The following is a 121,896-nucleotide window of genomic DNA, read 5'->3' as shown; positions in this document are numbered from 1 at the left end:
GTTTTCCATGTTTTTATGTCTTCATTGTGAGGAGACTAGAGGCAGAAGATCCATCACCTTTCCTGTCCCTCCTTCCTCATGTTACAACTTCTCCCCTGATAGAGAACTTAAGAGTGCATAAGGCTAGTATTCCAGCACAGGACCGCATCATTCCTGTTAGCCCATCCCATGTTGTGAGGTCAGAGACAGTTTCCCCAAACAGGAAAGAGAATCAAACTGAAAACACACACAGGCTTGGTTCATTGATTTCTTTTAATGTATTTCTAGAAGTCACAAAGCTGTGGCACAGACAAATACAGGCAACACAGGACACGGAGTTCACAGAAGTGTATTGGGAAGAGTACGCAAAACGGGTGCCACCATCGCAGCTCTAGCCAGGAAGATGGCTCAGTCAAACCAGTCAGACAGCGTGGAGAAGAGGGTTTTCCCATGCAAATCCACGACACACTGGGCAACCCCAGCCCAGCATTCAGACATGCTGCCATGTCCTGGTTGGCATGCATCACCCCAGTGAGGGAAGGTGGGGCAGGGGAAGAGAGGAGCTGTTCCACTGTTTACTGCTACTTTGCAGTATGCCGCCAACATACTTCTGCTAGACAAGATCTTTGTGCTGGATGTTAACATGATAGGGGCAGAAGTTCTTGGTCCCAAATTAGACCCATCATTTGTCTTACAGCACTCCCCAAGTTGGGGAGGCACTTGGGGACCTCACATTCTCTGTGACTCCCATCTAAGGGACACCCCCTTCTGGACTCCTGCAATCTCCATGGCACCAGGCCCAGAAAGAATCTAAAACCAATCCCCATTGTCCATCTGATTATTGAGTACATGATTATTTAAATAGTGTCTGAATAAAAGAGCAGCCTGGGAAACAGGGATGGACCCTTTCTGGAGTGACTCTGCTGCCTGGAGTGAATAGGCTCCAAAGAGGGAGCCATGGACAGAAGAACATTCACCCTCTTAGGAAGTGAGGAGTATACAGCAGTGATTCCGCAATGTCAGCCAGGCTGGCCTCAGTCACACTCCTACAGGCTCACAGTGGCACCAGCACTGCACTCAAAAGGCATGAGAAGGCCAGAGGAAGGGGGGGAGTTGTGGGTGTGTGCAGGGAAAAACAATGGAGAACTAGTCTGGGGGTGAGCAGAAGAGAAGTTTGCAGCTAGAACCCCTTTTCGATGCTGAGCGTGCGACGGGTGACATGCTCAATCTTCCCAGACACATATTCAGTCAGGCTGATCTGGTAGTGGGCCAACATCTTCAGCATAAGGCGCAGGTTCAGCCACCATTGCTCCTTGGGGAGCCTGTGCCTGCAAGAACAGAGGGGGAAAGCGAACTCAGCACCAGGGTTCAATCTGAGCTGGGGCTCAGCTCTGGAATGCGTGATGTCGTTAGCAATAAACAGAGCAGCTCTGATATGCACCTGTGAAGTCAATTCCCCTCTCCTAGTTGGGGGAATTCAAATCTTTGCAAATTGCAATGGGAATTGACCCCAATCTTTACCTCCCAGATGGATGTACAGATCAGCTTCTGTGCTGAACTTAACAACGCAGAAGGCTCAAAAAGTGTAGCAAAATGCGTATTTTACAATAAGGTATAATTACAAGTGTGTACTTTGACGGGAAAAGCTTTCACCAACGTTGTGGGAAAAAGACATCCAAATATACAAATTTAAACACTAAACATTTTCTCCTGGAGTTTTTTAAAACTCAAAGAGATTAATGCAGAAATGGGAGGGGATATGGCTGAACACATGTGAAACTGGCACAAATCGGAAACAGACCGGCCCGCCCATATCCCTGTTTACAGGCAGCCTCCACCCATCTGTGGCTGTGGAGCATATCTTAAGTAAGAATTCATCAAGGGAGAGGCAGGCAAGGAACTCACCCAGCTCACTTTGATGCTCAGTATGCTAAATTCTGAACATTTGACTCCCAGGAGGGATGAAAATGTCCCCACTGGCAAGCAAGTCACAAGGCTGGCCAGCAAACAGAGAGTACCTCACCATTTCCCAAAATATCTGGGCACTTCCCACTTCCCTTAGAAAGGAAGGACAAAACAGAGCTAAGAGGACTGTAGTTAACGCCTCACAGCCGCTCTGCCCACCAGTCCCTTCCATGAAAAGCACTGGCAGGAAGTGTCCTCCCTGCTCCCAGAACCTCACATTCCGTGACTCAGATGGCAAAAGAGGTGCCTACTTACTCAAAATCTGTGACTTTCTTGAGCTCAGTCACAGGGCTAAATGACACAGCCTTCCTCTTCAGGCCTATCACACAGGCAGAATCAGCAGAATTGGCAAATACCCGGCCTGTGGAAACAGAGAGGACTTTTAGGTGTGGTGCCGAGAAATTCTGATGTCAACCAAACGGCTTGCCATTATTTGAGAAGGCCTGGATGTGGCTACCCTGGTTGTCTCCGGCAGAGAGCCAGTAGCTATAGGGGCTCCTGGAACCCCAGCAAGTCAACAGGACTCAAGAAAATTAGTTGCATACTGTTTTCAATGACTATGGGCACACACTGAAATGCTGGCCTCGTGAGCAGTCCCCACAGAGCACTCAGTGGCTTCAAAGCACAAGCACAGCAAACCAAGGAGGCCTCACTTTAGGATAGCATCCTCCTCCTAGGTACAGACAAGATGCTTCAAATTACAATGGTTCCCTGGGGTGCCACCCGGCACAGTCCTGGCTAGGCCTGGCAGGGAATGGACCATCTCTCATGGTAAGGGGAAAGGCACATGTGCACAGCAGCCTCCTGGCATTTGTCTCTTACTGAAGGAGCAGTGGTGCTTCACCTGACTCCCTTAATTCCTCTCCTTGGTTGATTAGCAACCGTAAAAGTGGTTGACAGGTAGATGGAGGCATGGTGCATAAGAAGTTCACCTCATTCTGCCAAGGTTTTCCTGAGGATCTTCCCTATTACAAAACACCAGGGTGAAAATTTTCCGTTCCCAAGGTGATCCTCTGAACATACCCTTGCGGTAAACTTCCTTCAACTTCTCTGACATCCACAGTACAGCTTTCACACCCAGCTTGGTGCCGTAGTTGCGGTCAAAGGGGGTTGGGGCACCTCCCTAGAGACAGAGAAAAGGAAATGAAGGCAGAGCCCAAAGGGTGGTCATGCCACTCCTGCTGCAAGGGAGGCCCAGCTGTTCTTCTGCTGGGGCCATCCCACTGAGCAGCCATTTTGCAAGCCTCTTCTGCAAAATGAAGACAGTTCGATGAAAACTAAACAAAAAACCCCGGTCAGCTGAAAGCTGGAAAACAGGACCTTGGCACGTACCCCACTGCCCTGAATGGAAGAAGTAGCTGATGAGTGTTTTCATGCAAGACAAAAAGTATTCCGGTTACAAACTCTCAAACAAAAGCTCTGCTGTTTTTCCCAGTTAATATCTGCCTGCCTGCCTTTTCTCCACCAGTAATCTTCTAATCCATTAGAAGTGACTTAGCCTGACACTGCCTTGTGGCTACCCAATATGTAGCAATACTTGCCTGCTGGAGGTGGCCTAGGACGTTGATCCTGCAGTCAAATATTCCTTTCCCTTCGGAGGAGTATAAGTTGTAGAGGAACTCAGTGGTATAGTGCTCGTGGCACTTCTCATTGCTAAGACAGCAAAAGGGAGAAGGCACTTTAAAACACAGGCAGCTGCCTAATAATACCAAGTCAAAACTCATTTAGCTCAGTGCTGTTGACACTTGACAAGCAGTGGAGCTTCAGAGTTTCAGGAAGGAGCATTTTCCCAGGCCTGGTGGGAATCGAACCCAGGGACTTTTACATGAAATGTATGTGCTTTACCTGCTGAGCTACAGCCCCTCCTCCCCTTTGATGCACTAAGTGAGTATGACTGTATCTCTCACAGAAAGCATCATGGGCCCAACTGATTTAAAATGCTGAAGCCCTCGGTGGCGGAGTCTCGTATTTTTTATACACTGGCTTTTTCCATACAAGACCTTCTGCCCTCTGATTTCATAAGGAGGGCCCTGCTTCAGGTTTCATCTCCTAATCCACAACAAGAATAAAGGGTGGGGCTTTCTTGGTAGAAATCCAATGAAACACACCAGGGTCACTCATTCTTAACTCATTCTTGATCTTGTTTCAGTGACTGGTTCCTGATTGTATGCTGCATTTTTATTGGGTTTTTCAGGATATATGTTTTAGCTTTTAAAAATATTTTCTGAGGTTCTGAATTCTGCACACAGACTTTATCTTAATTCCAAAACAAGGGAAAGACAGTTTTTGGAAAGAAAAATCAAAATGAAGTGAGTTTGTTTCCACAAGTTAACAACACCAGGGATAAGAGCTTTGGAGAAGAATCCTTTATGATCCAAGAAGTGTGTGGGATTGAATATTCTTAAAGTTTTGCTCTGCCAGGACTACACAGAGAACTGGGTTTCAGGCAAATGCTGACAAAATTTAGACAAAGGAAGCAGAACTAAACCAGTGACAGTGTAGCCAGCTACTGAGCACTGGCAAAACCATTCTCTCCCCTGTACTAGCCTTGCACTTGAGGAATCTCCTCTGCCCTTTTTCCGCAGGACTGCGGTAGAATTCATCAGATCTCCATCCCGGCAGAGAGCCAAGCCCAATCTCATCACATTTCTAAAACCACCCATCTCTTTCCAGTGTTTCAGAGGTTTCTAGGCTGCAATTCCTTCATTTGTGCTGAGTCACTATTCACGCATGCTACAGAGATGCAAGTCTTGGCAATACTCCAGGGATTGGGTCAGCAGAGTCACAGAGAACAGTGCCAACCCTGTGATCCAGGAGCAGGTGATGGCATCCTGCACTATTAGCTGATGCTTCCCATAGTTCAGAGGCAGTGAACCAAGCTCCCATCATCCCTGAGCATTGACCATGTTGGCTGGGACTGCTGGGAGATGGGAGTCCAGAATCATTTGGAGCGCCACAGATGCTCCTATCACAGATATTGTACAGCATAGTACACTCCCTCTGCTGAACACATCACTTGCTCCCTCCTTTCTTGAGGGAGACAATCTGAAAAAGACAGTCTGATGAACCCATTTTGAGCCCCAAATCTCTTTATGCCTTTTTCAGCTACCGTCTCAGCCTTTTAAAAGAGCTGCTGCCATAGCATTGGCACACTCAATATAAAATTGTGTATTCAAAAAGCTACAGAGATAAAAGTTATTTCAATGCCAGATGACACTGAAGATTTCCATCTTCTTCAAGAACTGAAGCACGGCCGTTTCAGAGCCTTTTCCGCAACTCACCGCAGTACGAGGCCTCTCTGAATGTCTGTTTTCATTTTGTCAGTTAAATGTTCAACATTTGCCTGGAAAGACACAAAGACCAATCGTTTTCATTGGAACAATTTTTGCTGATTTAAGAGAAAACAGCTCTTCAGAAAAAGGAAGAAGGAAATGTCACTTCTGAGCTACAGAGAGAATGAGATTAGATAAGACAAGACTATAAATGCTTTGCTCAAGCCTGACTGTGTTAGAATCAACTGTCATTAAGTGCAACAAACAAGTGAAAGGAAAAGGTTAACCAGGATGTCTTAGCAGCTTAAATAATCTTGGTCACTGTTGTTCTTGATAGCAACACATTTGTATGAACAACAGTTGCTGCATTGGTTCCATTGAGATCAATGTAAGTCAGCCGTCCCCAATCTGGTGCCCTGCAGTTGTTGGTGGACACCAACTCCCATCAGCCCTAGCCAGCCTGGCCAATGACCAGGGATGATGGGAGTTGTAGTCAGAAATATCTGGAAGACACTATGTTGCAGAAGGCTGTCTTCAAGTAAACCATTTTATAGCTTGGGTGTATTCATTGCCAGCAAAGATGACAAAGGCAAAAGGCTCCGCCAGATCAAGAATGGAAAAAATCAGAAATGGAGAAGTGGTCACCATCAGATGATATATTGCTTTTGTTCTATGAACAGGAGTTTGCTAGCATAAATGCTTGTATAAGGCATGTCTAAGGAGAGGAGAGATTGTTGCCTCAAAGAAGCAAAATGCTTGTCTGATGTAACAGAGCTACTTTGAATTCCATCCTAACTGCTGTAGCGGAAAAGGGTGGCAGAGGGGTAATTCATTCTGCCTCATTTTTAATTTATCCTGTAAAAGGAGACAGACAAGTTGTCACCAAGAGCATTGCCACCACACGTGGTCCTAATACCTCCTCTTTCTTTCAGCCAGTTCATCTCACCTGCACTTCCAATATCCAGATAAGTTACAGGATTCATTGGGAACACTTCAGTCTTCTCACAGATGGAACATGACTTATGTAAGAGAGGATGTCTGCATTTTATAGAACTACATATGTAATTTAGGTCTTGCTTTTTCAAATATTGTTTAATAATAATAATAATAATTTTTATTTATACACCACCCTCCCTGGCCAAAACCGGGCTCAGAGCGGCTAGCATCAAATGTATAACACATTAACGTAAAATCAGCCAATCAATTAAAATACATCCGGAAATCAGATCAGGATCAGAATAAAATCTAATCAGATGGCAACCAGCAGATTAGGGTTGGGGACCTTAAATGCTCACCAGGCCCAACTGTTTGTGCTGAACTTATACGAGCCTGTGAGAAAAATTGGGAGGCCACTTTCATGCAAGTTCTTATGAAAGGGGAGGGCTGCAAAATGAAGTACACAAATCAATAACAATTTATAGGTTCTTGATCAGCCTTGATTTGAAGTTTGGAATTTCCCCCCCAACCAGGATTCATCTTCTTTTCTATATTCCCTCCTCATCCACCCCCAATTATCACCCAGTCCTCTGCCCTTTGCACATTTGACAAATGCAATTCTGCCACCAACACACCTTTAAGTCATGAATGGTGAAAGGATCTTCGTAGACGTAGGCAGCATCAGCTCCTGTTGCAATGCCAGTCACTGTAGACAAGTAGCCACAGTAACCGCCCATCGTCTCCACAATGAACACCCGTCTTTTTGTGCCCGAGGCGGACTGCTTGATACGGTCACAGCTCTACAGATCGGGGAGGAAGGAAAAGGATGCTTAGTTGCCCAGGTGTTAAGCTGAGTTTCTGTCTACCATTCTGGGGCAGGTGTAGTTTTACGTGCTCTGTATTACTCCCCTACTCCACCTCCTGCCTCCTCTATCTTTCTTGCCAACATTTCTGATATACGCAATAGAAATACATTGATGAAAGAAAGGTTACATAATTCATCTCCCCGCATGCCTAGTTCCTGGCATTCTGTGGCTGCTGGATAGACCCATCTTACCTCCATGGCAGCATTGACAGCTGTATCAGAACCCAGGCTGAAGTCAGTGCCCGGGACGTTGTTGCTGATGGTGGCTGGAATCACACACATAATGATGCAAAGCTCATCATACTGCCCACGAGCTTCCACCAATTGTAGTACTCCCTCATACGCCTGCAAAAGACAAGAGTGGCAGAAATGTAAGCCACATACCCAAGCCTAAGCACAGTGCTGCAAGAAGTAAAATATAAAAAGAAATTTTACACCTCTGAGCATCTTAAATCAAAATTTTGATCAACTCTCTTGAGCTGGGTAGGAGTCATGACCTTGAAATGAACCCTTGGAAACTGGGTATCTATCAGTCCAGAGGTATTTTTGATACATAGTCATTTAAAGCGTATGTTTACTAAAGAGGATTGCAATTGTTGAAAATTTTTTTGCAATCCTATGAAAAGAGACCAAAAAGAGACTAACTCTATAGATCTCACTATATACTATATTTAACCTAGTCCGCCATCACATGGTTTTTATTGGCTGCTTCCCAAGGGTCGAAAGGCAGGAGTAGAGGAAAGACGATGGGCAGGGGGGCGGGGAGAAAAGGGAAAACTCATTGTAGTACATGATGGGGGGGGGGGGTTACAGGAAGGCCTTGGTGTGGGGAAGAAGAGTTTCTGTATATGACAGTTTTAGTTCTTTGGTGGCTGCCGGGAAGAGAAAGGAGGAATTGGGGAAGCAGCAAGTGGAACTGGCAGGGGAGTGGTTAAGGTGGCATTTGGAGATATGAGGGGGAATATGGGGGGAATATGATGAGTGGAAGAAAGCTGGAAAGGAGGAGGAATTGGGATGGGGAAGGTGGAAGTGGAAGGGGTTAAAGGGGCATGTGTTCTATGACTGAGCTGGAGCTCAAATGTGGGTAATTCCAGCCTTGCAGTCTGTCTACACACTGAAGTACCAACATCAGTGCAATCATGCCTGGCCCAGCTTTTTAGGAAAAGGAGAGAGGCATTTCTCATTCAAATCTGAAAGTGTCCAATGAACTTCTCCACACCTCAAATCCTCCAACAACCAGCAGTGCATGGATGTTAAATTTTCGGACATTTTCAACAATCTTTTCCATGCATGTCTTGGGAAGCGTTCTGGCAAAACAAGAACAAAACAAGCTGTTAGAAAAGCTGCATCACGATGCCTGCCTCTTCCTGCTTTACCGAACCTGCTTAAGAATAGGATTGTCATAGCATAGTGAAGGAAAAGAGAGGAGACGCCAACTCCATGAAGCAGGCAAAGAGATCTTTTGAAATCTTCCACGTTTAATTTGCTGCCTTACTTCCCAAATAACAGCATAAAGGCGAACTAGAGCATGCACCAACAGCCAGCCTTTGATAGGATATGTTATTTGCCAAGGGAGCAGAGACAGACAGGCTCACTCCCACAGACTGGCAAGTGCAAGTCATTTAGGAACAATGCACCTTTTGTATTGCTTCCTGCAGAATGAATGGCCTACTGACCAGCAAGAGGAAACATGCTTATTAAACCAACTTCCTCCCACTTTGGCCATGCTAACAATTGAAGAGTACAGTCCAGATACTCTGGAAAAGACTCTTATGTTCAGATAAGCCCAGTAGAATAGCTACTTAGCCAGATAGCTCATAAAGGTCTCTGGTCACTCTTCACCTGCAGAACTAAGCAGAAACGAGGCTGTCTATGTGAACATAATCTTGGCAGTTCACATAGCAGGTGGTTACTTCAGTTGCTACTCGTCCCACTACCTTAAAAAATACTGTACTACACAAGTGAAGCAGGGTCAGTATAGGAAAGGGTAAAGATGTAACATGCAAAACTGTTACATTTGCAATGGCCTTGTAAATGATTTGGAAATGAGTTCATGCTTGCAACCTGTGACTGTTCCAGCTATATAGTCTCTGCAATGGGATACAGCAGGGGTCAGCAAACTTTTTTTAGAGGGGGCAGGTTCACCATCCCCCAGACCTTATGGCAGGCCAGACCGCGCACACACCCAGCAGAGGGGGCTTCTCTCTCTCCCCCAGCCCCTCCCCTCCCGACCTATGGTGCTGCCGGCGCAAAGGCTGGCTGGCTCTGGAGAAGTGCTGTGCTCTCCCAACTGCGGCTCCTGTGCCTGCCCTTGTGAACGGCAGAGGCTGTTGGCGGAGGGACAAGCGGCCCGAAAGGGCCGCTTCAGGCCGCTCATCCCTCCGCCGCTGCCAGCCTCTGCCACTTGCAAGGGCAGGCACAGGAGCTGCAGTTGGTAGAGGCGCTGCACTCTGCCAACCAGAACTCCTGTGCCTGCCCTTGCAAGTGGCAGAGGCTGGCGGCGGCGGCAAGAGCAGCCCAAAAAGTGCTGGCTGGCTCCGGAGAGTCACTGCCCAAAATGGCACTCAGCCAGCTCAGTCCAGCCCCCTTCCTCCTCTATGCAGGGCGGGCAGAAGGATGAGGAAAAACCAGGAGGGAGGGAGGAGATGTCGCTGTGTGTGTGCGCGCGCATGGAAATGGTGCCCCCCCAAAAAAATGGTGGCGCAGAAAAAAAAATAACGAAAATTTTTTAAAGAAGCAATCCACACGATTCACAGACTGTCCGTGGACTGGATGTTGAGGGCAATTGGGCCGGATCTGGTCCGTGGGCTGTAGTTTGCCGACCTCTGGGTACAGCAACAGGATATACAGTGAAATTATCTGTTAAGCCGACATAGCACAGCTGAGACCGAGGACTGTAAGGAGACAAATCTCTGTAGGACTGAATTCCACAGGTATTCTTGACTGCTGAAACAGTCCAACGAAACTTGTGTCTGTAGCAGATCTGGTTTTGCATTCATTACCAGTTTAAATAAACCAGTTATTGTACAAGCCGCATGCACTTTATGTGTGTGCAACTGGTGAACATTATCCAAATTCATACTTGCAGTACACATTTTAAGATCCTCTGCCCCATATGTAATTTATAGATGAGTATTTGCATGCACGCAGACCCCATCAGGTTTCAGACACAATCATCACCATTGCCATCACATTTCAAACCCTCACAAAATGTCAGAGCTCACAGGAATAAATGGCAAGCTCAGTAGGTCCCCCTGCCCTGTTTACCAGAAAGGAGAGCAATTTGGATGAGATAATGCTTCCTGCCTGATGGGACTCAAGTATCATGACATTATTATGCAAACCCAAGAGTTTGCAACACTTAAGACTCACCCTTTCTAACATTCCACAACTTGATTATCAACCTAAAGCAGGGGTGGGAATCTTTGTTGGCTTCACCAATGAGATCCTTATTAGGATCTGCCTTGTGGGTCAAATTTGACAGGTGGCATCATTGTGACATCACATGACTGACAGGTGGGCAGGACTGCCCTATTGTCAAAAATCCCTTTCACCCCAATATTAAAGGCGGGGAGCAGGAAGAGGGTTCCAAAAGCCTTTGCAGGCCTCCCTAACCTTTACAGTTAGAGTGAGACTGGGGGATTAAAAGGGAAGCGGGGGAGGAACCTTGCAAAAGCCATTGCGAGCCTCCCACTTTAAGACTTGCAGCATGTGGGTGGACTATAAAGAAATGAGAGAATGAAGCATGGCAATTCCACATTGAATAACTATTTTGGAAGCCCTCCAAATGAGACAATGAAGAATTGGCAAGGAAGTAGGAGACAGAAAATATTATGTTTGCTTATCATAGAGCACCAAAACATTCAGGAGAAGCAGATAAAGCATTCTATGAAAGAGAAATAAAATAAACAAAGGGCCATGAACTAACAATAATGAAGGATCCTGTAGAGATAATACAGGAGCATGATGACTGTCCAAGAAGTTCAGGCATGCACTTTCCATTTCCGACAGCTGAAAAAATAAGATAGAAGCTTGGCAATTTTAGGTTTGCGTCTAAGAAATGAAGAAGACAAATGACACTGGAATGTTAAAGGGGGAAAATGTCTATGGAGAAAGCTGGTTATGAGGTGACTATGGTAAGAAAAGAATATAGAATAGCAAAGGATGAGTACATAGAAAAACTGACTGTCATAAGCTTGGTATGTTATCAAGAGACCTTTCAGAGAAATATGTTGATATGTTGACAGTGGCCAGCAATTTTTAAGAATAAATCATACAGGAAAAACCACCACACAAACAATTAATTTCCACAACTGGAAGGCAGAGGTAAGATAAGCTGCAGGGGGAGAATTCTTAAATTACAATAGTTCTGTAATAAATTAAGCAGTGATACATCCCTGATCACCTTCATGAAAGGTTGAGAAAGGTTTGCTCTGTTTTAGGTGAAGAACAATTGTGTAAAACTGCTATGCTATGCTATGCACCCCCTGAGATAATAAACTAATTCCATTTTAGAACAAAAGATCCCTAAATGAGAGCCAGATTGCATGTGAGAATTGAAGGCTTGCATGCTCACTACACACTTTGTAACAGGTACCAACCTTTTGGAAGGTTTTACCTGTATCGTCCCCTCTTTGAACTCAGTCCTGCAATTTCTCCACATCTGCAGAGAACCACTCTGTGGGCTGTCATGCCAACTTACCTTTTGGTCCCCAGCATGGATCCTCCACGCCCTAGCCAGCCTGCAACATCGTGCCAGCCCACCTCTCGGATCTATGAGAAGAAACATTTCATTAGACCTCTCATGATTCGCCTAGCCATTCCCAACTGCATTGCACCAGGTTGTCTTCCAAATCTTGGATTTGAAAGTGAAAGCAGTGTGGTTTAAAAGAAGAAAGATCAAATTGATATTTTGTTTCCTGTTACAACCAACTCTGCCTCACCCCCCCCCTCCAATCAGAAATTAATAAGTCATGGTGCCAATTTTGCAGCAGAAATGACAGCTGGAGTTCCAAATGAATGTTGCCCTGTAGATGCTCTAGTTTACAAAGTAATGAGAAGGACTAGTAGTCCGACAGGAGGGAGGACCTCCTCCCTTCCAATTAGAGAGACTCACCTGTCCTTTGCTCAAGCCTTCAAAGCCATCATTCACCACATACATTGTGTGGCCTTGGCAGATCCCAACGCGCACAGCTGACCGGACTGCTGCGTTCATGCCGGCTGCAGGGGCTCCCACATTCAGAATGGCAATATTGAAATTGCTCTGCGCGGAACAGAAACGGAAAATAAATAGCTGGAAGAAGTCATTGTCAGCACTCAGAGGGTGCTGGGAGCGCAGAGAGCCTTTAGGAGGTACCTCTGCTACAAAGCAAGCAATGTAAGAGGACATTGTGCAACTTCCTTGTCCTGCAATACTTCAGGTAAGTATTTTGAGGATTTCAGACAAGACACTGAGTAGCCTCAGCTGAGATGTGACTCGCTTCCTTGCATAACCATCTTAAACAAGGTGGTCCAACTTTTCACATCAAGCGGGCCGCAAGAGTACTTCGGCACAGAACCCAAGGGCTGCAAACTGCCTTGTTGTGTGGGGGGAAGGAAGCAAGGCCAAAATTTGACACCCCCTCTCAGTCCTGGCTAAGTGAGGCACCGGTCTTTGGGAAGGAACTGCGAGGCTCTGGCAGGGTCCTAGAGTCCTCCCACCTTCTTCCCAAAGCTGGGAAAGCACTACCTAGGCTTTGGGACTCTAGGACCCTGCCAGAGCATCGCATTTCCTCCCCAAAGTCCAGAGCCTCACTTACCCAACTTTGGGAAGATAGCATATGGGTTGGGGCGGGGGGAGAAAATGTTGCTGAGGGCTGCCGAAAAAGGCCACACGCTGGACTACACTGATCTAAAAGAAATGACAGGAAGACCATATATCAACATAACAATTACAGTTCACAAAGTCTTTGCCTAACTTTTGGCTGTAGAAGAGGGTCAGGTTTTTCCACCCTGTGCAAGGAGTTCAGAGCTCCATACAGCAGCAGCAGCAGCAGCAGCATTGGGTCCTACTTTCACCTGCCCTCTCCATCTCTTTGCACCTCTATTCAGGCGGCTCAGGGAGTCAGGCATGGCACTGCTGCCTATGTCCCTGGGATGAAGCACATATGAGGGCTGCTGGTATTTCCTGCAGAAGCCAGAGGTTGCTTCTGCATTCCTTTGTTTGACCCTTGAGCAAAACAGGCGGAGATCTTTTTCCAGTACAGATGGCAGCTCTTTCCTGGTCTGTAAGGACACATCTGACCTCTACTGAAAAAGGCTGGGCATGTAAGCAACTGCTTTGAGGCTGCAAGCATCTGCAAATGGGAGGGGGAGATGTCCAGGAGACAGCACTTCTTTTGTGACTGTATTGGAAACATTTATTGGATATACAGTGTGGATTCTAGCATACACAGTGATTACATGTCAGGAAGACATTGCTTTTATTGTCTGTGAACATAGAATGCAAGTGCAATTTGTGGACATTTTTTAAACCTTGCATTGTATCCAATGATGTGCCAGCAGGGTTCCACTAGTGCAACAGGGCTTCCGTTCCCTTTCCTACCCTGATGGGTTCCCAAAATCAGCTCTGGAGGGTCCCCCAATATAATTTTGAGTGTGTACAGGGGGCTGGTGGGGACAAGAGAGGAAGTTCCATTGCAGGCAGAAGTCCTTTTTGGAGCTGCAGCATTGTATAGGTCCGTCCATCATTCAGTGTCCAGATACACCCTCTTGAGACCTGCTTCCTGCTGCCTTGGGGCTTTTGATTCGTGCTTGTGCACACAAATTTATTTATTTATTTATTTATTGGTGGCTTTTTCAAACCCTTTCCTTACAAGGAGCTCACAAAAACAAATTAATAACAAAAGCAACATGCTTACAACATGCAACAACAAACAACAGACCATGATAAATATGGAAACATTAAAGCAGTAAAAGAAATAACAGCTGCAAGAAACCTGCAGAACAAAATCTGTTTCTCTTTGCTTCCTCACCTTTTCCATTGCAGGCTTCTGGTGTGCAAGAAGCTTGTAAATGTTCCAGTTGTTTTCAAAACTCCTGGTAAAACAAGCCCACAATTATATTGGTAATCTTTTATCGTAAGAAACCACCAAAGCCAAGTCTAAGAGACAGAGAGAAAGTCTCTTCTCTTTCTTACTTGGACTCTAGAATGCTCCTAAGATGCACAACACCTTCAAACGTGAACCTCTTTTTAATTCCTTCCAGAAAATGTACCATCACTGAAGTGCATTGTGGATGTAACTTCTCAAATTTAATTTAGCTTTTGCCTGAAAGTGCTGACCTATGGAATCTTCCACCTATTTCAATTAAGGTAAGTGAATTTTCTACTCATGCATCTTAAAGCATGCTCAGACCTTTTTACTTATATTTGTTTAAACAAAAAATAAACACAAGAATATTTGCACTACCAAAAACAGTCTTAAATTGCTACTCCTGTGTCTCCTTGCCAGGAAGATCACTTAAAGCAGGCTTCCTAATTCTCAAGGGAATTTATCTATTGCTGGACTCCTTCAGCTATTGTTGTATTCCAAGTACCATTAGCCCCAGCCAGCATGGCCAGTGGTCAGGGATGATCGAAGCAAAAGTCCAGCAACATCTGGAAGGTCACAAGTTCCTTATCCTTGCTCAATCTGGTGTCCTCCAGATGTTTTGGACGGCACTAAGTGGGGAAGGCTGCCTCCCCACTGTGCACAGAATAAATTATTGCCTTGTTTTGCTGCAACTGGTTATCAGTCATTTCCTCAATAAGTTATGCTTCTGTTTTCAAAATAGGCTGATAGTTTATCTAGGCCTTGAGTCTGCTATAGCAGTCACTGTGACACTGTCTTATAGGTGACAGGAAAAAGTGTTAGCCTGCAGTTCCTTCCTTAAGCATTAAGGACTTACTTAAAAGAATGGCATGACCAGAATACTGGTCAAAAAAATTCTCTTATCTTTGATGTCTAGACTTTCAGTGGATTGCTTATGTAGCCAAAATGGGGCCATCGATGCATGAGAGAGGGTCAAACCCAAGGTACGCAGAAGTACAAAAAACCTTGAAATATGGGAACCCTAAGGAAGGACTCCAAAAACAGCCCTATGAGGGCTAAGTGTGCAGTAGGCGTGGAAAGCTAACAGACTCTGAGGAAAAAGAGCAGCAGAAAAGGGAAATGATGGAATGGAGTGGCTAGAACTCTAAACAAAACCAATTCTCACTGCAACGTTTTGCCTAATTCTGCCCCCCCCCCAATTTTAGTTCCTGTAACACTATATAGTTATGGAGAGATCTTGCCATTGAATGAGTGACCAGAACATACATAGTATGTATGTATGTTGTATGTCCACCCAAGTAGTAGTAGAACGGGATTAAAATAGGAAGAAAACCAACTGCTCAGAATCCAAAACATGTGTGAGATTTATTTCATTCTCGTAAACTAATGATCCATGAAGAAACAAGGTTAGTCCATATATAAGACACTTAAGACGCCCATGTTGCTATTAATGTCAAGGAGATGGGCCAAGTGGGTTGCAGTAGAAATGAGAATGAAGGAAAGGTAACCATCAGCTCTGATCATTTGGTGCACAATAAATAGGACTGGCCATTAGAAGTTGAAAAAAAGAACACAGATCCACTAACATCTAGAGACTTCTTTAAACTGAATCATGGCTATGGGGTGGGGAGTCAGGGTTTCTCTATGGGCAGGAAAAAAGAGGTAAAGAACTTCTGTAATGTTAGAGGAGTTTTTAAATGCTTTTTTTGTACCTGACTTCACATTTCCTATGAAAAAACACCTTGGAAATGTTAAGAAAAGAGAACTGAACAAATGAGTAACAAGTTCTTGTCTTTGCTAATAATTCCCAAGGGTCTACAGCAAGACTTGCCTTCGTAACTGTTGTTATTTTAAATGTTAATATAAACAAACAGGAGGAAATTCAATTTCCACCCAGATCCCGGAAACATCTCTCACCTCCCTCTGAGCTGAATTGCTTCATCAAATCTTTTGTCATCCATTGCCTTCTGGACATCTTTGGTCTATAAAGATATTGTGGAGGTGGGGGGTTAGAGAATCATAGTGAGGCTCTAGTAGAAATCTAATAAAACCAAGGGTACAGTGAGATTAATTCATCTTCTGCCAATTCCTTTTAAGGACATTCACGGACACGCTCATCGGAGGGCCATTTCAGGCACAGAGAAAAAAGCAGCATAAAAAAGGGAGGCTGGAAGGACCAAACGATTGCAAAACCCCCTGGGGGAGATGCATTGCCTTTCTACCCTCTTCTTCAGAAAGGCTGGGCCAGGGCAAACCAAGAAAAAGAACTCTCCCAGGGAGAGTTCGCTGGCACAGCCAGTTCCGTCATGTATGCCAGACTCCAAAGGTGTATGGCACTGGAAAGGCATGGTTCAGGGGCTCTGAAGGTTCTGTGCTCAAAAATCCAAAACCATACACCCACAAACTCCATGTTGATGGATTGCAACAACTTATGCATGCATATTGCATACTTGATTTGTTGTTGTTCATCAATTTTATTTTGTCAAAAACCAGAAGAAAATGGTTATTCTGGTTAATTACGTTTTTAAACAGTGCTTCATCCCAAAGGATCCCAAGGTGGTAAACAAATATTCCAATAATATACAACACGTAGTAATATTTAAACTATAAAGCAGTAAGTATTGGGGGTGGCGGGGAGTAATATATACAATTTTGCTGCAGGCAGACCAACCCTTAAGATCACATATCCCTGAAAACCTGGAAAGGAAAAAAAAAATCATTTCCCCAGTGTATTGAAAAGCTGACAATATGAGAACAGCTATATCTCCACTGAGAAGGAATTCCAAAACAAGAGTGTAGTATGACAGAAAAGGCCCAGCATCACCACAGACTAGGCCTCAGCCATCAATGGCCCTTGCAGAGCTTAAGACTCAGGCCTCATGGAAAAATAGGGGGAGAAAAGACAACTGGACAGCTATATATAAGGGTGCAGATGCATGGGGAGAGGCTGGTACCTATGCTAATCAAGGCTGCATTCAGACATGTTGTTTTTTCTGTTAATTTGTTTACAATGCTAGATTTCTTATGTTTCTTTTACGTTTTAGCACATTATGGAACTGTGGCTTTTCAATCAGCATACCACCATGCCATGCTAAATTTTAATGGTGGCACTGAGATGCCAACTTATATTTCGTCATGTGCAGTTACGACACAAAACTCCTGCAATTTTCCATGTGAACAGGGTTGCAAATGGACTCTTTTGGTAGTTAAAATGGTAGTTAAAATGGAAATCAGTGCTAAACTTCCACTAGATTTCCAGAGGTGGTTTTTATGTTGTGCAAAAGTTCACATAAAACAGGGTATCTGAAGAAGTGTGCATGCACACGAAAGCTCATACCAAGAACTAACTTAGTTGGTCTTTAAGGTGCTACTGGAAGGGGGAAAAAAATTGTTTTGACTATGGAAGACCAACACGGCTACCTATCTGTAAATAAAACACGGGAATGAGCAGGTAAGGAAATGTAACAAAAAGAAAAAAAAGAAAAAACAACCCCAACTACAGAATGCAAGCTTAGTCATACCTCCTACCCACTGGAAATCTAGCAAAACCTCATACCTTGTTTTCAGATTTCTTTCTACGTAGGCTATTTTTCTTGTTTGTTTCAATGAAAGCAAATATTTTTGGTATTCCGTCTCAGATGCCATATTCCCTCTACATATGCACAATTCCCGGCCCCCTTCCAAATATCTGCTTGTTTGCTGATTATCATTCATCATGTGTCAACTGTGAAGCTCCCGGTCACCCCACTCACATATATAAAAATGGAGCCCCCCCCCAATGCTGTGCTTGTCCACACTGCATATATTTGGCTTCTATGATCATGTGAAATACTCACCACTTGCACACATTCCATTAGGGGTAGGCGCACTGACTGGTTCCCGGAGAGACTGACCACACAGGCAGGTGTGTCTGGTGTTGCTTCCAGAAGTGCCATCACAGCTTCCATCCCCATTTTGCTGCTCTGGGGGACACACAATGCATTTCCAGAGACAGTCAGCTATGTATACCTTGCATATTTAGGCACATATCATGTCTCTTTGGGATTCTGCAGCACAACATGCTTTGGAAGGTTGGAGCCTTGTCTCACCAAGCACTGGAAATCATACTTCACCCATTCAAAAATGTGTACGTGTTTCAATGTTAAAAACCACTGAGACAGAAAGATGACATAACTGTGACGCTAACAAATGCCCACGGTTTTCACATCAGCAGCAGCACACAACCTGTATAATATGCATCTCCTAAAGTTACAAAGCAGCAAGACTACAAAGAAGTGCTAATGGGAAAAGGCTTGCCTTTAAAGAAACAAAAAAACTCCCAGCAGCAGGAATATGAACTGAGATGATAGGAAGAGCCAGTATTCAAAGTTTCCTCTGACAGAAAAAACTCTTCCCAGGTGTTCACATATTAGGAGCAGCACAGAATGGCTTTGGTCCACAGCCGCTCCCTCTTACCCAACAAAGTTCTGCTGTGCTATCAGACACGTTCTCATAACAGCTGTTTTTCCAAACTACTGTATTTTCTCTCTTCTTAGTGCACGTTGCTAACTATCATGTCGCCCGATCTTGTTTAACAGGCCTAGAGAGCCACCTCTTCAGAGGAAACTGAATACGTGCAACTAATTGGGTTGTTTGCTTTACTGAGAAACGGAAATCTGTCTTTTTCTGTTAGTTCCCATTCTTGGTAGTGGCAGATAGGGGCAACCTTTACTTTGAGGGCAGTGCTTCCTCTGGGTCACAGGGTCAGCTTGCAAAGATGTCAAGGAGGGCACTGCCAGGCTGCACAAGAAGCTGAAAAATAATTCCTCCTATCCTGTAGTACTGGATAAAACAGCAGTTTGCAAAATTCAGCTCTCCAAACACCAGGTTGACCAACTGGACAAATAATTCTGTAAAAACACATCTAATGGACCATTTCCGAAAGAGAAAACATGAAGAAGACAGGACAGAAGGTCATCCCCAGGTCTTAGAACGGTCTAGCCTACAAATGCAGAAAAATATTCACCCACTCCTTTCTTGCGGCACAGGAATTCCTGGTGCGATTTTCCTACCCTGTTTAATAGTGTGTGTGTTTTTGTGGGCTGGGAAAAGACTGCCTCATTTCAATACCACTAAGAGTGCAGGAAATCCTCTGGAGCAGTGGGAAAGGTTAAGACAAAAAGAAAACCATGACCTAATGAAAAGCCTCTCCTTCCAAGTCCAGTCCTAAACAAAGAGGAGGGCAAAAGAGGGAATAGAAAAAAGAAGTATCTAAGTATTCTGAGCTCTGAATGGAGCTCTGCTGAGAATCTTGCTTTTGACCAGCCAAGACCAGCCAGGGAGAGTTCCTAGCCCTTGGATTATTTACAAGTTAACTACTGCAAGATGCAACAAGATGTAACACTATCTTGAAAGTGAAGACTGCCCCTCCCTGCATGAATGAAGAATACTGCATGAAGAATGAAGAATGCTGCATTAATGAAGAATACTGAGATCCTGGAAAATTTCAAGGTTAACAAAGGTTTCTAATAGTATTAAATAGAAATGGATCAGGCATTCTACACAATGGAATGAAGAACACAAGGCTGTCTCTATTATGCACCAGTTACAGATAGGTAGCCGTGTTGGTCTCCAATAGTCAAAACGAAACAAAATTCCTTCCAGTAGCACCTTAAAGACCAACTAAGTTAGTTCTTGGTATGAACTTTCGTGTGCATGCACACTTCTTCAGATACACTGAAACAGAAGTTTCCAGACCCTTCTATATAGTGAGAAGGTGGGGAGGGGTATTACTCAGAAGGGTGGTGGGAATGGGTGATTGGCAGATAGCTGTGATGAGCCTGTTGACGACTCTTAACGACTGCAATAGGCCTTACAGGAAAAAGCAAGGGGTGAGAAGGTGAAAAATGGCTTTGTCATGTATAATGAGATAAGAATCCAATGTCTTTGTTCAGACCAGGTCTCTCCATGGTTTTAAGTTTGGTGATGAGTTGCAATTCAGCAGCTTCTCTTTCCAGTCTATTTCTGAAATTCCTTTGTAGTAAAACAGCTACTTTAAGATCTTGTATAGAATGTCCTGGGAGATTGAAGTGTTCTCCTACTGGTTTCTCTGTCTTGTGATTCCTGATGTCAGATTTATGTCCGTTTATTCTTTGGCGTAAGGTCTGGCCTGTTTGTCCAATATAGAGAGCTGAAGGACACTGTTGTCATTTGATGGCATACACAATGTTAGACGATGAGCAATTAAATAGTCCCGAGATGGTATGTGTGATGTTGTTGGGGCCAGTAATGGTGTTGTCCGGGTGTATGTGGCAGCACTAGCCTATTATGCACAGCAGGGTTTATTGTTCAGACAGGACTAAGTCACACCCACAGATCTAGAAGCACTAGCCTAAGAGAAGGTCCAGGAAGCCTCTGCATTTAACACCAGAGCCTGCAAAACCAGGGCAATTTTTCTGTTTGCTTCCGAGTGGCCAAGCCAAGAATAAACAAAGCAAACACCTTGTAGGGTGCGGAAAATGCCTTCTTGCCATCCAGTCTACTGCATTTGCCTATTGTGAGTTCTGCATGCCAGTTTTGAAAGAGGACTTGCAGTACAACATACCAGCAGTGTTTCCTTTTAGTTATGGCTTACTTATCTCCACCTATATACAGAGTGGCATAGTGCTTGACCAGTGTGGGCAACTGATTTCTAAATGGCAGAAGGGCACATGCACTCAGTCTGTGAAGTTCCTGCTTTTTTCAGGGTCTTCAACTCTGACTCGCCTTTCTGCAGTTAACCCAACAACACTTTACCAAGAGAGTGAGAAGCCATTCCTTAGACATACCCTGAACGTCCCAGACATCTAGCAAAAGAAAAAGAGTAACACTTACCAGGACCCGATCAAATGCTGAGGGGGTCCCGCCACGCTGCACGTGGCCAAGCACAGTCACACGAGTGTCGAATCCCAGGCGCTTGACAACCAGCTGATCAGAAAGTGGGGGGAGGGAGAAAGAAAATCCGGAGTTAAAGTATGCTTACACCCTCCCTGTACCAGATTCCCTGGTAAACTGGGAGAGGGGCTCTAGGTCAGACATTTATTATTACCATCATTATTACTATTATTATCAATTTATTAATCACCTTCTAAACTACTGTCTCAAAGCAATTTACATGATGAAAAACTGCTAAAACGGCAAATATAATAAATACATTTAAAACAAGACTGAAACCCTATCAAGTGAATACTCATAGTAAAGACCCATTTCTCCAGTTGCGAAAGCCTCCTGGAACAAAATGCATTCAGCTGCTTGTGGAAAATGCAGATAGTAGGTGCCTGTCATATATACTGACAGGAATGCTGTCCCACAGAAGAGGGGTGGCCACAGTAAAAGCCCTGCTCCAAGTTACCATAGGCCAGGCTTCTGGTACATGTAGGAGAGACTCTCTTGTGGACAGCAGTGATTTATTGGGTGTGTAAGGGATAAGGCGGTCTCTCAAGTAACTTGCGTCCTAAGCTGTATAGGGACTTGTATGTTAGTACTAACACCTTGAACGTGGCCCAGTAGCCAACTGGCAGCCAGTGCAAATCCTGCAAGCAAATTGTTTGCCCCACAAGCAACCTAGCCGCAGTTTTCTGCATCAGCTACGGCCTCTAGACCCACTCCAACAACACATGTAACAACACATAGAGTGCATTGCAGTAATCCATGAGGTTGCCAATACAATGTTTACATCTGCATTGAAGCTGCAAATGCCCACTTTAAAATTCTCCAGAGTGATTCAAAGCCCGAAGAAAGCTGGGAAGCCCAAGTGAAAAATGGACAGCTGTCAAGTTCACAGGATATTTTTATACTCAAGATAGTTCCAAAATATGGAAAAGCCTGTTTTCTAAGAACCGTGTGCTGAAAAATACTTTCACTGCTATGGCTCTACAACATTAATCAGTTACTTACATCCTTCACGTAGTTAGAAGTGATTGGTTTTCCATTTCTGTCTATGGCACCTTCAGCGATGATGATAATATTCAGCCGGGATCCTCTGCTCCGGGTCTATCAAAATAAAAATATGGAAGCTAATGATTGATCCATCAGGGAAAGGCAAGAGGCTATGTTAACGGAGACTCTCTCATAATCCTAACATTAACACCTTAGGCTTGACAGTCAAGCCTTTCCCCATCAGCAACTTTGCAGTTCAGGGATGGGGAAGTAATGGTCCTCCAGGTGTTGCTGCTCTACAGCTCCCATCACTGTTGACCATGGTGATGCTAGCTGGGGTTAACAGGAGTTGGGGGTGTCCAACAATATCTGGAGGGCCAAATGTTTCCTGCCCCTGTTGCAGTTCCTGCATGCTGAGAAAGGATGACTAAAGGCAGCTAGGTGGTTTGGTATCTAATACTAAGATATTAAGAATGGTCTGCTGGATCAGGTCAGTGGCTCTTCTAGTCTAGCATCCTGCTCCCATAGTGGCTAATCAGATGCCCATGGGAAACCTGGGAGCAGGGCCTGAGCGCAGCAGCGCTCCCCCTCTTGCAGTTTCCAGCAACTGGTATTCAGGAGCATATTGCCCCCAGGAGTGGAGAAAGAATGCAGCCGGGGTGGGTGGCTAGCTTCTGATAGCTTCATCCTCCATGAATCTGTCAAATCCTTTTTTAAAGCATCCAAGTTGGTGGCCATCACTGCCTCTTGCGGGAGTGAATTCCATGTGCTTCACGAAGGAGTATTTTTGTCCCGGATCTTCCAACATTCAGCTTCATTGAATGTCCTCAAATTCTAGTATTAGAGGAAGAAAAGCTTCCCTCAATCCACCTTCTCTAAACTAAAAAGCCACCAATCCTCAACTCTCTCTCTCTTGAGATCCTGCCCTTCCCCCCCCCCCAGCACCATGCCTCTATCAGCCAGCTTTTCCTACCCAGTGTCACCTGCATTTATCTGCAGTACAGCATACACAACAAAGGAAGGTCTTCCACAAAGAGAAACACATCAGCAGCACAGACAGCTCTGGAATGCTGCTGTGAGCTGGTGCACAGTGCATTAAAAGAGCTGATCCTGTAAGCTCTCTGGAAAACTATATATGGCCCCATTAACTTAGATGAAACCACTAAAGAAGAGAATACTGTACAAATGAAATGCTCATCAGATGAAGAGCACTTTGTACTCATCAGAGAAAGAGCACACAATTTCATTTTTGTTGTGCAACAGATGCCACCGACACCCACCTCACCAAGCCTCTCACACATGAAATCCTCCCAGTCATCCTCAGGAGGTGACTCAGGGATGAAAAGCCAGTCTGCACCAGAAGCCAAAGCTGAAACTAATGCAAGGTACCTGCAGAGGAAGAAGAGAGTCAGCTTGTGAATGAAGAACCTGGGGGTATCAATCATGGTGAAAGATTTGGGAGATGGGTGGGTGGGTGGCAGGCATATTTAATCCCCTAATTGGAAACCCAGGTCTCCCTCAATGAAACAAATATCAACAGAACTCTCTCCTTACCCACAGTGCCTGCCCATCACCTCCAGCACAAATGTTCTCTGGTGACTGCAAAGCAAAATAAGAGAGTAAAGACTTGTCCAGATGGTCATTCAGTGCATGCTTCAGTCGCATCTTCTCATTAGTGCAGTATTTACACACACGTTAGCTGGACAGGGGAAGAGACAGCATCAATGCTTATATTTTCCCTCCAGTCACCTAGGCCTTTGAAGGGGACTCTCCCAGGCCTTGGGCTGACTTTGGAAAGAATCAAAAAGTCTCCAGACTTGGGAAAGAACATCTTGCTGCTTACTCAGCAAACCTCAGTGTGACAGGGATGAGCACCTGAAGTCGCTTGCACATCGTAAGTGCTTAGAAGGATGTCACAATTAAGACTCCACATTCTCTCACAGAGGGAGGAGCAACCAAAATCTGTAGAGCCTAGGTTAGAAAATGAGCCACACCAGGGAAGAGTGAGAGGGGAGGTACTGTGGTGTTGCTTCTCCTCCACCTCTCTGAAATAGTGTAGGGTTGTGCATTTTAGCCCAGGAAAGATGCAGTGCACTGCTACTTGTGGAAGGAGCAGAAGGCTGCTGCGGCAGTGGCTGCTTGCCTCTGAAGATCAAGGAAGGCAACCAGGTCTTGCTTCTGAACCATTTGGGCATGCAGATATTGCTTATATGGTGCCTGCAGCACAGGAACTCCAAAGTGAAACAGTGTTCATGTCACAAAGACTGCACATGTCGTTCAGGCAGGTAGGGATTTCACATTTTCTTAGCAACATGTTGCTGAATGAGTGGGGAGAAATATAACATCTCAGCAACACAAGTGTCATCTTTGATGAAGACATCTGTGTACTTGGCTAATGAGTTCTTTTTATAATGCAAGGAAATAAAATGACTCAATAAAAATGACTAAGTTAGGTCCACTGATTTCAATGGCTCTAACTTAATTGTTCTGGGTGGTGCAATTATCTGGGAAGGCTCTGATAGGAGTTAGTCCCAGAGAAGCAGGTTCATCACACCTACACACCCCTTGGAAAAACATTTCCGCAGGGTAGGAACTAACTGCTGGTTACATAGTTCTCAAGCTAGTCCTGGGCATGCTGCAGTCTTTTGTAAAGGTAGATAGGAAGCAAAAGACCTGAGAAATCATTTGCTGACCTTTGGGCAGTAGTGGTGATTGCATCAATCACCTCCATGATACGGTGCAGGGCAGAGTCAGTGCCAATGGTCATATCTGTACCACAGAAATCATTGTCAATAGAGCCTACCAGGCCCACAATGTTTAAATGACAGTATGTCTGAGACACCTCCTCAGTGATCTTCCCTGAGAAAGAAAGAGAGAGAAAAAATATTAACAAATGGATATGAATGAGAGATGGTCTGTCTAGGGAAAGGACTATGGAAATGACAATTACATATGAAGAGAACATATCCTACAGTAGAAAACAGGATGGTGTTAGCCCAACTGGAAATGGTTAATTGTTAATTTGAGTGAAGTTATATTTCTTTCCTATTAACTTGAGACTGTAAATGAGATTATAACCTTAATGTCTTTTCAACTTGATTTGTAACTGCATCTTGATAATCTGAAAACCATAATTTGGCACTGATACTAGCTTGATTGCAGAATCATGTTTTTAACTAGGGGGGGAAAAGAATTTTAAGAAGGAGCAGGGCAGCAAATTAAGCCCTACAAATTAAGTTAGCATTGACTCCACTGAGACGGAAAGCTTTCTAAACACAAGTATAACTAGCCTCATATACTAAATGTGTTACTATTGGGTAATTTTTAGAGAGATGAAAAAGCCAGACTCATTTGTTACTTGTTTCCTTTCAAACATCTTGGCCATGGATACACAATATCATGTAACTGAATCACTGGCAAATTTTGTATTCTAAGCCAGTGTTTCCCAACCTTTTTTGGGCAAAGGCACACTTGTTTCATGAAAAAAATCTCGAGGCACACCACCATGCCAGATGGGGAAAGGTCACTTTTTACTTATGTAAAAAAAAAAATTAAAAAATAGTAACAGCATAGAAGGTAATGGTTATCTCTTTGATGCGGGCGCCACTACTGAGAAGGCCCTCTGCCTGGTTCCCTATAACCTCACTTTTCACAGTGAGGGAATTGCCAGAAGGCCCTTGGCACTGGATCTCAGTGTCTGGGCTGAACGATGGTGGTGGAGACGCTACTTCAGGTATACTGGACCGAAACCGCTTAGGGCTTTAAAGGTCAGCACCAACACTTTGAATTGTGCTCGGAAAGGTACTGGGAGCCAATGTAGGTCTTTCAAGACTGTCGTTACGTGGTCTCGGCGGCAGGTAGCAGCGCTCACAGCTTACGGACTGCACCGTGTAACAGGTGTCTGGCCCAGCAGCCTAAGGCGGACAAGCCACTGAAACAGGCATTCAGAATCCATTCATTTCATAAAACCTGCAGGGCTCTGTGTTTGTGTATGTGTGTGTTTCTGTTTTGCCCAAGGGTCTGGGGGTGGGAGAGGGCTCTTTAGCATGATGCTTTTAAAACAATTAAATTATCAACAAACAAACCTGATGATACGAATAGCAACGTCAGGTGCTACCGGGGGGGGGGGGAGGAAGGGGGCCTACTCGGAAGTAAATACTGCGTCCAGGCGCAATTAGCGCTGATTTAAGGTGCACCAAGACTGCCTAAAAACCTCACCAAAGATATGCAACAAAGCGCTTCGTTGCAGAGGGGAGAGTTTGTGCACCGTGGAGGCTGGAGGGCTTCTATTCTACATGCGGGGGTTGGGGGGGCGAGGAAAATGTGCTCCGTGGGGGGGCGGGGAAGGCAAGAAAAGGAGCTGAGTTCTAACTATAGGCTCCCACGCTTGAGCACGCCCGACTCGGTGGGGCGGACCACCCTCTCTCCTGGAGGAGGAGGAGGAAGAGGAGGAGATTCCCATCCACGGCGTGGCCTCCCGCGCTCCTGAACGGGAAATCTCTGCAGCCCAAGATTCTCCGCGAGGCAGCTCCTCCCTTCCTGCCTTGAGCCGCCGCCAGCCGCGCCCCCCTCCCCAGTTATCTGCTGCCTGCCAAGCCCCGCCCCTCTTCATTGTCCTCCCCTTCTGTTTATTCCCCTTCCTCCATCCCTCGCTTTTTTCCCTCTCTTTCCTTTTTTTAAAAAAATATTTTCTCTTCCCCTTCTTTTTTCCCACCCTTTCTTTTTTCTCTTTCTCCCCCCCCCCTCCCCGCCCTCCTGGGTTAAAGGATTTGAGCAATGGGTCTGGAGGTGGAGCTCGTCAGAGGATTAGCCCGACTCGCCCGCCTCCCTCCCACGGCACACTAGGCAATGTCCGGCGGCACACTAGTGTGCCGCGGAACACCGGTTGGGAAACACTGTTCTAAGCTATAAATATTGCTAAGCAACTTTTTGCAGAATTAAGGAGTGCTTGTCTTTAACTTTGCTCTATTTTGTTCTTTTTTAAAAAATCATGAACGATGTAGTGTTCATAGACACTCTTGTATATTTTAGTTTCTTTTCCTCTCCATTGTATGAAATTGAAGGTCTGCAAACTAGCAAGAACCTTGAACAGTCCTCAGTGGTCAGGCTCCATGTGTGCAGTGGCGTAGCGTGGGGGGTGCAGGGGGGGCCGGCCGCACCGGGCGCAACATCTGGGGGTTAGGGTTAGGTTAGGGTTAGGGGGCGCAAATCCACGGGTTAGGGGGCGCAAATTACTTGCCTTGCCCCGGGTGCTGACAACCCACGCTACGCCACTGCATGTGTGTTTATTTCTGTGCTACTGAAGGTCCCTTCTGCTCACTACATGCATGTATTGAGGAATGAAAAGGTAAGTGGGTGTGTAATTGAATGTAAAACATAGTCACAGTAAGTTTCAAGGCCCTTCATAGTGATAAACTTTCACAGAAGGTTGAAGTTGTAAAGACAATGCTGCCAGGGAGGGAGGTTGGGGAAATTAAATGGGGGGAAAGCATGTACATGAAACTGCTTCAGAATGACTTTTTAATGACCCATTTTCCTTCCTCGTACCGTGTAGTGTTTTTGTACTGGTAACCTGCATCTTACGGCTTTTTTATTTACGTGATCGTAGCTTTGCATGGAAGCTGAAATAAATAAATGGACAGCGGAGGAAATCCACTCTCTAATTATTTATCCCCACCCCTGTGAAAGTTAGGGGACTAAGGTTCACACGTACCTTCTTTGACCAGTTCCTCCAAAAGACCACCCCACTCCGAGCGGAATATATTTGCACCAGTCAGGCTTCCGTCCCCACCAATGACGCACAAGTTGGTGATGCCGTGCTGCACCAGGTTGTAGGCAGCCTGGAGGCGGCCCTCCCGGGTCGTGAAAGCTTTGCAGCGGGCACTGCCAATGATGGTGCCACCCTACAAACGAAGAAACCAGGTGAGAAAGGAAGCTCAGAAGACAAATCAGAAGTCAGCAGACAGATTGACGGATAAGCACACAGGTCATCAACATCTTGAAGGGCTGGGAGTTCCAACAGGAATAAAGCATGGGGACTTTCTACATCTGGGTTGGGGATCCCCTCCAGATGTTGGATTACAAGTCCAACCACTCCCAGCTGGAACGGCCAATAAGAGCTGTGGTCCACCAAACCCCAGAGGGCTACAAGTTTCCCAACCCTGTTCTAAACAGAGATACTGTTAAAAAGATGGTTTCTTTGAAGTTCCAGATTCAAGCAGAACTGGATTGCAATATCCTCTAAATACAGAAGGCATATGCCACATCAGCCCAAGAAGTGCAGGATTATTATTTCTAACCTGCTGTACTAGGGGACTCCAGTACTAGTGGGTATGAAGATAAATGCAACAACCCCAAGGCATGGGATTATATAGAAATGTCTCTTTCTCTATCCAGTCATGCTGCTGCCAGAACTGTGATCTTCAGTGGACGTGGTGTTGCAGTCTTTATAAATCATGTACTGCTGTAGTCCTTATAAATCATTTTATTGATAAACAGCAGCTCTGACTATTGCTAATAATAATAATAATAATAATAATAATAATAATAATAATAATTTATTTATACCCCACCCATCTGGCTGGGTTTCCCCAGTCACTCTGGGCGGCTTCCAACAAAGTATTAAAATACAGTAGTCTGTTAAACATTAAAAACTTCCCTAAAGAGGGCTGCCTTCAGATGTCTTCTAAAAGTCAGGTAGTTGTTCTCTTTGACATCTGGTGGGAGGGCGTTCCACAGCTCGGGTGCCACTACCAAGAAGGCCCTCTGCCTGGTTCCCTGTAACTTGGCTTCTCGCAGTGAGGGAACCACCAGAAGGCCCTCGGCACTAGACCTCAGTGTCCAGGTAGAACGATGGGGGTGGAGACGCATGTAATATGTACCACTGAACAGCTGACTTCACTATCAGGCAACTCTCCTTTTGAAAGGGTCTTGGACAACACAGCTAGAGGAGCACAGGCCTGGCCCAGGCTGTGTCCTGCAACCCAACAAAGTGTGACAAATCTGCTCTGTCCCCCACCATAATACAGGGGCATCTCTCATTTCACTCAAAATCACTCCTGCCTCTTGATCAGTGTTCAAAACCTACATTGTTCTAGGTGCATTTTGCGACAGGGAATTTCATTAGCGTGAGTAGTTTCTGAGCTATGTGCGCAAAAATGCGCCTAAGATTTCAGATTAAAACTGCAGAGTGGAAGAAAAGGAGCACTTTTTTCTGTCTCCCCACTTCCAGCTACTCTCTGAAGACTGGAGAAGAGACCCTCTTAAGAATATTAGGGAGGTGAGCAGGGGAAGGACTAGACCATGTGAAAAAAGAACATAATAGTTTTAGCTGCAGTTCATTCATTTTCAGCTTTGAATTCTTGTTATTAAAAAGTGCACCTAGACATTCTGTTGTTGCATCCGTAACCTAGGTTTAAGGTGCCATTTAGCTCCTGGCTTTCATATCTCAGTTTCTAACACTGCCTTTGATGCTCTTCACACAAAACTGCTGCTCAGTCAGATCTCCTGCTGGGATCCTCACAATGTTGATGAACGCTGCTGTGACAGGGGAAATGATCTTCCTGAACGCCCTCGCCACTCTTGCACAGCACAAGAGCTACAGGAATAGCGCCACAAACCTACATCCATTGAGCTAAAACTCAGACTGTGACCAACAAGCGTCACTTTAGAGCAAGAAAACAAGAGGGGGTAGAGAAACACAACAATGAGGGATGCAAGTGTTACTGGAATAAATACAAAGAGCAATGTGCTGTGAAGGTCTGTAGAGGGAGAACATGCTGTTAGCACAGTTAAGATTCCTGCCCGGAGGCTTGCCGTACCCTGCTAAAGGGGTGCGCCAGCACCACAGGAACTGACACAGCTGCCACCCTTGTCCTCATCTTTCTGAATTTAAGTCTACATGGGCAGGTAAAACAAAGCGCTGCAGACAGCATGCTGGCCTTGCTTAAGCCCATCAGAAACAGCAGGCTGCATTGACAGCATCAGAAAGACATGGAGGGTGAGGGACAAGAAGGGGAAATCCTGCAGAGGCATGCAAGACCAGAATGTTACCTGAGGGAAAGGAGGCACACCAGTCAAATTGGGAAAGGCTCTAAGAAGGGGAAAAACAACAACACAAACACTATTAGGAGGGGGCTGACCAGGTCCCAGTTCAGAGAGCTCCTGACAATCAGGATCACTTAGGAAGCAATTCCAGCTCAGTGGTGCGAGAACTGCAGCACTCCCACCCTACCCACGGGCGGTAGATGTTATACCCAGATGAATGGAGCTGAGTTGGATTAGACCCAGGCTACAGCAGAGTTTCTGAGACATCTGGAATTACCAGGTGATAACTCGGGCTGTTATGATGAACCAGGTGGAAAGAAATAAAAACAGGAGTAGAGTCAAGAGCCAGAAATTGCAAATTACACTTAGTTATATTCTATACACCTGAACAAAGCAAGGTCACTTCAGAGAGAGAGAGAGAGAGAGATTTATTGGGAAAACACAATTCTCACATAGATAGGGCTGCTATACTTCTGGACATATTCTGGATTAGGCCAATGTAAACAGTAGAAATCATTGCAAGTGGAGTTTTTGGAGTATTTCCTTAAAAATAGCTTTTTAAAGTTTTGTGTCCAGATTTTCACTTTTAGAAATATGATAACCCTACACATACATATACAATGCAGGAAGATGTGGCCATTTCAGGGTTCCTTGAAATCTAGACGTGCATCACACATGTATTTTAAATAAAAGCATTGACTGTCATTAGGCATTTTAGGTAAAGAACTTAAAATTGACAAGGCCCTGATGATGATTTCTCTGTCAACACACACTTTTTTGAGCCTGAGGAAGGAAAAAGGAAATTTAGCACCTGCCTAATAATAGTAATAATAGTAATAATAAATCATGTGACACAGATATTTTAAAACTGTGCCACCACAAATTAATTCCTATCACTTGTGACTGTGGTGGGCCAAAGAATGCATATGTCTAATCCACCCACAATAAATGGCTCTTTTTGTAGCACAAACCCAAAGCCACCATTTGACCTTCCCTGAAACCAAGCAGAGTGAAGAAATCACAAAGGTGAAAGGGCAAGTTAAGCATCCCAGACTGACAGATGAAACCAAAGGAGTCTCTCTGGAGGATGGCTATATGAGGTAACAATGACTGACAAGGAAAAGTGATGTAATCTTTGGACTGGGGAATGCATCAGGTATGAAATAATGAGAAATCAATTAATTAGGAGATTTAACTGACTGGATTGCTTTATCCCAAACTCAACCCTTTCTTGTGATTCCTCCAAGAAAACATTTCTTGGTAAACTACTGCAAAGCTTATGCTAAATATCCCAATTCAGGGAGGGACCCTGCCTCATCTCACAACGGGGGCCATATCAGGTGGAGAGGCTACAAGGGACCTCTGCCTGAGACATTGAAGACCTTACATAAGAACACAGGAAGCCGCCTAATACAGAGTCAGACCAAATTGGTCCACCTGGCTCAGTATTCTCCACACTGACTGACAGTGTCTCTCTGTGGTTTCAGGCAGGAGATGCCAGGAATTGGATGTGGGGCCTCCTGAAGCATGTGCTCTGGTCCTTTCCCAATCTTCCTAAAGCTTCTGCTAGCTGGGACAAACAGTACCAGGTTAGAATGAATGGATTCAATTCAGGGCAGCTCCCGCAATCTTATTATTCAGGCTTCCTTTAGAAGTCAGTTTAAGAGTACGATAATGTACCAAAACACTCCTCCTTTCTCCCTGCAGTGGCAGCCAAGTACAACTCCCATCTCTCATGAGGCCACGCTAGGCAGCTACAGAACCTTTCTTAAACAGACCAAGGGATCTCATTTCCAGTGCTAGTCAACATATATTTCTGGTCTGTTACCTAACCAGCTGTGCCACAGCTATACCAACTGCTGTGAATTCACACATTGTAGACTCTTCCTCCAATTGATTCCTGTTTCTTTCCTTCTAACATGGAGCCTTCTAGGAGAAGGAATACCTCACTGCCTATCCAATCAAGATTTTGGGAGCAGAACTGTTATTTATGAAGGGCATAGGAAAGCAGGGGAGGTGAAACAGGTCATAACTGGTGATCTGGGAGACAAAGGCTGAGAAGAACCAAACAGAGCTTTTGTAGAACTATGTAGGCCATGTTGCTACCCCAGCACAGTCCTTCTCCCTTCCTGTGAGGAGAAAATTGCATCTGCATGAATTTTGAGAAAAATGGGACCATGAGAGGAGGTGGTTTGTCTTCACTAGCACCCATAAATTAGCACTTCAACTCAGAAATGTACAACTAAACCACTCAGAGAGCTACTGTAAGTCAGAGCTCTGTACTCCAGAAGGCAATGTGTGGCTATAGACGGACCTGAGATGGGAAATGTCATGAGGCCTATCTGCTCCACAGCAGGGAGTCAGGCAGCATGACCATTTGGGCCTTACCAGTTGAATTATGTTGGATACACTGAGCCAGTTTGCTTGCTTGATATTCTCTCCTCCTTCTACCAGTCCCTCGTAACCCTGCAAAGAGGAAAGAGAGCAGTGTGAATGCGTCATTGCACTAGGGAAAGCTTGCTCCATGACCCTTTAAAATTAATCCAGCATAGGGAGTGTTGCAAGAATCCCTTAAAACAGCTCTAAGCCACCCATATTTTCTCCATACTCCTCAGATCACACAAAGACTGACAATTAAATGTGAAGCCCTTGAATATACAAAAATAAAGTTGCAAAAGCTTCAAGGACACACATTACAAAGACAAATGGCATGTTATCACAACATTTCTACAGGATTTGATCTTGAGGTCTGGCAATTTTACAGTACCACAGCAAGAGTTCTTGTATAACTTGCTGGACTGTGAGAAGCTCATGAGGAAAACTATGGAACTGTCTGCCACAATTTATAGGCAGTACAAAGTGTCTTGTGGATTTACAGTTTGAAAGTTATCACAAGAACAAAGGCGTTTTTGCCTGTTTATCTCACCAGTGCCATTGCTTTAACTTTACAATGAAGAATACAGTGGTACCTTGGGTTAAGTACTTAATTTGTTACAGAGGTCCGTACTTAACCTGAAACTGTTCTTAACCTGAAGCACCACTTGAGCTAATGGGGCTCCTGCTGCTGCCACGCCACCGGAGCACAATTTCTGTTCTCATCCTGAAGCAAAGTTCTTAACCTGAAGCAATATTTCTGGGTTAACGGAGTCTGTAACCTGAAGCATATGTAACCTGAAGTGTATGTAACCCAAGGTACCACTGTATACTAACGTTTTTGAAAGATCCCTCAATGCTACTCAGCTGCAGAAATATAGTGTATTCAGCATTTGTTCTTGTAAAGCACGTTGTTAAATTATTATACTACAATTAATTTTGTATGTCAGAGAATGCACAGATTGTCAATTTTTGTGAAGTGGTATCCTAGGTGACATCTAGTTCTAACTTGATCATCATGCCTCCCCTGAGCCCTGTTTTACAGTTGCCTCATATTCCTGGCCAGGGGCTGCCAAGGTGCCATGCTCTGGGCTCTTTGTGAGAGTCATGTGATCACTAGTCAAACTGTGAAACAACTGCACCCAGGAGCACTAGTTTACTGCATGACTAATCATGCTGTGAATTGTGAAATCTGGCTTCAGATGTGACATCCTGTGCCTGTATGACGTATTAGATTCTTGGTTTCCCTTTTTAAAAACCACACAGGCATGCTATTTAATCTCAATAGGTGATGGGGAGGTATGTTTTTAAAAGGAAGAAGCAATAGACAGGATCCAGGTGGCCATACACACTTGCTTAATTTGCATATCTAATTTTACTTCCTATATATTCATTCTAGAAACTGCACCCTGGATTTCCCTAACTTCAAAGGACTATTTAATGATACTGATTCTGCCCATGGGAAATTTAAAAATTCGCCTTTCCAGGCTGTGGCTTTTTAGAGGGAAAGGAGTGAAACAGTCAGTTATGTTTCTTAACCACACAACCCCTGCTAAGACAACTTCTGAGCACCAACCTTCAGAGAAAGAGACTGGTGCTGTTACCACATCAATTAGACCCAGGCCTACTTTGGAAGATACTCTACCTTCTTCCTTTGACTGTGTAGAGGTGGAGTTCTTACCATCTTATTCTGCCTACCAGGCACACATGACCTGCCTTCGACTCTCTCAATATGCTCACAAAGTTTGAATAGTGTTATAGATCCATAAAATTCAATGCACATTAGCTCAAATCACACAGTCAATTTCCACCCTCACCCCGCCAAATCTGGGAACTGGCCCTTCCCATAGTGGAATTTATGCATGTATGCCCAATGTAAACATTACACTCTAGCATTGCAAGTGGTGTCAAAAGGATAGATAATCACATGGTGGGCAGGGCAGAAAGGTGTGATCTCACTCTCCCAGTGCTAAGAGGAAGAAGGTAGGAAACAATATAGTCCAAACCAGGCTCCGCTGTCATTTACATGATTCCAGAGTCTCCTGGCAACTATCCAGCAATTTTAAAAAGAACAAGGCTATACTAATAACCACCCACATGCAAAGAAAAAAACAACACAGCATTTTGATGGGTAAAAATTTTGAACCTCATAGATCAGGAACACTTTTGCTCCAATATATATCCCCATGCGAGTCACGGCTCGGACAGCAGCATTCATACCTAGAGAGATAGAAGACAAGGTAAATAAATGGTACAAACCTGAGCTAAAGTGACGCAGAATTCTGCACTTTTATTTTGGTAAGAAGCATAGCTAGTTTTGCATAAAGCAACACACTGCAAAAATGTTGAATTCTCACTTATTTTCAAGGAAGGGCACATGAGACTTACAATCCCCATTAGCTCAACAAGACTCAGGAAGTTGTCATAAATACACTTACTAAGGAGCAAGCTCCTTTGAACACAGTGAGATGTCCTTCTGAATGTTTAGGTTTGCTTTGTTACAGTGCTCAGGGTGGCATTAGTGGCATGCAAGTTGCCAGTAACATGTTAAAACTCCTTGCACAGAAAAGCTAATGCACTCAAAAACGAAGGCAGGAAACAAGTATAATTTAATGATAAAAGAAATATGTATGAAATCCCACAAAAATGGCACAACATACCTCGGAAATAAAAAATGCAACTGCAAAATGTTTGTCTTGACGTATTCAGTGTGTACATTTGACTTTATTTCACTTTAGCTGCCAAAAGAAAATGCCAAAGATGATGTTGCCTCCTTCTCACTTTGGGCAGAATTACTGGAGAGGAGGGAAGTACAGTATGTTCTTAAATAAAAATGTATTAACTTTTAATAAATCATTATAAATTAACCAAGAGATCCACCTGACTTTGGCAAAACAGGATAGGACTTTTTTAGCTATTCTAGTTCCAGAGATTTTTTGATTGGAAATAAAGCAACAGTGTCTGCAATCTGTGGCAGAGATGCAATGAGAAATAAGATACCCACTGAAGTCTCAGATTTCATTAACTTTTGGGCTGAACATGAGGCAGTCAAACTAGAGAGGCACGAAATATATTAGAACCAGTGTCATTTGCCAAAATTAATATACTCTCTATTAACTCATCACAGCAACGCTGAATCTTGGTATTTATATAATGCCTTTCCTAACTCAAATCATTTTCACAAACGTTATCTGTGCAACCCTAACAGCCTTGCAATGTAGAATGCTATTTATTATTACCCTCATATTACAAACTCACAATGGTGGGGAGTGGGGGTTATAAGCATAAGAAGTACCCGTAGCTGGGATTTGAACTGTCAATTCCCAGTTTATTGAAACCACATCCTGCACTGTTTCACATGGCACAAGTTCCAAAACTGAGACAATGCAATTTGGCTCCACTTATCATGTTTTCTTCTGTCCAGAGAAATGGGAAGCCTAAAGCACAATTTCCCCCTCTTAAGTACCATTTTCTCTCTTTAATCTGACAAAAGAAGGCTTATTGGAAGCCAGGAAATTTGAATGGGCATTTTCCAAAAAAGGCCTCTTTCTCCTTTAGATAACTAATACGCCAGTTATGCAGGATGTTTCTTTTTTCTTGGTACATTTAGTTGTTGTTTCTTTTCTTGTCCTTGACTGAGTGTCAGCAGCTAGTCTCTCTGTTTCTGTCTCTCTCATGGCTCTCTCCCCACTCACTTGGGTTGGTTTTTTTGTAGCTTACTCTTCAAAATCTGGTTCTTCTCTTCTCTTCTCTTCTCTTTTCTTTTCCTTACTTTCACCTACTTCCCCTTTGTATAGTACAGTATATACCCTTCCATCTTTGAGTCCCTTATTTCCCTAGCATCTCCATCAGATGCTCATGTAAAAAAGTTATCTGTCTGCAACACATATCCAGCGGATTTGTATTTTATGCCAATAGATTTCTTTAACATGGGGTCTGAATTCTAATTTCAGACAGTCCAGTAGATACTGACTCCTCATAGTCACACTGAATCCATGGAGTCCAATTCCCTGCTCTAAAGATGGGACGATCCATCCCACTCTTCCATTGTAACAGGTCACAAGGAAAGGCAAAAAAACTTCTGTCAGCAGGGTGCTGTGTCAGCTACCTGATAAACAAATCACAGTGGGCAGATGTGCTATCAGGGCTTCATCCCTGCAAAATATGCAAGTAGATCAGCTTGCCTGTGAAAACGCTATTTACAGAGACCTACTTCCCCTGGAGGGACGCAGGTGGCGCTGTGGGTTAAACCACAGAGCCTAGGACTTGCCGATCAGAAGGTCAGTGATCAGTTCGAATCCCCGCAATGGGGTGAGATCCCATTGTTTGGTCCCTGCTCTGGTTCGGCAGAAGTGGCATAGTCATGCTGGCCACATGACCCGGAAGCTGTACGCTGTATGCTGGCTCCCTCAGCCAATAAAGTGAGATGAGCGCTGCAACCCCAGAGTCGGTCACGATTGGACCTAATGATCAGGGGTCCCTTTACCTTTACTTCCCCTGGAGAAAAGCAGATAGAATCAAAATACAAACATGCCTAGTGTGTCACAATAGCTCAGACCAGATTTAACTCGCTTCTCATAGGAAGTTGCCTTGTGCCAGGTAAGACTATTTCGCCATCTAGTCCAACTTTCCCCAGCTTGGTGCATTCCAGATGTTTTGGACAATTCCTACTATCCAAGATATTCCCTTCTGTACTCAGATACAAGTTGCTACCTGCCTCTGATCTGTATATGCCTGCTGTACTTTGGTCCTTCGTGTACAACAAGTCACAAGCAGCTCTTCTTGTCATGCGAGTCACCTCTGCATTGGAGTTAATGTGTAAAACAAGTCCCAGTTATTCAACTAATTTGCCATATTGGGGCATGTATTGCATAAAATACTTTTCAATACTATTAAATAATAATAAATTAATAATAAATAATAATAATGAGAGATCAAAAGTTGATTCTGAGTATACTGCCATTTACTCTGCTATCAGAAGATTACCCCATTTGCTCCAGTATACTGTGCTAAAACTTGCAAGGATTAAACAATATATTTATTTTAAAGTTTTCTATTCTGCTTTTCATCTACTAGGAGAAATCAAGGCAGCTACTTAAGAGTTAATTTCCATTTTTTTGTGCAAAAATAAAGTATTAAAACCACTGTAGAGAGAAGCCAGACAATGTGAAGTTCTAAAACAGGGGTGGGGGAAACCTTTTTACTGGAAAGTTGCATTGTCAACCCTCCAGGGGCCCCAGGCCTGTAGAGGGCATGGCCAACTGGATGTAACCAATTTCCAGCACAAGCACCACAAAAATACACAAACATTTGCTGCCCTGAGCTCCTTGGGGAGGAAGGGTGGGACGGAATAACAGTAACAATACATACAGTACCCACATGCACACAAAGCAATTTTATTGAATTCCACGGATATTCTTTTCCCAATGATGCAAGGTGCTGTGGTTTTCCATGCTCAGTGGAGGCCTGCATCAGGCTGCATGCATGGAAGAAAACTCATTGCAACATGATTTTATTTTAAAACTTCATGACTTTTAAATCGGTTTTAAAACATTGGGATTAGGTGTGCCAGAGGACATGAACTGACTTAACTGATTAGAGGCAGCAATCACAACTGGCCATCTGGTGCCATCTGTCTAGTTGTCATCATACTGTGCTTTGTTTACAGGCCCCATCAGCTACACAAGTGTAGCCCCTGCCAATATTCTGCCATGTCTACAGCTTTCTCCCTTGGTGGGCAAAGCATCTAGAAAGAGACACTGGTTTGCTACAAGATACCATGGTGATGTCAGAAACCTTCATTGATGTCAGCCCCAACAAGAGGCAACCCCCCCCCCCAACAACCCTGTTTATGTCATATAAAGCACTAGCCAAGTGATAATGTTACGTATTTTCCTACCTTGGGGCGAGGGGAAATATAGGCACTTCTCTCAGGGAAAGTACAGACCAGCAAGACTTTCCACATCAGAAGGCTTTGAGAAGGGATTTGCTAGGCACTGCCCTCCAAAAATTTGCTCCAAGCACCAAGTGAGCACACAGGTCCACAAGCATGCTTCAGAACCACAACAGAGATGTATTACCTCTTCCATACTAAATGGATTACATCCTTTACTGGCTTACGTTAGGCTGCTTCCACTGAAGATACACTTACATGCTTCCACTTCAGCAATTAGGTAACTTGCCAAGCCCTGGAGCATATCCACAGTAAAGATCAGAAACCAAGACAAGGGAGTAATTAGTGGGACTAAAGGGCAAAGAATATTTGCCAACTGATGGTTGATGCAGGAACTGGATAGTTCCAAGTATGTTATGAATGCAATTTGCCAGTGGAAGAGGGGAATGGTTTCAAGGGCACATAACAAGGAATATTAAATTGATTGTTTTACAGTGCTGTTATAATGCATGGTGCTTTGCAGGCAAGGTATGTGTCATAACATTCTTCAAAACATTTTTCACTCTAAACCGAACAGATTATTTCATTACAAATGACCACAGAAACTACAGAACAAAAAACAAGGGCAAAGAGAAAGCTGTGTAAGGGTAGAAAGCTGTTCCAGAATTTCCCCCTCCACACACAAACATCCAGCAAATTCAGTTTGTCTGAAACATTCTCATTTTATTCCTAGCCTTTATGTAATCCCCCACAAAGTGAAAATTAAATTCAATCAGCCTTCACTGTTGCACATGATAAATTTATTTGGATCTCCTGTATTCCAACAAAGCTCAAAAATTTTACTGCTAAAATGGCAGGGAAGAGGGAGTTGAAATTAAAAAGAGTTGGATGCTAGAATATTGTCTAGCATTAGACAATATTATAACATCCAACAAACAGTCAGTGTTATAACTTAACATCCAGTCTTAGGGCTGTATCCAAGTTCAATTCAGAATAGACCCATTGCAGTTAATAAACATGACTAAGGTTCATTAATCTAAAGGGATCTACAATGAATAAAACTTATATGTATCGAACCCTTAATTTTGATTTTTCTTGGGAGTTTGTCATACCAATAAGTATTCTAAACTAATGTTTTAACATTCAGCAATTACAAACAAAATAGTGATAAACACTTTTCACCCATCTGCTTAACTAGGCTGGAGAAAACCCACTACTGCCCTCAACAATATGTTTATTGTATAGAAGACCATCACGATATATTTATCCCTACTCCATCATAGTATACAGACTCAAAGATGGCTCTGTCCCGTCAAGGGCAAAGCAAATTGATCAGGCAAAAATAGCTGTATGTCTATTTTTAATAGGTTCCTATGATGGTCACAACTGCACCACAACACACAACAGGGGCAAGTTCAATAGAGAAAAAAATCATTAAGGTACCATTAACACAGAGGAATCTGAACTTCTACATATGCAACTGTCAATAGATAAATTAGCCCAGTTATACCAGAAAACTCATTAACTGCAAATAGTTTTCCTTTCCATATGAAGGAAAATATCTTTTGTCAGTGAAGTTATAAATGTAACAGTTGTTCCATTCTAGCTTGCTACAGAGATACAGGCAGGAATCACAGAGTAAAATGGGCAAACCTAATCCAGGCCCCTGGAGCCATGTGTATAGTTTAACTGCAGTGGAAGGGAACTAGAAGAGCCTTGATGTCACACTTAAATCATCTAGGTTATCTCATGGTTACTGCTGTCTCAAAGAGTGTCTAAATATCTGTAATTAGCTTGCAATGTATCTCCTAAATTAGCATGTACAAAATATGAAAATTAGTGTAGCTGATTCCCCCACCCACCCATGAAATGATCAATAAATGTATTTTGGACCAAATGCTTCAGTAGATCAGCACTTGTGATCTCAGGCACTCACTCCCCAGTTACTTGATGCTGACCAGTGACTCTTGCCCTCCTGTGCCTAATCTTGGCATGCACTGCTAGAATGCACATTGCATAAATTTTCATGGCAGTTCTTACAAAAGAAAGGGGGGGGGACACCTGGCCAAGGGCCCAATTAGGCCTGTCCTATTTGGCTGGCAAGGCTGTTTCAGCTAAGACATGCCTACATCTTACATGAAATCAGGCATGGGGGTAGGTAGACATGATTTTGCCCGGAGGTCTCAGGGCGGTTCACAGAATCAGGTCATGGTTGGGTCCCTGAGCTTCACAAACCTGAACCATCAGCTGATCATTGGCACAGTGTACAATGTGCTGATTGTCTACAATGTGTGGGCTGTGTCTTTGCCTGAAAAGTTTGACTTCAAACTGTGCGGACAAAAATAGGCCTCCTGACTTTGTTATGTGAGGTGATTGACCAGTGAGTGGCTGCAACCACTTGTCAAACTTGGCCCATGGGGGCAGGAGGAGATAATGGTTTGGTTGCTGCCTTAAAATAATTATTTATGGTAGGTCAGCATTTATCCCCATATTGCAGACAGAAGCGAGGGATGAGGCAGACAGCGCAGCTTGCCTAAATAAAGCTAAGGAGTTCATGACTGAGATGAATGTGAACCAGGGATGGAGCCTTTCCTGCTTACTGACTCTCATACTTACTCTTCTGCTTTTTCTCCCTCATGTGAAATTCTCAGGTGGTTTCCCACCTAGGCGCCTCCTAGAACTGCTTAGCGTCTCCAAGGTGACTACTTTTAGCCACAAGGTCAGGGACGGGAAACCTGGTTCCTTCCTAAAGTTGCTGGACTCCAACAGCGCCAAACTAGGCAAAGGCCCATCCATGGTGAAGACTGACGGGAGTCCAGTGGCCTCTCAGTGGGAATCTGCTCCTTCTCCCCAACCCCAGATGTACAAGGCCTGCTTCTGCCCACTCATCAGGCGAGAGAACTCTTCACATGCTCCAGGGCGCTCTCGCTGCTGCTTCACACATTCCTTACTCTTACTCTAGCCTTCCCACACGCCTTGCAGCACGAGGATATGACCCTGAGCGTGACCCGAGGGGAGCAGCGGGGACGCGCGCGCGCGCGCCCAGCCCTGTGAGGTAATTGGGGAGTGAGTGGCTGAGAGGAAGCGGTGGGCGGAGCTCGCCTGAGGAGACGCCGGTCGCTTGAGGAATCCTTGAGGAATCCGTTTCTCTGGCTTCGATTGAGCAGGCGACCCTTCCCATCCCCGCTCAGCCCCTCGGGGCGCCGGCCTTCCATTACTCAGGCCTCGAGAGGAAGAGACGTTCCTCCGCCGTGTCCGCCTGCACGTTCCACCTGGCGGCGCGAGACGGGAGTCCACCCCCCCCGCCCCCCTCACGCAATATCCTCCCTCGAGCGCAGGAAGAGCGCGCCCGTCTTCCTCAGCAGGAAGAGGAGGCGGGTGGGATGCTGAGGAGGATCCTTCCTCCTCCTCCGACTGACCTTGTGCGTCGCCGCCGCTGGTGAGCACCGCGAGAGCCAGGCCGGCGCCCGCCATGCGCAGCTTCTCCAGGTCCAGCCCCGCCGAGCCCAGGCCGGATCCCGCCATTGCCCCGGCTGCGTCCAAAGTGCAGAGCCCCGGCGAGAATGACAGCAAGCGGCGGCGGCGGCACCCGGAGCCCGCGAGTCCAGCTCCCTTCAGCCACGCCCCCCGCGACCGCCCTCAGCCTCTGGCTCCGCCCACAAGGGGAGGGGCTACCTGCCTCGGCCGGGCGGCAGACGTCACGGCGCGAAGGCTTCCCCGGGGGTCTGTTTTCTGAGGAGGAAGGGGCTCTCTGCTCTTCCGGCAGACCAGACCACCACCTCCTACCTGAAAGGCCTGCAGGACTTGCTTAGCAAGGGTGATGTGGGGGGTGGGGAATGGCAGGTCGTGTGAGCATGAAAAAGGAGCCCCCAGCTCAGCATCCCGTTTCCCACAGTGGCCGGTCAGAGCAGAGCATGAAAGCCGCAGTGCTTTCCAGCAAATAGTGGTCAATGGCATGTTGCATCTGAGGCTGGAGGTAAATGACCCTGTAAGCATCGCAGATTCATAACCTCTGTGAATCCGAAGAGGATCCCTTCTGAAGGCAACTTTTATGTGGCTACTGTGTTGCTATCAATTTATAACGTTGCCTTTTGCCAGTTTCGTGTCCGTGTTCACGTTTCTTTCTATACCATGCAGCTTCATAAAACTCTTTGATACTATATATAAGGCCAGATTGCAAAAAAGGAACCAGCGTATTTTAAGAGCACTTCCTTTTTTAATCTTTATTTGTCCTGTGGACACAGCCAATTAATTTTATCACCGTAGTAACACCCAGGGGTGGATTTAGGTCTAATGAGGACCTAAGCTACTGAAGGTAATGGGGCCCTTTATATGTCCAGCTGTCCTTTGTCAACAACAAATTGTCGCTGCTTTTTTGTTGAATATATGCTATATGGTAATTTATGGACCTAATTAGTATCTAAAGCCATTTGCACATAACAAAATATGTATTTTAATCAAAGTAATTGTTGGACTGAAATACAATTAAGAAGTAGTATATTAATAGTGAAATACAATTAAGTATATTGGGGGGGGGGAAGAGAGTGAGGCCCTAAGCCATTATGGCTTGTTTAGCTTATGTGTAAATCAGGCACTGGTCACACCAGTGAGCTGGCCAGAAAGATCCATGGTTATTCCTGGGGCATATCTATATATCTGGCCAGCTCGTGATGAATGCTAAAAGCGTTTATTGAATAAATGGAAAATAATTGTGTACAGCTGAAAATGCTGGCAGCATTAAGATAAATTCAACAGTGTAAATAAGTTTTGATCAATGCAATAATAGAAAACCAATTGGTATAGTTTTTGCAAAATATGCAGGGATATAAGATATGCAAAATGAACCATGAAAAGAGAAGAACGGAAGTCATTGATAGTTTAAGTTGTAAAATGTTTATTTGAAATTGTAAAACAGAAAATTTAATATAAATCATATTTTTTTAAAAATGATGAATGCTAAAAGCACAGAGGGAGAGTGAGGCTGATTCTATAGTTATGAGCTATAAAAAAGTAACTGCAACAAGTGTTCTTAAAATATGTTCTTTTGCAATTTGACCTTGAACATGTTGAAGGGTACTAGTTGGGGAAGGGGAAGGATGCACACCTTGCATGCAGAAGGTCCCAGATTCAATCTCTGGCATCTCCACGTAGGATTAGGAAATACTCCTGTTGGAAAGCCTGGGATGCTGCTGCCAGTCAGTGTGCACAACAATAAGCTAGAGAGGCCAATGGCCTCTTTATATGAGGCAGCTTCCTATGATACTAGGGGGTGTTTACTATGTTGATCTTTACATTAAGTACTGAGAGAGCAGAATATTAACCAATGGCTTCCAGGACATGTTCAAGATAAGAACCAGCACCAGGGTCATAACAATTCATAATGGAGATCTCTTTTTATATCAAATTATGCCAGCTTTACTGATCTATAGAAATAAACCATAAGTTCAGATTGACAAACACCATTACAGTGGAGCTTGTTGTTGTTGTTTAGTCGTTTAGTCGTGTCCGACTCTTCATGACCCCATGGACCAGAGCACGCTAGGCACTCCTGTCTTCCACTGCCTCCCGCAGTTTGGTCAAACTCATGCTGGTAGCTTCGAGAACACTGTCCAACCATCTTGTCTTCTGTCGTCCCCTTCTCCTTGTGCCCTCCATCTTTCCCAACATCAGGGTCTTTTCCAGGGAGTCTTCTCTTCTCATGAGGCGGCCAAAGTATTGGAGCCTCAGCTTCACGATCTGTCCTTCCAGTGAGCACTCAAGGCTGATTTCCTTCAGAATGGATAGGTTTGATCTTCTTGCAGTCCATGGGACTCTCAAGAGTCTCCTCCAGCACCATAATTCAAAAGCATCAATTCTTTGGCGATCAGCCTTCTTTATGGTCCAGCTCTCACTTCCATACATCACTTCTGGACAGTGGAGCTAGGATGGCCAAATCCTTTAATGCCATTCCATTTCATTCCATTAACTATAACCCATAAATCAGTCCAACACATGATGGCTTCCCATTTTACATTTCTGTTTCTTTTTATGGGTAATTTTGGTCAATTTTCATACTCAAAATACCAGAATACATAATAACAAAAGAAGGCTTTTCCCAGCACCAAACTGAAATGCTCAGGCTGACCGCACTCTGCATGAATCACCATGTAGAAGACCATACTGATTATTTTGCAAAATGGAAACATGTTTTCACATAAAATTATTGTATACAATAAGATTTCATACAAGGGGGTTGTGGAAAGAATGGAAGAAAGCTGTAGTGTTGTGGAAGATTGTGGAAATTGTAAGTTAAGGCTAAGAATAGTGTGTGACTGCTGGATGCACCCGAAGTGCAAAAGACAATTCTAAAAAAATTAATTGATTTGTTTCTACTATTAGCTGTCCTCATCTGATTCCTGTTGGTCCTTTTGTTTCTCAGCTCTAGCCATGTTAACTGGGCCTTCTAATTATTATTAATATTAATTGACTGACCTCAGATGTTCAGCTTTATTGAGCTCACCTGTATCCAAGTCCAAGCAGCAACCAGAAATGCATTAAAAATCCAAGACTGCTAAACCAGGTTAGATGAAAATAAGATAAACTTTGGTGTTATTCTTTTAAATTAAAAGATGAGAACTGGATATTATCTTCACACATCTGCATCACACAGTCTCATATATTAGATTGAGCAGGAAAAGGAGCATGCATTTTAAACCTTTCAAGAATGCATAGACTTCCTGACAACATTTAAGTTTGTTAACATCTCTGTTGCCCTTTGGGACTCCTTTGTTAGATATATAACTACAGTCAGTTGCTAACCTATACTTGCCCAACAATCTCAGTTACAAGATGCATAACCTTTTGTGTTCATCCAATTCCAATCTTCATGGTAAATACTCTACCAGTTTCTCATAAAACTTAAAATTCAAGGCATGTCTGAGTTTTGTGAAATAAAACATCTGTTTTTCTTCTGGAAAATTGTTCCGACTATAATTGTGCTGTTATGTTTTGGGTCTGGCTGTGCTATATCTCATTCAAAACTCCACCAGTGCACCTCCCACAACAGACTTTCTGAAACCACACTTCATTTTCTCTGCAGAGAAGTGGGGGAGGAAAAGGAAGCATCCTTGCTATGGCAAGGCACAGTAACCGGGAAAACCATTAAAACGAAGAACTCCAGAAACATGCTGTATAAAAGTAGGCCTCTTGATATGGTTTTTTTTACTGAACCCACTCCAGCTGGAACACTTAGCATGTAAGCATTTTGATGTTTTAATAAAACTGACTGAATCCTTACAATAAGGAGGCACAGTGGCATGTGCAGATAATTGGTTAACTGCCTGCTTGGGATGTGGCCATACTCCTCTTAAGGAGCAGATTCATAGTTTGGGGTGTCCTTTGACCCATTTTGTCATGAGTCCCAGTGGAGCAGAATATCACCATCATATTACTCCATTGCTGAAAGAATTGCACGGACTGATGGGGTCTGATAACTGACAGTTGGAGCTCTGTTAGGTGAGAAACGGAGAAGCAGAGAGAACAATATGTTTTAGTGGGTTCCCCTCCTCCTTTTAGTGGTTAGAGTGTTGGACTAAGACTTGATATGCTGGGGTTCCAAGCTCTACACAGCCATGAAGCTCACTGGGTGACCTAAGGTTAGTCGCTGTCTCTCTGCCTAACCTACCTTATAGAGACCCATGTTCACCACCTTGAACTGCTCGGAGGAAAGGGGGGATATGAATATAGTACATACATACCTACTTACATACATACTGTGATCACTGCCAATTTGCTTGCCTCTTTCTTTGGGCCCAATCCATACCAAAACCTAGAGGTAAAAGCTGCTGTCTTGAGCAGCTGAACATGCAGTGAGAGCACAAAACAGCAGGAGGATCTGGGACTCGAGGGTTGGCAGTGGGTTGCCTATAGGGGTGTGGGCTTTGTCAGGCGCCCAGCAAGACAGACTTCTAACACCACCCCTGGAGACAACAAAATGGGGAGATGTAGAAGTATGGATCTGGCTTTATATCCCTTTGCCATACAGTCATATTACATTTTATATAAAAGCTTGTACTCTCATTTTTCTGTTGGCCTGAAATAAAGCCAGAAGCTTCCAGCCTTGCTTGCTAAAAGGCTTACAGCAGGATGTTGGGATTTTCTGTCAAACACACAAAGTCTATTGTTTAATTAAAGTTGGGAGCCCTGCATCACACAGACGAGATTTTGCTATTTGCTGAAATGAGATTTTTCTAGTCGTTCTGGTAATATCCACTATCTTGGAATTACTTAACTTAGTCATTGCTACTGATAGGGTTAATCAAGGCTGCAAGGAAATGGGTTTTTGTTTTAGCTTTGGAACTGTGAGTTAGAAATGGTTTAGTCAACAATGAAGAGAGTAGAGAGCTAGAAAAAAGAAGAATAAAGAGGTCAGGCAGAAAAGAAAGAGCAAAGCAAACAGTCTGAAAAGGAATCTTTCTTCATAGAGGTTTAAAATTTAGCTAGTGAAGGACATTCAACACTCTCAAGTTGATTGGGTTTTTTGTGTATTATTTTCTGCATTGTTTATAGCTGTCGTTTAATTGTTTAATGTTTACTGAGTTAATTCGTGTTTTAAAGGAATGGGGTTTAGGAATTACTCAGCCCAGAGATGGATTAACCAGTCTGCATCCTCATATCTATATTGAAGAGATCATCCTGATATACTTGTTGGTTGACCATTGCTTTATTAGATGAATTGCTAGTTAATAGTCCAGGATGGAGTGGTATGAAATGCTTTTCTGATAGCTGAAAATCTCTCTGTGCTTTTGAATCAGAATTTGAATAAAGTAATAGAATGTGTGTGTATACAAAAGCACATACACACATGCGTGTGTGTTAAAAAGAAATGGGTCATTTAGGGAGAGTGAGAAAGAGAATAGTGAGTTGACTGAAAATTAAGCACGTTGGGATACAGGATCCCTGGTGACCTGCAGTCTAGTGGATACGCTGCCCTGCAGAAGTGCTTCTGTGCCTCCACATATATTAGTAAATGCAGCAAATATCACAGGTAGCATAAATCCCTTGTGCATAGGATATTAGACCAAAAATGCAGCCTCTGGAGTAATCTAATTGCTTAGGGAAGTAGAGACTTTGCAACAATATGTTTACACATTTGAGCCTTAAAACTGTGTATTAACTGCAAAAGTCCATGTGAACCCAAAAAGCTCTGCTAGAGGCAGGAAACATGTTTCCTTTTCCAATGGGTATAAATAGTAATTTCCCCACAATGCTCATGTTTTGATTTCCTAATCACACTTATTTCCTTCCCCCACCCGCTTTTCACACAATAAACTTGGGGAATCCTTTAAATAAAATTTTAAAAATCATTTCCCAGTTATAGTCTGGGAATGTTGCAATAGTAATAGCTCTGGAAGAAAAGAGGGGCGAGGTCTGGCAAGGAAAAGTGTCAGTTCCTCTACTGCAGATGAGGAAATACGAAGATAGATGGAATGACATGCTCCACCCTTCAGTTCCCAAGAAACCCTGGGCTCCCTCCTCTAATCCTGACTGGGCAGGGTAGAGAGCTGGATCCCAGATTTTGTTTGCATTTCCAAAAGACTTCAGCTCATGGTGGCTTGAGATACAGAAAGCTTGGATTTCTTTCCACAGACTTCAGCACTGCACAGCACCTCCAGCACTCCTGGATTTTGCAAACAAGCGATCACCTGGGAATGTTACTCCTGCAAATAATCTTCGCTTGGGCTCTCTGCCACTGGGTGTATGGCGTAGGTAAGTGAAAATGCCTTGCTCTCTAATGGTGCAATTCTACTCAGAAGAAAGAAGCTAGATTATTGATGGAAAACTTCACACAGAATTATAGCATGCAATCTGTTAAGACAGGGAGTGGTGTATGGCATAGTGCAGTTATATTAAACGTAAAATGTTTGTAGAGAACTTTTTGGGGTGGAGACAGAAATGTCTATTACCTAGGGGCTCCCTTCGTGTGTGATCTATATGCATATCTTTACTTCTGTATCAACCCGCCTGTTCAGTAAAATCATCCTCCATGTGTCTCGTCAGAGTTTTGAAGAACATCAACAAAGCAGAGGGGATTACTTGAACACCCTCCTCAAGAAGTTTGCCTGGTGCCACTCACAGCTGCTTAGGCATTAGACAAAAACATTTGTATTTATCCAGACATTTAAATAGTTATCATTTTAGCCTTAAAGCACCCAGACTAAACCTCATTCAACACAGTGGGGCTTCATTCTGCATAAACATGCACAAGTTGGCCCTGTTATTCTTTTGCTTTCATCCTTTTGTTTTTACGGTGTCCGCTGCCTTGAAAAATGTTTTAAATAAGTAAGACTACGATCTGAAATCTGGGTGAGGGGGGTGGAGAATCAGAACAAGAGATAGTTGGGAATCTAGCCAGCGTTTGTAAGTTCGGCTTAGAGCAAAAGATGGAAACGGCTGGCAGGAACACAGAACTGCAAAGTAGAAACTGAGTTCAGCCTCATGTACAGGACCTGGTTATAAGAACAGCTCTTGTTGGTCTCAACAAAACAGACTTGCCTGATCCATTAAAGTACTATATGCAGGCACACACACATACTACTTCAGAGTTGTCATATTGTTCAGTGAGACATTCATTACGTTCTATAGAGCAATGGTGTTTTTAAATAAGAAGCAACCCTTAAAGGCAGGTGAGGGCACTCTGACCCTCCAGAAATTGTTGGGAATATACTATCACAAGCTACATACTATCTGGAGGGCCACAGGTTCCCTTCCCTGATTTAAAGAGTGTCTTGACACAGCTGTGTTCCAGAAGCCCTGTCCTGGCCCCCTAAGCTAAGCACAGATTGCCAAAGTTGAAGTAGCATTTACTCCCAATCTAGTTAGCTTTTGTACTTAGCAGCAGGCAGCAAAACGTTTTTGGTTGACTCTGGCATCTATGCTTACACCATGCACCAGAGTTCAAGCTCTCCTGCTTACCATGGTACCATTACATAGGAAGAAAGTCTAATCTGGGATCTTGACTTTTCTATGTGGCACAAAAAAGTGCTCCACTACAATAGAGACCATTATAGCCCTGGGTAAATATCACCTACTACTGATTCAAAATAACTGTCAGCTCTTGGCCAGAATCTTGTGACTATTTGGCATGGCATTTGACATAATGCTCCATTATTAATTATTATTATATTCTTATCACCATGCATCAAATGGTTTATATTTGTTTTCAGAGAGAGCTCATCATTCAACAGCAGCCTTTGTAGCAGGTATATTATAGCATCCTTTTTCAAGCTCAGTATTTTAAACAAATTCCAAGCAAGCGCTGACTGTAAAAATTCCGAATTTTAGTTTCCCTGTTTGAACTGAGGAAAATTTCCCTTTTCGTTTTAAGCATGAGAGGGACAGAAATGAATCAGGTAGGAAATGTGCCAACATTCCAGATAAACAAAAATATGGAATACATATATAAAACATTCAGAATTATTGTAACTTTTAATTTTAATAAAGCATGCCAATTGGTTTTAAAATTCCCAGAACAGTTCTGTATGACAGACTGTGACCAAGCTCTAACTACATCTCACCACCTTGACTGCACAGGGCTGGCCTTAATGGGTTTTATTCTTTGCAGCTACAGCAAATTCAAATTGATACCTCACTTCCACTCATTGTTCGTTTGACTGCACACAGAGAGGATGGAAGCAGGGAAATAGCACACCCTCTGAAATTTGCTTCCTGAAGTAGCTGTTTTTATCTTGCTTCAGAGAAAGGCCAGCCATATGATAAGGAGCTGGCATTTACCATGGGCACAGCATGCGCCTGCATATAGGAAGCTACCTGCTCCCTCTGTGAGGGAAATTTATTTCCCTCTTAGCTGCTTTCGAGCAAGTCACCACAGGAAAAGGTGGTGCCTTCCAGTCTAGGAAAAACAAGGGGATGGCAGTCAAATTCATGCCACTTTCAGCCCTGCGACTAGAAAAGCATCCCCTTGAAGGATAAGCCAGGAAAGAAAACCCTTCCTTCCTTCCTGTATGAAGTTTCCTGTCTTCACTTTAGTTTAGTTTATTCACTTGTGTTCGCCTCTGAGCAAAAGTGAGCAAGGATAGGCTAGTCTGAAAGAACGTGCTTTTGCTATTTCTCATTTGCAGGTGGCTGAAGGCAATAACTTAGGTTGTTCTGGTTTTCCTCTCAGAATCTCATGCCTTCGTTATGACTCACCTGGCCTACTTCCCAAACAACAGTTCAGTGGAAATGGTAGGTAATGCCACTCTGGATGGAAAACTTACCCACAGCATGGAGTATCAAAATGAGCAAATGAATGCAAGCCAGTTGCTCCAGCTGGAATCTTTAGATCTCTGGGAGCAAAGGAAGAGTGCACTGCAATATTACCTTGGCCTTTTCAAGACACTGGTCAACCTGTTTGCTCGCGAAAGGAAAATACCATGTGAGTATTGTGGTGCGATGGTAATGGGCAGAGTTGTTGCCATAGCAACTGTCACAGCTGCTTAAGATGATGGTATCATTGAGCACCAAACTTTGGGACATGGTGTGATCACGGAGTAAATAGTTTATCTAGAGATTTGCGTATGAGGGAAAGTATGGTGCCATTTACTGTTAAGTAAAATTAAGCCACAGAGGCAGCCAAGAAGCCAGCTCCTATTATTGCAGTCAGCTATGAGACCAATTTGCAGTCTGTGGTAGAAATAAAATTATATATTAATATATGCATTCATTCATATTATATCCCTGAATACTAAGAACTCTTAAGGTGCTTCATTTTGTATTATGCTTTATAACTAACACATTCCAGGCCTTGTTCTAATTTGCTTGCATAAGTTTGTCTCATTAGTTTGTCAAATAAAGACAGGTTTAGTAAACTGACTTGCTAAGGAAAGCAAGAGATGGCAAAGGGGCTGTATAGTGAAGATGCATTGCTTTGATCCAGCAAGTTCAATGCTTGGATATTTTAGTGGGCAGTAAGTGCTAAAACACCTCAATAAAAGGTAAAATTGCCCTGTTCAGATTTTGCACTGAGAGAGTGAGATCTTGAAAAGAAAAATGGTTTGTCTTCTCAAAATATTCCCAGAGTAGGGATGCATTTGGTAAACCTTCCAGCCTCCTATACTCAAGATTATTTCTTCTGCCCCTATTACTTTCTGAGGTCTAGTTATTTTTTTCCTTGTCTATCAAAAAGTATGAAATAGGGACGTGGTCAAACAATTATTTAAAAACATGCACATCTTGCTTATTGTGTTGTATGCATATTTACACTTTCTGGAGAGCTAGCATTAGCTGTAGCCTGTTTGCCACAATTTGCTACTGTATACGTGAAATAGCTCTTTGCGGACATGTCAGGGCTAATTTCCCTGAGAAGTACAGACAGAATGCTTCCTTAGGTAATTCAGCATAATACAAGGGTGCATGTGAGAAAGATAAGAGGCCAGTTACGGGGGAAATATTTCTAACACATTTGCTTTTGTTGCAGACCCCCTACACATGCATTGTACTTTGGGCTGCCAGATCTTTGGGAATGGCACCAACAGAACCTTCTACGAGGCTTTAGTCAATGGGACTGATTTCCTGAGATTCAATGCAGCCAATCAGAGCTGGGTACCTTTACAGGAAACTCCTGTGGCCAGCTATACCAGTATGCAGCTGAACAAATACCCTCAAACCAGTGCGGCCCCAGCTTTCTTCCTGCAGGAAACTTGCATCAAGATTGTAACAGAGCACACTGCAGTGAAAGGAGCCTTTACAGGTATGTGAAACACTGGTTATATGATGTCTGAGAAGCACTCCTACCCTGTGCAGGTTGTCCAAGTGAGGACACAACCAAGTGAGGACTGCCATTTTATGGCAGTCTTCTTACCAAAACACACTAATGGACAGGGATGGGTATATTTTGTGGCGCTGTCACACCACAAGCATAGATGTTGGAATGAGGTACAGAATTCTGAATCACTGCCTTTCTTTAAAAAGAGAAATATAAGCACCTTGTCCTCGACATGCTGAAGATAGTCTTGGAAGTGTTTGATGAAAGCAGGGATGCAAAACACCTGACAATTCCATAAGATGGCATGGGGCGACAGTGGGGTGGAGAGGCAGAAAGAGTGCAGCATATTACAGAGGCTTTCCAGAGATCCAGACTTCAGGACCCTTGCTAGCTTTGCTGCTTCTGACTACCTGCAGAGCTCTGCACACATATAAAATGCTTTATTAGCTGCAGAATCCAGAACTGTCTTGCTGCAGAGAGTATACGAACTGACATTTGCTTTGAGTTTTCTTTTCCTTGCAAGGGACACCCACAATCTCCTGCTGAAGCAGTGGGTTGAAAGTGGACGAGTCCATCAGTTCAGTCATATTTTTCCCCCAAACACCATCCTACCCAACTTTTTTCACGAGCTGACTCAAATGGTTAGAATTTTGAGAGTGAATGCATTAGCTCAGACAGAAGCAACTTAAATCTTGAAAATAAAAGTTCCAATCCTTGAATCCACCCACCTAAACAGCTAAAGCAACATTTACTTATCAAGTCTTAGAATGCAGCTGCAACCCCAGTTGTAGAAAAAAACCTCTCAATTATTTTTTTGCCTTACAGGGAAACATGAAAGACGTTCACACACTCCACTGGTGGTAGGCATCAGCCTTGGTGCCCTTGCTGTAATGGCACTAGCTCTTTGCATCTTCCTATGCACAGGCGGGAAGAGATAGCATCTGAAGTATTATATGGACCAGCAGCTCTGCAGATGGGATAACCAAACACCACAGAAGAACAATGAAGTTGGGATGGGTGAATCTGCCCAATTCCGTTTCTCATCTTTCCAACTTTAAGTCCACTTCTCCACATTTCCACATCAATCAGAATTTTATTTTAAGAGTCCTTATGTAAACTCATTATTTTAATGTGAATTTCTATGTCATTTCACCAATATATGCATTTTTGTACATGTTATGTGGCTGGAGAGCTGCACTGCAAAATTCGGAGAAGGGTGAATTTCAAAGGATGGCTATATTTTGCTTTGTGTATTTTTTTAAAGAAAGTGTGGATTAGGTAGGTTAGCATTTAAATGTAAACTGATTCAAATTCCTCTCATGCCTCTTTTTTTTTTAAAAAAAAATTCTTATGAAGAAACAAGCCAATGTCTATATAAATCTGTATCCCTTGCCTCACATCTACCTGTAAGAATAAGATGGGCTCTAGAACAGCAGCAAGATCACTGCCGGTCTCACAGGAATCTTTCCATCTTCTGTCATTACTACCAGGGCAAACAGCCTCTCCCCATAGAACTTTAGTGTTTCAACCACATCAATGGACAGACACCACAGAAGCACAGCATAAAAACATACCTGAACCTCGTTTTGCTCAGTCACAGCCTCCTTTAAAGCATCCTAAATCTGGGAATTATTACTGCTCCTATTTGACATTATTTCAGTCCAACAGCATAAGATATTGAGATGGGATCAATGTATAGTTTTTAAAATAAAGTCTTCACTGCCACAAAATGTGGTAATGGCCAGACTAATTAATGAAGGATAGGTCTATCCACGGCTTTTAGAAAGACTGGCTGAATGGAGCCTCCATTTTGAGGCATCATGTTGCTGTACTGAGCGTGTGTGTCTGTGTGTGCCTTTATGCCCAGATTGTTGGCTTTCTGGAATCATCTGGCTGACCGCTGTTGAAACAGAATGCTGGACGAGAAGGGATGTTTGAATGATTCTGGATCCAGAACTGGGCATTGCAGCATCTGTCCCTAGTCTTCAGAAGCAGCAGTGAGATCATGCTGTAGTGCAGAGCTTTCCAAACTTTTCATGTTGGTGACACACCTTTTTGACATGCATCACTCTGCGACACATTCAGTTCTCCTAGCAAACCAGCGCTCAAACTAACCCCTTATAAGAGATACAGACACATATCGCGCAAGACACCTAAACGCTGCAGCCGACACACTAACGTGTCGCGACACAGTTTGGAAAGCTCTGCTGTAGTGTTTCGTGTGGCAGGTATATCCAAGGCACTGTGGTATACTTCAGCAGATTTTGGAGAAGAAAGCCATGTGTGACTCTTGTTATATCTTCATACCTCCCTTGGATATATAGCGTGCAATGCAGAATGATAAGTTTCAACAATAACAACCCAACATCTCAGGAATATCTATTGACTGGGTGAGTGAGTGGGGGCGGAGGAGGAATCAAGAGCCACAGAAATGTCTACTTTGATGAAAAGGAAGCCAAGCTAGAAAGAGTGCTTCTCTTACTGAAGCTAGTACTGAGCATACAAGAACACTCCCAGAAGCCAGGACTCCTATTAACTTTCTTTCCACAGACTTTCTTGAGATTACAGCAGCAAGGGACAAATCAGGAGTTACTCCTCAACTCTACACATCAGATCCTTGCAACAGATCTGAGTGGAAAGCCAAAACTCATTAAAAAATTTTCTTAGGAACATTAGACATCTGCTCAATCAAGCCTCACTGGGTTACACCCCAAATAGGTAAAACTCTACTATTTCGGCAAAATAGCAAACTTGTCTCTTTCTGCTTTGAAATGGTAAAGGCTTTACTAAAAGCAACCCTAAAACCCTTCCAGCTCTCTCTTTAAGGCCTCATCTCTTTATACATAAAATACTTTCAACAGTAGGAGGAAGGATAGGAAGGGGCTGTCTGTCTGAATGTAGCAAATGCTGCATATTTTTTTATAAAATCACTCCAACTTATCAACAGTTATGTGGACACTTTCAATGCTAATCTATCTCTAGTTCTCTGTTCACATAGATTATGGTGACAATACATTGTTACTTCAATGGCTGTTATTTCAGATAGTATTAGTGCCAATACAACACTTTCATCTTCAGCAGAGAAAATAAGCACTGATTCACTCTTATCCAGCACAAGGAGCTGATATATAAAGAAAAAAAATCCAGCTAACATTTCACCAAGAGAACATAAGCCATATTGAAACATATACAACTAATTGCAGGGGATATACTTCAGGAGCCTGAAAGATTTTAAGATTGCTGTGCTCATTAGCCAAGGGACAGTTTGGATGATAAAGGAAGAGCTGGATACCATTCTGAGTCTTTCTGTCTTGCATGAATGCATGTGTTATCAACAAGTCTTCAAAACAGTTGGAAACAAGGGCAAATTCTGATACAAAAGTGTGTGTTGCATATATGCCCAGTGTTTGCAGGAGTACAATACCATATGCAGTGTGAAATGGAGGCAATGGTTTGTAAGCATATGGGAAGCTCAAAGTGTCCTCGGTTCCTGAGTGGCTGGGGCTACAACATCGCTTATTGCTGCAAACATACTTGTTCTGTAAAATATGAATTGGCTTTACAGTTCCCACAGAAGGCTACATGAGTATGTTGGCTTACATCAATTGTATAAAATGCAAAGACTGAATTTGTTGAACCACAGGCTAGGGAGGAAGTGTTTTGATGCAGTTTCTAAGAAATAGGGGGAAAGCAGCAACAGCTGCACAAAGGTAGAGGAGCGGGGAGTACATTTCTCTTTTGGAGCTGCATGGAGCAAATTCTCTATCAGCAACTAGAGTCTTATCACTTTCACCCCATATAACCAAGTGTAAACCTTCTCTACTCAAATGGTGCTCCATCTAAGGGACTGCATAGTCTGTGCTTGCTGGATTGTCTGTTTATGAACCACAGATTACAAATCCATACACATTTGCTATAGTCTATAAAAGAAACCCAGTGGTAAGTACTGCTGCCACTCTTAGAAATGCATAGTAAGCTGACAAATTTTTTCATGGACAGTGTCATGTACTGCAGCAATGCTTGTGCAGAACGAAATGCAAAACTGTGTGGTGGCAACAGCTACAGTACACTTCCACAGTACAAACAATAGGAAGTATCTGGACAGTTGTCAAACCCCAGAGGACAATGCAGAAAGCAAATGAAATTTCAACTGCAGAGATAAGGGTTTCTCATGCCTCAATTCCATTAGAGTGAGTGATAAGAGGACTAGGTATGTACAGAAATTGGGAGACTGAAAAGATTTTAAACCCATATTTTCCAAGCTGGGCCCAAGAACCAAAAATGCTAGCAGCAAAGAACCCATTAGTTTAAAAGTCTGAAACAGAGACAATATAAAGTAAAACAGAGCGATAGGGAACGAGTTATGAAAATTCACTCAGAGGGGCAAGAAAAAGTAACATCAAAATATATTTTAAAACCAGAATTTCAAACGTGGTACGTGTGTTAAAACGCCTCACATTTCTCAACTGCTGGAGCCTGATTGCTCCAGATAGAGCACCAGTTGTGTCCCAAATAAGGAAAATTCTTTTACCGTCTTCTGATCTGTCCCCAAATCACCTTCACTATTTGTAAAAATGGAGGGCTCAGCAGTCACTCCAACACCCCTCAGCTTTGTTCTACAACAACCAGAAGACTGCAGTTCATAGCACTGATTTTTCTCACTTGCAACAAAGTTCATTTGTCACCACTTAATATCCCTGCAGTCCATTGTACACCTTCTGCACTGATGCCTGTTTCAGCAGTTGTTTGAGACCTGCAAAAGATTGAAAAAAGTAATAACCATACAATGTTCTGAATATGTCACAAGGAGGAAAGAAAATCAAATGAATTCAGGCTCTTCCAATTTTAAGCCAGCACATTCAGTTTCAATATTTTGAGACTGGCTCACTCAAAGCGGTTTTGAGAAAAACTCCCAGAATGATGTGTACGCAAATACTCCCCATAGAAAAAAGATATGCTACAAAAGCAATGATTTTACCTTGGTTAATAACTAAAGCAGACTAGGAACAAGCAAGATGCCTGGAAAAGATTCCTGACCCGTTTTTAAATTTCACTGTTTGAAAAGTTAGCAATATTTAGAAAACTGTTCAAAGCAGCAATGGCTGCTCTCCTCCCTACCATCCATAGTCTTCCAGAACATACCCCTGAAGAGATCCTGTCACTTTTGTCACAATGTCTGTAGTGGTTGGGACCATGTTATAGCCAGAGCAGCCCTTTCTGACAGGCTGCAGCAAACTGGTTGAATCATTATCTTGCAGCCAACCTATTCTAATAGATGGCATGCCTTTCTGAACACAGAATCTTAAAACTGGAAAAGGACAGAATGATACCCACAAGATGGACACTTAGATGACAAAGTAACTTCCAGATCTCAGCATGAAGAATATATCAGTAAATGGAATTACTGATCAAACCATTTGGGATTTTACCATAGCAACACTATTCTAGGATACATAGATACAAACCTTCTCGTTGTTCACTTGTCAGCTGCTCTTTGGGAAAGTCTACATCAAATGTAATTATTAGAGAGCCTTTAATGTTATTGTTGTCAAAGTTGGGAAGACCTTCTCCTTTTTTCCACAGCTTGGCTCCAGGCTTTGTGGTTTTATCCCGGGCAACATGCACCTAGTAGATGGGAGCATGGTGAAGAGTTTACAAGATTAGCATTTGTGACTAGATACTTTGACATATCAGCACCCCCCTCCCATATTTTAGCGTCAACAGATGCAATTATCATGGAAATAACATAGGAGACTACTCTGAAAATGTATTGTTTCAAATAGAAAAAACTGCCTTACCTTATGCCCATCTAAATGGGCAATATCCATTTCAAAACCCACAAGAGCCTCAACCAGTGAAATAGTCACATTTGTATATAAATCATCTCCTCTTCGCTCAAAAACTGGGTGCCTGTAGGAAAGATGTTAGAAAACGTTAACATATTCTACTTGTTACTTCATCTTTTTTCTGTATACATGTCAAACTCTCTAGCATTTAACTTTTAAAAAATGAATGAAGGTTTGTGAATTATATTGTAAGTCTGTCACTCTTGTTGCCAAAGGCAATATATCCACCTCAGTCTTTGCAGGAGGGGACAATTTTCTATGGGGATCATCAAAACCTTCTGCACCTTAGCGGGTGGAAATATTTATGCAAAGTAAGTTTGTACAGTGACTAGTTAATATATGATTTTTTTTGGGGGGGGGTGTAATTTATGGGTAAACAAGGCAAAAATAACTAAGCGACTTACTTGAGAACTTTTATTCGGAAGCGCAAGTCACCTGGCTCTCCATCAACATGTGGTTCACCTGTGGAAGTTCGAATATGGATTGGGTCTGGTTTCAAAACCATTTCATTTCCCACAAATGAAACCCAAAGCCAATTCTTCCCTTTAAGCTTTCCGATAGTCACATGATCCAAGAAAAAGATGTTTAAATAATTCTATCCTGCTCTTACACCAAAATAGGATTGTATAGTAGCTTACAGATGATACACACACAAAATCCTCACTCAAGTCCCTGCCCACATACTTACCATCTACAAAGTAATGACAAAAGTAAAATGGATTGGATGGCAGAAAATAAGTAAACTCAGGTACAAGTTATTTGAAATCTAATGACTAGTTGGGGTGAAAGTGTTAAAGGAAAAGAGGTGCCAAAAGTTGACGGTTTCTCAGCTGTACTGATGGTGTGGTCTTGTCTTCGTTCTCTTCTCTGCTGCAGCCTGACAGAAAAGCTGCTACCAGGTGTCAGGGGAAGGACCCTGACTTATTAGCTGAGTTAATGGAAACCCCGCATCCCTTCCTTATTATAGCCTAATGCAACTGGTGCCATTGATGGGGGCATGGCTGCTGCCCATGGCCAATTGGAGGCTCTCCACCAGAGCATCCTCTGGAACTGCCATTGCTAAGGTAGCTGTGGGGATAATGTTCTGTGTAGATAGTGCTGAGTTAGAAGAGGTGAATCTTTACTGCTGTTCTAGCCCCAAAACAGGTTCTTTCAAAAAGGAAACCAATTTGAAAAATCAACCAGCTTTTCTGACAAATTCTACCCCCCTCAGACCCAACAAGATTTACTACCTCAGACCCAACAAGATATTAACTCCAGATAGAAAGGGAATATTGTACCTTCTCCAATAAAGGGATATTCCATGCCATCTCTCACACCAGGTTCTATCTCCACTTCTAGGGTTCGTTCTTCATTTACAAGCCTAAGAAACAGGGGGAAAAGGCAGCACTCTTTTTTAAAAAAAATGTTTTCTTTCTTTAATGATTGTACTATAGAAGAGATGTTTGCTTTTCTTTGCTATTCAGACCATACTGTGCAATAGAACTACAGAAGTGTTGGGCTTACTACATTATGGAACCTTGAAGGTACACAGAAACAAGGTGTTTCCAGATGACTCAAGAAGTCATCTATAAGAATGCTGCAGGGAGCATTCACAAGTTCCGTTCCATTCCATTCCATTCCATTCCAACCCAACAACACAAATGAAATGCTCTATTTTACAGGAAAAAAATCTATCAGGGAATCTATATTGGTGGGGCAATTATTCAATTTCTAGTCAGTAACCCTGGTTTTCCAACAATTTTTCCTTCCTTCTTTCATTCCCATAGATGAGCTACACAATACACCACCATGTGGCTCAAAGTGGTAATTCTCTCTCTGTGCTACTTTCAACAGCGATGCATAATTGCAAACTATGCATGCACCAAAGAGCCAGAGGACCTCAGACTCACTTGACATTGGGACATTCATCACAAACTACTTCTTGGGTCATCTGGAAACGCCCTGGGCCTAGCTGAGTTGTCCTCATCTCTTGCCGGCAATTGCATTTCCGCTTCCCTGGTGCTTGCCTTGCTACTGGCTTGTTTCGAATAACCTGCAGAAATATAAAGAACCAGAGTCTCATATTCAGATTATACACATAAAGCACTTTAGTCTTGATGGCTTGAGTAAAGGCACACATTCCACTTACCTCAGCTTGCCACCTTAGGCTTTGCAGCTGGCATGTCACATATATAAGGACAAAACAAAGCAGTCTAGCAGTAGTGAGAGTGCTGCTGCTACCTCTAACAATGCTTATATATTTGGTGGGTGGGACTGGTTGTCTCTGTTGTATTAATGGGCAGTATCCAATGCACTCTGTTTGTGCAATGGATCCCTCCTGCACCCTCACCCAATCTATTTTGGAGGATTGAGGAGACCCAGAGAACAGATCTCGGGGGCACACAGGGGGGAATTCCATTGTGCAGCAGAAATCCTTACACTGATGGAACAAGTCAGTTAGATACCAACATATTCTAATTTAGGTATGTGTCTGAAGAGGTGTTTTTGATAGCTGTTGATTGGTGAAGATTAAATTATGTATTTTAAAATGTGTACAGTGGTACCTCGGGCTACATACGCTTCAGGTTACATACGCTTCAGGTTACAGACTCTGCTAACCCAGAAATAGTGCTTCAGGTTAAGAACTTTGCTTCAGGATAAGAGCAGAAATCGTGCTCTGGCGGTGCGGCGGCAGCGGGAGGCCCCATTAGCTAAAGTGGTGCTTCAGGTTAAGAACAGTTTCAGGTTAAGAATGGACCTCCGGAACAAATTAAGTACTTAACCTGAGGTACCACTGTACCGTATTCCTTATATTGTATGTTGCTAATGTTTTGAATTGTAAAGTTGCCTACACCTTTTCTGCATAGGTGACTCGTAGGTTTAGTAAATATTAATAGCAATCTTGACCTACTTATGAATACCAAAAGCACAACTTATTTCAACGATTTGTGAATACCTGCAGCAGTTAGAGCAGGAACCCACAAATTTGGATAGGGCTTACCAGAAGCCAGCCCTTATTTGTGTCCAGCTCTGGTTGTTCCCCTCTGAATCCAAAGTATGCTCGAGGATTGAGGGAGGGATTTATCTCCCTTTGCAGAAGGTATAAGCTGTGTTAAAGACTGTTTCTGAAAAAGCAACAGTAAATATGACCCAACCGCTACTAGCAGTCTTCTTTTTTTGGCATCACAGTCTTGTTTCACCTCACACAAAACTCTCCAGAGGGCAAGATGCAATTTGAGTTTGTTGCCACTTCCTTCTACACACACTAGAAGCAGAAATAACTTGGCAGCCTGCTCAGTAATGACGAAAGGCAGAAAGATCAATTAGCAAAAGCTTTAGTTAGACCAGTAATATCGCTGCAGCTGTTCCACTGGAACATTAGCACTACCAGCTGTTACACAGGAACATTAGCAATACCCTCAAGACTAGCTCAACAAGCACTCAGGTGACAACAACATTCTTCACTGTATGGTCTGTTCAAGGCACAAGTGCCAGGAAAGGCAGAAACCACAAACTCTCAGTAGCAATACAAAAGTGATAGTGATTTGCTACTTTTCTGTATGCCATTCACGGGAAGAATAAGCCAAATTTCAGTGTAGACTCTCATTTATGTTTTGACAAGAATATTTAACTTCCATATCCCCAGAACCTAACAAAATAATAAGATGAGGAGGCAGATTGGCAAGCTTACTTCCACAAAATTTCCTGAGTACACTTCTTCCAGTGTAACTTCTAGGTCCACAATGATATCACTTCCTCTTGGAATGTTCCTATCTTGCTGACGAGGATTACCTCCAAACATGAAACCAAAGTCTCCAAAGAAACTGTAAAGAAACAAACCATCATTATTTAAGAGAAAAGAGTAATGGGCCTATTGTGGGGCTCCTTCAAATCAACTGGTAGGAACGTATGCATGAAAGGGTTAATTTCATTAACTCAGAATATTGACAGATTTGTATCACCTTCCTGAAAGGAATCTCTTCCCAATTTGAGGGATAACTTCTGTGAAGAAATAACTAATAAAAACAGGAAGAGGAGCTGCTTGCAAAAACAAAAGCAAACTGCACTGAGACAATCAAATTGCAAAAATTGAAACGTGAAAAAAGCTTACAGGGGCAATCAGAAACAGCTCTATTACTCAGTTTTGCATAGACTCTGAGCCCCCTTCTCAGTAAACTTTGCCTGGTCTATACATGGGTGGGTCTGCCTACTCCTCTACTAAATGAACAGTGTCAGAACAGGAAGGAAAGGGATGTATAAAACCTGCTTCACATCCCAGAGTGGGTTTTTAAGTGCTTGTGCCCTCTCAGGGAATGAAAATATTACAGAATATATCTCCTGAAACAAGAGGTCTGCAAATTTGTGCATAGTTACAAAATTGATACACACGTGGACAGGGAGAACTATACAGCTGGCTTACTGATTTTTATTTATTTAACTATTTTAAATATATTTGCCTTGCTTCAGAGCATCTTACATAAAACCACTGATATTCTCAGCTTTAACATTGCTTCTGAGAGCTGCAGAGATTTATTAAGCATATCCACATGCTACCTCCAGAAAATTATTTGGAACTGCTAACATGATAACAAAAGGCTGCTGCGCCTTGGAAATAGGAAGCCATGATACATGTTGGAACTGGAGAGCTACTGTGAATTCTGCCATGGCTTCTGCGTCTAGAGGGTTAACAGCTCCAAGAACTAAATATGTTTCTGCCAAAATGAAGCAAACAAGGTAATCTCTGTTCAAGTGGCCTTGATATTTGGAGGAAAACTTTAACCCTATCAAGATGTGAAATCATTGGGGGGAAATCAGACCCAGGGGCCAGAGAATTGGGAGAGTGTTTTCTGCTTTTGCTTTCACTATCTGGAACTTGGAAAACAACTGTCCTGCCTTGGCATACCCCTTGCATGTGAACTGAGTCAATGTTGGGCCTCTCCTCGTAAGGGGGATGAAAATGTCCACATGGAGGACCCATTCACATCAATCAATAAACTGAAGATTCAGACATTCTAGTTTGACTTTCAGATCCCCTTGGAAGTGTTTGCTCCAGCAGAAATCAAATTTAATTGGTTCTGTCTTCTCAGTCACAAGGGACTTAACTCTTCCCTGCCTCTTCTATAGCTTATTTTTTAAAAAAGAAATATTCACTTGTGTGATATGGATTCAGTGCAGTGTCTACTCACTATGACAGACTTCTATTGCTGTAATATATTCTTGCACATGTCACTCATTATGAAAGAAGCCAGAGAAGAACCTCAAGACAATAAACCACAGCAATAGTGTTGGCTGCAATGAACTACCAATGATATCCCTTCACTGTAAAGCTTGTAATGTTGTGCAAATATGGAGAAATAAAACAGACTTACTGTGAAAAAATATCTCCATGAGAACTCTGGTGACCCTCTTTCAATCCCTCTTCTCCATATGCATCGTACTGCTTTCGCTTTTCCTCATCTGACAATACCTGCAGGAGATAACAGTAAGCATCTATGTATCAGGCAAAACTTTAACATAACTGTTACAAAGCAGTGAAATCTGTTATTAATTGGTTCCACTTCAAGTGGAAACATGTTCCACTGATTTCTGTCAGGGAAATGCCTTCAGCAGTGGCCTTATGGCAGCCTAAAATGTTTGTTTGCTTGATGGCAATTGATGTCTTAAGGCTGATGGAAGATTTTGAATGCAGTTATTCCTGGAACTGCATGGAGACTCAGCATTATAAAACCTATGAACAATGGATTGTGTCCAATATTGTCACTCAGCTGCCAGTAAGGTTTCAGTTAGCAGAATGAGCAAAGAAACATTTTTGGCAATTTCCCACTGGCAACCCCCTCTCCCTCGGGCTCTAGAAGGTTGGAGGATCCTCCAGAGAAGATTTAGGGTGGGTGCAGGGAGAGGGGGAAATCACAAAAAATTGCTCCTCTCCTTGTTTTAACAATGGAAGCTTTATTGTCAGTTGAGTGACACTTTTTGATATAACCAAATATCCAAATATTTAGACAACAACTTGTGACTTTTATTGACACTGTAGATGAGATAAGCAACAGTCACTGGTCTCCATTCTCAACCTGTAATACAGTGAAAGCTGTAGAAAGACTTGCAAAACATTTTTTCATTGTCCATTCTTTATAATCAGAAGATGTATGCCCTATGTGCTTCATTTGGACATCCTATGTTTACACAAAAGCAAGTCATACAAAATTTAGCAACAGGCAAGTTAGGGTTAGGGTGATTAATTGCATATTTAATAACATACTGCAGACTTTAATTTCAGCATAAGAAGCGGTCAACTAGATAAAGCTAGCTTGCAAGCTCCTATTGCAATAGTTCTTATTTCTCAAGAGTTCTCTTCCTGCCAACCCACACTACTGTGCATTCCATGTTGCAGCCTGTTCAAGTATCTTGATTCATTGAATTTACAGAGCAATGGATAAACTGTGCGACTGTCAAAAGGGATTCCTGTTCTTCAATTCAGAAAAGAGAGATCTGGCTATCTAGAAAAAGCTAGCAGAAACATGAGGCATGAGCAATGCATAAAATGTTTAGAATTTCATCTGTTTACCTCCCTCTGCCCATAACATTCCTGAGCTTAAGCTCTGTAACGTGTTATTCAGTGGTTAGGCCAGTGTGCTTTTTTATCCGTATCAGGAAGATGCACCAGAAAGCCAGGCATGGCCTATCTAACACTAAAATCTCCACTTGTACATTAGCTTGGACTAGCATTTGCAAATACAAGAATCACAACTGTGCTCAATTTGGGCTCCCTGGAGATGTCATCTGGACTAAATATAAAATCTTTTGTTGTAAATTCCTTAAGAGGCTTAAAAAAAAGAGCAAGCATTAGATAAATTTTGTTAAATAAATCCTTCACCTATGCTCCCAAAAAGCACAATAACAGGCCAACCAACAAGCTAATGATTTTTTGTTAACCAGCCATTAACTTCAAGAAGTCCTTTCACTATGTCAATTTAAAGACAATCGGTAGAGAATGTTAATTCAACACAGATAAAATACAGATATAATACATTTTGTTGCTAATGTAAAAACAACAGTATAAAAACACCCTGTGTTTTGTCTGTTTACCAAACTTAAAACCATCTACAGACCATTTTCAAATACAGACGTATCTTGGAAGTAAAACGGAATCCGTTCCAGAAGTCCGTTCGACTTCCAAAACATTCAGAAACCAAAGCGTGGCTTCTGATTGGCCAACTGGAAGCTGCAGAAGCGCCGTTGGATGTTTGGGTTCCAAAGAACGTTTGCAAACCGGAAAACTCACTTCCAGGTTTGCAGCGTTCGCGAGCCAAAACATCCGAGTACCAAGGCATTCGGGATCCAAGGTACGACTGTATAGGTGTGTCTATAAATCATCCTAAAGAAATGAATGATAGGAAAGGGGATGGAGATGACATTCCAGGAATGCCTATTAATGACACTCTATCATAACCATGCTGTAGTTGACTTAAGACATTGTCCACTTACTGCTCACTCTGCTAAGGTTTTGCCAAACAGCAAAGATTGAAACAGAGAAAGCAATGGGTGCACTTGTTGGGCACAGACTTTCCCCAAATACACCAACCTCATAGGCAGCCCCAAGATCCTGGAATTTTTCCTGCGCACGTGGATCATCAGGATTCCGGTCTGGGTGAAGCTGCAGGGCAAGTTTTCGGTAGGCCTTCTTAATGTCTTTAACAGATGCACTACGGGGTACCCCCAAGATCTTGTAGAAATCTCTCCTAAAGGAAAAATGAAACCAGTTATTGTTGTGCATCTTCTTCCTTTGATGTGACCACATACTCAGGCTACAAGTTAGAGAACAGCAGGAGGGCTCCATTTCCTTCTTCCCCTCCAATATTGTTGCTTACCACAACAATTATAACTTGTAATAAAGCTCTACAAGCATGGCATCCAGAGAATGACAGAAATGGTGCCTCCAAGGATGCAGCTCTGACAGATGTATTAGAACTTTCAGCCAGAGAATACTTGGAGGGAAGGTCCTGTTTTAAAAATGTGAGCTCACTGAAAACCACATGCCATATACACAGCCAGTCTCTCTCTAATAGTGCAATCCTAAACACACTTACTAAGGAGTAAGGCCTACTGAGCACAGTGAGATTTACTCCAGAGTAAATAAGCTTAAGATTGCCCTATAAATGTACTATGCAGTCTTAATCTACACATTAATAATATGCATATCCCCAAGTGTCTACTCAATGCCTGTGTTCCCTGAGGGGAAAGAAAACATAAGAGAGAGACAGGCAAAAATTAAGGAGCTGATGTGATAAGAAGGCTACAATAGTGTGTTTGTGTGTAGGCATGCATATATTAGTATTTAAACTGGATACCCCTTTGAATATATTGGCAGAAAATAGATGCAAATAAAATGGGATGTGAAGTATATGAAATAAAAGGTGTTACCAAAAACACACAATTACAGTGAGAAGAAAAACAGAAGACTTGCTTGGTTCCCACTCTTAAGGTTCTGCCATTTATTGAAAACATTTGTGGTCCAGTAGGCTTTTGGTCTGATGGACTGAATTATTTTAATACAGTACAGTCTTAGTAGACTTATATAATAATAATAATTTTTATTTACACCCCACCCTCCCCAGCCAAGGCCGTGCTCAGAGCGGCTTACAAGCAATAATAAAAACAAGTTGAATGATTACAAGTTAAAAACAAAATATATATGTTAGGCATTTATTATTTATTTAGGTAAATTTTTATATTGCCTTTCTTCCACTACGGAACTCCCAAGTCGTGTACATGGGGTTGCAAGACACACGCTCATCTAGAAGCAAACCAAACCCAGACATACTTAGCTCCAATAAGGTGGCTGTATCAGCCCACAGCCATTTATTTTAATTGTGTAAGCTTCCCTGTTTATTGCAATTTCAATAGAAAGGAATGTATAAGCTAACAAATAAGTGAATTTACTTGTGGGATTTATGATACTGTACATTCTCAACCAACGTCACGAGAAGGGACAAGCAAACATAAGTTACACACAAACTAACACTGGCTGTGTTTTATCTTGGAGTTCCCAGACCTTATCTTTATTCAATGTCATTTGGGGCAAGCCTACACAGATTTACTCAGAAGTAAGACACCCTGTGTTCAATAGCATGCTCCTGTACTTTATTTATTATAGATTTATATTTTATATATTTAAATTATTTCAAAAAATTGTACACAGCTTAATCACAGCTATCTCTAAGTAGTGTAACCAGGTGGCTGGCAAAATTTCAATTCACAATAAAACAAATCAAAATATATAAAAATAATACAAATAGAAAAGGCATAAAAACAAGCCCAACCAAGATAAAATGGATCAATCGGAATTAAAAAGTATTGAGAAACAACAAGGCCTTTCCCTGAATCCGAAATGACATCAGAGTGAGTCTCTCTGGGAGAACATTCCATAACTGGGAGGCTACCACTGAAAAGGCCCTTTCCCCAATATTCACCCAACTGTACCTCAGATGGCAGGGAACCTAAATAAGGACCAGTGATGAAGATATTAATGTACAGATAGGCACACAAGGATAAGTGGTCCTTCATATACCCTGAGCCCCATATCATAAAGGGCTTGAACCAGCACTTTGAATTGGACCTTGAAATAATTTGGAACCAATGCAACTGATGAAGCACAAGCATACATTATCATAATGCCTAGTCCCAGCTAGCAATCTAGCAGTTTCTAAACTGTCTCAACATGTATTTTTAAATTTTTAAAATTAAATCTGTATCCTTCCATCCATTATAAATTACCTCAAGACAAGTAACAACCTCTAAAATTAGATGAAACAACAAGAGCATAAAAGAAAATATACAGCGCAACCCTAAAACAATTGATCAATCTACCTATCATTATCAAACCATACAGGTTCTTACACCTAACATACGCAAAAGACCTGGAAGAAGGGCTAGGTCTTCAGCCTATGCTGGAAAATGTTCAATGTTGGCATCAGTCAAACGTCTGGGACAGTGTGTTTCACAAGCAGGTAGCAATTGCTGGGAAAGCCTTCTGGTGAACCAGACTCCCAAACCTTACTCAACAATATTACCAAAAGTGCCTCCCTGGCAGACTTCAAAGCAGAGACAGCACAATGTAGGGGGAGGTCCCTCTCAGGAGATTACTGGATCCTATAATAATGCATCACAGTTGTCTAATCTGAGGGTTATCAGAGCATGGATAAGTCAGTGAAAGGTGCTCAATGACAGCAACAACCTGCACCTTGACAATGATGGATGAACTATCCCCAGGCTGCGAACCTGTTCCTTTAGAGGAGACAAACACATCCCCAACAGTACCTCCCCACTTTTTTTTGGATCAGGTCACAGTGTACTGGCCTCCATTCAGTTCCTGCCTGTTCCCAGTGCACCAGCATCTCAACCTGTACAACAACGCGATGTGAAGGGCAGCACCTACTTCTGTGCCACATACCACATCTATAACCTGCCTTTCCTCAAAGGAGCCCAAGGCAGTGGGCAAAGGCCTTCCTCCAATCTCTCACAACAACAACCCTGCGGAGTGGGCTAGGCTGAGTGTGGCCCGTGGCTGAAGAGGGCTTTCAACACAGTCCTGGCCAGATAACTCTGATACCCCAAACCACAGGCGGAAATACACGACTATACAGTGGTACCTCAGGTTACATATGCTTCAGGTTACAGACTCCGCTAACCCAAAAATATTACCTCGGGTTAAGAACTTTGCTTCAGGATGAGAACAGAAATCATGCATCGGCGGCACAGCGGCAGCGGGAGGCCCCATTAGCTAAAGTGGTACCTCAGGTTAAGAACAGTTTCAGGTTAAGAACAGACCTCTAGAACGAATTAAGTTCTTAACCCGAGGTACCACTGTACCAACCAACCGAAACTCCCTCGTCTGCACAAGCTGCGAAAGCGGCAGCAAAACCGGCCTTCTTCCTGGTCACCCTGAGCGGGGGGGGGGGGTTGAGGGGGAGGAGCCATAACGGCTGTAACCGGGGAAGGGGAGGACAGGACCACCCGCCCCGCGTGGGAAGAGGAAGGCGAGAGCTGCCCCTGTGAGGAAGCGGAGAGGTGGCGGGCGAGACGAAGCCCCCTCGGCGGCGGTGAGGGGCGAGGGGAGCAGGGGGGCTCCACCCGACCGCGAGGCCACCTGCCAGTACCGGTGGGGCGGAGCCGTTTCCTCCCGGTCCCTTCCCGCTCCCCTCGGCTCACCCGGCGACGGCGTCTCCGAGCAGGCACAGCAGCAGCAGCAGAAGCCCGCCGAGGGAGCGGGGTGACATGGCGGGAGGGAGGGGGGTCTCTTCGAGCAGGTTCCAAGCGCGCCCCCTTCTCGGCTCCTCTCACACGCCGGTAACCATAGGCACGCACGAAAGAGAACCCGGTGAAGCTAACCGCCCAATCAAGCTCCGACTCGGCGCGCGCCGCTGGCCAATCACAACCGCACACTTCACCCGCGGCCCGGCTACAGCCGCCCAACCAGGCTTCGAGACGTCAACAAATGGGGACGGGGCGAAGCCGCGCGTCGCTACCTTAAAGCGTTGCGATGACGTCACGAGCAGACGCCTTCTGGGACGGTTCAGAACCTCAGGCAGCCTGACGGCGCCTTCAAGAAGGGACTTCCTCCTTCCTTTCCCTGCGCTTAAATTCTTTTATTATTATTATTATTATTATTATTATTATTATTATTATTATTATTATTATTATTATTATTATTAGTTTTAGTTTTGCCTGCGGCTCCTTATGGATGGTTTGGAGCAACCGGGAGGACTTTAAAAGTTATTATTAAAAAATCAATCATGAGGATGATCGAAATGAATGACAATCAAAACGTCAAGCGAATGCCATTTTCAGTTTTTCTTTAAATGCCTTTGTGTGAGGCGGAATTGGGGAGTGCTTTATCCCCAGATCTGTGTTCTTTCCTGTTTCTTCGAGGGTTGCCCCAACAACAGCCTTGCGGTGCCTAAAGAATTAACAAATACGTTCATGCCATAAATTGTATACTAGACAGTTCACTGCCGGATACCTGAAGTGTTATCCTCGGTTGGGGCAGATAAATTAATATCGGCATATGTGTGCGAGGTGAGGGGATCAAAGTACTAGGGGGATCAAATAGAGTAAGAATCTGACGATTCCTCCCCTCCGCAGGGGGCGCAGTGGCCTCTGCTCGGCCTCTCCGCTAGCATTCCAACTGGAATACTACACATTTTTAGCGGAAGTGCTGGAAGCTAGTAAGCGGAGGCGGCGGCTGATGCTCTTGCCACTTGCTAAAGATTCGCAGTGACGGCTCTGCCGCTCTAGGCGAGCATTTCTCTCTCTCGAAGGTGCCTTGGGTGAGTGTTTTATCTGCGGCTGGCGTCCAGATTCGTCTGTGCGCAGGCGCAGTGGTGGGCGGAGGCCGCGGGCTTTCGAAAGCAGCTCGGTCGGCGCAGCCGGGTCGGGAAAGGCGCCGCCGGAGGCGCGCAGGTAACGGGAGGCGGGCGGGAGTTTCGTTCCTCAGTCTGAGGCGGGCTGTCGGGCCCCACCTCCCAGGCGGGGAAACGCCACAGGCTGAGGGCGGACTTTTCCCTTCTCCCCTGCTTCAGAGGTTGGAGCCGTCCTCCGCCTCCTCTTCCTCCCTCTTGCTTTGGAGCAGGCATCCCCAACCTTCGGCCCTCCAGCTGTTTTGGACTACAATTCCCATCATCCCTGACCACTGGTCCTGTTAGCTAGGGATCATGGGAGTTGTAGGCCAAATCATCTGGAGGGCTGCAGGTTGGGGATGCTTGCCTCGGAGCCTTTCATGAGTAAATAGGGGCCGCCCTTTCATTGGCTCTTCCCCTCAAAAAGCGGGACTTCCAAATGCACGTGGAAGAGAGAAACTTGCCGCCTTGCCCTGCTGCACTTGACATGAAGCAGGCATCAGGGACTGGAGTGCCCTCCGTTACTTGTCAGAGAGGGAAAATGTGCCAATGTTGACTGAGAGAGCAGAGAGATGCAGTGAGGAGACTTCTCTCCTTATACAGTGGTACCTCGGGATGCGAACGGGATCCATTCTGGAGCCCCATTCGCATCCTGACGTGTCTGCGCGGGTCACGTTTCGCCGTTTCCGCGCATGTGCGTGACGTCATTTTGAGCGTCTGAGCATGCACGAGCAGTGAAACCCGGAAGTAACGCGCTTCATTACTTCCTGGTTGCCGCAGAGCGCAACTCAAACGCGCTGAACCCGAAGCATATTCAACTCGAGGTATGACTGTACTAGGAAATCAGCTAGAGGGCAGAGATTTTCAACTGGTGGGTGGGAATTGCGATCTGAGACAAGCTGGGTCTCATTGGTTTCATTAAAACCGTTGCCAGTTACTCTTCAGCCGTGGCTCTTCTCAGAGCGGCATACTAAGCAAATGGATAAAAACACGATTAAAACATGAATATTGGGAAATAATTTTTAAACCCCCCCCCCCGGAAATCATTTGCTTAGGGTGATCTCCTTTCCCCCACCTGCCTTAACAGTAACATGTTTTCTTGGAACAAAGAGTTGCAGGGTGAAAATTGAGGTAGTATTTTTTTATGAATAATAATAATAATAAAATCAATGGGGGTGGGGGGCACACATGGACCTAGGGGAATTTGGAAAAGACCCATAAAAACTTTGCAAACCCAGGTATGATAGCATTCTGTCCTGCTGCCTCTGGTAACTAGCACACAGAGGAAGAAACTTGTATGCAAAGCAGCAGGAAGACTGTTGAAAATAAAGTTTGGGGCTTTAGAAATAATGAAAGCTGGTAAGATTTAATTGGCCTGCTTTCTGCAGTCTGGGCAACAGGAGGTATGTCTATCGTAATATTGCCTGGCTTTGAGGCCATGTACATGACTCTACTGTGCCTTTGCTGCCTTGAATAGAGATGCTGTTATTGAAGAGTTCCCTATATTGAGTGAGCTGCTACAGTAGAAACTCCTGAGCGTTTTCCTCTTATGTACTGTATTCCATCTGCATGAGCAAAGACATATGCAAATAGAAGTGTCTAATGTGAATAAGAGAATGGTTTGCCCAAGCTTCCTGCTGTTCTTACTGAGGAGGAGGGATTAAAGAGCCAATGTTGTGTGCCTTTGAACTTTTACTTAATTCAAAATACAGCTTTAGCTAAAAATATTTGCCGGTTGGGGCTATATGGCATCCAGTGACTGGCAGGACCCACTCAATATATTTGAAAGTTTAATTTCTAAATAGTCATTTCTGTGTTATGTAGAATGAGTGTGTGCATACGGTTTGGGACTGCAAATGTTTAAATATAGGATACTGAGCAAAAAAGAAGGCATAATAGAAGGGGGAAATAGAACATTGACTTCCTTGCAAAAAAGTTCGATCTGAAAATATGGAAATGTGTATTATTATTTTTTAATGGTTGAACTAACTTCTTATTCTCATTTTCTTGAAAATATAGATGTGAGTTTTGTGGATGGCAAACATGGATCAAATCAGTGTCAATCTCTGGGTGAAAATGGAACCTTTTATAGTGGGAGCGTTACAAATCCCACCTCCCTCCAAGTTTAGCATGCATTATCTTCGGAAGATGTCAACTTATGTCCGAATGCGCTCCAGTGAAGGCTATTATCCACACCTTTCTTGGCCTATGTGGCGACACATTGCCTGTGGGAAGCTGCAGATAGAAAAGGACTTGGCTTGGCTATACTTTGAATTATTTGACAGTCTTGTTGAACGGACTTCAGAGGAGCGACTGGAATGGGCAGAGGTGATATCCAGCTGTGCAACTGAGGAGGAGGCAGAGAAGCAGAAGAATAAGGCATGGAATGTCATATTGTCACTTTTAATACTATGGGTGTATGCTTTTCATAGCAGCCTTACCGGCCCAGGCTTCTCATGCACTCAGTGTGGAAGAAATGTCCCTGCCCAAGTACATTACATGCTGCATGTGAGCCACAATCCAATATGAGGTTAGCTGTTGGGCCACTGTAATTGCTTCTAGTTAAGAATATTAGCAGTGGTCTGTCTTTTTCTTTTCCACTTCACTACATGCTGCTAAATATAAAATAAGAACCCCTGCTAAATTATGTACTTGAATGTTCTTTAAAATAAACCTTTTTTTAATCTCTGCTCAGTTGTCTGTGGACACTCTACAGTTCCTGCTGTTCCTTTATATTCAACAACTAAACAAGGTTTCCCTGAGAACATATCTACTTGGAGATGAGTGGCCGAATCCTAGATCCAAGAATTACAGTCTGACTGGAGAATCCACCAATCAGATTAAGGTACTGCTTTGAGGTTCTTTGAGTTCTTCTTTCATCCATGCTTTGGTAACCATTAGGTTAGGTAAAAGGTAAAGGTACCCCTGCCCATACGGGCCAGTGTTGACAGACTCTGGGGTTGTGCGCCCATCTCACTTAAGAGGCCAGGGGCCAGCGCTGTCCGGAGACACTTCCGGGTCACATGGCCAGTGTGACATCGCTGCTCTGGCGAGCCAGAGCTGCACACGGAAACGCCGTTTACCTTCCCGCTGGTAAGCGGTCCCTATTTATCTACTTGCACCCGGGGGTGCTTTCGAACTGCTAGGTTGGCAGGCGCTGGGACCGAGCAGCGGGAGCGCACCCCGCAGCAGGGATTCGAACCGCCGACCTTTCGATCAGCAAGTCCTAGGCGCTGAGGCTTTAACCCACAGCGCCACCTGTGTCCCCGAACCATTAGGTTAAATTGCTGCAATGTGTTATATGTAGGGCTGCCTCTGAAGACGGTTTGCAAACTTCAGCTTGTGCAGTATATGGGAGCCTGGTTGTTCATTGGGCAAGATGGTTTTAGCATATCACACTGTTCCTGCTGACTGAACTGGCTGCCAATTCATTTCTGGGCCCGGTTCAAAGTGCTGTTTTTGACCTATATAGTGGTACCTCTGGATGCGAACGGGATCTGTTCCGGAGCCCTGTTCGCATCCTGAAGTGAACGTAACACACGAGTGCACGTGTGCATGTCACGTTTCGTCGTTTCCAGGCATGCGCGTGACGTCATTTTGAGCGTCTGCGCAAGTGGCGAAACCCAGAAGTAACACGTTCCGTTACCTCCGGGTCGCCGCAGAGTGCAACCCAAAAATGCTTAACCTGAAGCGTATTCATCCCGAGATATGACTGTAAAGCCTTAAACAGCTCAGGACTGCAATACCTCAAGGACCGCCTCTCGCCATATGAACGGACCTGGACCCTGTGATCATCATCCAAGGCCCTTCTTTGTGTGCCTCCATGAGATATCTGGAGGGTAGCAACACAAGAATGGCCCTTATCTGTGGTGGCAGCTCCTGGTTTGTGGAATGCTCTCTTCAGGGAGGCTTGCTTGGTACCTTCATTACATATGCTTAGGTGTCAGGCGAAAATGTTTCTCTATAACCAGGCATTTGGTTGACTAACATTCTATGGCCTTTAAAATGTGTTTGTGGGAGGGGGTTATTGAATTGTTTTTGTTTTATTATGTATTTTGTGTTCTCATTTTGTATTTTTATGCTGTGAACAACCCTGTAATCTTCGGATGAAGGGCAGTATTCTATTACAACCACCACCACCTAGGATTTTGTTTGTGTGAATGTCCATTCTGTATCAGATATTTTTCTGTTTTTATTCTTTTGGTCTAAGAACTGGAATGACAACTATCAGCAAGACTTTATCCAGAACCATCTTCAGGATCTTCTCGAACTGTTGCTGGACCCAGATCAGCTCACTGCCTCCTCACATTCTACCCACAATAGCCTGATGTCACCTGAGGCTGTTCGTGCTCTTGGCTTCCTTATTGAAGGATGTGTGAACAGAAACAGTACTGTCCACCCTCTGCATGTGCTTGCACTCTGGCAGCCATTACATGCAAAGAGTGGCTACTCAAAGATCTCCAGAGCCTTCTCCTTCCCCAAGCTTGAGTCCTGGCTGAGGGCTTGTCTGACCGGGAACCCCTTTGGAACATCAGCTTGTCTCAAGTCTGGGAAGAAACTTGCATGGGCACAACAAGGTACCGTTATTTCAGGCCATCAAACCTTTGGCATAAGAATAAAATCTCCCTTTTCTCTTGCTGTTATAAAATAGCTTCTTTCACTTGATTTAAAAGCAGTGTTTAATTTTATTCTTTCAGTTGAAGGAACAACCAAGCGAGCTAAGATAGCCTGCAATACTCATATGGTCCCTTCAGCACACCGCATCGTTGTGATGAGCCAAGTTTACAAGCAAACACTGGCAAAAAGTTCAGGTACCCTAGAAGATACACACGTGAAGATTCATCGCTGCTGTGAATCCTTCATCTATTTGCTTTCTCCCCTGAGGTGAAAGAGCTTTCACCAGTCATTTTTGCAACCACATTTCGAAGCTATGTGACCATTTTTGTTGTGTTCTTTTGCTCCCGCTTTAATTGGCTGCTTTCCCTTCTTCCTCTTTCAGATCGGTGACCATAGAGAAGTGCAGGAATAGTACCTTTGTACTTGGCCCAGTGCAAACAGTAGTTCACCTCCACAGCTGTGACAATGTCACACTTATTGCTGTTTGCCGCCGTCTGTCTCTGTCATCAACCACCAGTTGTACCTTGCATGTTCTCACCCCAACTAGACCTCTCATCTTACTGGGGAACCTAGCAATAACTTTTGCCCCCTTCCATACACATTATCCAAAGCTTGAGGACCACATGGGCAGGACTGGCCTGGCTACCGTGCCTAACTATTGGGATAATCCAATGTTAGTATGTAAAGAGAACTATGATCGAAATGTCTTCAGACTCCTCCCACCGTCAGAGTTTTACCCCTTTGTTGTCCCATTTGAAATGGAAGGAGACACCACAGAAATACCTGGTGGGCTGCCACCTGCGTACCAAAAGGCACTGAGTCAACGAGAACAGAGAATTCATATCTGGCAGAAGACCGTGAAGGAGGCGGGGCTGACCAAGTAAGTAAACAACCTTCTTCTTCCAGGTAGGAAGAACCAGCTGCAGCAGCAGATAAGAACAAAATGTAGCAGTGTTAGCAGATAAAAAGATTGCTACATGTATGTTGCTCAAGTATATATTCACAATTTCTGCAAGACAGCTACAAACCATTTGTTAATCTTTTATAAGTCATATACTTGTTAGCTAATGCTTTTTAAACTGATGAAACTGAGAAAAACACTACATTGATTCTAAACATGCTGTGTATCCTGCCACCATTTCTCTAAAAGTACTGCGCAGATGTGCAAGTAAATTTTCATTGAATTGACACCTAGATGGGATTGCTTGGATATGATGTTTACTATCTGATTTGCTCTCGTATAGCTGCAATCCTGTGCACGTTTACTTGGGAATAAGACAACAGAACACAATGGGGCTTAATTCCAAGTAGAAAAGGATAGGATCAGGCTGCATGTCTCAACATCTTTTGGCCTATATCCTAACCAATGGAGCCATGGTAGATCTACTTGGTCAGGCGTGTCCTTTGTCCAAGCTTTAAGAATTGTCTTGTCTTCCAGAAGCACCCCAAACTTATAGTTATTTTAAACCTCATAATTTCAGAGGCAGTTTGAATAAGGTTTGAATTCATACGATTGGCCAAGTCATCCAGTTTCCACTTAGAGTTAGTAGAATCCGCAATGTGTGGGGCACGAATGGTAAAAATTAATAGGAATTAATATACAAACTCAAAGCAGTCTTGGTTAGAGGTTCCCTTTCACTCAAAAGCATTTAAATAATCTCTACAAAGTATACAAAAAAACACCCACCCAAAGCAAAACCCCATGAACAAATTGACTGTTTTTCCTTGCAGAATTCACACCTTTTATTGCAGGGTTTCTACTCTGATGGGCAGAAATAAGTTCAACAGATTTTTAAAGACACAGGAGTGTAATTTAACTATCACTCACCTGTTCTGTTTTCAAAAGTGCCCTGCTCTCTACTCCTAGAAGGTAAACAAAAACAGTTTCAAAGATATTTTTTGGAGGAAAGGTTTCCATATCTTTGAAAATGGATAAATATAGCTCTCTAACATGTAGCAGTACTTAAATAGTAATGAAATTAGGTAGGACCATGAAAATCGCACACACCCCCAGAACCAGAACTTCTGATTCATGTGCATGCACTTCAGCAAATATTTTCATTGATGGGTCTTACATTCACTGTATGCATTATAGTGCTAATCTTTTACTGGATTTCAGGGACCAGAGAAAGACGTTCCAGGTGTATGTGGAGAACAAGTTCAACGAATGGCTAGTCCAGACAGGCAGTCGCCAACAACTTGACAGCCTGGTGCTTCCTGCTGCAGGTTCTAAGCAGGCAGCAGGATAGGAGAGCTTTTGAAGTACACAGTTATTTGGTGAGTCCGGAGGCCATGTTCTCCGCTGCAATTGTGAAAAGCTTGTATATTGTCTTTCACACATTACAAACTAGAATTGCTCAGATGGATCACTTCATAGGTCCAGATAGTCTGGCACCCCTTTACCCATGGAGGATGTTCCTTAAAACTATACAGTTTGTCTCCTTTGTTTCCTTCTCTTTCTCTCTCCACTCCCCTGGCAGACTCTGTTTCTTCCTCAGTTTGGGGAGGGGTGTTGTCTTAATTAATTAATTTAATTAATTTACTAAAATTTAGATACCTCTTGATTGTAGAAAAAACATCAAAGCGGTTTAGTTTGAACTGAAGAGGCAGTCAGAGGCTTTGCTGGTTTGGTGCAGTTCGAAAACTCAGCAAGAATGCATTGTCCATTTCCATGAGGGAGAAGGTCAGAGGCTCCTCTTTGCAAGTACTGAGCTTCAGATTATGGTTGTGCAAATATTACTGTTTACTTCAGCCCCAGTGCACTCCCACTGCTGGTTTTTTGTTTTTTTAAAGCGTTTATTAATTTTCCAATAAAATCATCCAATTAACATATCAAATCAAATCCAATAAAAATAAAAAACTGAAATAAAAAAGTCCAATTGTCTTCCAAATTGTAATAATTTTTGTTTTGGCTTCCCACGGTCTGAATTCCGAAGCGCTTTCAACATCATAGTCCTGCCTCTCATCATCCTCAATGTTTTTCATAATTCCATATCCGATTTTTTGCTCCACGTTTTGACTCTGGTTCTGCGATCCTCATTCATGTCAGAAAACAGATATTTTTTTTTCTATGGAGTGCAGATTTGTCCGTATATTGTACTCTTTCAGCTGTTTTGGTTTTTTCATCACACCGCTTCATTTAATTGCATCCAATTTCAAAGTTCTGTCCAGCTCTTTGAGAATTGTTATTTTGGCAGCTCCCAAATCGTTGATCTTTCCCGTCCAGGTGTTATCAAAGAAACAGAGAGAAACCTCCTTCTTTATTCTTAAGCAGACTGTTTGTAATGTAGCCATATATCAGACAGTTAACAATTGGCCTTTGGAATTGACCCAATCGCCCTCCGGGCCCTAGAGGGGGGCTGCCAGACATCCATTTAGCCCTCTCTCTCGCTCATAATAAAAAACATCTTTTTGCAAACAGTTGTATATATAATATTGTTTCCAGTCTTTATGACCAATTATCAGTTAGCTCCTGTTTCTCTTAATCAGGGAAGTATTTCAGATATTCCATAAGTGCGTGGTGGGTAGAAGCCATTTTGTCCTTTGTTCTTTGTTTTCGTCTTTAACAGGCATTTCAAATCTTAGAAGAAAAGCGGCTGCGAATAGGTCCCAATTATATATGAAAGTCCATCTGTACTCACTTTTTGAAGAGCAATGTAGGTTCTTAATGAGGCTTGGCATGCAATACGAATTGTTAATGTTAGAGGGAGAAGAAAAAAACATACCAAGCCCCTCCAGATTCCAAACATCACGATGAGGATCTCTTTGAAGTTCGCTCTTTTGCACCAGAGACTGTACATACTGCAGGTTTTTCCCCAGCTTCGTCAGTTCAGAGCGTGTCTGTTTGTTTTCCAAATCTTTATATTTCCCCAAGCAGATGGCGTCCAGCTATGGGGTGGCGTTGCAGGAGTGTCAGTCTGTCGCTTGCTCCGTGACCCAGTGCCCCTGCCATCTGCCACATCGGCAATCTGGGGCAAACCGTGGGTCGTCGAGACAGTCCCCCCCTGCCCCGGGGAAGCTGCCAGGGCTAATTACCCCCATATCAGCCCTGAATTATCAGAACGGCTGAGGTCCGATCGTGTGGGATCTGCCATTTCCCACCGCCGGAAACAGGAAGTGCCCACTGCTGGTTTTTGAAGCAGAATACATATGATGTCACCCACAGTTTATATGTATTTATGTGTTTTCCCTCAAACCAGTTTTTATCTGGTTTGAACATATAAGGTACAGCTAAGCTGAAATGTGCACATTTTACACATGTGCAGATGATGGCTTCATTGAATAGAATTGGTTTTGTGTGTGCAAACAAATTAGGTAACGGTGTGTACAGCAACATAAAAATGCAGCTTGAAACACTGTGTGTGGAGGGGTCGAGGAATGACCTTAACTGCATTCCAGGCTGCTAATGTGTACATGCTGAAAGCTCTGCCATTATGTGAAGCTTCTGAATGCCTTTAAAGACCAGTGAGGGGTCCAAGATGACCCACTGCCCATCTCTCACTGTGAACTTGAGCAGGTATCCAAAATATGCTTTCCACTGGTTGTTCTTTCCTGAAGCCTAAGTCTTTGCATCATCTCCCTCCTCAACTTCTAACTCATTTTACTCCATGTTCCTTGTATTTCCATTTAAAGCACTGTGCCATTCGTTACACTGGTTCTCTCCATTTCCCTTCTTTTCCGTCATATTCTGCGCAAGCTCGCCTGTTTGTTCTTCAGAATATCCACTGTGACACTCTAGGCACAGAACAACCTAGCTCTTGTTCTCTGTCATGCTGCTACCTTTTGCTTTTGAAAACATACTGCTTCAACAGAGTCTTAGTGACTTCTTTAGTTCCTAGTTAACTGTTCTCTATCTCAGTGTCACTAAAGCTGTAAGTCAAAACAAAAAAAATTCCTTCCAGTAGCACCTTAAAGACCAACTAAGTTAGTTCTTGGTATGAGCTTTCGTGTGCATGCACACTTCTTCAGATACACTGAAACAGAAGTCACCAGACCCTTCTATATAGTGAGAAGGTGGGGAGGGGTATTACTCCGAAGGGTGGTGGGAATGGGTGATGGGCAGATAGCTGTGATGAGCCTGTTGACGACTCTTAACGACTGCAATAGGTGTTACAGGAAAAAGCAAGGGGTGAGAAGGTGAAAAGTGGCTTTGTCATGTATAATGAGATAAGAATCCAATGTCTTTGTTCAGGCCAGGTTTCTCCATGGTTTTAAGTTTGGTGATAAGTTGCAATTCAGCAGCTTCTCTTTCCAGTCTATTTCTGAAATTCCTTTGTAGTAAAACAGCTACTTTGAGATCTTGTATAGAATGTCCTGGGAGATTGAAGTGTTCTCCTACTGGTTTCTCTGTTTTGTGATTCCTGATGTCCGATTTATGTCCGTTTATTCTTTGGCGTAAGGTCTGGCCTGTTTGTCCAATATAGAGAGCTGAGGGACACTGTTGGCATTTGATGGCATACACAATGTTATACGATGAGCAATTAAATAGTCCTTGAGAAGCTCTGGGAGGAAGACTTGAGAAGCTCTGGGAGGAAGACCTTTCATTACCTACAGACAGCCACCCAATCTCAAACAACTCCTAACCCACAATAATACTACAACCAGACCTAACACGGACACTGGCACCAGAGCCTGCAATAAACCCAGATGCCAACTTTGCTGCCACATACACCCAGACAACACCATTACCGGCCCCAACAACATCACACATACCATCTCGGGACTATTTAATTGCTCATCGTCTAACATTGTGTATGCCATCAAATGCCAACAGTGTCCCTCAGCTCTCTATATTGGACAAACAGGCCAGACCTTACGCCAAAGAATAAACGGACATAAATCGGACATCAGGAATCACAAAACAGAGAAACCAGTAGGAGAACACTTCAATCTCCCAGGACATTCTATACAAGATCTCAAAGTAGCTGTTTTACTACAAAGGAATTTCAGAAATAGACTGGAAAGAGAAGCTGCTGAATTGCAACTTATCACCAAACTTAAAACCATGGAGAAACCTGGCCTGAACAAAGACATTGGATTCTTATCTCATTATACATGACAAAGCCACTTTTCACCTTCTCATCCCTTGCTTTTTCCTGTAACACCTATTGCAGTCGTTAAGAGTCGTCAACAGGCTCATCACAGCTATCTGCCCATCACCCATTCCCACCACCCTTCGGAGTAATACCCCTCCCCACCTTCTCACTATATAGAAGGGTCTGGAAACTTCTGTTTCAGTGTATCTGAAGAAGTGTGCATGCACACGAAAGCTCATACCAAGAACTAACTTAGTTGGTCTTTAAGGTGCTACTGGAAGGAATTTTTTTTTGTTTTGACTATGGCAGACCAACACGGCTACCTATCTGTAACTAAAGCTGTAAGGTCAGACATGGCCAAACTTGGCCCTCTAGCTGTTTTGGGACTACAACTCCCATCATCCCTAGCTAACAGGACCCAGTGGTCAGGGATGATGGGAATTGTAGTCCCAAAACAGCTGGAGGGCCAAGTTTGGCCATGCCTGTATAAGGTCATTCCATCTCTTTAGTAATCTCCACAGCACCGATATAAAGCAAATGCTTTATATGTGTAGTATTGGTATTTGACTAAGCTTCTGATGCTTTTATTTCATTCTTGTGGCAGTTGCATAGTGGTGGTGAACTAAACTGGAATTTTACCCACATGATGACGTTTTTGTAGTGGAGTGTGTGTGTGTACATGCAAGAGAGTGAGAGAGTGTTATGCCAGCTAATAATTGCTGTATAGTCAGAAAGCAATGGGATTGTTGTTGTTTTGTAAAGAAGCAATGGGATTGTTGATTGCTGCATTCAACAAATACAATCTGTTTATCTGCTTTGTTACAGTTCTAGAGATGAACTTTGCAAAACTGAAAGTGTTTTTACTGCAATAGACTGGAGCCAAGCTGATTAAAACTCTTATGGCATTGCTAATGAATTTGGAAACTTGAATTTGCTTTGTTTATTGTCAAGGTGAGGATCGACTTTTTCTCCCTGTTACAGCTGTCATAGTATCTCCCTTCATTCTACACCTTTCTCAGACAGCCAGTATCTATAGAAAACAAGCCAAGACTTCGCTGTTAACACTTCTATCTATGGCTGAAATGAAATTTATGTATAAAGGTACCCTGAAAAGGACTTTTACTTTCCTGGTGTGAAGATAGGAATAAGGTTCTGGCTGCTGAATGAACCTTTTCACTTCTATTAACTAAATTTGTATTGTATAAAACTCACAGATGTATTTTTATACCAGTTGTTTAACACTTCAACTATGAAATTTGATTAAATTCACGTGATTTCTTTTGTCTCTTTTTCTTCTTTTCCTTATTTTAATTAAAAATGACCTTTTTCAGTATTGTCATTATACAACATAATAAGGGCCATGGAGGCACCGTTTTTCCTCTTTAAAAAAAACCACTGGTATCCTGCTCAGTCCCCTGCTGCCTTAAAATACTTGACAGATAGAGCATTCTCATCTGAAACATTCACCTCACTCTGAAGATGGATATACACATTGTGAATCCATAAGGTGTACTGACTTACCTTGCTTTTTCTGAAGACACACCTAGGTAGGACAGTGAATTAGCCCAGGCAAAAGTTTTTTGAAATGGGAAGGTAAGGAAGCGACATAACATGTGTTCAGGTCATCTATGACAACTGTAGGCATAACAATTTTGAACAAAAGTTGTTCAATTATAAAAAGTTAGTGGTTCAAGAGATCTCCTATTGCACCTTGTTAAAAGGAAAAGAAAGTCATTTTGCCTGCAATCCTATATATATATTTACTTAGGAGTAAACTCTATTAAACTTATTTTAAGGCTTATTTCTGAGTAGAGCTACATATTTCTCCCCTTCTACTCACATTTTGCAACTTTTCTGTCATTCTGTGTATAAAAGTGGAGGGAGAGGGATTGTTTGTGTACTTGGTGTTGGCTAAATTTGAATGCTGACATGGATGACAAGTTAAAATCCTTCCTTTCTGAAATCATGGTGGTTTTTCTAATTAACTAAAACTATCTAGCTCTTGTATGCAGTGGGAAAAAATATTCAAGGGAATCGGTTTTAACATGGATGTCTTTCACATCATCAAACCCCAGAAGTGCTTTGTTATGCTTCTCATCTATAATGACTTCAAAGCATGCACGCCTAATTGGTCTAATACTACAAATGTCAGCTCTCATTAATACTCTGGATTCATAGTGCAATGAGAGCCATCTTAAAATTTTCCATTTACAAAGTCACATTTTCTTTCAAGCAGCAGAAACTCCCAGTTGAATAACTCTTCATTTTTATGGAAGAGGACTGAAATGCAAGTTTCTAGGTTCAATTGTTGCAGAATTAATGTCAGAAACCGTGATAATAGTACACTAAAAGCTCAAAAATACTGAAGAGGAGCACACACAGATCAAATGTCACATTATTCCTAAACCCATTTCATGTTTTTAAGAATATTCAAAAGTATACCTCAAAAATTACATCTTACATATATTATAGATTTTGGAAAGAAGCCTGCCACAGATTGCAGTTCACTACTTTCAAAACAGTTCTATTTATCGCTCTGGTGAACAAAGCATTTCAATAATATGTTTATCCAGATTTATTTATCCTGAAGACTTGGGAGTAGGTTGCCAGAACTTAAAATGAACAAAATAAAAAAAAATTGCCCCAATCCTGTTCCATACACTGCAAAAATGCTGCTTCCCACGTTGCTTTTTAATGGTATGGGGATGAATCTTTTATGTTGGGGGGGACTAATGGAAGAAGGCATGTTAAGTGAGGATGTTCCAATAAGCAGGAATGAAGAAGCGTGCAACCCAAACATAACACTGTTTGCTGGAAGAAATCCCAATAGTTTTGAAAGAGCTGTTAGTGTTGCTCCCCCCTCATCCTTTTGAAACCTGTGCAATCATGTGCAAAGAGCGCGGTGGCTTTTTGGGTACATGGGAATGGGAAGAATTCAAAACAGAATATCGCTGCAGGGTTCATCTAGTGGAATTTTTCTTTAGGTCGAAGAAGAGAAGGCTGGGAAAATAAATTGAACTAATGAAAAAACACTTTACAAACAGTAAAAGTGCCTTCTAGTCTTTGGAACAACTTGTAAAATCTGATCCAGCAGAGGTTTTGTCAGCAGTCACATCGAGGGAGGCCATTTTTGCCAGTTCCCTCCCACTGCAGGCCCCTGCTGTGTGCTCTAGAAGGTTGGGGGGCAGTAGTTAACCAAGGTTTTTATACTACATTGCATTATTATTATTATTTTTTGCAAAGCTAGTAAACTGCAACACGTTTTTAAAACGTGTTTCTCTGCATAACTACCATTCTAAGTAGTAATAGATTGATAGAAATCCAGACCCTAGCAGTCCTCTTAAATACAGTTTACTTAATGTAAGAAATCTCAAGGTGTTTAATGCTAGAGGTTGCATCTGAAGGTGTCCATCCACTGATGGGAGGCTCTTTGAGTCAGAGGAGGCTTCTGTCAGCAGGAGGGAGATGAGAGGCATCTTTGGCCACTTCCTCCCATGCAACTTCTCACACTGTTCTAAAGGGTCCTCCAACCTTCTGGAGCAAAATAGAGGGAGGCAGTGGGAGGAGAAATTGGGAAAAACTGGCCTCCCTCCCTGGTACTGTGGACAAACCCCTTCTGCATCAAAGAGCCATCAGTGGAGGGACACCATTAGATATGGCCCTGCCTAGGCCTTTTCCCATTTCTTCCAATGGATGCTGAATCCTTGTAAAGCTGGGATGGAGAAGTACTGGTCCTATAGATGTTGCTGAACCACAGGTTACTTGACCATTGGCCATTCTGGCTGGCTTTGCTGGGAGTTGGAATCTAACATGTTCCCCATCCCTCCTGTAAAGTTTTGGGGTACCCTTTCTCCTGTCTCAAATAACCATAGAATGGCAAATATATGGGGGAGAAAGACCACTGTAAGCCAGCTAATGTTCAGGTTTTTATTAATTTTTTTAAATGCCTCTGACATTTCTTGGCTAGCCCATGTCTTCTGAAATTATTTTCTCTTATTCTCTTAATCTCTCTTCTGTCCCGTCCCCCCTTTCTTCCACCAATAAATCCATTTTGGGATTTTGCTGTTAAATAACGTCTCAAGTGTATGGGGATATTTTGCTAGCTGGTTGCAATGACGAGTGTAATGAGCGTCTAGTTAATTTTTTGAGCTGTACCATTTCAAACTTTTTAAATCTTCCCACACAAAGGATAATTAAAGCTCAAATTGTTCTGTAGGAAGTAAATTGGTTCTAAGTGCGCCATACTGAAATTCAACCTTCTGAGCAATTAATTGTGTGCATTATTGTGCATATTGTAGCTTCCTGCTTTTAAAAATGCCAGTTGGCAAGTATTTTAACATCTAGAAAAATGTGCAGGATTTGGGTCATCAAATTAATTTTATTTTGTGTCTGTCTCTGTGCTGCATGGTTTAAATCCTGCTCATTTCTCTTCTCCCACATCCAACTCAATGTAACATCTGAATGCAGCTGATCTCAAGTCATGATAAAAATTGGGTTGATTGCGCACAATTCAATTTTCCTTTTATAGATTTGGATCCTTCTTATCACTTAGGCAATGTTTTTGGGTTTAGCAGTGGTCTTTGCCACATTGGATAGCTTGGTCAAAACAGATTTAGGAACTCCTTTGGTATTCTGTAAATGGTTCGTTTAGTTATAAGGTCAAATGCTTGAAAATAATGCAGTAGAAGATTAATTGTGTGGTTGATTTATCCCTAATTCTGAGTAGAGTAGCAATCCAGAGGACATAACGGTAGGTAAAGTTTAGGGCTACAATTTGTGAATCACCAGGATTCTGGGAATAAATTGGTAAGGGCTAGTCAAAAGCAAAGGAGTGTTCGCTTTGCTAAACACACTAAATTGATCTCAAATGGGACAGAGTCTTAAACAAAGATGTGCTCTCCCAAGCCTACATTCCCAGCATGTTTGCACTCCTATCTTGGTAATGCCTGCACTGAGTTGATCATGTCCACAGAATGAAAGATGGCAGGATCCCCAAGGACGTGCTGTACAGGGAGCTGGCTTCATGTACCAGGCTCCTTGGCAGACTAACTGTGTTACAAAGATGTCTGCAAATGCGAAATGAAGGCTGGCAACACCAACCCCTCCATGTGGGAATCCCTTGCAGACGACTGCAGTGCCTGGAGACAGGCAGGTTGGGTAATCCATAGAAGTAACCAGAGGGAGAATGACCACTGGGAGGAGCACAGAGAGAAGAAATTCCATGGTGCATCAGCAGCAGCATGATTGGACCTTCATCTGCCCCAGCTGCAACAAAACATGTCTCTCCTGTATCGGTCTCTACAGCCACAGCAGGTGCTGCAACTTTCCAACACGTTGACTTCATCCTCAAAGGCTCACTCCTTTATTTTCTCCTGAGACAGATGGATGCCAACTCTAAAAGGTAAAGGTAAAGGACGCCTGACAGTTAAGTCCAGTCGCGAACGACTCTGGGGTTGCGGCGCTCATCTCGCTTTACTGGCCGAGGGCGTTAGTCTGCAGACAGTTTTTCTGGGTCATGTGGCCAGCATGATTAAGCTGCTTCTGGTGAAACCAGAGCAGTGCATGGAAACACTGTTTACCTTGCAGGGCAGCAGCTGAAGAAGGAGCAAAAAGGGTTTTCTGGTGTGTGTGTTTCTTTGTGGCTGATTAGCTGCTCTCCCTGTGCAAGGGTCAGAGGGGGCAGGGTTTCTGTTGAGGCAGGTGATTAGCTGTGGGAGGCGCGCATAGTTTGATCCATCTTGTAGATTTAGGGGAGCTAGTCTCAAACGTTTGTTGGGGGAGACCTAGGTTTTTTTGGGGGGGAGTTATTTGTCCTGTCTTCACGCTTTTTATGATGGAGGACCGCTGTAGCCACCCCCAATGACACGTTCTCAAGATGGAGGGTGAGGGAACAGCTGCAGTCGCCTGCGGTTCCTGCGCAATGTTTGCCATCTTGCCAAAGGTTGCAGGCAGCTTTACCTGCAGCAATTGCATGTTGATTGCCCTCTTAGAAGACAAAGTCCAGCAACTGGAGGAACGTGTAGCTATGATCCAAAGAATTAGAGAGCTGGAGCTTTTCTTGGAAGCAACAGAGCACACCGTCTCCACCAAGGAGGAGACAGGGGACTCCCCTGAGAAGGAGGCTAGTTCACCAACACAGGAGCCAGATATATGGAGAAACGTGACTCAAAGAAGTAGGAGGCCCAGGGTTGTTTAGAAAATACACAACAAGAGAGGACCCAAATAATTACCGCCCAGTCAGTCTGACATCAATACCAGGGAAGATTCTGGAGCAGATCATTAAGCAAACAGTCTGTGAGCACCTAGAAAGGAATGCTGTGATCATCAATAGTCAGCATGGATTTCTGAAAAATAAGTCATGTCAGACTAACCTGATCTCGTTTTTTGACAGAATTACAAGCCTGGTAGATGAAGGGAACGCAGTGGATGTAGCCTACCTTGATTTCAGCAAGGCATTTGACAAGGTGCCCCATGATATTCTTGTAAAGAAGCTGGTAAAATGCGGTCTTGACTATGCTACCACTCAGTGGATTTGTAACTGGCTGACTGACCGAACCCAAAGGGTGCTCATCAATGGTTCCTCTTCATCCTGGTGAAGAGTGACTAGTGGGGTGCCACAGGGTTCTGTCTTGGGCCCGGTCTTATTCAACATCTTTATCAACGACTTGGATGATGGACTCAAGGGCATCCTGATCAAATTTGCAGATGACACCAAACTGGGATGGGGGGCTAACACCCCAGAGGACAGGATCACACTTCAAAACGACCTTGACATATTAGAGAACTGGGCCAAAACAAACAAGATGAATTTTAACAGGGAGAAATGTAAAGTATTGCACTTGGGCAAAAAAAATGAGAGGCACAAATACAAGATGGGTGACACCTGGCTTGAGAGCAGTACATGTGAAAAAGATCTAGGAGTCTTGGTTGACCACAAACTTGACATGAGCCAACAGTGTGACGCGGCAGCTAAAAAAGCCAATGCAATTCTGGGCTGCATCAATAGGAGTATAGCATCTAGATCAAGGGAAGTAATAGTGCCACTGTATTCTGCTCTGGTCAGACCTCACCTGGAGTACTGTGTCCAGTTCTGGGCACCACAGTTCAAGAAGGACACTGACAAACTGGAACGTGTCCAGAGGAGGGCAACCAAAATGGTCAAAGGCCTGGAAATGAAGCCCTATGAGGAACGGCTAAGGGAGCTGGGCATGTTTAGCCTGGCTGTTCCCTCACTGCAAGAAGCGAGGTTCCTGGGAACCAGTAGAGAGCCTTCTAGGTAGTGGTGCCCACCCTGTAGAATGCCCTCCCATCAGATGTCAAGGAAATAAACAACTGACTTTTAGAAGACACCTGAAGGCAGCCCTGTACAGGAAGGTTTTGAATGTTTGAGGTTTTTTGTGTTTTAATACTTTGTTGGAAGCCGCCCAGAGAGGCTGGGGCAACCCAGTCAGATGGGTGACATATAAATAATAAAATTATTATTATTATTAGAGGGCAAGCACTTTTTATTTTGAATATTTCTGACAGGAGTCCAGTGTTCTGACTCAGCAAAGCATTCAAAACCTGATAATGCAACAGGCAGTGCCAAAAAATAAAAGGAGCAATGAAGCCTGCCTTTATTTTGTAATCCTGTTTGTTTTTCTAGAACAGATGAATAGCCTCAGAATCACTGACTCAATTTTTGGATGCCATTTTCATGACAAAGCGAATGTCTAGTCTAAAAATGAGCTCACTATAAAATGAGGCTTCCTGATTCTTGCTCTGGCAGCTGCTTCTAGTTCACCTCTTCCTCCAGGAATATTTGCACCCCACATTGATCATGTCCAAAACTGGAAGCAAGGTAAGTATGTTTGTGGTCTCAGGATGCCTCTCTTCCATTCATTGTCTGCAAGAAAATGAACCTCTTCTAACAGGAATGCATTGTTTGCTAGCTTGGTAGAACCAAGAAAAGAGCAGAGCCTTGAGTGGCTCCCTGTCTAAGGAGGCAGGTGGTTTATAACTAGTGGAAAATGTACCAGGTTAGATAATAAACAAACACCTGGAATAATTCGCGGATTTTCCTAGTTTTCCTGGTAGCAGCTCCAGCAAATATAATTCTGTGAAACTGAGATCAGTATTTGAAAATGACAACATTAGACAGTGTGAGATGCTTATTTCCTTTGTTGTTGTTTGTTCTGTGGAAGAGGAATAAAGAGGAACATGGAATTAGTGGCGTGCTTTTCTTTTAAATGCGGCTTTATTTCACATATAGAATCAATAGTCTTGCAGAGGATATGCAACTCAGCTTGATAAACTTGCAGCATACTGCATGTGAAATAAGTATCTTCGTATGTGCTCTACATTTGTATTTATTTAGAAGGCATAAAATGGGTGGAGAACCTGCGATCTTCCACATACAGTGGTACCTCTGGTTATGAACTTAATTCGTTCCGGAGGTCCGTTCTTTACCTGAAACTGTTCTTAACCTGAGGTAACACTTTAGCTAATGGGGCCTCCCACTGCCGCTGTGCCGCCGCCGCGTGATTTCTGTTCTCATCCTGAGGTAAAGTTCTTAACCTGAGGTACCACTTCTGGGTTAGCGGAGTCTGTAACCCGAAATTACAGAGCTCTTGAATTTGGAAGGTCACATGGGAACAATTGTATCTTCTTTCGCATCATACTAACAAGCCAAACTGCAAAACCACTCATAATAGGAGAATAAGCTCTCAGACGGAAGCTTTGCTTGTGCTTCAAGATATGGCACTGCTTCACTGAGGGCATTTCCAGACTTCTGCTATTGTCAAGTGTGGGTCACTCATATTGACAAATCCAAATGGACAATTATGGCAATTGGGAGGTCTTGCATAACATACCCATTTCCCCACTTGATCGGTTATCAGAGTAAAAAACAAAGTGCATTTTTTGTGTGGCTTAGATGTCTTCCCTTCATGTTGCATTGCATATCTGTTGCTGTGCTATTTTGTCTTACATGTCCCAGCTGTGATTACTGGGGAGATACTGCCATTGCTATTGTAACTGCAATTTGTAAAGTGGTCGCATAAGAATAATGGGCACCTGTCAGATATTATCTGTGATGCTGTTTGTTTCAAAATCTAAGCAAATAACTACCGAACCCCCCAACCCCTTATTTGATGAGCCTCCCTGGGGAGGGCATGCCACCACTGAAGAGTTGGTCACCTATCACACCTCATTTGGCAATGATACATGGAGAAGGGCGCTTTGTGGGAATGTTCTGTGGTGCGGGAGAGCATATATTGTGAGATTATATCCTAATCCAACTTGTGCTAACAAGTTCCCAAAATATCAGCAGAGTTTATAGACATTCCCCTTTAAGTTCGCAACGGTAACGTCTGCATAGGTTCGCTAGAACCTCTATAATAATTACTCTGGTAATTTCCCCTTTGTTCCCTCTTAAAATACAAGACACAACACAGTCTTTATAAAAGTATAAAAGAGTTTACTCACGTTCTGTTCACAATATGATCCCAGAAGGCAGACAGCATAAAAAGTAAAATACATTTAGAATCTATCTTGTAGGAAGATAGTACTGTCCTCTCTTGGCTGAGAGCCAAGAGGGCATGTTGCTCCTTCAGAAGATGAAGATGAGAGAGAGAGAGAGAGATGGCTGCCTGCCCTGTGCTTTTATCATTTACCTGCACAGGTGAGGCCACACCCACCTCTGATAACATGCGGAGGAAGTCCGTCCCCAGGAAGTTTACCTGCTTGCTAGACAGACATCCCTCCCCAGGTTCTAACATGTACACTCTAGGAATGTTGTCATTGACTGCTCCTGTGTTTACATCCCACACGCTTAACCCTAGTCCTAATCTGGATTGCCTAATCGGGTCTTTGTACAAACAATGAAGCACAGAAATACAAATGTATTGTTTTGCATGACCTTTAGATTCATGTTCTTCTAATTTAAGAAGAAGAGGCTTGACCAAGAATGGAGAACACCTCCTGCCTCTGAAATGTCAAGCAGCTACAACCTTTGGTACTTGGTCAAGGGTCCAGTAGGTAGACTCTGGTGGAAGCAGAGCTAATAGAAAATTGCTTTCTGTTTGCTCTGCTGGGTGGTGCTAGCAGATGGTGGCCAGTGGTGGGATTCTGCTGCAGGATTCATGCAGAGAATTGGGTGCAAATGTAATCCCCACACAACCACTTCCCCCAAACAGTAATCTGTGTACCCACTGAATATTTGTACAGTTTGAATGCGCGAAGGATAGAACATATTGGAGGAGGGGACAGCTGTGATCTCACTTTCCCTCCTCATGTTCCTGTCCCTGGATATGTTGTCCAAATAGGGTCTGTGTGAATTGGCTTTGATGCACATTCTGAAAGGGACAGGTGTTTAAGGTAGCCTGGAGTTCCCCTGTCTTGAACTGAAATGATGATTCCCCGCCCCCTCTGGTGCTCAGTGTGATGCCCTTGTGTGAAGTAGCAGGATAGGATTCATTACCAAGGTGCCCATTTTCTAAGAATGTCAGAGGAGGTGCTTTTCCATGTTGCATCTTTACGTGAAACACATCATATACAAAAGAGAGGGCCTTATCTGCGGTGGCTCCCTGATTGTGGAATGCCCTCCTGAGAGACATACATCTGCTACTCACAATATATTATTTTTGCATCAGGTCACAACCTTTTTATTCACCCAGGCATTTTGAATGTTGGCATTTTGAGCTGGTTTAATAGCCTTATTCCTCCTAACTTTATTGTGCTGTTGGTTTGTTGTGTGCTGTATTTGTAATTTTACATTTCTTTGCATACTGTCCTGAAATCCACATTTGGATGAAGGGTGGTTTATACATTTTTTAAGTAAGGAAATGCTGTGAGCTCAAGAGAGTCATGTCATACATAAGAAATGCAAAATGTCATCTGTACCTATTGCTGTAATATTGGCTAACCTAATTGCAACCTTACCATAGACTTCCTGTTGACTCAGGGTACTTTTTGCCTAAATGCTCTGTCAGCTTGACAGAACAATGCCTGGGTTGTTTATGAGCCTTGGCAGTCACCTAAGGTAACTAAGTCACAGGTACTCTTGCGCAACTCTCTTGTACCTAAAGATGGAAGAGGAATTCCTAGTGGAGCTTGTTATTTAGGGATAGGAAATAAATTTAATGCAAACTGACCTAAATGCATATCAATATGTGAACTGAAATTTACACTTCTCCAAATTTTGTGATGCAGTTCTCCAAGCAAAACAGTGCACAGAAATAGTTTCAAAATAGTTGTCAGGAAAATTGCAAAAAACGAGGTAAAATTGCATGTAAAATGCACATTGTAGAAGATGCATTCTTCACAAATTTTCATGCAGATGTGAAAGAAATTGCAAACTGATGCAGATATGGGCCAAATTGGAGTTAAGCTTGGGAAAAAATAGGAAATGGAGAGAAACTGAAATTGTTATACACTTCCCTCGCTCGTGTCTGTGTAATTTTAGCTAAGCTGCACCATGTCCAGCGGAAGCATGATTCATTTTGTACTTTGCTTGTGTTTCAGATCACCTTCTACGAAGGCAAGAATTTCCAGGGGCGCCGCTATGAGTCTGACAGGGACTGTTTGGATTTCCACACTGACTTGAGCCGCTGCAATTCTATCCGTGTGGAGGGGGGTGCCTGGGTTGTTTATGAGCGGCCAAACTTTGCAGGGAACATGTATGTGCTGACTCATGGGGAATATCCTGAATATCAACGATGGATGGGCCTAAATGACCGCGTCAGCTCATGCAAATCTATTCAGCTAGTAAGTCGGACATTTCCTTCCTCCCTGTTTAACTCTGAATTCTGGGCAAATGGGATATTGACACTTGAGACAGGTTCATTTATAAGTCTCCCCTTTTTTTAAGTACACACAGATTCTCACACTGTATCTGTATCTAATGTTATTAACATGGATAAACACTGAAACAGGGGTGAGGAAACTGTGGCCCTCCTGATGTTGTTGGACTCCAACTCCCATCAGCCCCAAGGAGCATGGCCCATGGTAAGTATTGATGGGAGTTGTAGTTCAACAACAAATGGAAAGCCATGAGTTCTCTGCCTGCATTGAAGAATGTGAAAGCTTTTTTGCTTCCGAGAGCCCTGCTGAATCAAAGCAAAGACCCATCATCTAATCTGGCATCCTGTTCTCATAGTGGCCAGCCAGATGTCTATGAGTTGATCCACCTGAGTGGTCAGAGTGGTGCCCTCCAGATATTGTTGATCTGCAGCTCCCATCATCCCTGACCTCATGCTTTAGAGGCTGGGATGGTGCTGGAGGACTCACCTCTTTTGATAGAGCCTTTTGCCTGGGTCTGCAAAAGTTCTGGTAGGCTATAAAGCATGGTTAACAGAATGCATGTTGCATGGAACCTTGGAGTCTGATATGCCATAGGATATGAAAGGTGATATATGCCATATTGGGAACAGCTTGCCCAGAGGGGTGAAGCTACAGCAACAGCCTCCTGGCAGCAACACGGCTGCCGCTTACTGGAAGGAAGGAGGCAAAATGATGACGAGGTACGAACTCTTGTCAGTGCATTGGCAGGAGTGCTGGATTGGCTTTTCCAGTGCACCTGTGCAGCCCCAGTTTTACCATTGCCTCATTCCTCCGGTAAGCAGCAGCAACAACATTGCTTCTGGGAGGTTATTGCTGCAGCTCTACTGCACTGGCCAAGCCATTCCTGTGCCATGTGCAGTTCCCACCATGTGGTTTTACAACAGGGATGGGGAACCTGTGGTCTTCCAGAAGTTGAACTCCAACTCCCATCAGGCTAAGCCAGGATGACCATTGGTCAGGGATGATGGGAGTTGGAGTCCTGCAACAACTGGGGTGGGGACGGGACAAGTTCTCAATATCTGTTCTATACTCACAATTGGTAATGAATTAGATTCTTCCTGCTTCTTGCTAGGGGGGACTGGCTGACAGGGATCACACAGAAAGTATAAAAAGTATAATAAAGATAACTAAAGACACATAAAGTGGTGGTTGGTTCTGCATCCACAGCCACAATACATTCCTTGCTTTATTGGGTAATGTCTATTTTCCATCCAATTTTGCCGTCTGAACTTTGCACAGCCTCTGCTCAGCTCCTCAATAACATGTTGTGTTCTTCATCCTCCTCCTTCTAGCTCAGTGCAGGCAAATACCAAATTCAGCTCTTTGAGAAGGGTGACTTTAGTGGCCAGATGCATGAATCCACAGAAGACTGCCCTTCTGTCATGGATCAGTTTCACCTGCGCGAAATCCACTCCTGCAAAGTCCTGGAAGGGGCCTGGGTTTTCTACGAACACCCCAATTTCCGTGGCAGGCAGTATCTTCTGGAGAGAGGAGAGTATAGTAAACCTGTCGAGTGGGGGTCTGCGTCCCCAGTGGTCCAGTCCTTCCGCCGTATTGCAGAGTAACGGGCAGCATTAAGTCTAAAGCCAACATGAAAGCTGACTTGATGCCATAAATAAAGCACTTGTAAGTTCAGTTCTGCTTGTCATCATTCATAGTAAAAATGTGTGTCTGTGTGTTTTCTTTAAGGAAGATGACTAATCTCTGCAACATCCATTCACAAGGAAACTTGAGTTTTGCTCAGATTATTGGGGGTGGAGAAGAAATGAAGTTTGTCCCTTTACTTTCTATGACAGCCCATAGAATACTGTTTTTGTTTGTTTGTTTTAAAAGGGATATTCCTAATGGTTTGGCTAAAACTGAGGGGAGTCAGAGGGCAAGGTTTCAGGATTCCCTCCCATTTCCCTTTTTGACCCCACCTGCACTATACATTTAAAGCAGTATCCCACCACTTTAAACAGTCATAGTTTCCCCCAAAGAATCCTGGGAATTTTAGTCTGTTAAGAGAACAGGGATTGGCTATTAAACCACTCTAGGAACCGTAGCTCTGTTAGGGGAATAGAGGTCTCCTAACAGCTATAAGAATCGCTGTAATTTCCATTATGATAATCCAACAATTGGTTCAACCTTCTCCAGCCTTCGCTCTCCAGATTTCTGGATTATTATGATTTGAAATGCACTTTCTGCCCTTCACCCCCAAAGCCGCAGGGCAGCTTACAACAATTAAAACTCAAGGTTAAAAACAGTTAAAAACAAGTGAGAGTCACAGAAGGAAGGTGAGTTTTTAAAAAAGCTACACTGCAGGTGTCCGAAGTCAGGGTAAAGAGGACTGCAGCTCCCATTAGCCCTGGCCAGCACATCTGTTAAATTGAAATAAAGCTGATTTAAGTTTGTAGTCTTTCCAGCTAACTTAGTCTACTGTAAGCAGACAAAGAAGTCCAGGAGTACCTTTAAAGCTTCATACAATGATCAGATGAACACCCCAGTTTAGATAATAATGGTGGGGTGATTAACTCTTTACTGGAGTCTCTGTACAAAAAGCAAAAGAAATAAATAAATGAAATAACAATATATGGACCCATGCGTTCAGAATTTCCATCTCAACATGGACATGTACAATTATAGAGTGGGCTTCTCATAAAAGGACTCTCAAGTATTGCTGAAGGAAGCACATTCAGTCATGCACTCGAAAAAGCTCTTCTATATTTTAGATTTGTTAGATTCCAAAGATGAGGTGCCATTGTATCAAGGGGACTAGTTAGAAAACAGTCATAGCAGGGATAAAGTTTTCTCATTGCAGAGAGATTGCTCTGTTGTTCAGTGTCAAACAGGCATTGCTTCAATATGTGTTTTGCTTTACCGAGACGTAAAACTTAGTAACTATTGTGGCAAAAAGCCAAGAAGGCATAAACCTTAAATTGATGGCTTTCATCCAGCTGTTTTTGTGGGAATCAGGCAGAACTAAAGGAAGCAAAGCAGTAGTGGCTAAATTCAACTCGAGTCAAAAGTTAAATGCCCTCAGCCAAACCTGTGTGGAAATGGAGGGAAAAACAGCTTTGAATCATAGAGCAGCATTTAAAACACATCCTGGTACCGGGAACATTTATCTTAAGGTATTAAGCAGTGCTTTTTCCCTCTAAAGAAATGTTTAGGGGTACAGTGGTACCTTGGGTTAAGTACTTAATTCGTTCCAGAGGTCCGTTCTTAACCTGAAGCACCACTTTAGCTAATGGGGCCTCCCGCTGCTGCCGCGCTGGCGGAGCATGATTTTTGTTCTCATCCTGAAGCAAAGTTCTTAACCCAAGGTAATATTTCTGGGTTAGCGGTTTCTGTAACCTGAAGCGTATGTAACCTGAAGCGTATGTAACCCGAGGTACCACTGTACTCTCATTTTCTTACTCATATTGAAATACTGCCCCTCAATGAGGCCAAACTTAGATTCACAAAATGTTTAGGGCTATGTGTACCCCTGCATCCCCCCAGAAAAAAGCACTGGTATTAAGACCACAGAAGGTCTTGTGGGTTTTATAAGGCTCACCCAAATTTGAATCTAATGAAACAGTTGAGTTAAAGGTTTGGCCTTAAGAACTTCAAGCAGAGCAGGTATAAAATCATGACCTCATTTGGAAGAAATGCATTAAAATGTTAATACTACTCATAGCTTTTTCGACCACATATTTTTGTTGAGCTGACCACATTCCAGAGGCCAAGCCCAAATACATTAAAACTCTTACAAGCCTTGTTTTGGTGTAATTTTTAAAAAGGAGTCTTTTTTACAGTCTCTCCCCCCCCCCGAACCTCATGTGTGAAATTGAATCAAATGCTATTCTTAAGTCAATGGATGCTGCTTACAAACCACCCCCTGGACATCTCCCCCCCCATATTTATCAACCAAATGGTTTAGAACCAAACAATAATCTACAGTGGTTCTATCCTCCTCAAACGCTACTTGTTCATCGGCCAATGTGGCTTCCTCTCCTAATCAGCTGGTTAGTGTACTGTGCAGGTGCTCTGCATAAAATTCCCCAATTACACTTAACTAGGGTATAGGGACGCGGGTGGTGCTGTGGGTTAAACCACAGAGCCTAGGACTTGCCGATCAGAAGGTCGGCGGTTCGAATCCCTATGACGGGGTGAGCTCCCATTGCTCGGTCCCTGCTCCTGCCAACCTAGCAGTTCGAAAGCACATCAAAGTGCAAGTAGATAAATAGGTACCACTCCAGTGGAAAGGTAAATGGCGTTTCCGTGCGCTGCTCTGGTTCGCCAGAAGCGGCTTATTCATGCTGGCCACGTGACCCGGAAGCTGTATGCCGACTCTCTCGGCCAATAAAGCGAGATGAGCACCACAACCCCAGAGTCAGTCACAACTGGACCTAATGGTCAGGGGTCCCTTTACCTTTACCTTTAGGGTTGCCATATTTCAAAAAAGTGAAAATCTGTGTGAGAGTGTGTAGAAAGTAGCCTATTGGACAGAGGTTAAAATCTATATTCTGGCCACATCGACTGCTGGGATGTGGCTCCCAGAACATTGCCAATAACAGAATACTGCCCTTAGGATGAAAAAGTTTTCCCACCTCTGCTTTAAAGAACATATTCTAAACTGGCTTTATTTCCTTTGCCTGCAGTTAAGAACTGCAGTCTACTCTAGAGAAAGTTAGCCATGCTTACAGTCCAGTGAATAAGCAGCAATTAGACATGTATGGTTCCTTACCAAGCATCTCAGGTTGCGCCCCAATTTCCTTCCTGCCCTCTCGATGCAGAATTCTCAATTCTTTTCTAATTTGAATAGATGTGCTTCACCTCTTTGCCACCAGGTGCCACCCTTTCTCTTCTTTCCACACCTATAGAGACAGTTTGATGAAATCTTTGGATAAGCTGACTTCAATGACCCCCCTCCCGCCCAGCTTCTCCGGTTCTGTTATGCCTCAAGTCTTAGAAAATAACAAATGTTCATTTTGGGTGGGCATTTTCTTTGCCGGGTACTCTGGGGAACCTAAGAATTTTTGCATATCAAGCAAGGGAACGGGGGACTTTGGATAATGATATTCAGCGTATAAAGTGCGCACTTCTATAGCAAGGGCCCTGCAGTCTCTTCCAGTTTGATATATGAGGTTATTATGTAGCAATGAGGTAGGGGCATGTGATGCTTGTCAGCAGCTACAATAATACAACCCTTGTGAATACCGTATTAATTAGGGATTGGCCAAGTAGGATGCACACTCTAATAGGGCCAAGAGCGAGGAACTCTGCTTCAGTCTGGTTGTGGAAAGCAGGTGGTCATAGAATACAGTGGTACTTTGGGTTAAGTACTCAATTTGTTCCGGAGGTCCGTTCTTAACCTGAAACTGTTCTTAACCTGAAGCACCACTTTAGCTAATGGGGCCTCCTGCTACTGCTGCTGCTGGAGCACGATTTCTGTTTTCACCCTGAAGCAAAGTTCTTAACCCGAGGTACTATTTCTGGGTTAGCGGAGTCTGTAACCTGAAACGTATGTAACCCGAGGTACCACTGTAATAGAATTGTAGAGCTGGAAGGGGCTATAAGGGTCATCTAGTTCAAGCTCCTGCAATGCAGGATTTTTTGCCCAACGTGGAGCTCGAACCCACAGCCCTGAGATTAATAGTCTCATGCTCTAGGATGTTTGTGTGATGATCAAGGTGTACTTGAAAGTGATGAGGTGAGCAGTGGATTAAGGCCTCATCTGCACTACACAATTAACGCAGTATCATACCACTTTAAACAATGTTGATTATCTCCTCCCCCCCCCCCGATAATTCTGGGAGCTGGGGTTTGTTAAGAGTTGAGACTTATTAGGAGATCCCCCCCCCCCCGAGCTACAATTTCCAGATGGGTTTAGGAGTCAATCCCTTTTTTCCCCAGGTAATGCCGGGAATTGTAGCTGTGTGAGCCCAATGACGGTTTAAAGTGGCAACACAGTGTTTTGAATGTATGTGGTGAAGGGGGCTGTAGGCCACTGAAATCGAGAAGAGAACAACTGATCTGATTGGTGATGGGCAACATGTTTGGATCTTGACACACAGATGATATGAAATTGGCTCAGCTGCACTAGGGGCATGTATAAAGTGGTGCTGGGCAGGAAGTGTCAAGTTCAGTTTAAGCTAGAGCTAAAATAGCGCCACAAATTCTGCGCTCTAGGAGGAGAAAGGTAACCATTCTGCAGCATATACTCCATGGAGACGATAACTTCTCAAACATTTTCTCAGGAGGGGTAATGGGACACCCACAAAGCCCAAAGACCAGCCACCATTTTGCAACCACTAAAATGGCCCAGACCTAGCATCATTGCCTGCTTCAAAGGCAAAGAATATTTGAAGACTATCCTGAAAAATGTCCCCTTTTGTGGGAGAAGTGGGTAGAAAAGAAAAATCTCTGGAAATTTTCTTCAGGGAAACTTGGACTCAGCTCTAGTTTAAACATGCGTCTTCCTCTCCAGGATCAAACTATGAAGAAACCAGTTCTACAAGTTCACAAAAGCTGTCTGTACACAGCCTTGACAGGTTGGGACCTACGATGTTTGTACCAAGACACATTCCACCCCCCAACCTCTCCAGAGGAGCTGAGCACTTAAAAATGTTCTATATAACAATAAATATTTATATAATAAATGAAGCAATAAGTGCAGGCCATGCTCAGAAACATGCAAACAAAAGATCAGGCAAACAAGCAACCTGAAACATGGCAAAGCAGCTGAGCCAGCGTTCAGTTGACTCATATGCATGTGGTATTTATTATAAGATTTGTTACCTGCTTTTCACTCTTAAAATAATCCCAAATTGGGTCGTAACACCAAGTCTTGTCATTTCAGTTGTGAAGATGGGAGACAGATGTACTAGGCTCCCCTTATGACTGAGGGGCACACTGTGAGCTCACTTCTTTTAGGGAATGTTTGATTCCAAATCAATCTACAGACGCTGAATCATTCCCCACAGGGGATTCAAATTCATGGAGAAGTGGTTTTAGTGGGAAACAGTAAAAAGCAGCAAATAAGCAGCATGCAAGTCCTTTCCAGGAGTGAGGATAGGTGAAGGTCAAAGCCTGGTTTGTGTATGTCGAGAAAGGGAGATTGGGGCAGAACTTTGTGTGGGGCCAAGTCAGTGGGCCCTGAATGTGAGCCCTTTACAGTCAGTGTTACATCTGTCTTAGACCACAGTTTCCCTGAAGGATCTTTGGGACAGTAGTTTTAGGAGACAAATGATAAATCCTTCATTAGATCCTTCCTAGAACTAGAATTAAAATTAAAATTGGATGTCAACCACAGGTGGAGTGAAGATCCCTGTAAGTGAGCTTCAGTTACAAACTTCTGGCCTTTAGGGGGCTCCTGTAGTTTTATAGTTGATTCTTGGGATTCTTCTCTTTTTACTGTCAGCGTTACAGAGACACTGAACCAGTCTGTCAACCTGCTATTTGAGTCTCAGGTGACTTCCGTGGCAAAGAGCACTTATGCCCAACTTAGACTGGACTGTCCTCAGTTTTCTATGCCCTGGTGACATCCTGCCTGGATTACTGCACTCTAGGTGGGGCTGTTACACCTTCAAGGTTGCCCTTGAAGAGGGACCGGAAGCTGCTGCTCGTGTGGCTGACAGGTTGGTGAGTGGGGCAGTGTGATGGGACCATGTGTCGCCAGTCCTGAAAGCAATGCACTGGTTGTCTGTGAGCTACTGGATCCAATTCAAGGGGTTAGTACTAGTGTAAAGGTAAAGGGATCCCTGACCACTAGGTCCAGTCATGGCCGACTCTGGGGTTGCAGCGCTCATCTCGCTTTACTGGCCAAGGGAGCCAGCATACAGCTTCCGGGTCATGTGACCAGCATGACTAAGCCGCTTCTGGCGAACCAGAGCAGCGCACGGAAATGCTGTTTACCTTCCTGCCAGAGCGGTACCTATTTATCTACTTGCACTTTGACATGCTTTCGAACTGCTAGGTTGGCAGGAGCAGGGACCGAGCAACGGGAGCTCACCCCGTTGCGGGGATTCGAACCGCCAACCTTCTGATCAGCAAGTCCTAGGCTCTGTGGTTTAACCCACAGCGCCACCCCTAAATGGCTCAGGACTCAAGCACGTCCTCCAATATCAGTGATGTCTATGATAGTTTAAGGGCACAGGAGACCTTCAGATAGCGGACGGTGGGGAGGGCTGGAGAAGAGAAGGTTGCATAGAGATAGAGATATGAAAGCAGAGAGATAAAGTGGGGTAGCAGCAAAGTCATGGAGGGCATTATAATAATATTTACATAATGAATAATAATATTTGCATAGCACTTTTGTGCATTCAAAGGACTTCACACAAATTTTCTCATGTATATTTTTTGGAACAGGTGTGATGGGGAAGCTGTGGGGTTGGACTTGAAGCACCAAGAGCCCTAGTCGCCATGCACAGTGGCCAGGGATGGAGGGAGTTGGTAGTCTGGCAATAGATGGAACCACAGGTTCTCCATTTATGCTCTGACATATAATTGTTATCATTATTATGTCCAGTGCTTTTTTTTTCTTAAAAAATGTTTAGGAGTACTCTCATTTTCCTACTCATATTGAAATACTGCCCCTCAATGAGGCCAAACTTAGATTCACGAAATGTTTAGGGGTATGGCTACCCCTGCGTCCCCCCAGAAACAAGCACTGATTATGTCTGTGCCTCAGGGGATTGTGTGTGTGTGTATGTGTGTATGTAGGCCAAAGCTGGGAAAACAGAGCCTTGTCTAAGTCCACTTGGCAAGTTCCTAGCTGAAACGAGAATCCCAGCTCCCACTCTTAGCTAGTGCAATATAGCAACTTTCAAAAATTACAACACTAACAACACTCCAGGCCTTTGTGCTGTCGATCCAGAACTAGACGATGGACATGCAGATTGCTTTTAAAGATCTGAAAAGTGTAATATCAAAATCAGAACATCCTGTGATAAGGGCGAATACACATAAGTCATGATAACCCCTACCCATGAGACCTCATTTTAGCACTGCTGCTGTGACAACTGAGGCTCCATGTATCCGCATGTACACATACAGAGCATTGCCCATCACTTATGCCAGGACAGCTGGGCCAGGCATGACTATGTAAAGGGGGAAGCTGAGTAAGATTTGAGTGCGCGGAAGCCATTTTGCTTGCTTGTTCCACTTGTCCTACATTAGCATTTCCTTTGAGTGTCCTTTTATTGGATTGCTTGATCTGCCTAGCACCAAAATGCAATTATCAGAGTTCCTTTCTCTCCCCTCCAAACGGCTCTTGCCCTCTGGTGAATTTCACATTGTGCCCCAATGTTGGCAACTAATACGAATAACAATAAAGTGTGGTAGGTGTTTTAGAAAAAAAAAATTTTTTTTAGATTACTTTTTCCAGTGGGGGCTCCCTTGTTGGAGCAGCAGACAGAACAGAGTGGATATGGATATGAGCCACAGACAGAGAGCAAGCAATCGGAACTGCTCAGCTGATGCCTTGCCTTGACAGCTAATTTCCATTTTTCAGTATCAGGGGGTCTGTTCCAGTAATTGGCATGCAGATTGTGTCTGATGGGCCTGTTAGACAGAAGAAAAGAATCTGCTAGTTAGAATAAACCAACCCCAGGCTGATGGATGGGGCATAAGGAGGTCATTCCAAAAGAGAATATATGTAGGTATATATACCACACACTCTACATAGCATGTATATAGAAATTCACAGTCCGTGCCCTCCCCTTCGCCCCTTCTCCCTTTATCCTGCAAAGTCTAATTTATCATGTTCCATTGAGACAAATCCGGCTCCATTCCCCTCTCTCTTTCCCTTTTTCCCTTTAAGGGATATTTGATGGAACCTATTCTTGGTTTTAATAACAAGACGGTGGGGCAAGGAAGAAATTAAAGTGGTGCCATGGTTCATTACCAGCCCAAGATCCTCCAGAACTGGCCCAGTTGTTAATTACACTAAAGGAATTAATTCCTTTCCTCCATCATCCTTAATCCACTGGGCAAGCAGGGAGCTCTTTGAGCCTGGCAGAAAATCTGGCCATTTGTATTTGCTCCCTCTACTTTGTCTAAATGATTGTTTATATTGGCTTTCAAACTTGGGATCTTTTCCAGTGCTGAAACGCGCTGGGCTGCAGCAACGTGGCCTTGAGTGTGCCGACTCAAGCTTTGCAGAGGCTTGGAGGCTCGATCTGGTGGAACGCTCTGTCATTAGAGACTAGGGCCCTGCGGGACTTGACATCTTTCCGCAGGGCCTGCAAGACAGAGCTGTTCCACCAGGCCTTTGGCCAGGGCACAGCCTGACTCCCTCCCTCAGCAATCTTCGTGGAGCTCTGGCACAATGGTTGCCAGTGGCTTGATTTGAATCAATTTTACAATGAATGATTTTAGAGTGTTGTATGTACTGTACTTTGTACTGTTTTATTTTTGTTAGCCGCCCTGAGCCCGGCTTTGGCTGGGGAGGGCGGGATATAAATAAAATTTATTATTATTATTTATTATTATTGGAGGCAGTTTTGACAATGAGTTGCCACTGATGCACATTTGTGTGTGTGGCCCACCTCTGGTCAAAACAGCTTGGCAGGTTTTGTAGTAACTTTGACCAATACACTGGAGAAGCCCCCCAAGAGAGAAACCAGCACTGCTGGTGTCTGTTGGATGGTGCCAGTGGGACGCTGCATATTCACCTCCCCCCACAATACCTACAGCAATTTTGAATTGTTTTCATTTAAACAATTTATTTTTAAAAAAAGAGAGTTGGTGTGGTCATGTGGCTTTTCGAAAAGTACAGTGGTAGCTTGGTTCTCAAACTTAATTCATTCTGGAAGTCCATTCCAAAAACAAAGCGTTCCAAAACCAAGGTGCGCTTTCCCATTGAAAGGAATGCTAAATGGATTAATCCGTTCCAGACTTTTAAAAACAACCCCTAAAACAGCAATTTAACATGCATTTCACTATCTGACAAGACCATTGATCCATAAAATGAAAGCAATAAACAATATACGGCAGTCACACAAGCAATCAATCAGTAGCTGAACTGGGTTCCACACAGTCACAAAAACAACAAAAAAGAGCTGCAAAAGCAAAAATGCAAAATAAGTAGCATAAACTGACAGACCTCGGTGTAATACTCAAAACGGAAGTGTGGCACTCAAATCGAAAGCGTAACACTCAAAACGGAGCACGTTTGGCTTCTGAAAAAGGTTTGCAAACCGGAACACTTACTTCCAGGTTTGCAGTGTTTGGGTTCCAAGTTGTCTGAGTACCAAGGCATTTGAGAACCAAGGTACCACTGTAAAAGTAGACAACAATGAAAGGTTGCACAAGCACCTCCAGTTTCTTTAAAGGAGGAAACAGAGTTTCTCTCTTCTCACTATCTGTTATTCCCCCTGCAGCAAACTCCCCCTCTCTTTCATTACATTTGTGCCCTTAACTTATCAAGCTACAGAAAGAGGATCTCAATGATAGTGCCACCATGTTTACTTACATACAGTAAGTAATTAGCAGAACTGGACAGTGGAAGTGTGCTGGGCCCATAACCTTTGTTGGCTGGACTCCAAATCCACCCAACACACCATAGGAAAATGTGGGATATCAGTCTCATTGTTCTATAAACTTTTGTGCCTTCCACTGCCAAGAGTCCCTTTCCACTTGTTACATGGCTAGAACAGTATAGTGAATAGGCTAATTATAATGACTATAGCAAAGGCAACTGTTTGCTAGAGTCTTCTGCATCTGATGAAGTGGACTATGGTCCACAAAACCTCATGCCATAATAAATCTGTTGGTCTTTAAGGTGTCACCAGACTCTTTCTTTTTTTTTTTTTTGCTGAAAGAGGCTTGATGTGCCTATTCCTCTGGAAGCCATTTCCCTCAAAAGTTCTCTGACTTGGAATTTTAAATGATATTCTGAATGTTCAGGAGATCAGGTGCCTAAAGGCAGTAGCATTGTAGGTGCCTGCACAGATGTAATTTTAGGTTAACTGCTTACCTGTGATGGAACTTGTGCTGATAAATGGGACCTGCAACAAAATGTTGCTGCATGGAGTGTTCCTGTCCAGGGTTTTAGCCAGGGCTTGTGTCCGTATACGGCATTCCACATACAACCATTTTTTGACCCCTACAACAGAAAGTCAGAACTCTATGCCCACTGTGTATGCTTAATTTTCATAGGTTAAAGCGAAAGCTTTTTTTCTTTTTGCAAACTTTGGGGTTCCCCTAAACCTGCTGATCTCTCTCTCTCTCATGTGTGGATGCTGCCATTTTTTTTCTACATATGGTGTGCTATTCAGAATGAGGTATCCTGGCAATAAATCCATATTTCCACAGCTTTTTTTTATAGATTCAACATCGCTACCGGTTATACCAAGGATGTCAATAGCTTTGATCTCTGGAAGTCTGGCAATTTCTGTTGCTCTTCTGCTTCTGAACTGAGGACATCTCTGTTGGTCCAAGGTTAATATCAAGTTGTCCAAGTTCATATTTCTGAGACTTCTGAAAATGCCTTTGCAATCCATTGCTCACCTATTGCTGTAGTTCAGCTCTTTTGCAAAAATGTCCCTGCCTTTGTTTTTGATTCCTGTTTAGAAATGTCCATGTGGCAACCTGTGAAGGGGAACAAAGAGGGAAGGTCGAGAACAACATCCAGCCTTTCTCCACTTATTCCAATGGCAATCTCTTGCTCTCTTTTAATATTTGTTAAGTACTAGCTCTTAGTAGGGTGTCCTGCTAGCTTAACTATAGTATGCACAATGTGACCGTGAACTACAGGTTGAAAATATATTTTCTATTCTTTCAGAATTGCCAGGATAGAGAATGGCTGTTAGCATTTGCCCTTGAATATCTAATTATACAATTCTGGCTGCAATGTGTACACAAGGAGAGAGATGCGTTAGCAGCAGCTTGTAATGGATTGGTGAGCCTCCACAGAATTGAGCAAGACTCAGTGGGAGAAGAGTGCAAAAGATCAGGTCCTCTAAGCAAAGTAGCTCCTCTGAGGTATTCAGAGAGAGAGAGAGAGAGAGAGAGAGAGAGAAAGAGAGAGACTGGCTAGCATGGGGCCTTAAAAAGCGCTATTACACTCAGTGAAAGAGGAATCTGATTGGAATTGGGAAAAACTTCAGAGTGCCCTGTTAGGGACTGTTAGGGTAGCCTCAGTGACTTCAGTACTGTTGCAGTTACAAGATGCATTCTAAACCTATGGTGGCTGAGAGGAGGACATTGTGGGAGTTGGGGAGTCCTCCAGAGTGTGGGAAACTGGTTTTGGAAATACAAGCCTAGGGAGAATAATAGAATCATAGAATTGTAGAGTTCTAGTTCAATCCCTGACAATGCAGGAATCTCAGCTGAAGCATCCATAGATAGCCACCCATCCTCTGCTTAAAAACCTTCAAGGAAGGAGAGTCCACCACATTCCAAGGGAGTCCATTCCACTGTTGAACAGCTCTTACGGCCAGAAAATTCTTCCTGATGTTTAGTCAGAATCTCCGTTCTTGTAGCTTCAAGCCATTGGTTCGAGTCCTGACCTCCAGAGCATGAGAAAACAAGCTTGCTCCACCTTCCATGGGACAGCCCTTAAGATATTTGAAGATGGGCTGTGAGGAAAGCTCAGAATGATTTGAGAAATGCAGAGTATGCAACAAAAGACTCCAGAACATAAGAAGAGCTCTGATGGATCAGAACAAAGCCTGTTTAGTTTTCTACAGTTCTGTTTTCCACAGCAGCCAATAAAATGCCTATTGACAGCCTGGGAGCAGAAAAGGGGGTGTGACTGTCCTCTCCTCCTGCTGTTCCCCAGTCACTGGTCGTCTGAAGCATGCTGCCTTTGAACTTGGAGGTAGTCATAGCCATCAAGACTGGTAGCCATTGATGGCCCTATATTCCATGAATTTGTCTAATCTCCTTTTAAAGCCACCCAAATTGGTGGCCATCACTTCCTTTTGTGGTAGTGGATTTTATCATTTAAGTTGGCGCCGTGCAAAGAAGTATTCCCTTCTGTCTGTCCTGAGTTCCCCACTATTCAGATTCATTGGATGACCATTGGTTTCTGGAATAATTTATGGTTTTCTTAAGAGGAAGCTAAGACGGGGAAAATGTACTGCAGCAAGTTGGGCATTAGGAATGCACCTTGTCCTCTGAGCAAGCCTGAGGCAGAAAAGTTAAATTGTGCCTCCCTCCCCAAGGCAGTAAAAATGTAAGAACCAAAAATACAATAATTGGCAATTTACTGCTCTTTAGTGAGACCCCAAAACTGTTGAGCCAATTCTCCCTTCCTAAAGATAGGATGTCTCTGTCTCTGGAATAGATAAAGTTGGGCACACAAATAAAACAACCAGTCATTTTAGGTCCTCAGTACAGGCCATGAATAGATGTACTTTTTTGTAATGAATGATATTGTCAGTTGTTTATGAAGACAAACTATGGTTTCCCTTTCTTACTTTTTCGAGGGGGTGGGGAAAGAAAAGATATCTGAGAAAATGTATTATTTATTATTAAATGTTCTACCCCACCTTTCAACAACAAGGTCCGCAAATCTGCTTACAAGAATTTAAAAACAGCACACAATAAAATCACAGCAATAAAAGGCAGTTAGTAAAACAGGGACCTAAAAGAAACAGGAGCAGCAACATCACAAACCACAAGAGAATGCTTAAAGCACCTTGGTGAAAGTGCAATATCTTCACTGCTAGAGGGCTTCTTTAATCTTGGTGCTACTACCAAAAAGGCCCTGTCATGGTTCAGAAGATGGAACCATGACAAGCACCATGGAGACTAGCTTTGAAGATGGAAGGATAGGTGGTATTGTATTAAAATGTTTGACATATTGTTGGACGCATTGGCTTGGATCTTATAGATCTCTTGTGCAGGGCCAACCTTACTGTTAGGCAAAGTGAGGCAACTGCCTGAGGCGGCAGACACATTTTTGTGGGGTTGGGGGGAAGCTGTGGCAGCTCCTGTCCTAGCTGTTCCTTGTGGGTTTCCTAGCCAGTCCCCTCTGTTAAAAAGGGGGGTATGTGTGCCACAGGTTTGACATATACCTCCTAAACTAGCCTGCTGCCCTTGAGTGTACTGGCAGATGCCATCTCACTGCCCATATTCAGCTCCTAGTCGAGTCATTATCTACGGGGCAGCCTCTCTTAACTGTGCTACAATTAACTGAAAGCCAGAATGAGACAACATTATATGGAATGTTAGCATCCAAAATACATATGTAAAGTGTTAAAGTTTAAAAGGGCTGTAAAGCCCAGTGATACCATGTGCATGAGGCAGTTGTCATCATTTGGTTCAGTTATTAACCATTTGGGGAGTGTTAACATAGCAGCAGGTATGTTGCATTGTGCTGCTGTCCGCCTCAGAGTCAAGAATGTCAGCCAGTAAATGTAAATGTTTGTTAGTCTGTAACAGTTTAGTTTATGTAAGATGTTTTAGCAACTAAAAGAAACATCCACCTGCGTGGTATATATATTTAATCTTCAATTGCAAGTACACCAGCTACAAGTTACATGTTCTTTATAAGAGCGTGTTTTGTGTAATTATTATAGGAAAGAGAACTAAAGGGTCAAACAACCGTGGGCTGTCTTCCACATACTCTGCAAATGGGAACTAGAGTCTAATTCCCCACACATTAGAGGGGGACTTCTCAGTAGTGGCACCTCATCATGGCACCCCCTTCCTTCTTAGATATTGCTGGCACTGATTCCTGTCAGTTTTCAGCATCAGCTGAAGATCTGCTTATTTGCCCAGGCTTTTAGGTGAGGACTGATGGTCCATCATTGTTTATTTTGTTACCTGTGTATATTCTGTGCCTCTTTTGTTTTCATATGTGCTGTGTGCTTGATATTAATGAAACCCAGTCCAGGCTCGCTTAGGCAATGAAGGAGTTGGTGACAAATATTTTAAATAAATAAGGACACTATGGTTGCTGGGACTACAATGAATCTCTGTAGCTCTATTCTTCCTGTAATCTAACGGAAACCGATTGCCTCCCTTCCCCCCCACTCACCATTCTGTTTTTCACCTAGGCTTCTTCACTAGAAAATGTCAAAGACGTTAATAAGACAGGATGCGCTTTGTGCCAGGGGGCGTAAGTGATATGCTTAGGAATGAAGAATATTCCTCTGAATGTTGTCAATTTGTAACTTTTCAGAGATGCCTGGTGGCTGCTTAGCAAGGGGCACGGTTATCTTTGAAAGTGGGGATCAGTGTGCAGATGTTCTGCCTGGTCTCTTAGATAGTGTTGCATAGTCCCAGCGGGACATGCAGAATTTTCTTTTTTTTACTAAAAAGAAAAGTTTAAACATCCAGCAGATCCTGTTGCCTGTATGTATCACTTGGACTAATACAGTATGACACCATTTAGTAGCTGGCTTTAATGATCATGGGCAGAATGCATGTCCTTAAAAAATGCGGGTATTAGCTACAGTGTTCAGAGCAACTGAATTCAGGAATGAGTTTGTAAGTGTAAGGTAAGTGAATATGTGAGTACAAAGAAATATCTTTATCTTGCACTCAAGAATGTGGAAAACAATCCTCCCACAATCCAAACTCTGAAGGTTTATCTTACCTCACTGACTAAAATTGGCTTAATAGACTTTCTCTCCCCTCAGGGATCTCTGGGAATTATAATTCTGTGAGGAATCTCAAAGTATTACCTCCCTCATTGCATTTCCACTCTCTGTATTCTTCGGAGGAAGCCATGACAGTTACATTTAATAAAGCAGATGTAAGACTATAATATAGAACAGGGATGTCAGAGAATTCTTGCATAAATAAGAGCAGAAATTGCAGGTGTTCGCTTATTTGTCCATGTCCAGAACAGAAATCAAGGCAGGTAATATGATTCATATTTGATGCTGTTGCTGCTTTCAGATTGCAAATGATACATGACTGATCACATTCTGTCTTCCCCCACCCCAAATTTACATTGAGTTTCCTTTGTCTTAAAAAAATGTGGTCACATTTTTCTGTAATTATTTTTGTAAGCTATGCAATTTCTGTAATTAATTAAGGCCGTTGTGTAATTTTGCCACAGCAGACAATGAGATGGATAACATTGTTTTTGATGGAAGATGAACTGCAGCAAGACAGAAAAAGTGTTGCATACACCGTAAGTCTTAAATAACTAGCCATCAATTTAAGTATAGTATTTACCTTTGTGTAGTACAAGTCAAAGCTTTCTATGTACAGCCATACCTCACACATGCCGTCTTACAAATCCTTGACCTTTCATTTAACCCCAGGCTGAATTTACCGTATTTTTCGCCCTATAGGACACACTTTTCCCCCTCCAAAAATGAAGGGGAAATCTGGGTGCGTCCTATGGGGCGAATGCAGGCTTTCGCTGAAGCTTGGAGAGCGAGGGGGGTCGGTGCGCACTGACCCCTCTCTCTCTACAGGCTTCAGGAAGACATCCGCAGCCTAGGCAGCCCTGCAGGAGTTCCCCGCAGGGCTCCCCACGCTGCGGATAGCAGCCTGCCGCCTGGCGTGCAGGACGCCCTGAAGCAGAGCGCCCCGCACGCCGGATGGTCATCCGCAGCGTGGGGAGCCCTGCAGGAGTTCCCCGCAGGCTCCCCACGCTGCAAATAGCAGCCTGCCGCCCAGTGTGGGGCACCCTGAAGCAGAGCGCCCCTCGCGCCTGGCAGACATCGGCCAGCCCCACAACCTCGGGGGACAGCAGGGAGGCGCAGCGCCGCCATCCCGCTGTTCCTCGACCCGGTTCGGTTTCCCCGACCAGCTTTGGGGCGGGGGAAATAAAGGGGGGAAAAATCCTTTATTCCCCCCCCCCAAATCTAGGTGCATCCTATGGGACGGAGCGTCCTATGGGACAAAAAATACGGTATGTGGATGAGGGACCTTTTTCAACCTAAGGACTGAATTCCCTCATGGGCAACTTTCCTAGGACCACATGCCAGCAGTGGGCAGAGCCAGAGGCAGAAGTGGGTGGACCAACGTCTACCTGATTTTACCTTTGTCATTAATAACAATTAACGAGCAACTTGTTACTTTTGTTTACTTACAAAATGAGTGTGCCTAGTCTCTGCACCTTGGCATAATGGAGAGATAAGTCATGAGTATTCTGGAAGTCGTAACAATGGGAATGGAGAGGGTGAATGATTTAATGTAGAGGATAACAAGCTACTCTGGAAAAATGATCCTGTGAGCTACTTCAAACAAAATGGCTGCCCTGCAGGAGTTACTCAAAATGGCCTCTGTGGCAACTTCTCCATCCAACAAGCCATTCATCTGAGTCACCTCCCATGGTGGGATTTATCTCTGCAGGACTGAAAGCAGTTTCATAGTTACTCAGAGACAAACCACATGGGATACTTGACCCTACTGGATGAACTGGTACAAGTTAAGCAGACTGATGTGTGAGCCACATTTATGGCAATATATAAGTACATATTGCTTCTCTTCTGATATCTGATGCCAGCACTGAGTACTTCCCTTACTTCACAATGGGCCTAGCTTGCATATCATTAAAAACACAAGTCCCCAATTATGCCCATAATGTCTTAGAATAGTCATGCTCTATTTTCAATATCCAGCAGAGGGAACCAAAGGCATACTTAAGCCACCCTGCCTTGAAGCGAGCAAGTTTCACTGACATCTGCCTTCATCCCTCGGTTGTGAAAAGTAGTCTACAAATCCTACTCAAAATTCCTATTAACTTGATTTGCTTTGAATTCATGGCTAAATGAATAGTTGCTTGACTGGCAACATTTGTGTAATGGATTGCTATTGCTATATAGGCTCCGGGGGACAGAGGAGAAATCGATAAAAGGTTACGCCCTTTTTGTATTAACATGCATTGTATTTAAACGTGCAAAGTGTCAAGGGTTCACAGAGCTCTTAATCAGGAAGGAAAGATCAAATATGAAGGTTAGTGTGGCAGGACTGGAGAACCTGAGTTCCTTGGGGCTCTTCTTGAACCCTGCCCTCCTCAGTCCACACTCTCTCACTGGCTTCCCACAAAGAATCCTGGGAACTGTAATTTGTTGAGGTTGCTGATAGTTTTTAGGGGACCCCTATGGAGGAGACTCTTGAGAGTCCCATGGACTGCAGGAAGATCAAACCTATCCATTCTGAAGGAAATCAGCCCTGAGTGCTCACTGGAAGGACAGATCGTGAAGCTGAGGCTCCAATACTTTGGCCACCTCATGAGAAGAGAAGACTCCCTGGAAAAGACCCTGATGTTGGGAAAGATGGAGGGCACAAGGAGAAGGGGATGACAGAGGACAAGATGGTTGGACAGTGTTCTTGAAGGTACAAACATGAGTTTGACCAAACTACAGGAAGCAGTGGAAGACTGGAGTGCCTGGCGTGCTCTGGTCCATGGGGTAACGAAGAGTCAGACATGACTAAACAACTAAACAACAACAATGTGTATCCCACAAAACTACAATTCCCAGAGTTCCATAGGAAGAGGGATGGACTGTTAAATCACTCTTGAAATTATAGCTCTGTGAGCTCAAGCAACTGTCAGCACTCTTCACAAACTACAGTTCCCAGGATTCTTTGGTGTGTGTGGTGGAAGCCATGGCTATTTAAAGTGGTTTGATACAGTTTTAAATATATAGTGCAATTGGGACCTCAGACATGGAAACGAAAGACTGCATGGAGTGCTCCCTCACACTGAACCCCAGGGAGAAGGCTTTTTCTTAAAGCTTTTTGTTTTTTCACAGAGGGATTTCTTCTTGAACATGCAGGAGCATGTAAATATGAAGTATCTTACCTGAGGTGTTATGCTCAGGAAATGTTTTCCTATGAGATATTTTTGAATGTGGCTCTTGGTGTCTGTGGCTATGACACAGGGTGAGCTGATCATATGGCCCGGTTCTCACGGTTGGGCTGTGTCCATGTTGCTGCCCAACATTTCTCACCTCAAATTAGAGTACAGCAGGGCATGCGGACCAACCAGGCAGTGAGGGACAATCTGTGGGCTACTGGTTCAGATGAATGGTTCTCTGCAGCTTCAACTTGCCATATTATAGGAAGTCATTTTCTGTCTGGCGGTTCAGTCATATATGGCAAGCAATCTGAGAAATGACATTGCAACAAATCAATATGATGCAATGCAACTGAAACAACCCATTCTCCATTCACGGACAATGTCTGCAATATGTGTTGGAAGTTCATGTCGCAAATTTCCACACGAGGGTGCTGCTCTCTTTGCCAAACTCGGAGACGACTAAAAAGATGCTGAATAAACATAAGAGAATTCACAAATAAGAGGTTGTCGGGAATCTAATATTTGTGTTTCTACTATTTGTTTTTATATTAATAGACTTAAAACAAAGTAACGAGGGGGTTATGTTGCTATGCAATCCAGGTCTGTTAAAGTGGGGTGGGGCTGGGGTTGCTGGGAAGGCAAGCAACTGCTGTTGGAACAGCTTCTAAGCTGGCTATCAATCTTAAAGCCTCAGAGCTTGGGGCAAAATGTGTCCTTCCATGTCTCTCTGGCCTTTGAGACCCTTCCACAGGCTCCCCTTCCCAGACTACACCCCTCACCAGCCCTTCTCCATGCCCTCCTCAAGAACTTTTGCCTGGCTGGAATATACCTTCATACTATGATAATGCATCTTGGTTGCCTGGATATAAAGGTGTCTGTAGAAAACTCTAATTTTCAAAAAGCTTGGGGGAACCCCCAGAATATTTCCCTTGCAGAAGGGTAAATCCTTTTTTAATATTTATTTTTTAAGTGACAAATTTAACAAAGAAGGGGGTGAAAGCTCAGTCAGGCACTTGGAATAGCTCAGTTGGTAGAGCATGAGACTCTTAATCCCAGGGTTGTGGGTTTGAGTCTCATGTTGGGGGAAAAGATTCCTGCATTACAGGGCTCAGACTAGATGATCCTCATTGTCGCTTCCAGTTCTACAATTCTGTGATTCCGTGATTTTAAAAGAAGAGAGAACACACACAGACAACAATAATACACACTGCCAGCTCACATTGGGAACACAACAGCCATTAATACTTTCAGCTGAAATTAAACATATAAGTTGATTTAAGCTCTCCAGCTATCCAAATAGGTATCCACGTGAAATTGGCATTCATTAAAAATATATTCAAATATTTATCCTTCCACGCTTGAAGTAAGTCTCTTGGCAACCGTAAGGGCTCACAACATCCACTTTTATATCCCATTGTTAATCTCCACACTATAGGAATATAGTTTAAAATTACATGAACATCTGCAAATATCAAACATTTTGCCAGTACAGCAGTTATACAAAAACAGCTTTAGACCAAAAAGACTATAATGCTGGACATGCCCACACCATAGGCCTCAACATGGCCTTCACAGCATTAAACTTCCAACATCTATCTGTATTAGGCAGTGCCTTCCTGTACAAACATTGTATAGTGTAATATATTAGAAAAATCATTTTTTTTCTTGGTTCAATCTATTTTCAAATCTAGTGAAATGTTCCTATACAGTATTCTTAAGCATTCAGGGACGCGGACTTATAAAAAATATTGGGGGGGCCCGGGAAAGCTCATGAATAATAAATAAGCTCATGAATATGCAAATAAAGTGGCGCCGCCTCCTCGTGAGCGAATAGGGGAGAGCGTGCTGCGCCTATTAATCATCTCCAAAGGAAATTGGGTGGAGCTTTTGCTCGGGAGGGAGGGCAGGAGGCATGCAGCCCGCCCCTCCCTGTGCATTTTGGGCTGGGGGAGGGGCGGCGATGGTGCTCTGCTGGAGGGGCGCCGGAGATTATTGGGGGGGCGGAGCCCCCCCAAACGAATTTTTGAGGGGGCTCGGGCCCCCTCAAGCCCCATGGAGTCGGCGTCTATGTAAGCATTTTTTTTAAAAGTTTCACCGTGCAAGGGTAGATCCTGATATTCACCACCTGTTATTGTGGTGAATACCACAATATTGTGACTTTGTGTTATCCAGAATTCCACTTCTCACCTCCCCTAGCTCCAGCAAACACAGATTTACTGTATTTTTTGCTCTATAAGATGCAGCAGACCACAAGACGCACCTAGTTTTTGGAGGAGGAAAACAAGAAAAAAAATATTCTGAATCTCAGAAGCCAGAACAGCAAGAGGGATCGCTGCACAGTGAAAGCAGCAATCCCTCTTGCTGTTTTGGCTTCTGTGATAGCTGCGCAGCCTGCATTCGCTCCATAAGACGCACACACATTTCCCCATACTTTTTAGGAGGAAAAAAGTGAGTCTTATAGAGCAAAAAATGCGGTACTTCACTAACTGATTTTCTTCCAAAGATGGAATTAATGAACAGACAAACCCACGGATCATGCCAAATTGGGCCTAAGTCTATTTTCTGTGTGGGTTTGCTCTAGGATTGATTTTTGTGGGACCTTATATGAATGGACCACAGGGCCAATGTAGGTCATGTTGAAGGGCAATGGGTGAGAATAAGTTCTTCTGTTGAAAAGATGGTCTCTGTTTTGTCAGAACGCAGTTGCATGTGTATTTGCAAGGCAAAATACGTCACATAAATTGGCCTAAGATTTTCCAAATTGGGCTGTGCAACAAGTATAATTTCACAATGTTTGTAAGTTTGGCCAGGGGTGCCAACTTGAATAAAATATTGGGGGGGGCCCTCAGGTAAGCCCCACCCCGCATAATTGATCATATGACGTGGTGCACACGCACTATTTGAATGGCAATGTCCATCAACTGGGGGGACGGGACGACTGGCCCTCTCAAATATTTCATTGGGAGGGGGGGTGAAGATCCCTTGGCCCCTAGGAGTTGGCTCCTATGACTTCAGCTCTACATGAAGGTTTGCATTATCACAGACACAAATTAGCCGAACTGATGTTTATTTGTAACAAATGACTAGTAAGTATTCTTCAGTAGGTTCTGTCAGTTTAGGTTTTGATGTAGGTTTTGTAGCTGCGAAACTATTTATGAATTATTCTGTTTGAGAGGAATAGTGAATATGAGGCAGGATATACAGTTATTGTGGGTCATATTACTGGAAGAATAATATGAATGCTTACCAGGAAGTAGTCCTATTGAACTTTGTGGGTCTTCTGAGTGGACCTAAATAGGATTGCTCTTTCTGTTTCTCTGTGTGTATGCAATTGCAGTAAGAGGGAGTACACAACTTTATGACAATATTATAACTTTTTTGCTCCCCTGCTCTCTTCCTCTCTCTCCCCATTGTTCCAGAAACCAGAAAGTGAGGAAAAATACAAGAAGGAAAGCTTGAGCCAGCAGTGCCTTTGCCTCTAAAAAGGTAAGCCAATCTAAAGATCATAAATATATTCTCATACAATTACAGGCAATCCTTGTTTTGCATGGGGGTTACGTTCCAGACACCTGCGTGCTTAAGCCCACCCCACCCTGTTCCACCCCTTTTGTGATGTCTTGATGATGTTTTGGAGCTACTTCCAGGTTCGGTGACACACCTAAATCGGTTGTTGCCTATATATCAGTTCTGGTTGTGTTTATAGTCAGTCATTCTTTCCCTGTGCCAGCACTCTGATTTATGGCATTGCCTGAAATATAATAATGTGACCAACTGGTTGGTTTGAATTATGGGTGGGGAACCTATGACCCTCCACAAGTTGTACTTCAGCTCCCAACAGCCTCAGCCAGATCAGGGATGATTGGGAGTTGTAGCCCCAACAACATTTTTTTTTGGGAGGGGGTACAGGTTTGCCACCTCTGGTGTGGCTAATAGCAGTTAAACTTCTGTCTAGATTTGCTTCTCTTATCGGTTGCTACCTGCTGATATCAGAATGATGGCTATGGTCTGATGATGTGTTATTCTCACCAGCACAAATGTGTAGAGGAAGGCCTATGGAAAGTACAAACTTTTGATTGTTGAATTCTCAATGACTTTGTCGGTCCACAAACACAGGCAGGGAAAAAGATTCATTTAGGGTGTTCTAAAGGTAACCGGAGTAATGGGCTGAAATGAAGAAGGGGGCAATACATTGTAGCACACTCCCATTACTCTATGGCATTATCAATTACCTTTGGATTATTACTTATTCCACCCAAAGTGAGTCACGGACAGCTATTTCCTAATGGGGAAATGTTACAGGCAACGTATTAATGAACAATACATTGTTAAAGGGGAAGAGCTTCAAAGGCTCATAAATGCATTTCAAAGAATACAATACGGATGGAGTGTGTAGTCACATATCTGGGGGACATGGCAAAATGTGTATCAAGGAACAAACTGGTCCCAATGTAATTAACTAATTCTGATCAAAGAGGTTTAAGAACTGAATGGCCAGGGAATTCAATTATGGATTTCCCAATGAACCACTGTTTGCTAAGCGTGCCGGATAATTTCCTGTGGAAAGATGTAGCTGTGGATGTGGCCTATACTTGGAGGAATGTGTGTGTGTGTGTGTGTGTGTGAGAGAGAGAGAGAGAGAGAGAGAGAGAAACTGGAACCTTCCAAAGAGGGCCAGTAAAAGCTAATACTTGGCCTAAGTACCATGGCTTGTGCCATGAAAGGCTCAAAGCTATTTGGGGCTCACTTTCTCAAACAAGGTAGTGCTATTTGTGCACCTTCATGATAATGGGCTTACTTCAGAGGTCAGTTTAGTTTGCATTAAGCAATTCAAATATAGGCAACAGCTGTCACTGCAGTCATTATTATTATTATTATTTTAAAAAACACCATTTCCAAAGCCCAGCTAACCTAAAATCCCTGGACCTAACTGGCTTGTGTCAGTGGGCTCCTGAAATAATTATTGCTTTCATCAGTGTGAAGATCAGTTATATGATCTTGGCAAGTATTTAAGAGACTCCTGAGAAATAATAGTATTACTCTGAAAGGTAGAGGAGAGTCTTGGAAGAAGTACTCAGTTAACTTTTCTGTCATATTAGCTAGACCCCCTTAACTTTTTATCCCAATGTCATTATTTGTTCACTACACCCCCTGCTCCCAGCATCAACTGGTGCTCCCGCTTACCATATTTCTATAAGCTACTACATGCAGTGAGTGGGGAGGACAGTTACACATGGCAAAAAAGAGGACAAATTTGCATTATGAGTGCCGTCTCAGTCTGCTATCTAGGTGCTTACTGTTGGTGGAGAATTTTTCTCCCTCACAACAACCCTGTGAGGCAGTTTAGGCTGAGATTGAGTGACTGACTCGAGATCACCCAGTGACTTTCATAGCACAGTGGGGATTTGAACCCTGATGTTCCAGGTCCAACACTCTTACCAGTGAGAGGACATTGCCTTGCCTGGTTGTATACTATCTCCAGGATCAGAGGCAGACAGTCTCTCAATGCCAGTCATTGGGGGCTCAGCCACATTTTCTTTTTGTCCACGATTTCCTCTGCTTTTTCTGTGATTTCCAAGCACTGGTTCAAGTGGGGTCCCCCCCCCACCGGAAAACCCAGCCTGGGAAAATGCCAGCATCAGTTTCTGAGCCTGCTACCTCTGGCAAGGTTGCTGAAGAATTAGTGCTAGTTCAGGATTTGATTTCCATATCTGTGGATGTGTGTGTGTATGTGTATGTGTGTGTTAATTTTGTTACTGCCTCCCATGCACATTTGTGCAACAACATAACACAGTACCTCGCCCTTTGTGGGTTCCATCATCTACAAAGCCCTTTCCCAGGATTAGATAAACTTCTTATAAGGGGAAAAAAAGAGAACAAACATAAATTGATAAATGGATTGACGTTCTTCTGATTCAGCGCTAAACCGTGGGTTTTCCTGAGGAAAGCGGCGGGAGAAACAAACCCTGCTCGGATCTGTGCCTAGAAGTCCTAGGACAAGCAGGGGGAAATCTTGGACCAGAAAGAAGTGTGGAGAAGCCCTCGGGAGACTGCCTTGCCCTCAGTTCCTGCTTGCAAGCTTATCACAGGCATCAGGGTGGCCTCCATGAAACTGGATGCTGGACTGAGTAGAGGCCCAATCCAGCAGGGCTCTTACATTCAGTCATTGTAAGAACCATGGCCCAGGCAGAATTTGGCATACAGCCTTGCTCTTGGGAAGCCATACATTCCTTTCAGGTCCTATCATACATTCATACAATGGCTCTATGGGAATCAGACTCAACCTCTATGTTAGAAATAAATTCATCCTTAGTCTATGACATGAAAGAAGCCTCCTCCCTCCCTCCAGTAGTTTCTGCTATTGCACAAAGTTGGTTTGCTCACTTTACAAAGGGAAATGTATTATGAATTTCCCTTCATTCCCTTCTCTTTTTTTAACTACGTTTAACAACCGATTTGTGTGTTGCATGAAAGTTACACAGTCCTTTAGATGCATTTGCTATTTTATTTTTCTTTGATTCAAAAATATGTCAGTAATCTTTTTGTTAACATGAAAGATAAAGGATTAGTAATGCAAGATGCAGTTTTCTTGTAACCTTCTTGAAAGCAGACTATAGTTTCTTATCTGGCTCTAACATTCATTTTCCTGAAATGGAAAAAAAACCCTACTTCTTTAAAATGAAATAAACTATATTTGATTCAGATGAGCAGTGCTAGCAGAGAAATTTATTGCAGTTGGAAGAATTGAGCAGATGCAGGATGGCCTTCCTCCCCAACAGCAGATACCTTTTTAGTATATATACATATTTTACATATAAAGCACAATCCCCAAAGTGAAAAGACCATGACAAAGTCCTGAATTGATCATAAGCAAATTATTACAAGACACAGCTATCCAGTTAATTCCGCTGGCTGCTTAAGAACCACAGAACATTTGGGGAAAACAAAACCAGACCAGAAACAACGGAACGAGAATGTGAATCTGCTAAGCTGGTGGGTCGGGAGAAACACGGCTTCTTTGCATAAGGAAACTGAAGATCCAGGCCTTCCCCAATGTGGTGCCCTCCAGATGTTTTAGACGTTCAACAGCTGCAGGCAGCGTACCTAATAGTCATGGATAGTGGGAGTTATAGTCCAAAACAGTTGGAGGGCACCAGGCTGGGAAAAGCTGATCCAGAGCATGATCTTCTTCAACAAGGCTGCAGCAGTCAGCAGCGGATTGATAGGTATGCACAGTATACACAGAGTTAGGCCCCCCTGTGGCTGAGGGCTCCCCACGTATACATGGTTAACTAGAGGATATCTTGGAAATTTGACTACAAACAATGCATTGCCACTGGTGAACTCTAGTATTTTAGTTTGCTGTGGTGTTTCCACTCCTTATTTCTCTCAGTGGAGACTCTCTATTATGGCAGTGACCCGGTGCCTATGAAGGCCTCTATTGGTGCGCTTGAGCTTTTCTCTTTTCTTTTCTTTTCTTTTCTTTTCTTTTCTTTTCTTTTCTTTTCTGTCCTGTCCTGTCCTGTCCTGTCCTGTCCCTGGCCCACCTAGAACTGAAGTTATGTGCAGGTACTCTTTTAAGCAATTCCTGCTAAATGAGCAGTTCTCGTCTGTCAGTGTTTTTAGCCAATGAGTGAAGTTGGAGCTGAGATTAATAGGTGAGTTGTTGGACACCTGGCAACAGGAATTCCTGAAGAACCTAAGACGGCTGAATAATATAATGGTGGATTTGGAGTTTTTGCACCAGGGCCCAAGCTAGCAGGGGTCCCAGACTCTGAGCTTTCATTTTTTTAAAAGAAAGTATCTAACCCTTCTAGAAAAGAAAGTTATGAAGCATAATGTGCAGGCAATCTTTGAAGCCAGGAGTGGCAGACTCCTGACTCTGCAGCACAGAGCACTTGCTGGTTTTGGAAGGAGCCACCAACTCCCAACTCCAACGGGCTATGATGGCTACTCGTTCCACCCACCCCCAATTTGGAAGGAAGGATTTCCCTGGGCATTTGTTGTGGGACAAAGATGGAGAGGAAGGAAGAGGAAGGATAGTTTCCCTTTGGGTGTTTGGAAGATGTTGGGGATGGGGGAATGTCAATGCTCTTTTGATGTCCGGCTTTTATTAAATTGGAGGCAAATAATGCAGATGGCCTGTTCGTTTGCTTGTTTCCTCTGAGCTAGATTAAAACAAAGAGTGGAGCCAGTGCAAAAGGCAGCCTGCATGATTTCCCCCCTCTATTTCTATCAAAATCTAGACTCTGGAATAATAAATAAAATGTGGCCTTTAATCCTCTGGGAGGTCAGACTGTTCTAGTTTCTAAGCAGTAAATGCCAGGAAACACAATCAGTCCTCTTTCAACTCACTTCAGGGGTTTGGAGAAGAGGGTTACTGTGGATTAAGTGTTTGCTTTTATACAACAGAAACAAAACAGTGGCTTTAAAATGAGTTAAACACTTATATAAAAATGTTGGGCTGCATAAATAGCAATTAACTAATGGTCCTTAACCATAAAAAACACCCTTGAAATATTCACATAGCCTCCCACTCACCCCCCCCCAAAGCTGGTTTTGCTAATATAGGCTCAGACTAATAGAAGATAGCACTTGCAGTTTTGTTTATCAACTAATTTGTTGCTCCTGGAAAAATAATAATCAGTGTATTCCATTATATAAAAATTCTAGGAACAATATATACACAACACTGCCTGTGTTGTTCCTTAAAAAAATGTTTTCCATTATATAAGAATTATAGGAACAATATGTACATAACACTGCCTTGATTCTTCCTTACAGTTGAACAGTAGGCCACGATCCTTTTCCACACTAGCTTGGGAAGTAGCTGAATTCAGTGGAACTTATTTCTAAGTGAACACGCCTATGACTGAGCCTTCACTGTATGTGAAGAGAAAAGAGAAAAATCTCATGATTTTAAATAATAGATCTGTAATTACATTTGTAGTCAAACTATGTTTTCATAGGAAAGGGAAATAACCATACTAGCATGGTTACTTCTGCTCCTTCTGCCTTAGCGTGTGTGTGTGTGTGTGTGTGTGTGTGTATGCGCATGCACACACACACTTTTAATATTTCATATATTTTATAAGCTTTTATGCTTCTAAAAGAGAAGTGAATTTGTGGAGAGCTCTGCTTTCTGGAACTGTACTTCAGGGTTGGGAAGTAATTCAGGGTGAAGCTTGTATTAATCTCAGGTGAGAGAGATATTTAAATTCAGGCAACTGGTGTGAATATAAAATGGGAATTTTTTATATATATAAAAAAATCAGATTGTAATATGCAAAACTTAAAGAAAAAAAATGGCCCTGAGGGAACAGCTTTCTTCCAGAACATTTTGTTCCAAACATCATCTCTTGACTATTATATATTTTTTATTAAAAACACACTCCCTTTCCTATTTTATGTTTGAAAATTAAATCTTTCAGTTCTTAAAATGAAATTCTTTATTGCCATGGAATGGATGGTACGAGAGGAA

At 43.3% G+C, this 121,896-nt stretch overlaps 5 protein-coding genes and 1 long non-coding RNA gene across 13 annotated transcripts; 3 read left to right on the top strand and 3 right to left on the bottom strand.

Annotated features, from left to right (window-relative positions):
• Nucleotides 1-234: 234 nt before the first annotated feature.
• Nucleotides 235-42,479, bottom strand: LOC309369517 (ATP-dependent 6-phosphofructokinase, liver type). Of its 3 annotated transcripts, none has more exons than XM_081910383.1 (22): nt 41,715-42,479; nt 34,549-34,622; nt 32,418-32,495; nt 27,697-27,886; nt 24,677-24,842; nt 23,538-23,582; nt 23,264-23,372; nt 22,002-22,097; nt 20,940-21,032; nt 17,924-18,049; nt 16,005-16,069; nt 14,031-14,094; nt 12,134-12,280; nt 11,720-11,790; nt 8,237-8,324; nt 7,210-7,362; nt 6,788-6,952; nt 5,226-5,287; nt 3,482-3,597; nt 2,968-3,063; nt 2,200-2,305; nt 235-1,307 (listed from the first exon to the last, which is right to left on the bottom strand). In XM_081910383.1, exons 1-22 carry the CDS (start codon nt 41,818-41,820, stop codon nt 1,160-1,162), a joined length of 2,364 nt encoding a protein of 787 aa, XP_081766509.1. In that variant the 5' UTR covers nt 41,821-42,479; the 3' UTR covers nt 235-1,159. The 3 variants fall into 3 exon arrangements, with proteins under 3 accessions (XP_081766509.1, XP_081766511.1, XP_081766510.1); XM_081910385.1 differs by lacking the exon at nt 41,715-42,479 and adding an exon at nt 40,912-40,948; XM_081910384.1 differs by lacking the exon at nt 41,715-42,479 and adding an exon at nt 35,063-35,135.
• Nucleotides 27,037-27,667, bottom strand: LOC309369662. Its single transcript, XR_014168236.1, has 2 exons — nt 27,258-27,667; nt 27,037-27,090 (listed from the first exon to the last, which is right to left on the bottom strand). It is a non-coding gene; the product is annotated as an uncharacterized lncRNA (long non-coding RNA).
• A 1,752-nt stretch (nt 42,480-44,231) lies between the features above and the next one.
• Nucleotides 44,232-53,769, top strand: PROCR (protein C receptor). 3 transcript variants are annotated; one of them, XM_081910565.1, is made up of 6 exons: nt 44,232-44,854; nt 45,374-48,042; nt 49,500-49,535; nt 50,459-50,710; nt 51,752-52,024; nt 52,865-53,769. In XM_081910565.1, the coding sequence occupies exons 2-6, from the start codon at nt 47,763-47,765 to the stop codon at nt 52,975-52,977; spliced, it is 954 nt and encodes a 317-aa protein (XP_081766691.1). In that variant the 5' UTR covers nt 44,232-44,854; nt 45,374-47,762; the 3' UTR covers nt 52,978-53,769. The 3 variants fall into 3 exon arrangements, with proteins under 3 accessions (XP_081766691.1, XP_081766692.1, XP_081766690.1); XM_081910564.1 differs by lacking the exon at nt 44,232-44,854 and having other exon boundaries at nt 44,965-48,042; XM_081910566.1 differs by lacking the exons at nt 44,232-44,854; nt 49,500-49,535 and having other exon boundaries at nt 44,964-48,042.
• Nucleotides 53,770-56,428: 2,659 nt separating this feature from the next.
• On the bottom strand, nt 56,429-69,244 carry DNAJB11 (DnaJ heat shock protein family (Hsp40) member B11). Its single transcript, XM_081910530.1, has 10 exons — nt 69,076-69,244; nt 65,450-65,606; nt 63,237-63,334; nt 61,559-61,691; nt 59,778-59,920; nt 59,166-59,248; nt 58,290-58,347; nt 57,838-57,949; nt 57,505-57,664; nt 56,429-56,792 (listed from the first exon to the last, which is right to left on the bottom strand). The coding sequence occupies exons 1-10, from the start codon at nt 69,141-69,143 to the stop codon at nt 56,728-56,730; spliced, it is 1,077 nt and encodes a 358-aa protein (XP_081766656.1). The 5' UTR covers nt 69,144-69,244; the 3' UTR covers nt 56,429-56,727.
• Nucleotides 69,245-69,615: 371 nt separating this feature from the next.
• Nucleotides 69,616-82,195, top strand: TBCCD1 (TBCC domain containing 1). Of its 4 annotated transcripts, XR_014168183.1 has the most exons (9): nt 70,200-70,326; nt 72,282-72,641; nt 72,958-73,107; nt 74,473-74,839; nt 74,960-75,146; nt 75,262-75,759; nt 76,999-77,156; nt 77,450-77,562; nt 81,740-82,195. XR_014168183.1 is itself a non-coding variant. In XM_081910465.1 (8 exons), the coding sequence occupies exons 2-7, from the start codon at nt 72,297-72,299 to the stop codon at nt 77,126-77,128; spliced, it is 1,677 nt and encodes a 558-aa protein (XP_081766591.1). In that variant the 5' UTR covers nt 69,616-69,942; nt 72,282-72,296; the 3' UTR covers nt 77,129-77,156; nt 81,740-82,195. The 4 variants fall into 4 exon arrangements, 3 of the variants coding, with proteins under 3 accessions (XP_081766591.1, XP_081766590.1, XP_081766589.1); XM_081910465.1 differs by lacking the exons at nt 70,200-70,326; nt 77,450-77,562 and adding an exon at nt 69,616-69,942; XM_081910464.1 differs by lacking the exons at nt 70,200-70,326; nt 77,450-77,562 and adding an exon at nt 70,000-70,193.
• Nucleotides 82,196-88,508: 6,313 nt separating this feature from the next.
• Nucleotides 88,509-94,369, top strand: CRYGS (crystallin gamma S). Its single transcript, XM_081911475.1, has 3 exons — nt 88,509-88,754; nt 92,417-92,659; nt 94,027-94,369. Exons 1-3 carry the CDS (start codon nt 88,734-88,736, stop codon nt 94,297-94,299), a joined length of 537 nt encoding a protein of 178 aa, XP_081767601.1. The 5' UTR covers nt 88,509-88,733; the 3' UTR covers nt 94,300-94,369.
• The last annotated feature ends 27,527 nt before the right edge of the window (nt 94,370-121,896 follow it).

Source organism: Podarcis melisellensis (assembly GCF_964234715.1).
Source record: "Podarcis melisellensis genome assembly, chromosome: 5".
Lineage (NCBI taxonomy): Eukaryota > Metazoa > Chordata > Lepidosauria > Squamata > Lacertidae > Podarcis > Podarcis melisellensis.
This window is presented reverse-complemented; position numbering and strand designations above follow the sequence as displayed.

What these genes read in the sequence shown, in the direction of transcription:
- LOC309369517 (XM_081910383.1), bottom strand. Translation starts at nt 41,820, where the DNA reads ATGGCGGGATCCGGCCTGGGCTCGGCGGGGCTGGACCTGGAGAAGCTG. An exon ending in CAGCGGCGGCGACGCACAAG is followed by an intron (nt 34,623 to 41,714) that starts GTCAGTCGGAGG and finishes CTATCTCTCTAG; the next exon opens with GTATGAATGCTGCTGTCCGA. An exon ending in TCCATGCTGGGGACCAAAAG is followed by an intron (nt 8,325 to 11,719) that starts GTAAGTTGGCAT and finishes TTGTTTTGCCAG; the next exon opens with AACGCTTCCCAAGACATGCA.
- DNAJB11 (XM_081910530.1), bottom strand. Translation starts at nt 69,143, where the DNA reads ATGTCACCCCGCTCCCTCGGCGGGCTTCTGCTGCTGCTGCTGTGCCTG. An exon ending in ATCTTGGGGCTGCCTATGAG is followed by an intron (nt 63,335 to 65,449) that starts GTTGGTGTATTT and finishes TATCTCCTGCAG; the next exon opens with GTATTGTCAGATGAGGAAAA. An exon ending in GATGAATGTCCCAATGTCAA is followed by an intron (nt 59,249 to 59,777) that starts GTGAGTCTGAGG and finishes CCTGTTTCTTAG; the next exon opens with GCTTGTAAATGAAGAACGAA.
- TBCCD1 (XM_081910465.1), top strand. Translation starts at nt 72,297, where the DNA reads ATGGCAAACATGGATCAAATCAGTGTCAATCTCTGGGTGAAAATGGAA. An exon ending in ACTTGCATGGGCACAACAAG is followed by an intron (nt 74,840 to 74,959) that starts GTACCGTTATTT and finishes TTATTCTTTCAG; the next exon opens with TTGAAGGAACAACCAAGCGA. An exon ending in AAGGAGGCGGGGCTGACCAA is followed by an intron (nt 75,760 to 76,998) that starts GTAAGTAAACAA and finishes ACTGGATTTCAG; the next exon opens with GGACCAGAGAAAGACGTTCC.
- CRYGS (XM_081911475.1), top strand. Translation starts at nt 88,734, where the DNA reads ATGTCCAAAACTGGAAGCAAG. An exon ending in TGTCCAAAACTGGAAGCAAG is followed by an intron (nt 88,755 to 92,416) that starts GTAAGTATGTTT and finishes CTTGTGTTTCAG; the next exon opens with ATCACCTTCTACGAAGGCAA. An exon ending in CATGCAAATCTATTCAGCTA is followed by an intron (nt 92,660 to 94,026) that starts GTAAGTCGGACA and finishes TCCTCCTTCTAG; the next exon opens with CTCAGTGCAGGCAAATACCA.
- PROCR (XM_081910565.1), top strand. Translation starts at nt 47,763, where the DNA reads ATGACATGCTCCACCCTTCAGTTCCCAAGAAACCCTGGGCTCCCTCCT. An exon ending in CCACTGGGTGTATGGCGTAG is followed by an intron (nt 48,043 to 49,499) that starts GTAAGTGAAAAT and finishes ATTTGTTTTCAG; the next exon opens with AGAGAGCTCATCATTCAACA. An exon ending in TCGCGAAAGGAAAATACCAT is followed by an intron (nt 50,711 to 51,751) that starts GTGAGTATTGTG and finishes CTTTTGTTGCAG; the next exon opens with ACCCCCTACACATGCATTGT.